Below are 144,179 nucleotides of genomic sequence, written 5' to 3'. Positions count from 1 at the left end.
TCAGTAAGTCTGATTTTTGAGCATCAGTGGGATTTTTCTCAGATTGTGTAGGAGCTGTTTCATTGACAGAGCTCTGAGGTGGATCAGATGACTCTGTAGGTCTGCAGTCATTATCTAGTACACTTGGCTGAGAAGACTGTGACTCGATGTGATTTTGAACATCTGGTTCCAGAGCTGCGGCTTCAGGTCCATGGCCCTCCTTTTGATTCTCTTTTGTGACAGCCGTTTTTTCCTTCTCTGCATTCTTTCCATCAGTGTGTGTGTTAGTCTTTCTTTCATCTTGTGCAGGTGATTTTGAGACATCTGAGGATGACTGAAACAGTCTTCCTAGGAGTCCACCACTAGGTTTGACATCAGGTTTTTTGGCATCCTGTGGTTCAGCCTTGTTTGTTTTGTCACTTCCACTTGATGTGAAGAGCTTTGACAAAGGACTCTTTCCTTTGGACCAGGATCCCAGTTTAGATTTTGAATTTGTTCTCACAACAGGCTTCTTCTTATTATCACTGTTGTCTTGGTCTTTGGTTGAATCAGTTGTTTCCAGCTGGATTTTATCCCTTTCAAGACTGACCTCCTCTCCGATCACTTGTCCAGCAGAACTTTGCAGTTCAGTTGGATTTTCTGAATAACAGTTACTGTCTGGACCTCGCTGAATGACATCCAGTCTCTCAGGTGGTTCATGTTGTGTCACATTATGAGCTGAGCTGGGAGTTTTTGTGATATTCTGTTGGTCATGTGAATCATCAACCTCTTGTGCAGCTTCGGGCAGAGTGGTGAGATCAGTTTCTGGAATATCTTGACTACTCTGTGCTTCGGTATCATGCTCTTGGTTCAGTATGTTGGTTTCTTCTCCATGGCTTTTATATTCAGGGATTTCAAGGTACATCTCAGTTGCTTTGTCTTCACTGCTAAGAGACTCAGTGTCAGTCTTGTCATGGATGTCTGTGATGTCATTGGATATAATAATTTGACTTTGATCAGGCTCATTTGAGAGCATTTCAGTTTTGGTTTCTAAGCTCAGCTGATTCTGGTTGTACTGAGCCACGTCAACACTTGGAGCAAACCGCACAGATTTCCGAACTCTATTTGGAGAAGCTGGAAAGCAAGTTTTTGAGGTTGGCGCCACATGTTGCCGAACTGATTTTTGATTGTGAATGGAGGTTTCCTTTTCTGAGCAAGGCAAAGAAATATTTGGTGCTGTCAGAGAGATGTTGTTTTGGAAACGGCCTGTCTTGGTTGGATCTCTCACATCAGTTGGTTTCTTAGAGGGCAACTTCTCAGCTGAGATTAAACCTGTTGTCCTAAGTTGTTCCTTAACTCCCTTGTCTCTCATTTCTTCCCTGTGGCTGATTCGGTCATTTTTCCAAAGCTCTGAAAAACTCTTAGTAACTACAGCTGCTCTGCTGACTTCAGATATCTTATTTTGTAGCAGTGGTACATGTGTTTGCTGAGTTACATTAACACCGGTATTCGTCTTTTTCTCTGGTGGCCAGCTTAGTTTCAATTTACCTTTAACATCAGCATCACTTTTAGACCCCACCTCCCTCACAGTTGACTTTGTAACAAACACATCAGCAGAAGCTTTTAAGTTGTTTTTTGTCTTTTTGGGGGCGACATTAAACTTGGCATCAGGTTCATCTATTCCTTTATTTTTGTTAACCCAGCGGTCTTTATGCTGTGTGTGCCCGAATCCTTCGTCATAATTTCCTTTTCTCTTAAAAAGCTCTTGGTAGTGAGAAAGGCAGTAAAACTCCCCATAAAGAGACGAATAGTTGTGAATGCTGGAAAGAAAAATGAAAAGTAGTTTAATTCGCCATGTGCCATATTTGCTATCTGTGTGATCAGGCTGTGACTGATTTTGGTGATTGTAAATCATTACTAGTAATAGTTATATTTACAAATGACAAAATAAAATTGTTTTAACATACTGAATTTCGCTGTATTAAATTTAGTAAATGTGCACATTTTTATAATTTTTGTTTAAATGTCTCACCTGAGCTTCTTCTTACAGTATTTACAGCAGAAACAGTTGTAGTGCAGCGTCAGTTTATTGGCCACCATTTTTTCCATGGGATAGACGGGTGCTAAACAGGCAGAGCACATTTCCTTGGCAGGTAACTGGAACTATGATGATTTAAAAAGGAAGAAAAACTGTTGTTTGATTGATGTAAAAACATTTGTCTTTATTGCAGTATGATTTTTCTCATCTCTTTCTAATTATAGAGATTTTGTAGAGCTATTTAAGCTGACATCATATCATTTCATAATAACCAACATATAAGGAGAAGCCCAGACTTCTGAAATAGCTACAGTAACATTAATGACATTTGTGAGCTGAATGTCTAAGGGGCAGCTGCTGGAGTAAAGTAGAAACAACTCTACAGAAAGTAAAAAAAAGATGTGGAGAAGAACTGGATCTTGCAGTTTAAATGATGTACTTTACTTATCCAACCAACATTGTCATGTAAAGAACAAAGATATTCTATAGACTCTATGTCTATAGGGAGAGGGGAGAATATTAAAAAAGGCCTAATTAAATACAAAGGAAAGTAAAGATCAATTACAAATCTTGCATGTTTGGATTTTCTTGTTCTGTCTTTTGCACAGTGTTTAAAAATGGGTAATATTTTCAACCATAGCTCAGAGTTTTGAAAGGTAGAAAACAATATATTTGAAAGCAAGAGGGACTTTCTGAGTGTGAGAGCAGAGTTTTGAGAGAGAGCAAGATGATATTTGAGCATGAAAACCAGAAATCTTGCTCTCAAAGCAAACAATTGTGCTCTTGATTAAAGATAGAAAAATACCCCCATACCTGAAACAATAGCTTATCCATTCAAAGCTAGCATGTGTTTTGCAAGACTGATCAAACCCTTTAAAGCTGTTCATATTTTTTCTCTGGGCTAAGCTAACTAGCAGCCGCATTAGCTATGTTTTAGTGCTGTCTTCTTTAGTACTGTCTTCATGTTTCCTAAAATGTTAAGCTGTACAGTTATTGTCAGAATAATCTAGAAAATAAGAAATGCTGAGTGTATTTTCAAATAATATGAGACTTATTGAGAATATACATTTTTGTGTTTCCAAATTGACTGTTGATGCTAATGTTGGGTTAATAAAGGGCAAGCGTGGAGCTTAAAAATGACAAAGCATCTTCTAAACTGTCATTTATTTCACAATTTACACAACAGACAACAGTATGATCTATATGTTTAGCTTTAACACAAGAACTTAACACTATCAGGTGGTTACAGTATAAAATCTATAAGACAAGTATTTTTAAGGTTAACATTTTCATCACTTTATGAGTAACAGAACCCTTTCATAAAAACATAATGGGATAAATACATATATGTAATACATATCTTACTAAAGTTAAAATATTGTTAGTACACTGATGAGCGGCTCTTTTCAGTGCTTGTCCTTTGGTTGGGCAAATGTCACAAAAACCGTCCCTTCTTCCTTGGCATTGCTAAGCACTTTTTCTTGAGAGGGACGCCCGGATCTTCTCAGTAGAGGGGATGTTATGACTTCGTATCTGGTTGGACTAACTACTTCAAACAGGGCAGATGTTTTACTGTCAGAGTGATTAGTGACGAATGTTGATTTCATAGAAGAAACAAACACGTTGCCAAAGCCGTCGCTCTCCTCATATGTCTCACTGACTGTCTTGGTGCCAATAATTCCTGCTGATTGCTCTGGAACTGTTTTTACCTCCAGCACACTGATGTTGCGTTGTGGACAGAGACCATTTGTTGAGGTTTCAGGAGCAGCAGAATCCAGATCATGATTTGTATCATGGCGACCATGAGAAGTATCTGCTGTCTTCGGTTTGAATGTTGACATGGTTGGCTTTGGATGTTCAGTAGGCTTTCTCGCAGAGTGAATAGAGATGAATGATGGGGAAGACTGAGAAGACTGTCTAATAAGTGGCTTACTGAGTACCTTTTTGGGCACTTCGTTTTTGGAAGCGCTTGAATCTAAATCTGTTGTCTCTTTGTTGTTACTGGATTTTGTCTTTCTTGACACAATGCTTATCTTTCTAAGGTTATTGGGAGGTTGAAGACTTTGCTCAGATTTCAAAGATTCATCAAACAGTCCTGACAAACCTGCGATGTCAGCCTCAGATTTAAGATTGGACACAGAGTACAAAGCCTTTTTAATGGTTTCTTCAATGTCAAGAAGTTTTTGTAACGTCTGTTCCTTCAGCTTCATTATTTCCTTACTTGCCTTCTCCAGATCTTCAAATGCCATCTCAACTGAGGAGATGCTTTCGAGATCATCATCCTGGGTTTCTACTTCAACTTTCTTTTCCTCCATTTTACTTCGCTTAGCATTTCTACTTGGTTTAACCATCCAAGCAGGGACGTTGACATATAATGTTGTAGAGGAGCTAGCATCTGTGCTGATGGCCTCTCCTTCTATTTCCTCCACTTGAGACAGGATTCCTTTGAGTTCCTCTCGTTTTCTTAAATTTTCAAAAATTTCCATGGCTGCATTCACGTTTTCCTTCATGATCTCCTCCTTGTGGACAGACAGCCGTTGTCGTCGTTCATCTTCTGTCTCCCTTCCTTTTTTCTCTCTTAGAACAACTTTATCCTCAAGGTCTTTCTGTTGGCTGAGGCTGTTTTGCTGCAGATGGCTTTCCTTGACTGAACGGTTATACTCAGATGTTTGCATTTCAGTTTTGCATTGGATCTTTGGAGGATTATGACATTTGTATTGTTCAGGAGTGGTTTTATCAGTTTGTCTAATGTCATTAGTATTATCATGAATTACTTTCACTTTCTTCGACAACAAAGTTCCTCTGTCTAAAACCTCTTGATCTGTTCTTCCAACGCTCTGAAAAGCAGCCTGCAAAGTCACGTTTCTCTCATGTTTTCCTTCTTCGTAGTTCTTCATGCATATCTGTATCTCCTCAGCTGCATTTATTTTCTGAATCACATTTCTTTCTATATCTACTTTGTTGTTGTTTGACATTATTAGATGGCAGTCTGATTTCCTCTCTGCATGTGATGCTTCTTTTGTTTTCTTATTTTCCTGCAACTTTGAGTCCATCTGAAGATGTTCGTTCGTCAGGTTGGAATAGGTTTCATTTAAGCTGTCTTGAGTCATTTTTCCTTGTGTTGCCGTTTCCTGTTGTTTATGTACTGAGTGTGTGGGAAACTGTTGGCTCTGTTTTGGAGAAACTGCTGCATTATTTATGTTGTCTTTAGCAGGGCAGGCAGTGTTGGGAATAGTAGTTGATTTATTTGGTCCTTCCACAACCACTGATTTCATCCACTGTGGCTTTGGTGGTAAAGCTGGCTTCTTTTCCTTTGGTTTCGCATTCTTTTCAGGGACTGGAGGTGGAGTAACTCTGTCAGAGCTCGATGATTTAGCGTTTCCATTTGCTACAGGGTTGGGGGTTGAACTTTGTGTTGTGATGGTTGGCTGTCCTTCATAGGTTACTGCAATCGAAGGAGATAATTTTGTGTCAGATGGAGGCACAGACACCACAACACACTGATTGTGAACAGTCTTGCTCCTCCCTGAACAAGCTCTGCCTGAATTCCTATATATCATTGCAGCTTTATAGTCTCCTTTAGATACATTTACACTAGACTTTTCAAGAGATTCCAGAGCCGATTGAACATTTCCTCTAACAATATTTTCTAAACCTTTGATTTTCTGTTCTGCTGCTGCACTCTGCAGAGATCTAATGGCTGCCTTCACATCTCCTCTAATAACTCCTTCTGCCTCATCTTCAGTTGTCTGACCATTAAAATCACAAGCTACACAAGGTGGCAGTGCTCCCTGGGCACAATTACTGACTAGAACTGCATTTTGTTGACAAGCCTCAAAGGAAACATGGCTTCCCTGATCCTTCACTGCATCACTGACCTGTGGATAAGTCCTGATTTGCTGGCATCTGGAGGAGGACGAACATGTCGACTGTGTCACTGTAGAAGAGCTTTCCTCTTGCGCTGACATGCTCAAGTTGTATATTTTCCCAGGAAGTACGACTTCCCTCTCCACATGCATGCTCTGCTGCTTGGCCATTTCAAGAGACTTCTTGGCAGCTTTCACATCTCCTGATATGATTACCTCTTTCTGAGCTTGGTTTCCTTCTACTTCAAGAGCTTGGGTTGACAGGTCCATGTCATAGATTGTTCCAGGTTTGATGATCTCCCGTTCCACACACATGCTCTGCTGCTTTGCACGCTCTAATGACTCCATTGTTGCCTTGATGTCCCCAGCTATAATTTCCTCTTTGTCCACAGTGATGGATTGCTTCAAAGCAAGTTGTTGCTTTGCAGATGAGATGTCTCCGGGGATTATTTCTTCTTTTGCTAAACAGCTATCGACACTCACAGAACACTCTGATGAAAAAAGTTTTTTGGTGTTCTTTACATCCCCTGGCAAAATATCACAAATGGTTCTCTCAACCTGCTCCTTTTGCTGGCAGAGGCTTCTCTTCGCTTCCTCCACACCTCCCTGAACTATCTCGATCTGTTCCTTGTCCATGAGGCTGGGATCAGCTTCGCATTCAGACGCCTCAAAATGGAGGCTTTTCAAGTACTGCAGATCTCCTTTCTCAATGCAACTTTTGTACAAATTTACATTTCCCTTCTCATTTTCGTCCACTCGACACAATGCTGCAGTTCTCTGACTATTTGCAGTGGCCAAGAGATTTCCAATTGTGGACTTTACATCTCCTCTCTCTGTAACAAGACTCTCAGTTTTGATTTCACAATCACTTATAAGCGAATAAACTGACATTTCTGCTTGTCCCTCTCCAGTTTCTTGCATTAGGATTCCTGTTTTCAAATTCTTATTGTGAACAAGCATGTCATCAATCATTTGAGCAATGCTTTGTATTCTTTGGTCGCTCTTGATGCTGATTGTGGTGGTTGACTCGAAGACTGGAAGCTCTACCATGGTGGTGTTAACTTTACCCTTTTCAGCCTCTCTCAGAAGAGTAACTTGTGGTTTGAGTGTTGGTTTTAGCAGGAGTTGCAGCATGATGTTCCTGATGTTGCCCTTGACAATGTCCTCTTTTTGGACCTGCACACCTTGTCTGCTTTCAAGCGAATATTTAGCCATGATAACATTCCTGCTCTCATTTGATTCTATTATAATGCCACTTGACTGCACAAAATTCATTTCGTACAAGTATGAGAGGGTGTCAGCCACACTGTTGGCAGTGATTTTGTCCAGTGGAGTGGTCTCAAAGAGCCACGTAGTGCACTTCACATCTGCTTTAGGTATCTCCTCAATACTTTGCACTGAGGTCTCTTCAGGCTCTTTGATCCTGTCCAAAGGCTGTGATTCAAACAGCCAGGTGCAGCGTTTCACATCTCCCTTCTGGCTGTCTTCTCTGTGGACTGTTTTTAAAGGGCTTTGCTCCTGAGGTTCCCCTCTCAGACTGTCGATAGTTTGATTCTCAAAGAGCCAGGTGGAGGTTCTGACATCCCCATGCTGAACGTCAGTGACACTAACCATTCTTACAAAATTTTTGCATGACTGATCAGATTCAAAGATCTTCTTATTTAGCTGCACATTGCTGCTTCCACAGTCTTCAGAAACCATCATAGAGGATTTGTCTTGGCTGGTAAAAGAGTCCAGAGGTTGTGTCTCGAACTTCCATGTGGCTGATTTGACATCCCCTTTCTTTACATCTTCTTGGGTGACAGCTCGGATCACATAAACGTCATTCTCTGCCTTGATAGCATCGAGCGGTTTTGTCTCAAACATCCATCTCGCTCCTTTTACATCGCCACTCATGACTTCTTCTTTTTTTAAGGTGGTCACCTCATGAAATTGGCCCTCTTTGTCTCTGATAGCATACAGAGGCAGAGACTCAAACATCATGGTGCTTGACTTCACGTCAACATTGCTCACAGGTTCGTCCACACAGACTGACCTCTGCTCTAAGGGTTCCTCTTGGATTTTATCCAGTGAGGAGGTTTCAAATATAAACTTCTTGTTCTGTATGTCACCTCTCTCAATAACTCCAACTCTCTGCATGCCTTCATCATTAAGATCCTTGTTGATCTGGTTCATAGGGCAGTTCTCAAACATCCATGTAAATTTATGCACTGAGCCTTTCTCAATTTGCTCATCTTGGTTCTGCCCCTCAGATGTCACAATTTCTAATCCGATTTCATCAAGGGACTGAGACTCAAAAAGCTCTTTGACTCGTGAGACATCTCCTGACTGGAAGTTGACCTGGCTGATGCATCTAAGATCATGTTCGGCATCTGAACCCTTTTGTATCCTGTCCAAGGTTTCTGTTTCAAAAAGATGTTTGACGGTTTGGACTGCAACCTCTGATTTAACAGAATCCTGTATGGTGTTGCATAGCTTCAAATTGTATGGCTCACTCTCTTTGATGCTGCTGAGAGGCTGTGACTCAAAAAACCAAGTAATGGATTTGACATTGGTGTTGTCAATGAAGTCTTTCTCTTGCAGTTTTTCCGACTTGTTATACAAAATATCCATCGGTTGTGTCTCAAACAACCATTTACAAGTCTTGACATCACCTTTCGGAGGAACTTCCTCCAGAGACAAAGTTTGCTCTGTTTGATTGAACTTGCAATGAATCCCGTCTATTGTCTGCGTTTCAAAAAGCCACTTTGCCATCTTGACATCACCTGAGGTGTCCTCCTGTCTGGTGATTCCTTTGATTATCTCAACACTTCCTTTTCTCTCTGCCAGCTGATCTAAAGGCTTGGTCTCAAACATCCACTTATAGTTTTTGACCTTCCCTTTGATGACTTCCTCTCGGCTGACTGTGGTGACCTCGTGGAGACTTCCAGAGCTGTCTTTTATTGCATATAGAGGAGTTGTCTCAAACATTGCCTTGTTACCTTTTACATCTCCACATTCAATTATATCTTTCTTCTCAGCAATCTCCTTCTCAGAATGAGCAATTTCACTCAAAGGAATAGTTTCAAAAAGTAGTTTGAATCCCTTCACATCCCCTCTTTCGATCTCTTGTTCTTTAATTGAGGTGTTCTTTTCATCATTGCAGCTCTCAAATATTTGTTTTTTGCCTTTTACTGCTCCTTGTTCTTCAGCTGAAAGGGTAATTTTCTTCAGGTGCCCAATTTCATAGCTATCATTAAGAGACTCCATGGGCTGAGTTTCAAACAGCCACAGAGAAGTTTTGACATCTCCTCCTATTATTGCTTCTTTCTCCAGAGACCTTTCTGCAGCGCCTCCTTTCAGAGCTGCCAATGGTTGCATCTCAAAGAGCTTCCTTTTGTTGACTACATCAGCCTCTCCAGTGTAGTCAGCCACCTGCTCTTCAAACTGGTCCCCCACAACTTCTTGTATCATGTCTAATGGCTGAGTTTCAAACATCCACCTCTTTCGGTCAACAGCCCCTCCGTGCCCCTCCTCTAGGGATATTCCTCGAATAATTTTCACTCCATAACCTCCCTTATTAATCAGATCCAAAGGCTGGGTTTCAAAAAGCCATCGGGCAGTGTTGATTTGGCAACTGTTGATTTCCTCTCTGCAGACAGATTTAATCTCATGGATGTTGCCGCTCTTGTCTTTGATGGCACAGCAAGGTTCTGTCTGGAACAGTTTTACAGTCTTCTGGACATTTCCTTTTTGCTCCTGAAGCTCAGATTTCAGTTTCAGGAAGCTGTGGTTTTCAGTGGAAATGCAGCGTCCCAAGTCACTCAGTGGTTTGGACTCAAAAAGCAGCCGAGTCCCTTTTACATCTCCAGACTGGACGGGTTCCTTCAGAACCGCTTCAACAAGTTCACCATCTTCTCCTTTGGATTTATTGAGTGAATCTAGTGGTTGTGTCTCAAACAACCATGTTGATGTTCTCACATCCCCCCTGACAGACGTTTGTCTCATAGCAGGCAAGTGTTGGGTGCTGTCAATATGCTCAAACATTGAGGAGGTGCTTCTGACATCTCCACCCTTTAAATCATCATTATCCAGCAGCTTTTTGGTTTCATGGGGCTCCCCAATGTTGTCCAGAGTCCAGTTCTCAAAGATCCACTTCATGGACTGTACTTCACCCTGATAAGCTGCATCTGCCTGACCACTCTCTGACTGCACTGCTTTTATTATCTCTTCATCCACAGCATCATCGAGAGTTGCGCGCAGGTCAGGGTGGATGTGTCTAAAGAGCCTCTTTAGCTCACTCTTCTGCTGCTGCTGGTAAAACAGCGAGAAGGTCTCTTTTGGTGGAGGCACAGGTAGGCTGCTACATGTCATAGGGCCTTCGTAGTCAAGGGGTCTTGGTGGAACAGGGGGGGGTGGGGGGAGAGGCAGGTCATCCTCATCATGGGGTGGCCGTGAAACTGTGATTTTGCTGGCTGTGTCAGCCATCTTGGAAGAAAGAAAACACAGATAGGAGTAACAGTATAAGGATCTGGTCATTAAAAAAACAGCATCTGTCATGTTGAGAGTGGCATGCATGCAGTAAGAGAAAATATATTTACCTTCTTCTGTGCTTGTACGTTGTTTTTCACAGCAAACCATCCTCTGTCACACCAAAGTTAGCAAAACACTTCACAGCTGTTAGTATGGAAGCGATAGTTTTTCTGTACTTGGTAGGGAACCTTTTTTAAAATAAGTTATCAGTTTAAAATGGCCAAATATATCAGTTAATATCCTTAAGCACAACCAGTGGGGATGTACTTTCACCAACGGGTGCCGGTTGTTTTGGTTATACTTTAAGGAAGGCATTGCACTGTGGTGGCGTCATGCTATTATGTAACTGAGGCACCTAACTATCCGGTTGATACTCCACCTCTCGGGTAAGGTTACGGTTAGCTGTAGGAACGCATAGAGATTACAGTTTATAAACCACATCTGCACCCTAACCGACCCAACCCGTACCCATAGGTGAAAACAAGGCTTAAACGACTGCCCCTGAAATCTTAAGAGTTTGACTAAGGGGAATTGGACTTGTTTTCTTGGTACTTGAAAAAGTTTCGCCTTTCATTTGAAGAGAAAAGTTTAACATCCAAATATGATAAATGTTTTCTCAACTCTGGGTTTAGTTCATTCAGTAATACAACAATCCTTCACTAAAACACTTTTATCTTTTCCTGGTTGATTTCAAGCAATAGTTGGTCTTGCTAAGGATTAGAAATTAAACTACTTGGTTAGATTTTGTTTTGTTTTTTTAGTTAAATTATCAGGACATTTATTACAGAGGCTAAGAAGTGCTTACATATTTACATGATTAAAAAAAACACATTAACAAATTAAAAAACAATATTACATTTAAAAAGTTTATAAACAAATTTATATTTATAGTGTAAATAGTAATGAGTTTTATATTTCATAAAACACATTACTATTTAGCAAATTTGTTTCCTAAAAATATGTTTTCAAATTTGTCCATGTGTTTTATGTAATATAAATTTGTTTTCAAGAGAAATTTGGTTTTATAAATGTAGTTTTGTTTTCAAATTTGTTAATGTGTCATTTGAAATCTAAATGTATTTTGCACTTCTCAGCCACCGTGATTTAGCGACAGAGGAAACAAAGTTTGAAAAAGCAATGTCTAGCAAAGCTTATTCAGATTTTTAATTTAGGGTTTCAGCTCACAAAGCCCAGAGTCATCAGCTCTTGGTGTTTTAAATCTTCAGTCTTCTGAAAAACACAACTTCTGTCCTGTTGATGGCACTGTACCTCACTTTTTCTGGCAATAGTGTTCTATGTCTGTGTAGAAATAAGAAGCCTAAATACCTCATGAATAGACAAATAGCTGTATTGTTTGTTACAACAAGACTGTTGTATATAATTTAATGAAATTAAATTAAATTAAACAAAATTAAAAATTCTTAAGTAATCCCCAGAAATAAATTTCAAAAACTAAAATAAAATACATCAATAAAAAATTTTATAACCAATATAAAAATAAAAATAATAAGATTATAAGATTATATATATATTATATATATATATATATATATATATATATATATATATATATATATATATATATATATATATATATATGTGTGTGTGTGTGTGTGTGTGTGTGTGTGTGTGTGTGTGTGTGTATGTGTGTGTAATTGTATGGTGTTTGTATTTGAATCTGTTATTAATAAGTCATGCAAGCAAACACTGAAAAGCACAGCACACAGCATACGGATGTTACATGAACTGTATGGTACCTTAGGGATTTTAGTTCTTGTTCCTGGAGTACCAATGAATTCCTGTCCAACAACAGAAAAAGGATTTTCTAAGTTAGTGTGGTGACAGCTAGTGTGAGTTTTTCAACACATCTGTGTTTCACACATTTACAGCGAACAATAGATTAGTCCTAAAATGTTGACTAGGTCTCATTGTGACAGAGCAGCCTGGTTATTCCCTGTTGAAGCCCTGGACTTTTGTTTGTGGGAGGAATGAGAAGCATGTCAGGAACTCACTGGCTGTTGTGAGCCTCCAGTGGAGTTGATCGTTGCCGCTCTTGACAGATAGAGAGCTGATCTATCTTTCACTGAGCAGGAAGTAGATATCCTGGGTCTGGTTGTCAGGGTGCCCCCCTTGTTCAGTGATGGACTATATTTATCGTCTGCATAAAAACAAGAGAAAAACCAGTTAAAATGTACTTTTATTAAATATGTTCATTAAAACTGCATTAGCGTCTAGGGAATGGCAACCTTTTTTTAATTTTTATCTGATGACAGACTTATAAAAGTGGGATATCATTGTGTTCTAAAATAATTCTTACAGATTGTTTAGTGTCAGCAACAGGTTTAATGATAAGTGTGTGTATTTTTAGTTATGGTCAAAGTGTCTGTGTATAGTGAAGACGGAATATATCTTATCACCTTTGTACCTCCCTGTTAACTCTTGGGACCGTCTATATTTGCACAGGGACATGAAACTATGCTTCATTCTACAAAAAGACCAACAAGTGAGATTCTGAATGCTCTGATCCCGGTAGCCGACAAGATAAATAAGCCCACACAACTTGCATGCTGTTTGGGACCCTCACCAAACTGCATGCCATGGACCGACCATGACGCCCAGGCGGAAAAGAAAACAGCAACTGCTAGCTCAGCTGGAGTGACACAGATTGTTTGCATGAGCTCTCAGCCATCAAACCATCAACACCTGACCAGGGAAATGCAACTGTCTGACCCCGTAAAAATCCACATTTTTTATCCTGAAACTGTTATAACCTGTAACAATATGTTTGTTTGTTTGTTTAGCTAAAGGAAAAATAAAAACAAATATCAAGGCTTAAAGCTGATAAATCAAGATATGATATGATGTTAAAACCCCCCCTAAAAAAAAAAAAAAACAACAGTACTGTGAACACTACAGTAAGTTTGGAAGTCAACAATCCGATGTGTTGTCCAGACCATTCATCTGTAACTAATGACCAGATTGAAACACCTCCCCCGTCGCACACTAAGCCCTTTCAGGACAAAAGGATGGACCAGCGAGCTGGCGCCTCTCACGAGTCTGGACTTATAGCATTTTCATAGATCGGTGAACAGACAGAATGAAGCATCCCAGCGCCATGCGTGCTCTGCTGAAGTCCTCACCCACTAAACTGAAAGGTCCGTCATCATCACATGCGTGCTCATGCACACGTATATCTGCTGAAATACTGATTTGTAAAACCAAGTTCTTGTCCAATCAAACTCAAAAAGTTATTAAGCCTCACTGACTTTCAGCAGTCTGATTACTTTCAGTGTAACTCCTGCTGACATCTCTTTGATCTGGGTTAATTCTCCAGGAATGCAGAGGAGCTATTAGCGGCGCAGTAATGGGCGGGCGTTTTCGGCTGATGGCAGCGGTGCAAATAGTGGTGAAATGCAGTTGGTGTTTGTTCTTCGCCACCTTCACCCCATCAGCTGTTGACCATTGTAGCCACATTCACAGACTGTAATGAAAACCAGAATACTAAAAGACAGCTCATACTGGAGGACCTCAGCCCCCCCAGAGCTGACTGAGAGAAAGACATTGACCAAGCTGATTAATGATAATCTTTGACCTTCCATTCAATACATTTCTAAAGATAAGGTACTAAACATTTTTTCAGCATGTTGTGACTTTTATAGCTCTGATATTACTCAACAAGACAGAAGTAAAGCATCCATACATGCAAACAACCATCTATTACACATCCATTTATTCTCAGCATTTTAGTATTGTCTGGCATGATGTTAAACCCAATATTAAGAAACTGTTTAACTGAAATAAGGCAAACATAAATCACATCTGACTTAAAAACATATTCAGAGAAGTAGCTTTTAAAGTCATTATGGTGTTACATTATCCACACGTTCCTGTTTTTTCCCTTATTTGAATAAATTTAATGTATACTGTGTACTCACTCAAATACCATCCAGCGTTGTTCAGCCTGTTGCTTTCCCGTGTATCCTCTGTGTTGAATTACAGACTATCTGGTCTCCTGTGATGTGTACCACAGCCTGGCTCTTCTCTGTGCTCGCTGTGACTGAACTCTTTCTAGTCCTGTGGCCTTGATGACAGCTGATTTTTATCTGGGCCCGCTGTCCCACAGGAGGACTTTGGCTATTTTGGGATGGTGGGCTGGCTGCTGCTAGAGGTCTGAGTCAATCACCCCTGTTGGTCACCAAAAGACTGGGACACCCCACCACCTCCCTTTCCCATAGCTACATTGTCACCCACTATAACTGGCGCAGGGTGGGACCAATAGCATGTGTGTCAGTGGTGAGTGGTCGCTGGGCAATAAAAAAAGCTGAGGTACACATAGAAGGTTTTATTTAGGCAATCTGGTACAGTCTAGAAAGGATTCATTACACACATGCACACACACAAACACAAACTCTACACTCATAGATGTGTGTAATTTGGAGATTGCCTAAATAAAACACTCACAAAAAGAAAGGAAATCTGAGTTTAGCTGATTATTTCTGTCCTTAAATAATAGCAGCTGATGTTGTATTATACATAATTGGAAAACCTGATGAGTCACCTTTACAATGAGGTATAACTTGTAAGGATAATGTTTCTCTGGAATGAGCAACACACCTAAACATGTGGTTTGTACCCCAAAAGTGTGCCAAAATTCCCTGTAATATTCTCCTATTGGTATGTCCTCATGTTCTGAGATTCAAGTGTTAATAGGTGTTTCCCTGTCACAGATGCATGAATGGCATCTGATTAGTACCTAACTGATGGACAGACATGTTGGAATTAGATTCTGGAATCAGTGGTGATCCCATATCATTCTGAATCTGGGACCTAACTCCATCCTCTAAGATGACAACACTCCACAGAATACCTCCAGAATTTGGGAGAGGAGACAATGGATTGGCCTGGTGTGAGTCCAGACCTCAACCCAACTGAACACTTGTGGGATCAGCTTGGGCATGCTGCATGTGACCAGCACAGCCACGCTGGTTGACCTTCAACATCTCCTGGTTGAGCAATGGGATGCCATCCCACGGCAAAATCTTTCTCTGACTCATGCCACAAACATCACAGAGTAAAACCGTCCGTGCGCAGCAGCAATATCAGTTCCAGGACTCTAAGAAGGCCAAGGTCTGCGTCATGGACAGAGCCATCAGTGACAGCCTCACTCCTATCTTGAGCATGTGTGCTGAACACATAGTTATGCATTAACACTGCTACATCCTCATCTTTATTTAGCTTTTTTCCTTACTCACAAAACATCGCTTGGGTTGCTGCTCATCAGATGTTTTCAGGATTTGTATGATGACACTTTAAATATTAAAGAACTTGATCCTGACATGTTTTCTCTATGGAACATTCAGAGAGATTTATTTGATATGTTGGATATTTAGAAGTTTGAACACTGACGTTTGACATGAACATGACTTGTAAGAACAGCTGGCTACACACTGTGCCACCAAAATATGCCCATAAATCAAAGCTTTAAGTTAACTTAAGTACCATTCCCATCTGCTGTCTTAGAAGTCAGTGAGTATAAACGTAACATTAAATCCCACTGCTCACCATGTGTGTGTCTGGATTCTCTGTCGTAACTTCCCGGGAAGCCATTCGTGACCTTTCCTCCAGCTCCCTGGTTTGTTCTCTGTGGATCAACAAGAAAGTGTCTTACAAGACAAAGTTTTTGTTCCTTTTAGTAACATTAGATACGTCATCCCGTCTCCACTGATGAAGTGAGATTGCCAAGAGTTGAACTAAGAAGAAGCTGATAAAATAGTTTGATAAATATTTGATAAATCAGTTTAGTTAGCTTCTTGATGAGTTGAATAAGGAAACTAAAATCTCTTGTCTGTATGAATTCATGAGCTTTCATGTTTTGTAGAAGGCACATTTTACATTTTTTTACAACATAGGCTCACACCTGACTCTAAAAATACTGTGCAAAAGGGTTGAACCAGCCTCTCATTTCTTTATATTTTTCTTCTAAGCAGCCAGATTGTCTTGTAATCTTTTAAAAGGGTCTTGAGCAGTAGTTCTCTGGCTCTCTGAAGCCTGAAAGTTTATATTCGGGCATTGACTGCTTTTTAATTCCTTTTCATTTCAGTCCATTTTCAGAAGGATGTGTTTTTGTTTGTTAAGCCTCCTAACACTGAGCTATGTTCAAGCATAAAGACATCTCTCAACCTAACGATGAACCAGTGTTGTATCAACACAGAACAGACCATTTAGCAAATAAGTTTTGAGCACATTGCTAATAGCAGACACAATTTCTTTATTTTCTTTAGTTGCATAGAAAATTATAGTTAACACAATTTGGCATGAAATAGTACTTTTGCAGCCAAACAATTATTACCAAAAAATTGCTAAAAATATGACATATGTCAGCATGGTGCACAGTCTTGTAACATTAAGGAAACTAAACAAGTGGAAAGCAAAAGAAGAGGTGAAAATATCTTTTGTACAGCAGATGGACTATATCTGAATGTGATGGTTTTAAAAAATGTGAATCCTGCAAAAGACTTGACACCGGCCCTAAAAGATGTACCCGAACTTTGATCCGATCCATCTACTGTTCACTGAAGCCTCATCACAAATGGTCTCCATGGAAGGGTGGCTGTCAAGAAGACATTCTTAAGGAGGGGAAATGAGGGATAAAAGACTGAGATATGCTAAAAGAACTGGACTGAAAATCAGTAATCAGTGGAAACAGGTCTCATGGAGTGATGAATCCTCCTCAGAGCCCAGAATTCAATATTATTGAAGCTGTATGGGACAAAGAATACTACAAAAGGCAGCCAAAATCCAAAGAATTACCTTGGAAAGTCCTTCAAGAAGCCCAGAAACTCTAATTCTGCCATATGTATGTTATTTCTATTTATGTTTGTCAATGTTTTAATAAATTACTACACATATTTTCTGTTTTCCTAATCATATATAAAGGCAAGAGTCTCAAGAATTAAGACTATTGCACAGTACTGCTAAGTATGAAAAGAATATTCTAATTATTCCATTAAAACTTCAGGAAAGGAGATTGTGTGTCTTTTCTTATATTTGACATGTGGTGAATCCGAACCAGCACCAGTACAAAGTATCTGCAGTAGAACGGCAGAGAATAAGGGCTCAAATAATGCATATATGATGTTACACTATAAACAAGTAATTTGTCTCAGTTTGACACGCTGAAGGTTCTGCAACTCACCTGCTTTGGTGAGTCCTTCAGGGGCATGCTATGACCTCTCCAGTCCTGTAGATGGTAGTCTCTCCTTGTTTTACTACCACCTGCAGACATGGAGTTCAGCTGAGGGCTGCTGTTAAAGCTCTGCTGCAGGTTGGCCTTTGATTCAAACAGGGCACACAGAGATCTGGTGTTAGCAGTCTCCTTCTGAGGGAGAACCTCCATGGAGCGGCTCCTGGATAGATTGGAGCCTCTTCCTGATCCCCAGAGGGTCACGCTCTCCCTGCTATCCAGCCTCCTCGGGGAACCATCCACACAGCTTTCTGAGGCCTAAAGACAGTAACTGGTTTTATGTGCATCTCGGTTTTAACATTCAATCCCATTACATTAGTCCATTAAATGGTGAATTACCTCAAGTTTTTTCTTTGTTTTCTCAGAACTCGTCAGGTCAGCAAAGCTTTGGTAACTGTCAGAGCATAATTATTGACAGATCTGTCAGCATGGCCCTGCAAACTTTGATCGTCTGAGCTACGGTGAGAAACTCTAGCTGTAGATGTGTGTATAAGAGAAATAAAAAACTTACTGCTGCACCAGCTGAGAGACAGACTTTCTGTTCCAGCTTGTGAAAGCTGGCATAATCCATGACCTTTCCTGAGCCCCAGAAAGACTCTTCAGAGACTGAGTCCTTCTCAGGCCAAATGGCTCCATTGCAGCCCTTTTTTTTTATCAGCTACAGGAAGAAAGAAAGATTGTACTCATAAATATCCCATGATAACAAACATATCACTCTAAATAATGCACACATGGCAGAAATTATCAAAGCAGCAAATAAAAAAAAATAAAAAACAAAAAAAAAAAAACAAGCTCAATCCTGAAAACAGGTTAAACTTCCTTTGGGTTATAATATAACAGTGTGTCATATGACTCTGTTAATGTTTAGAAACTTCAGCTAGTTTACGACAAACCCAGATGTATTTCTCAGGATGCTTGTCTGCTATAGATTCAGTAGATAATTATATTCCTGCTTCTCATTATTTAGTTATTTTAAAAATGAAAAGAAAAAGATGAATTATCTCCATTTTAACAGAAACATTTATATTTAAATGTATATTCTATAACAGGTAAATGCAAAATATCCAACCATAGAAGTAATGAATTGTAATCCGGTTGTTATGCTAAAGAATATTGTTTTGTTTAGTTTTTTGGGTTTTTTTTTTTTTTTTTTCTTTAAGAAAATAAAAATGGAAACTGCCTACCCGAACAGAAGAAGAAGAAGAAGAAATCCCCTGTGCATCTCTTTCTTTCTGATTTACTTGTGGTTTAGGAGCATCTCTCACAAGACAAAGCAATTTCAAGTGACCAAAGTCCTTTTACACCTTGTGATTCAACACTTCCGGATATGACATTTGCTACCATAACACCACTTGATGAACTGATCTTATATCGAGCAATAAAACACTAGACAGTATTTTTTAATGTAATCAATGTCTACAGAAATAAAAACCTCTCTTTTTCAGAATTTTGTTTTATTTAAATGTGCATGCAAAGCACATGATCAATATATTCTACATATTTTTTTTCCATGCATATGGAAGGAGTATTTTTCATTCTTGTTACTGGCAGTGCTGAAAATAAGAGGCATTAATAAACAGTGAAGAAACCAAAGAGCAGATCCGTGTGTGTGCTCCTGTGACAGCTGCTCCAGTCAGATGTCGGTGTCAGAGATGCTTGGCATAGCTTATCTCTTATTGCATCTTGTGCCAAAACTCAGATCAGTAGCATGTTAACTGTATCTATGCAAACCTTGTCACTTCATTACTGCAGCAGGTGTCACATTAACTCGTCACACATACCATTATTCTTCTATGTGCTAAAACAGGTGGTAATGTGTTCTGCCATTTTGCTGAGACAGAATACAACCAAATCACCAGAAAAGCTGACAGCACATGTAGGTCGATCATTTCTGTTAATGCTGTCAGAAAGGTGCAGCTGTAATTCTACAAACCTGTTGACACATTCATTTTTATGCCACAATAAGCTGAAGGGAACTTTCTGTCTTACAGATAGCACATCATAAAGTTTCGGATTTTATAGTACAAACTACAATTCTTTCCTATTAAAGTAGTCTTGTGTTCTCCATAGAAAATTTGTTTCACCAAGCTAATTACTATGCCTACATAGCAGTTAATGTAATTGATACCTTGCAAAAACTGGATAAATATTGTGCTTTAAGATTATATTTGGACAGTAGCAGGACTTAAAACAATGCTAGTGTTTCCATGGTAGTAGCTACTGGATGTGTAGATATGAAAACATCTGCTAACAAGTTAGCCACTTTAAAGTATGAGAATATATTCAAACACCCTAAACACATTACATACATACTGTACCATATGTCTGATTTGACCACAGCTACAAAATAAATAAATAAATAAATTAATTAATAATCTAGTTATTTCAAAAATGGCCATTTTCTGGAAAATTATTTTATACAGTTTGATACACTTGGGATATTTAGAAAATATCTAAATAGTGCTCATTGCTAGAAATAAATAAACATACAAATTAAACTCTTTCTATTGACAAAGATAAAATATTTTCAAATTTCAGGAACCTTTTTACAGTTCAAGGTCACTTAAATCTCCTTTCGTCCTCATATTGATGCTCAATTTGAACTTCAACAACAAGTTGTCTTGACCAAGTCTCCATGTCTACATGAATTGAGCTGCTGCCATGTGATTGGCTGATTAGATATTTGTGTAAACAAGTAACTGAACAGGTGTACCTAATAAAGCGGCTGATAGATATAGATGGTAATGTCTTATAGGGTGTTGTAGTTTCCACAGAAGCAGATGACAGTAATCTGAATGTGGTCATGTTAGAATGGTTCATGCATTGTCGCACTGACAGTGAACTCAGTAAAATAAATAAATAAAAATCCCTCATCCAGTCACCAAAAGATGGAGCCAGAGCAACATGGCTCCTCCCATTAACAATACATGTGGTTAAAGGATAATCCTAACTTCTGGCTTGTTGACAGAACATTGTCCTGATTGCAACATATTTTGTAATGAGCACAAACACACACCACCTGTTTTCACATCAATTATTTAAGTATTTTGATGGCATATACACACACGTACACTTCTAACTTATTTTTAATGTACAATGTCAGGTTTTGTGCACATAAATGGTAAAATAAATATATAATTAAAGAAAAACAAAAGTTAGGCTCAGAGATTTCAGACAGAAGTGAGAGGCTCATTCTGTATCTAACAGTTGTGTCATCAACCTTAAATGCATGTGTTTTGCCAGCTGCAGAGAACACACAAGGGAAGGAGGAGGGAGGGAGTCACACAGGACTCACCCACACGTTTCAGTCCAGAGCAGTCAGCACTGGCCTGAACAGCTGAGAGCAGAAACAGAGCAGGTCTCCTCCCTCCTGCTGCTGAATCCTCCTGCAAAAGCCTCACAAGGATCCACATGTGACAGCCGCCACCAACAGTGGAGCACACTGTGCTGGAACTCAGAGGGTACAGGAGCTCCCGATGCAGGGCTGACAGCCAGGAACACACACGTTTCACACACTCGCACAAATGTGATAAGTCTGTGATGGTGAATACAGGATAAAAACTGCCCCTGCAGAGATGTGAGGAAAGCAGTCTGTGCTCGGTGATGCATTTTACTGTGCTCCCTTATGCGAAACGCCTCGTGTGTCCGTGCTACGTCACGAAGGGGTTTGTAAATTGCAATAAAGGTCACTACAGAGCTCTTATTGACAAGAGGCTCATTTTGTAAGAGGGAATGTCAAACTCAGCCATGCATCTGCAGTGTTGTTGGAGCTTGAGCTTCTCACATGCAGCTACAGATAAGATCACCTCTGTTGAAAATGGTAGTTGTGTAACCTACTTCGTGCTGTGGGCTGAAACTGTATGTGTACGTGCTTTTGCATTTTGGTAATGCATGGATGGTGTTTTACTGTAAAAAGGCACACCTGGCAGAACTGCCTTGTTTCATACTGTAAGTTGCGGTTTATCTCTGAGTATGGAAGTCTTTTAAATCAATGTTTGAGTTTATGTGTTGAACAGGGAGCACTTATGGATTTTGAGATGTCGTACCCTCTGCAGCCACATATATGATGCACTTGGCACAAGTCCAGACAGAACCATCACAGAGAAACAGGAAGCTGTAAAGTGTTACCCCCTCCAAGCTGACCGCAGACAAAAGGATGGCAGTTGCAACATCATTTGAGGTGTCAAGATGGGGAAATTTTACCCACGTCTGACAACATTTCTAAAGTAAAGGCAGTGATAATATTATTCATTAGCAAGAAATTTACAACACAGTTTGGTCTGAAGGCATTGAAACAGGATGTTATTGAGCTGTAAATCACATTAACAACATTTTTTTTAAATAATATTATTCAGGTTATTTTTAAGAGAATTGGAGAAATAGATTTGGAGTCTGACTCCAACTAGCACATACTAATTAATTTACCATTGCCCACACAGTGTTTAAAAAAACAAAACAAAACAAAAGCAGAAACATGAGCAAAAGAGGAAAGTCAATACATATTTTCTGCTGTTTAGGTGGAGGGAGAAATAATTTTGTTCAGCGTTTCTGATTCAGTATTTGCAGTAAAAATGAGATAAGTGAGTCATAAAAGGTTTTTATTATTATACAGACACATAACTGAAGACTCGTGAACTCTTGTTACCTTTGTTTCTCTGTCATTAAAAGCAGCAGAGTTAGAAAGGCTGATTAATTAGTTAGGTTGTTGTCATTAATGTTCAGGTGTTTTCTGTTTTTTATTACTTCTAAGGTGAACTTTGATGTTGTGGCTCTTCTGGCCAGCATGTACTCGTGCTTTCTACAAGAGATGTCAAATTGGCCTTGGAGATGTTGTAAATGTGACTTGTGTGTTTGACATTGTTGTGGGTTTTTGTAATGTTCACTTTGTCGTAGCTTTGGAAATTCAATTTTTAATTTACTTATTTACCATTACACCAAATAATAGATTCAAAGACTTGTTTTTCCATCTTTTTTCTTGTACTTCCTCTCAACACAACAGCTTCATCCTTAATTGCTATTCTCTTTAGATGATTTTGCATCAGATTATGGGCTCTTTCACCATATAGATCATTATAGGGTGTGAGACACACCCAAAATTGGGTCACTGATGCTGAATAAAACTGATCTAACCACACACCAAAAAGCTCAGCCGAAACCCAAAATCTGAGTGTTAGATTCTTTAAAAACAATGTTTTATTTCTCCTTCTTTTAATCTTCTGGCATAACTTATTATTTTGTGACTGTTTGCCTCAATAAAGATTGTTTAGATTGTTTAGGACACAAATACTTATGTCCACAAATATGAGTAAACCTAAAGTTTACTTCATACTGAGGTAAAAATAATGATTATTACGTCTGTAAAGCTGCTGACTGTTGATGATGATGATGGCAATCGTGCTGCTGCTGATGAAGGCAATGACTCACTGGCTTTCCTCAAAAATAGAAACACTCCAGTTATATTTGCCCTTGCGACCATGGTTACACTGTCAAAATATGACATCAGAAGCTCCAACTTCTGAGTAAATGTGGCATTTCTTGAAGCTAAGATAAAGTCCATCTATTTGTCTTTCAAGTAAATGATCACGGAAGGATTTTTCCTGAAAACAAAACAGTTTCCAGGAAGCATTTGGCTCTAGGTGGCAGTCAGTAATTCAACAACCTGATGCTTCCTGTGTTGAGCCTGGGAAACCTGAGCATGGTCTTCATAAAGAGGATAAATCCATGAGATAGTATCCACGGGAAGCAAGGAGGAACTGGGGCAGCGATTCACTTGCCTGAAGCTTTGTCAGGCGTTGTCAGTATACTAGTGTATGTGGGCCATCGCTGGCACAGCTTGACTGAGAAAAGCGGGCCACCACAGCAGTGGCAGCAACCTGAGAGGCAGCCAGAATGTAGGTTAACTATAGGTTATGTAATGTGGACTGAAGACTAAAAGCATACTAATGGGTTGCTCTCACTGTTCACAGGAGATAGGGGTCACCTGCCAGACATAGTGTGTGACAACGTCGAGGAAAACAGCTTTGATATTTCACCTCTTTATTGTGATTTCTGACACTCAAAAGGCATTAAAGCTTTCAAGTGACAGAAATGTAAAGAAATGAGATAAACAGTCAGGGTCAGTTTTGACTTTGATTCCTGCACTAAACAGTAAACAGTAAATTTTGCTTATTGATTTATCTAAAACTATCACAGTGCTAATCAAGTAAAATGCTAACTTTGCTCAATGACTTGTTTTTGCTGTTTGTGATGTATCAGTGTGAACATACAAGGCATGCTAGTCACACCTTGCGTGGTGAGAGTCTGCAAAAGGAACAGGAAACTCCAACCGTATTTCACATATGTATTTTTGTCCAGGCTGTGTAACTGTACTATTAATAACCACAAAGCCTCACAGAGCACTTTTGATCATGTATTATGACTAAGTTGCACCAAGATCTCAGAGGATGCATAGACTGGATGTACCCTAAGTGATACCAAAAGTCTGATTTTAGCTCACAATAAAAAATAAAAATTTTTTTAAAAAAACTCTTACTATCTTCATTATTTACTCATGCGTATTCACTGCACTAATCTCCTCCTGTTTCTGCTGCACTGTCACTGTTGATAACTCCCCATGCAGGTCAGTGGAAGAAAAACACACATGCAGTGTACTATAGTGATCCCAGGCAAAGTGGGTCAGACTCTCATAACACACTTGCACTGCTCGTTGAGGTCTAGACAAGCTGTCCATCCTCTGGCCACAGTATCTGGACCAACAGATACTTAAGCTTTAATGCAGTTTTTGTTTAACATGTCAAACTGATGTGTGTCAACAAGAGGGTCAAAAGTCGAGTCTGGGTGCATTTTAGTGTTTGTATTCATCTGTTTGTCCGTCTGTTAATCCGATGCTCTGTTTCTCTGCCTCCTTGAGAGCTCAGCTTCATTTTCCTCCTTGTCAAGGATGCAGACTAGCCTATGATTATCTTTAAAAGCAGAGACACTGGAATGTTAATCCTTAATTTTCTCTACTTACTAATTTCTTGTCTTGGAAAAAAATGTTTCTGCATGTATTACAGTCAAAATGTGCATAGATTAACTTAACATTGTGACATTTGTTTATAAAGTCTTATATGAAAGCAAAGATTTTGTTTTTTTGCAAAACAGTCAGCGACTTTACTCGAAGATCCATAATCCTGTTCATCAACAGCTCCACTTCAGTGTTTTGGAGTTTATGGATCACCGACATTCCAGGAGTCATATATTACGCAATTAAAATGAATACAATTAAGTAGGTGTCACCACTGACAAGTGGTCACTATTTCTATAACAGCGGTGAAGGCAACTTACATAAAAATAAAAAAAATTTATCATCTTCTGTGAATGTCAAAGTTAACACCTAGTTTACATCCAACAGAATTGAAAATAAGTTCAGAAGGTCCTTATTTACCAGCTCATCTCTGTTGGATAAGAACACAATGTGACCACAACACACAGGAATCTGTGGGCCGCACTGAGAGTCTCCCGCCTCCTGCGTGTGTCACAGTCTGCGTCAAGACAGACAGAGAATACAAAAAGGCAACACATGAGAAGCAAGATAGTACACTCCATATCACTTCTGGATTTGTTTATCATGGCGTTTTGATCCAAGCACTAATGTCAAGCTTCGTAAACGTTGTGTTACGTACCGTATTCGCCTTTTTTATTTTAAACTGACAGTATAAAATGCAGACTGTGCTGTTAAATGTGTTAAACGTGTGTGTATTTGCAGTTGCTGTTTAATGACGTGCAATTTGATTTAACGTTAGTCCCGTAATGCGCAGGCGCAAAGTCTCAGCTGGTCTAAAGAGAGTGAACCATTTCAATATAACGTTTTGTGTCTTTGGCTGGTCCCAGCCTGTCCTCTCATATTCACACTAGTACTTTACTGTGTAGCTTCACACAAACACAGACGAACACAAAATGCTCAGCTGTCTGGGTCGCGGACAAGACTCATAACTTCGTGTCAATTCCAGCCGTCTTGGTTATTATACTGTCTTTTTCTCAGTGGTAAGTAACTTACGAAAACCCCTGCGTACTGAAATACTTATCTTAGTTTTTGCCATTATTATTCCTATATAGTGACTTTGCTTTATGCTTATCGCTTCATATTCTGTTTATAAAGAATTAAGTCGCCAATATTTAAGTAATGTAAGCCGAACTACTGCTAATTTTACAGTTTTATATGTTTCAGAATTTATCAATGTTACATAAACCAAAAAATATAGAGGAGAAAACAAAAAAAGAAATGAGAAACTTACAATGAATGTCTGTTGTGGCGCTATGGGGCAGCAGTGGAAATTAGCTCTGGTTTAAATGGAGAGAGTGCTCACAAGTGTTGGTGCTGTACAGAAAGGAGCGGACAGCGGGGAACAGTGTTGTCATTGTAGCTGACAGGACCGCGGTGTGTGCGTCTCACTCCGCCAGAGGTGAAGAGGTCAGCTGCCTAATGACTGTTATTATGGCAAACAGGAAACGACTCCTGCACTCCTGCAATGAAAGCCCCATGTAACACCCGCGTAACATTCCTGCTGGGATTTTAATGTGTGTGTGTGAACACAAAAGTGAAACGACCACTTAGAGGTAGTTTGTTTTTGTCGACAATACTGCAATGAAACCTCTTTATTCTGATTATTTCTGATGCATGTAAGTACAGTTACACTACACACTCCTCCAACTCCCCTCCACGTTCACGCGAACGCGCCCGTGCGTACTCTGCTGCTGCTGTTGCTTTGAAGCATTAAATTATTGATGCGGTCTCAGTGGATACCTAGATGTACAGTGAAGCTTTTCTGCTCTGTCAGATATGTAATAAATGTGATGTAAGAGGAACACGAGGCTTCTATAATGACGCTGCATTCCAGTATTAATCAGAAATGCAATCATTATATTTGCAAGGAAGTGTTTTTCAGCAGAAATAAAAGATAATTGTCTATATGTAAACAATCCCAAAGAAGCTTGATGGAGCGGACTCTTGTTTCACCTCATATTTGCAAATGAATCCAGGAAGTTGTTCTCTATGCACACACACACACATACTCACAAGCCATAGTGTTTTATTTTTTTATTTGCTTGCTGCACACAATCAGAAGCCTCTTGTCTTATGGAGCGTGACTGACTTTGTACTAGTGCAGGAAGATGGCAGTTAGTTCAGATAAAGTTATATAATGCTTCTAGCAAGAAAAGATGCTGTAACTTTCTGAGTTGGTAAGCATCTAAAAAGTTGAAAAATTTGGCTTATAAGGAATTTGCTTAATTGACATTTTATGGTTCAGGCCAAAATATTTCGTAATGGATGTTTGCAAATGAATAAAATTGCTTCAACTCAAGTCAGTTAACAAATTTGACAGTCAAATTTATTAACAGTTCTTTCCAACATTTGTCTCTTTAAGAGTTTTAATTTCTTCATTGTATTTCTAAACCTTTACTATGGATTGTTTCCCTCAAATTACTCTTGTTTGGAATCATTTTCCATGTTCATATCCAAAAATAGCAGTCACTTGATCCACTACACACCCAGCCCTTAGCTGGATGGTTCATTTCCATGTATTCTTTACTTCAAAAAAACTGAAAGGAATCACTGGAATGTTAATTACTCTGAAGGGAATAGAAGAGGAGCTGTTGTTTTTTTCTTTTTTCTTTTTACTCTCTTAGTTGCTCAGCTGGTTGTAAGTTAGAGTAGGATTTAAGTTTGCATGAGTACATTTATGAGACTTTAGTTTGTTGGATAATCACTGTCACAATGAAATTAGCCTAAACAAACTTGTGCCTGAAACCTGCTCAACCAGCAGAGGTGCAGCTTCCGACACTAAAGACCTTTTAATTCCTCTGAATGTAAAAGGTGCAGTGCACGTTTGCTGCCTCAGACGGATGTTGTAACACATATTTGTTTATGTTTCGCTTTACTGTCATTCTATTATTAACTCCATGAATAGTTTATCTCTTTATCATGCAAGAGTGGTGAAATAAGTGATTCTCTTTGGTTGAATCTTTCTTTCTTACGTTATTAATCTAGGCGGGTTTTTTTTGCCCCTGTTTTCTTTTTGTTCATGCAGAATGTACATCAACCACCACAGCCAAACAATGAGAGTCATCCTCAAGAGAAAGTTTACAGAAGTAGAGAAAAATCCCTGCTACTCCTCTTCCTCCTCCTCTCCATCCTCCCTCTCCTCCCCCTCCTCCTCAGAGTGGGAGTCCGATGAGGAGGCCAGCTCCTCTGAGAACCAAGATTTCACACCTCACAGTCCTGCTTCACCTACCACTTTGCCCAGTAAGTCTCCCAGCCAGGAACTGTTCTTTATTCCCCCCCTTTTTTTCAAATAATGCAAACCTCTTCCTTATCTGCTCATTTTCCCATCAGTGTTTTATAGGAGTGTCTTTTATCACCCTGCAGCAGCAGTTATGACTAACAGATATGAAAACGCCAGCCTTAGGGCCATTCTAGATAATGCACAGAGAAGGACTCGCCTCTGTGGTGTACAGGATCATTTGCCTAACCAATATGAAGTTTTTAATCAGTCTGAATAGCAGGGTTGCTTTAAACAAGTCATATCAAATAGCTTATTCAAACATCACGAAGTTACATGTGTTTCCATTCATCACTTTATGCTGTAGAGTTTTACATTCTGTATACGTTTAACTCCTTCTGTGCTTTAGTCCTCAAATCAGAAAAGGAAAAGCTCAGGGAGAGCAGCAGAGGAGGAACATTGTCCAGGATGGACAGACATCTAATAAATGTTGCATGAATGTTACAGTGTGGGAAATCAGGCTGACATAATTACAGATTGATCATGAATATACATGACAAGAATATTGAGGTACTTCCTGCTGCTTCTGGCTACATAAAGCCTCACATAGGAGCAGGAAACAGATGCACAAAATGTTGAAGAAATAGAAAGAGAATGCTGCAGATGACAAAGATCCAGATCTAAAATATCTTAAATGAGGCACAGCTCGATCTCTGCACAGCAGCTGGTCCACCAAGAAGAAGACAGGAAGGAGGAAATAAGTAGAGAGGGAGCGGGTGGAAAGGCAGACACAGCATGGACACTCATGTGAAAACAAACAGAGGGTTAGAGAGATGTTTTCACAAAGGTAACAGTAATATCACTGTATGTACGAGGCTTTATAGATTCAAGATGCAGTAGTTTAGACAGAGGAACTGAGACAAGCTAAGCAAGGTGGTGTCTGTTTTATTTACATTTCCAGTTAGAGCTTAGCTTTAGCAATATTTTAGGTCAAGTAATTAGTTGCATTAAACAGTAAATTGACAGAATCTAATTATAGGAGCAGTCAGAAACTGGTTTACATCTTCTGCCCTCATTGTACAGTTGATCTCTCATCACTGTAGTAGACCCCTTTCCTGGTATTTCCTTTCCACATGTGTGCTTAACTATTGACCCCAAAGTACTTTTGTGAAACACCTATACTGCGTCCCCTTGTGGCCACTTAGAGATCAACAACAGTTTAATCAGTGTTTATTAAGCCTCTGAAACTTACATCACAGAATTGAGATAATAATAATAATAATAATACATTTTCTTTAAAAGCGCCTTTCAAGTCACTCAAGGACACTGTACACTAAAAGAAACACTAGAATAAAAACAACAATTTCAAAAACACAGATACATGGATAAAAACATGGAACAATGTAATTACAGAGAGTATGCTATCTTGAAGAGATGAGTTTTAAGTTTAGATTTAAACAGAGGAAGACAGCTTTAATAAAAACACCTTCTACAGTACTTCAGAGTTTCACTCGTCATAATGTGTTTCTTATATACTGACTTTCAAGAATAAATAAGCTGAAATCTGGACAATGAAGGATATGATTTTTTACCGTATATTATAATGAATTAAAACAACAGATTCCCTCTTTTAAAACTTGACCTACTAACACTTTATCTAATGTTTCTCATTTTGTTTTTCTAACACAACCAGTTCGATCCACCCTGAAGAGGCCTAAGCTTGATAAAGGACAAGGCAATGTGCGCTTTGACCAGGTGTCCGTTTTCAGTTTCCCCCGCTGCCAAGGCTTCACCAGCGTGCCCAGCCGTGGAGGTGCCACCCTTGGCATGTTGCGCAAACACAGCGCCCGCCAAACGTACACGGTGGCAGAGCATGCACAGGAACAACGGCACAGGCGCAAAGAGAGGCGGCGAGAAAAACTAAGAGAAGAGAAGTTTGAGGCTTTAAAGCGCAAAGTAAGTGCTCTTTAGTTTCTTCTGCTTTATGCTACTCTTGTGCACAAAAATCCTCTTACTTAACTTGTGCTGATTCCAGCTTGTCATCAGTGGAGCTGTTGAGCAACATGAAGCAGACAGGCTCACTGTGGATCAAATCCTGCATGAAGATGCAGACATCCATGTTAGTGACACTGAGCTGGAAGATGGAGGTTTCCTTCAGCCGTTCTCCTCTAAACAGCGACAGGCCATCCTGCAGGCAGCGGGGGTGAAGGTCATTGACAGGGAGGAGAAGAGGCAGCTTCACGCCCTGCGGCTGTCCAGAGAGGACTGTGGATGTGACTGTCAAGGCTTCTGCGAACCAGAGACCTGCGCGTGCAGTCTGGCGGGCATCAAGTGTCAGGTACAAAACTTCATCTTCAACATGGGATGCAACATACAGAGTAGGAATAATCATGAACTTGATCTGACCATGATATCATTGTGAGTGGGTTTAATGTTTTATTATTAGCATCTAAAACCTGGACAAATACAAGATACATTAAACTTTTTTATTGCTTATTTTAGAGGAAATTTTTTTTCTTTTCTGTCATTGGCTCACAGGTGGACCGCTTCAACTTTCCTTGTGGCTGCACTAAGGACAACTGTGGAAACACGCAAGGGCGCATCGAGTTTGACACCAGACGTGTGCAGACCCATTACATCCACACAGTCATGAAACTTGAGCTGGAGAGACGACTGCAAGATGAAGCACTAAGCTCAGATGACCAGGTGGGATTTTCAGGGGAGCTTCATGGGTGTAAAGACCAGGATGAGATCCATCCAGTGCAAAGTGCACAGGACAAGAGATGTCCCTTCGGATTCACTATGGAGGAAGACGATCTTCCTCTCACCATGCCCACTACCCCTCCCTTCCATTTCATTCCAGAGCGGTTGGTAATTGAGGAGAACAGCTGCAGCAGCAACATCACTGAATCCTCTTTCACCTCCTCTGACTCTGACGCAGGAGGATTCCTCAGTGGGAGTCAGAGTCCTCCTGAAGCTGATGGAGGTTTGACCTCTGCTCTCAGTCTCTGTGACACTGAAAATAAGTACACTTTGAGGAGCCAGCTGAGGCACATAAGACAACCACTGGTGCAGCACAGCAGCAGCTCTGCTACTGACAGCGTGGGACCACGTACAGCTATTACATTCACAGACAATCTAAACAGGACTTTTTTGGATGAGAATGCAAATCAGTCCAGAGGTTTCTTTGATGATGACTCTCTTGGGGACATCCCAAACACACCCTCCCCCACAGTGGATTATTCCATAGGCAGATACATGGACTTGAGCCTCTCCTCTGACTCGGACCTGGAGTTCTTTGACAGTGACTACCCCTCTGGACCAGTGCACAGTTCTTTCAAAGAGCATCAGCACCCAGGCAGTTTTCAGCCCATCCAGCTGTTTAACTCTGTTAATTTGCCACAGTACGAGTCGAGCACTCACCTCCTGGAGTCTCTGATCGGTCTGAATTAACCCAGTTCAGATCAGATTTATTCTACCACAGATACAGAGCTTTTGTTGCTGATTTAGTTTTATTCTTGTGATACAGCCAGAATCTGTGTGAGGAAATGATTTGAAGAGCACTGTTTTTATATATTTGTAATAATATTTCACTGTGCCAAGAATGATTGATAATCTATTTTTCCTAGCTGCATTTTTTTAATTGCCTATTGTTATTTTTTTGTCTTTTGAAGGAAAGCTCACCTGAGTAATTATTATGTATTTTTAATCTCTAAAGCTGAATAATGAATTTTCACATTGTTTTAAATTATTATTATTATTATTATTATTATTATTATTATTATTATTATTGTTGTTGTTATTGTTATTATCATTATTATTATTATTACCAATGATATTTGATTTTTGGAGATGGAATTTACGCATTATTTCCAACTGTAATTTTACCCTTAGTCAAGGGTAATACAGAGTTACCATATGAAGAGCATTTTGTCCCAAGACATCTATAACAAATATTTGTATTCTGTTAGAAAGGGGCTGAGGTAGAAAACATTTTCAGAGTATGCTCACTGTGGTTGATCCTTTGTGTCTTGGACGGTATGTTCTTAGTATCTCTGTACTGGAATTATAAAATAAATCAGTTTTATTTATTTAAGCATTCCATAATTTCACATTTATTTCATTAGTGCTACTTATTTGTGCTTAGGGATCATGAATAAATAGTTACTGTGCAAGAAGGTTAATATGCTTTACATTCAGAGGCTGAAGGATGATTTCAGAGTTTATTTATGGACTCAATGTCCTTTGGCTTCTCTTCTGTCATCAACAACAATTATTAATAGAAACAGTTCTGTATACAGTTCTAAACTTGATCTAGTGGTATTAAAAGTGCTGCATAGCCACAGTTGTTATGCAAATCATCCATTTATGCTGACTTCACTTCCATAAACCCTTCCTTCCTGTGTAAACATTAACAACACTCACCCACAAACTCCAGTAGTTATTAATGTTATGAATTACACTTGTTCTTTTTTCTGCATATCAAACGCCTCTGTTGAATCATTATTACCTTCTAATCATCATCTTCATATTCACTGTGGGGTCACCATAAGCAAAACTTCATTATATGGTAGCAATGACACATGAACCAGCTCTGACGCTGTTTTAAATATACAATAATATAAAGACCTGCATTTGTTGCAGCTTATTGGGATCCAAATAAACTGAAGAAAAAAAAAAGCTTTCTTATTGCATATTATTATGTTCCACATCTTTTAATGACAGAAAAATGACTGACATTGTAATCATGACACTATTAATAACATAATGTCCCACTGTGTAAAATAATGTTTTGCTATGGAGTAAATCCATATGAGTAATCCTCCAATATAGTTGATTTTGTTAAAAGTATTTAACAACAGACTAAGACTCATCACAAAATATTAGTACTTTGCACCACAATGAGCTCAGTGCTTCTAAAAAATAAGAAAAATATTACACAAACAGAAAATGCTACTTTTTACTAATAACAGGAAATGTTAGGGAAAAATATTTATTTAAATAAATAAACAAATAAACAGTTTAGCACACTGACACATTATTGGTTAGATTTAAACGCCTCTGAGAATTTTTTTTATTAAATCCTTTCCACAAAATGTTTGTCCTAATTCACAGTTTACTGACGATGTGCGCATGCGCAGTGCACATGTAAGTTCGAGTACGTCCGTGTTCAACTGTAGACTACAGCTGGTTCGACGACGGCTCTGCTCGATTATTTTGGGCTGTTAAGAAGATGGTTGCGAAGTGTCAACCATAGTAATTCTCTGTGGTTATTTTCTTGAGATAAAAATATTTAATACTTTCTAACAGAAATGGGGTTATCACAGAGTTCAGAAGTATCTGAAGGAGGGACATACGGATATCACGTCCACGGTGTAAGACTAAATATATTTCTCAGCTTTAAACAGCGCGTGCTGCAGTTTATCCTGAAATGTCACTGTATGCTAACACAGAGCTAGCTGAGTAGGCGCTGCAACGGACCTTGAAACCGGATGAGGTGGCACTATTTACCTGTAACCTCAAGTAGACACAACCCTTACCTTGCTTTATATCCTTATTTTGTTATAAACAAGTCTGAATTAAAACGTTTAACCGTTTCAGTCTCCCAGCACTGAATAATTGCATGTGTGTATAATACTTTGACAAATTCATTTTCAGCGTGAGAAGTAAAAGAGGAGAAATGTTAGTAGCCACCGCTTTACTTTAGTTTGTCATGTTATGTCAATAAATTTGCATAATAATAAGTTTTACTTTATTGGTGACGAAATTATTAGTCATTTAACGGATAAATCAGTTGTTATCTAAGTTTTTATAATGCGATTGCCAGTTAAATAGTACTGAGTTTTAAATTATCGAATATAATACGAATTTGAAATGAAGTAATAACAAATATATAAATAATGTATATTAGCAGAGTTGAACATGCATGTTCTGATTACATGACTTTCTACACAGATGAAACTATTAGTTGTATGAAGTTTCCTGCATTAATTTTGGCAGGTGCAGCCCAATTCCCCTGCAGAAAAGGCAGGACTGCAGCCCTTTTTTGACTTCATTCTGTCTTTGGACAACAGGAGACTTGTAAGTTTGATGTTACTGCAAATAAAAAAATACAAGTCACTGAGCACTGATAATTAACATAATAGAATATTCAAAGATCATTAACAAACGTTTCGTTGCTGTAAATCAATTCCTAATTTCACTCTTGTCTTTGTTGTTGGCTAGAGTGAGGAAAATGAAATGCTAAAGGAGATCCTGAAAGTCAGCATGGAAAAAGCTGTGAAGATGGAGGTGTACAGTACTAAAACCACAAGGGTTCGTGAGTTAGAGGTGGTGCCCAGTAATATGTGGGGAGGCCAGGGTCTTCTGGGTGCCAGTGTTCGCTTCTGCAGCTATCAAGGTGCCAATGAGAACGTTTGGCACGTGCTGGTGAGCTTCCTCCTCAGATAGTTCTAAAAGGACATTGATCTGTTAACTTTTCCTTAAAGGTCCCATATTATACATTTTTTAAACAATTTCATATGAGTGTCCAACAACATTGTTTTCAAAGTGTATTACTCCAAATTCAGCCTTGGTCCGATATTTCAGCCATTCAAAGTGGCTCTAATGAGCTCTACTGAGAACGGGCTGTTTCTGTGTCTGAACCTTTAAATGTTCATGAGTGGTGCCTGTCCACACCCTTTCACTGACGCCCACTCCGTGATTTCAGAGGGCAGGCTCAGCGAGCCGGAGGGGTGGATATCCACTATTGGGGGCAGTGGTTATTTTACTTTGTGAGGTCAAAGAGAAAAAAGAGAAAGATCCTAGACTCACCCTTTTGAGCACACATATGCTAAAAAGTAGAGCAAGCAAGTGAAAGAGGAGACAGAATTTTCTCATTGTTGGGCCTTATACACAGGCTATGAGGACACATATGACTTAGAAAAACCTTTAGAAAGTGAATTTTGCATGGTATGGGGCCTTTAATACACATGAACATGTTCCATTTTCTCTTCAACTAAAATCTCTTTTATTTAGGATGTGGAACCCAGTTCTCCAGCAGCACTGGCAGGGCTTCAACCCCACAGTGACTACATAGTTGGAGCAGATCAGGTTTTACAAGATGTAAGACTATAAGAAAACGCATCACCACAAAAAATTCATTGCATGTTGCACTGTTTTGATCATATGGTACTGAGGACAAGACTTAAGTCATCCCTTATTTCCATATACTGAAAAATGTTTAAAAAATGTATGTGAATAGTTTATGAGACAAAAAAGGGTTTGAAAGTCCTTATTTGTTGTTAACACCTTTTTTCCTTTTTTTAAGGACAGTCTGAATCCTGTTAGACAAGCTTTATTGTAATGTCTTTAAGCAGTGTTCAGGAATAGTTCTCAAAGCCTTCTGGAAGGACTTTCCAAAGATTTTCTTTGGATGTTTTCTGCCTTGTGTTCTGTTCTTTGTCAAGATGGATCCAGCACTGCTTTAATAATCTTGAGGTCTGGGCTCTGGAGAGGATTCATCACTCTATTTCCTGTGTACCTCAGTCTTTTCTCCCCTTTCCTCTTCCTGAACAATGGCTTCTTGACAGTCGTCCTTCCATGAAGACTATTTCTGATGAGAAGGGATCAGCCAAAGGTCCAGGTGTATCTCCCAGATCTTATGTCAGGCCTTTCCTGGATTTTTTGTTTTACCTGTTTCTTAAAAACATAATTTCAGACACTTTTCATCTTATGGAAATATGTTTTGAAGCCTGAAACTTTTTCTTTTGTCCTCCACCTGTCCAGTTTCCTCAGATATTTTAAGGACTCACTGCACACTGTGTTGAGATATGCCGCATTTTTAGCTAATAGCTCTTTAGGAATCACCTTATTGGTGCAAAATACTATTCCTTAACTGCCACATTGTTTTATCTTTGTCATTTTTCATAGATGCAACTAAAGAAATTGCAATAGCTAGTAAAATAGAAAAGTGCTCAGACATTTAGTATAAATTTTTTGCTAAGTTGTCTGTTATGCTTCGACTGGTTCATCTGTTGAGGTAGACGTTTCTTTGACAGGTCTGTGTCAAATGATTTAACAAGCAAAACAAATTCCTCTGAAAATAGTTGGGCAGAAGGACTGGAGTGAAAATGAAAGAAAAAACAGCCAATGTAACAAGAAAAACTTTGAAAGACTTTCAGAAAGCCTGAAAAACTATTGCACAGGGCCACTTTTAAAGAAAGTCTCGCTGCTTGGAAGCAAAACATAAAGAATTGAAGGGTGGCTTAGGACTTTTGCACAGTACTGTATGCAATATTTTACTCTATTGTGAAGAAAAGAACATTTAAAACTCGCACTTATGAGTGTGTCTGCAGCTGATTTAAGGTTTTTCTTTTCCAGTCAGAAGACTTCTTTTCACTGATTGAGGCGCATGAAGGAAAGCCATTAAAACTGCTGGTGTACAACACACAAACAGACACCTGCAGAGAGGTGGTGGTCACACCTAATGGAGCTTGGGGAGGAGAGGGCAGGTATGGGTCAAAGAAAACAAGGAAATCAAAGTTACACCCTAAATAATACCAGAGCATTTCACCATGTGTTTGGCATCACAAAGATTTACTGATAAACTAAGAATAAAATACATACAGATGGATTCTTTTATGATTGGTCTATATGTGAGTTGAGCTTTGTATTAATTGCTGCTGCATGTGAAAAACTTTGCTCTTAGTTTGGGTTGTGGCATCGGTTATGGCTACCTGCACCGCATCCCTGCAAATCCTGACAAATTGACAGCTGAGCCTGTCATCCCTGTTCCAGAGGAGACACCCTCTCCACAGCTGCCTACACATGGATACACAGAGGTAAATATTACTATTACTGTTTTAACTTGTAACTTAAATAAATAATAGTAAATATTTTGTGTTACAATATCTGAAAAGTTCCAGAGTCTAAGATGATCAACTCACAATGCTCCAAATATTTCAAGCTGTCAGTCTCATGAGAAAAACAGTCTGTGATCAGCACTCATCTGACCTGTTTGTTTCCAGGCACCTCTGATGGCACCTTCAAGCCATAGTGAAGAATTGTTAGACATGGAGCAGATCACCCTCCAGGAAGCCCCACTACCTCCACCCATTCAGAGAGTCATGGACCCTGGTCAGTATGCATCCAGCTTCCTTTGCAATATATTGATGAAAATGTTGCTGACATGGGGCTTTTCTCTGCAGGCTTTTCTGATTCTGAAGTGGCATTGATGAACCCTGACCCTGCAGACCTGGCGGACAGACTGGATCTGTCCATGTCATCCATTGACATGACCAACACTTCACTGGCTATGCATGATGAGAAGGACAGTGAAGTATCTGGTGTTGGTGAGTTAACACAGTAAATGTTCAGGCAGAAGTATAAATAAATAAAAAAGTCTGACGAGTTATATTGTGTCAGAACATCACCACTACTTCTGTTAGTTAATACTGTCATGTTTCTGTTGTGCAGAGGAGCTGGAGGACAGTGTCCTACTCTCATCCTCAACAGAGAACCAGAGTGAACCACAAGAGCTGAGCTCCCTGGCAGCCATGGACCTCACTGCTGCCGTCACTGCTACCGACGTCGGGTCCGATTCTGACATCCCACCAGCTGAAACATCTCACCTGCTCACAGAGTCAATAGACCCACAAAGCCTCCTCAATGAGTCCAGCAACAGCCCGAGTCCACCTATGGGTGTGCTCTTCCTTCCCGAGGAGCCTCCTGTACCTGCAGAAGACCCTCCCTGCCCGTCTCCTGTCGACCTCATCCCAACCTCAGCTGCTAACGAGTTGGCTGCAGATTATTCTTTGCCTCAGGTCATCGAGGATGCACAAGTGTCATCGCATGAGTCTCCAGAACCTGCAGATGTGGCTTCCGCTCACCAATGTGGCCATGACCACGACACGGAGGAGACAGAGAAGTCACATTTAGAGTAAGCTTGCGTCAGGTGATACAGAGAGAACACAACTGTAACACAGTTGACAATCATGTTTTTTTTTAACTTGGCTGTCTTAAATGAGATTATGGCTGCATCACTTAGTTACACTACAAGGACAAACTCCAACACTACCATGAAAGAAGGAAAAACAACAGGTGCCGCAGCAATATTCTCGTTTTCTACATAAGAATGAAGTTACTGCTAAATTTTAGGCCAAAATGGTTATCATTTTAATATTTTTAAGAATACATGCACTGCAATGTTTCTGAGACACTTCAGTCATAGATCCTTGAATATTTCCAAAGAGAAACACAGTAACTACAGCAGAGCACAGCTGCACCTTCACATCTACAACACTTACAAGCTTCCAGACTGTAAGCAGCTCATATTAGTCCCAGTCTTTCCAGTGGTGCGCTGTTACATCTCAAGGTGTTTTGAAGAAGCATTGTTTACATAGTAATCACTCGGATAGAGCTTTTAATCAGAAGACAAGGGCCGCCTTTAGTTTTATGTCCCCTGTGCTGGAATTTAAAGGGCTTTCTTTTTTTGCTGTAGGATAATTAGTTTTGTTGTATTGAATTGAAACACTGGGTGCATGTTTCAAACACTATTTTTAATTAATTATATTTCAGCCATGTAGAGTTTTACAGATGTTTTAGCTTATTAAAATGTCTAAGTGTTCATTAAACACTATTTTTACCTGTAATTTATGTGATCTATGCAAAGCTGATGAGTACTGCCTGCAAGTTTACAGGCTGTGCATAAATATATTTCCAGTTCAGGACAAACATTTTAGAGATCTGACATTATGAGGGTCCTCTGGATGAGTTTTCTGTTTCTCGTTGTGGGGCTTCTTAATATTTGTCAGAATAGGTGCTAGGGTGTAAAATAATGTATTTTTGCAGATATTTTATGAATGAATTGTATGTTTTGTTAGGAATGAGTGCAGTCTTTTAATTTAATGTGAAATGGGTGAACCTTTGATTGTTAAACAATCATTATCACTTGACTTTCAGAAAAAGTGTCCCTTGTTTTTATTTCCTGCTCATCAGATCAACACATTACAGATCAAGAAACATCCATTTATCATCCCCATAGATCTGCCATTGTTAAACCATTCCAATTTATTTCTTTGAATGCTTAAAATATACATATTTCACAAATTATTACAACAAAGAATATTGCAGTGTTATGGCCTAATCTTTGTACGCATCCTGTTTTTGGCCAATTAAGAGCTCACTCTGCGTCCTCCGTTATGGCGTTATAGACAATCATCGTGGCAAAATTAACTCCAGAAAACGTACAGTGAGAAGATCTGCTGTTCTGCTCGGTTACACGCCGAGAGACGTAGGTGTTAGCATTTATTTCACTTTGGTGAATTTCCCACAGTGGTTGGATGTTTAGAAACTCTTTCTTGGGTGAGATTCCCCTTTAAGTCATAATTACGCTTCTTAAATCTAAATGAAATATACACTAGGAACAACCCTCACTGCCATTAAAGTCATCACTTGTGAGCCAAACACAGCATGTAAGCATGAGTTATTGTGTAAGATATATACCTTATACATTTTCCAGTTGCTAAGATGACTTTAACAACTAACATTTTTCTGAATAACCTGCAATATTGTACTTGCAGTGAATACAACTAATGCAATTCTTAACATCCAAGTCAAATCATCTTCATGACCATGAACTTGGTTTGTAAGGAAACTGTACAAAAACAAAACAAACAAACAAAAAAAAAAGAGCAAATCCAAAAGTAAGTCATTTAAATCAAAAATGTTACACATATATTTACAAACAGCACATTCATTCAATGGAGAACAGCACAGCTAAAAAAAACAAAACAAGAAAAAAGACTAACGTTTCTGTCAGTGAGGTTCAAGCTCTGCAATACTCATGTCAGAGTCATGGGTAAGTTCAAGTTAAGATGGTCGACGTCGACAACGGAGCGGATGAGGATTGCTTTTGGGGACTGTGACGCTACCCAGAGACCAGCTGGACTCCTACACTGGCGATTCTGTTGAGACGGGTACAGTGTTTGCAGAACGAAGACAGTTTCTGGAATGTACTAGAGCAGAACAGTCTACTACATCCATGTGCATACACACACTCAGACACAAATACAGACTGAACTTCAGTCGCCTTAAAATAAGTGCCAATCAGGAGAAAGAAAAAAAAAGTCAAAGATCCAATTTAAAAAAAAAAATAAAAATAAAAATGGTGAAATCTTGAAAACCAGTCCATTCCTCAAACTTAAAAAGAACCAGTATGGGCCACTTTTTCTCCCTGGACTGTGCTGGCTGCACTGGCCTGCTGTGGTCACTTCCCTATGATACACCATGAATCGTGTCCTCACAAATTTACTGGATTCTCATTGATACTGCAACTCTTGACCACACAATGGGGTTTTAGGGAACTACATGTCAGAGGTGAGTAGTGATTGGCAAATGACAGAGTTCTGGTTGTAAAAACGACGACTTTCACGTGGATTTCTGCCTATAGTGAAGTGTCAAGTCCCCTCCACTCTTCCAGATAAAATGTTTAACTGTTCGCAGGTCCATGTTGGGGTCCAGAACCTGAATGACAAACAAAAACCAGGAAGGTTACTAAAATAAAGAGTAAGGTTGTAATTATTGTATACTGACGGCTCCATAGAAAGCTAGAGATAAACATGGAGCATTTTTAGGAACGGAGGAGAGTGCATGCCTGGTCTTGACACATTAGCTCAATCTTCTCTTCAGCAAGCATGGCCATGTCCTCCTCCTTTTCCTGCTCCCCGGGTTTATCGTTGGCCGAGGAGCTGGTGGTCTGCGACTCGTTGTCCAGGTTGATGATCTTCTCGTAAACATGCTCCATCACCTTCCTCACCTGGAGCATGTCACTGGCCGAGAGACGGTCCCTGCACAACACAAAGCACAAATTCAGCTCTACAGGTGGGTGGCAGCACGCCTCAGTCCATTTCACGTCAGTCCACTTTATGTCAGTACAGGGGACTTTATTTTCTGCTGATGAGGAGCATAAAAATGTAAACTCACTTTTTTAGAGTTTTTGCACCGGAGGAAGAGTGGGGCTGGAGGTAGAATGGGATTTTGTTGAACTTGGGCATATTTTTCTGGAACAGAAAGAGAGGGGTCACACATTTAATTATGAGCATGAAGTATTATTAGAGACAAAAAGTCAGATCTTTAGCTTGGAAATGTACAGAAGTAAATGAGACAAATAGTATATAGTAAATAGTTAGATTTGACAAAATGCAGTTAGAAATATTCAGAAGTCAGATAACAAAAGATCAAAGTTAGAGGAAGCGTAACAGGAGATGGGAAAATAAGACTAGGAAGTAAGGGAGACAAAGTAGTTTGAGTGCTGGAGATAGAGGGAAGATAAGAAGAGAGACAAACATTCAAACAAGGAGATAATCTATAATTAGGAAAGAAAAAAATAATAATCGTCAGTTGCAATACTCACATCTACAGTTATATCAATAACCCACTGTGGGACAGTCTCATTCAGCAGCATGGATTCAGTCTCTCCACCTGAATCTCTACATAACAACCTGCAGCAGAAGCAACACAGAGGAACAACCAGTACGTCAGCTACACTCTGACGATGTCACACAGGACCCACAACATCAGTTTGAGCTCATATTTAACCTTCACTCACATAGTGATGGTTTGTTATTGACAGTACCTAAAAAGAGTTCTGCCTCCTGCTTCTCCGAAGATGACCGGCGTGTGCGGTGGAACCTGGAAGTATCCATTTCCTTTCTGGACTCTGTTCTCCTGCTCTCCGTTCACTGTGGCCACAAGTACGTAAAGACATCGTTCAATAACACCAAACCAGTATAGATATTCACTTGATGTAGTTTTAAAAGGTTTCTTCAGTAAGTTTTCAAACAGTTTTCTCACCGTGGTTCACCTCGTTCTCTTCCTCGTCCATGGGATTGATCCGAGTTCTGGGCCAGAACTCCAGCAGAGCCTGGAGCAACAGTCCACCCAGGTTCACTGCAAGGAGGAATGGTCACGGTACAATGTCACATCAGCGCTTTGGTGCCGCATTATTTAGCAAACATTCGTACACGAATGTGCAGCTTACACTTTGGGTCAGATCCATCAGAACTTGAAAACCCTGCGTCTTTTGCAGACACCCAGGCAGCAAAGCAGTCACTCTCATCCAAAGTGATGGTGAGCATCTATTTAGAGGAATATAAATGAACACACTGTTGCGGTAGATTTGTAGTCATCCAGGCCATGGTAATGCTTTAAGGCTGAATGAGTTTTTCACTTCTGAACTGAAGAAATCTCTCAGGGATGTCACGATGATTGATTTTCTTGGTTCGATTATTGTCAGAGAAATAGTAATAATTTTAGGATTTTTCTGTGTTAATTTTACAACACAATAAATGTTTGAAGTTACACAAACACTCATTTCTTTAAGTTACATTATTTCTATCTTTTGATGCCATAACAAAATAATAATAAAACAAAAAAGTAAAGTAACCAAAAATTCCCATTCTAACCAAGTCCCCTCTGCTCTGTAATCAGTAAATACCACATATGTACTCTGGATTTTTCTGAGAAAACAGATGTTAAAGGTAGAAGACCTCCACCTGGACTTGGAAGGCTTCTTTCTTTAAACTACTTTATAAAAATGTTTTTGAACTTTTCTTTTCAATCACTCTGTAAGCCCAAGCTGAAAAGCACAAAATTAGAACTGATACGATAACATTTACTTTCTGTGTTATGTCTGGTAAACATTAACGCAATTTTACTCAGTTACTCTGCATTATCCGCTACGTTGTCCTACAAAGCGGGTGGTTATCCTGCAGGTGGTGAAACATATTGGATGCAGTTCCACCTTTTTACGGCTGCTTAACCAGCCGGTGAGCCATCCTCCACAATGGCACCTTTTTTTTCTAAATCCAAAGAAATCTAGGAAAGGATGACTTAATCCATGTGTTTGGAGGGAATCATTTCCCCAATCCGGCACAGGATAAAAACAAATTAACACAAGCAGGAAAACACAAATGTTCTGTTTTTCACTTTTATGGAAAGTGACGATATTGAGGCATCTTTACGAGTAACTGATGATCGCCTTTAACACTGCGATTAATTGCTAAATCAAGTTATTGTGACACCCTTGCTCTCAGATAAAAAGAGGTTCAATTGTCCTTTTTTCAAGCTCTTGGGGTCAACAGACAAATATAAAACCCATTTATTAAACATAAAAGTTTCCCATCATCTATCGGCAAATTTCAACTCACCCCAGTTTTTAGATCAACGGAGAACCAGTTTGGCACATAGACCATCTTGAAGCGCTTTTTAATCTCTTCATCAAATTCCACTTTCCCCAAGTCTTCACCCTTGCAAGCCTGTATGTAAAACATGAGGTTGATTCCAACAATGTGCATATTGTCACAGGAAACTATATTTTTCTATTTATTTTCTCAAATCCTGCAGCAATCATCAGCTCCCTCAAGAGAAATGAGCACCAATACAAATAGCCGTTTTTCCAACATGGCTACCAACTCAAAGTTCCTGAAGGTCCTAAAAACACAACCCCCACCAATGCGGCAGTGAAGTCTCCCATAACGTTCTAAAGAAAAGACGTTATCACACTTAAAAGGAGCTTCTCAAAGTCTAGAAGGACCCTTCCAAGTTATTTCCTTCTGAGGACACAAAAGAGTCTTCGTTTGCATTTGTGGAACACAGAGTGCTCACAATGAGTGGGAAAACATCACAGTAACATTCCCACCATGTGTTCTGTTAAAGGACGTCAACATGTAATAGTCAGTTCACATCTAGCAGCTGTTCAGAAATCCTGTTAGTTTTACAGCTGCTAGATTGAACTATTATACGTTAAGGATGCTTTAACGGAACACACTGCGATGCCAACGACATGAATGTGAAAAGAAATACATTAATTTCCTGTCAATACATCATTTTGCTCAATCTCTGACATGTGCAAAGAAAAATGGGCATACTGAGAATGTTGAGGATACAAAGAAGCATCCTATAGTTTGACCAAATGAAGGATTAACCCAGGGGTCTGCAGCCTGCGGCTCTGGAGCCGCAAGTGGCTCTCTGGAACTTCCACAATGGCTCTTAATACATGGCTAAAAATGCCATGTATTATGTAAATATAGATATAATAACAAATGCAGGTTTTTAGCCATTTTTATTTTTTTTTCCATGGAATAATTGCATTGAATTTCCACAACATAACAACACTAAAAGAACCACTAATATTTCTTTTTTTATATATATTTTTTATTTTCTACAAATATCTACATCCCATAAAGGAAAGTCTGTCTATCCTCTTTTTGCAAAAGTTTAATGTTTTTCTTTTTCTTAAAACCTAAAAATAGAAATAAAAATGTGGTTCTTCAAAAAATGACAACAAATTTCCTATATATTGATAAAAAATTATAAGCTGTCTTTTTTTCAAAATGTCTTTTTGGATTGTAGAGGTTGCAGACCCCTGGACTAACCATATCTAGTTTCCCAGTTTGCATACTTTTAGTCCCTCCTCTCATCTCCTGTTGCATCTTATTCTCTCTCAACAGAGATGTCAGCAGAGGAGGAGCGGGCTGACACAAGGAAAGAGGGGATGAGGTAAGAGACATTGACAAAATGAAGCATCCTTTTCTCAGTGTCATTTTGAAGTGAATTAAGGTGTGTCACACATTCAGCTAACATTTAATTTCTGTCACATAAGGATTAAATCTGTGAAAGAAAAAGGACAAATTTACATTTAGTTCAGTTTAAAAAGTAGGATTAACAGGGCTCACTCCCTTCAGATGTCACAGATGTCAACAAAATTCTACAAAGGATACACTGGTGTAGCCTTCCTCTCTCCTCTGGATGCATTTTGGATTTAAGATGTCATTTAAAATGTTTTGGTATGAATAATTTCTTAAGTTATAATCAGGAGTATGGAGGAGCAAAGAAGCTGAAATTAGGATAAAAAAAAAAAAGGGCTTCGAGTCCTACAAACAATCCTTGATGTCAGAGTAGCCCTTTGACAAAACATGATCATGCATCCTACAATGGCAGCCTGTTAAGGATCCTTCCTTGACTTTGAGAAGCATCTCAGATGTCTTAAACATGAAAACCCCAGCGTGTTGTTTACCTTTAGGACATCCCAAAATGCCACGTTGTTGTTGGTGTCTTTGGTGAGTATATGTCTTTTGTCATTCAGAATGTGGCACTGTATAATACTGGCACCTCCTGCAAGGACAATGATTTTTGTTACATAACATGCCACAAACTGATTTAGAGTATATTTTTTAAAATCAATAAAAAAAAAGAGACATGTTTACCCTTAATGACTTGTTCTGGCTGAGTACACAGTGGAGTCAGAGGGGTACTGCAGTCATTGTCATACTCCCCTGATGACCTGAAGTTGTGCATTCCCTTTAGAGACTACACAAACAGGAAAAAATAAATAAATACACTCAGACAATAAAGCTAATAAAAGGCAACCCTTTACATTGTTGCAGCTGTGGCTCTGATTAATATGAAAGGTTTAATCTTTAAGGTGTCCATGAAATTGCAAAGTGAATTTAACATTTCTCATGAACTTCAGGATTATTGAAGCTGAACAGCATCAGCTACGGCTCCCATGCAGGCTTTAGTACACTGACAGCCAACCAGTGATCTCAGAGGTGTCACGCATGCTTACCCATTTATTAACGGATGACTTGGTAGTGGAAACCCAGATTGCTGGAGGTGGGTCAGCAGATCTGTCCAGTTCCATCTGAGCAAGAGAGAAAGACAGCACAAAGGGATGAGTGACTCCAAATGGACAGCTGCAGGAATGTTAATGAAAAAGGAGAGCATGGGGACATAATCCATCTTTTAATTCTTTAAAAATATGTTTCTGCCTGACAAAAAAGAACAGAAAATATATCTCAAGAGAGGAAAAAAGCAAACAGAGCAGTCACACTTTGACAACAATATTTGTTCAGAAAACACTTCAACAACTACCAGAAGTTATTTTTATATCTACACAGTTAAAAACATGCAGGAAAAGTCCAGGACTGTTCAAAAATAAACTTTTTAAACAGGAAGTTACTAAAAAATCCCCAGAAGAATATTTAATTACAGATTTTCTTTTTACTTAAAATGGTAAGGCATCATTGCATTGCACGGTGATTATGTAAACTTTTCTTCAGGGGAAAGTATTCTGATGTCTTACTTTGAGCACCGGGGCCTTTTCCTCACAGATGAGTACACGGATGTCTGGATTACGCAGGTCGGTACAGTAGATCTTTTTGTCTCTACCTCCAGAATATACATGCGTAAAGGCCTCATTGACCTGCAAGGCCCACACCCCTTCGTCATGCACCCGGTAGGTGGCGATACACCTCTGTTGGCCAAGCGACCAAAGGCGAATGGTCCCATCTGAGCTGCCCGACAGGCACTGTAGTGGAGGAGACAGCAAACTCAGATTTTAAAATCCCTCCTCTTTAACAGATGCAATGTTTTATGTGTCTTTCAAAAAGTCACCTGAGTGCCATCTCGATTCAGGAGCAGTGACTTTACGTTATCTGTGTGGCCTTTTAGTTTCATCAGTTTTGCGCATGTTCGAGGATCCCAGACTCTCAGAACCTGAAGAGGAAGAGAAAAAAGAGGGCAACTGCTGAGTATTTCATCACTTAATTCATATTTATATGTTAAGATACTGTGGATAAAGTAGATTTATAGAAAACCTATTCTGATTTTAATTATTTATAATTGAAACTCGAACTTTTTCAGTGGATCCCGAAACAATAACTGTGCCCATCTGGTTCATTGCCAGACTGTAGATCGAGTCTTTGTTCCCACTCAGTGATGAAGCTGTTGGGAAGCAAACAGTGGTGAGTCCAAAGGGGAGCTACACACAATCTTCTAGAGAAACAGATGAGCAATGGTCAGTACAAACAACACAACACTTGAAATTTCGATGTCAAAAGGTCAGGAATGGACACAATGGTCACTGGGTTAAATCATTACTCACTGGTGACAGTGTTGTTGGAAGCAGTGAGAGCGGTTAGTGTGTTCACATCCCAAAGAAAGATTTGTCGATCCAGGCCAGCGGATGCCACGAGCTCCTTGTCTTTAGCGTAAGCCAAAGCTTTCACGTAGTCCTTGTGTGTTCGTAACGTCGACATACAAAATCCTTTATGCGCGTTCCACACTTTGACTGTTGTATCTGATGAGGCAGATATCACTAAAAGAGAAGATTATGTCAGAATAGAAAAAAGCAAACACCTGAGGCCAAGCTGCACAACACCTAAATCCCAAACTCACATGTTTTGCCATTGCAACAGAGGACTATGTCATTAACCCAGTCTGTATGATGCTCCATAGATGCAATGTACGGGTCCTGCTAAAACAACAAAAAAGCAACATTAGGAAAAATCTATTACTAAGAATAATCAGCCATGAAATTGTAAAATAATTGACTATTTTAATTTAATTTGAGAGAATCAAAGACTCTACTTTGTGCTGGTAGACGCTCCATATCCGGATGATAGAATCCCTCCCAGCAGTGAAGAGTCGGTTCAGGGCAGGGTCTAGCTGGAGTGCGTTTACCCCATTTCGATTGTACTTCTCCACCTCATCTCTAATGACGTAGGACACCTGTGACACAAAGATGTGAATGAGGTCTTACTCCAGCCTGATGAAACCTCTGGTTTAACCCAAAGCACACCCACTTCCGAGCTGCAACACGCTTCATATACTTGCACAGTTAGGATGTGCAGAGGTAATCAAGACAACACGGAGTTTCGCTCTATTATTATCACAAGAGGAAAGAAATTCAAGATAGTTTAATTTTAAGAACTGACACATATATTATAACGTGCGTTCACGTGGTAGCAAACGGCAGGTTCACTGGGACAACTACGTTTGACCAGCAATTAGACGGAGCCGGGACACAGAGTAGCTTAGCTGCCGTAAACGCTTTGACACCATAACACCGCTAATGAGACAACATTTTAATCGCTCATGTTGACTGGCATTTATGCACTGATAATAACTTACTTTATACATAACAAAATAGCAAATCTTTACTAAATCAAGTAGTCATTTACACGCAACCGTTAGCCGAAGATGCTAACACCTCACATATGCTAAGCTAGCTAGGTTAGCCGGCTTGAGCCATGAGTCAGAATAACAGCACTGCTATTGCTGCATGTTTTTGCTGTCTGTTGAGTATTTGTAATGCGCTTATTTAGGCTGAAAATAATAGTCGCTGTTGCTGCACACTCGTCAACAATGTTGCTCTTATTATTTACCTGTACTTTCCTCCGCCCAGCAGCATTTTGCCTGTGATGCGTGGCCATCTTGCATGTTGACAGTCAATTCATGTGATGCTACATCCGGAAAAAAAGAAAGCGCGTGTTCCTGAGGTCTATGGGTAATGTGGTTTTTACAGTCATTAACCTGGAAGTGTCGTTGAATCCGTGTACCAGGTCTGGATTTTAGGAAGTAATTAAATGATTATTACAAGTAAAGTGGTTATCAAATTGAAAACGTAAAGCAAATAGCCAAAGGTATAAACAGTTGTTTTTTTGTTGTTGTTGTTTTTGTTTTTTTTAAACTTGGGATTAATTTTATGGGCTACATTGTATGACCTTAATCACTGTTGCACAAAGACTTATACTTCATTGTACTTCAACAAGAAAAAACTGCATTGAGTCAGGTTTTAGCAGTGTTTCTTTAGCATTAAAGACCATTTAAATTTGCATAGTACATTTGGTGGTTTAAAAACTTTTAAAACTCTTACATCCTCTTTATAAATGTAAATAAGTTGGACAGACAAATACAAAGGTCACACTAATATTTCATTGGCCTCCCTCTGGCTGCAATACGCATTCACTGTGGCAATTGTTTCAATAAACTTCTGCAATGTCACAAGATTTATTTCCATCCAGTGTTGCATTGATTTTTCAACATGATCTTGTATTGATGATGGGAGAGTCTGACCACTGTGCAAAGTCTTCTCCAGCACTTCCCAAAGATTCTCAGAGCAGTTCAGGTCTGGACTCTGTGCTGGCTAATCCATGTGTGAAAATTATGTCTCCTGCTCCCTGAACCACTCTTGAGCCCTATGAATCCTTGCATTGTCATCTTGGTATATGGCTGTGCCATCAAGGAAAAAAAAATAAATAACCTGCTCATTCAGTATATTCAGGTAATCAGCTGACCTCAGCAACTCCAGATCATACTGCTTGTACAGTAGGCACTAGGCATGATGGCTGCATCACTTCATCTGTCTCTCTTCTTACCCCAATGGTCCCATCACTCTGGAACAGGGCAAATACGGACTCATATTTGCCCTGTTCCAGTTCCAATGGAAGAAAACTGGACTTCTTCCATTGCTCCAGAGTCCAATCTTTATGCTCCCTAGCAAATTAAAGCCTTTTTTCTCCTGTTAGCCTTATTGATATAGATTTTCTTATGGCTACACAGCTGTTCAGTCCCAATCCCTTGAATTCCCTTTGCATTATGTGTGTGGAAATGCTCTTACTTTCCCTATTAAACATAGCCCCTGAGCTTCACTGTTGTTTTTCTTTGATTTGCCATATGTTTAAGTGATTGCCGATCATGATCACTACTACTTTTCATCCTATAAGACGATGGTTCCCCACTATCCTTCCAGCTTTTAATAATAGGGGTTGGCCAAGAAAGAAACCAAAGCATTACATCAGAAAACTTAAAAGAAAATTAGAAAATGCACAACATATATTTTAAAGTAAATGTCCACGGACTGCAAATGATGAACCACCAAAATCAAACTGTACAAGTCAAAACTTTTATTTAGTCCAGGTTTAATGAAACATAACGGCCTAAAGAATGCAAACACATTTCCACAGTCATTGATGATATTGGGGGTTGATGTCAGATAAAACACAAAAGGTGATTGCAGTCATAGGCACAGGTGTGCCAATCCCCATGTTTAGTAATTATTAAGTAATAATGCACTTTGCCAAAGAGTAAAGAATGTTATGATTTTTTTACTCCTGGCCAGCAAATAGTCTGTTTTGTTAATTTAAAAAAAAGAGAGAGAAGAGAAGAGAGAAAAAGAAAAAAGGATAGTCTCAATGAAGGACTCACATTTTCATTAAATTTAATTTCTAAATTTTGGATTGACAGATTCTACATTGTTTATTAATTGATCTGAAAAAAATCCATTAAGATTGTATTTATTCTTTTTTGATTATGTGGAACAAATATTTATTTATTTATTTATTTACCTACCAAACGTTTTACAGCACTATAGCTAGTGCTGACCACTAGAGGGTGCCATATATCCTACTAGCGGGAACTAGGTGATCCAAAACCAACCACACCCAGAAGAGCGCAAACACACCCAGCACATACACACACTTCCCTCTAAAATTTATGCTGACGACAAGCTGTGTGAAGTAATATAATTCTAATTACTTTCAGGGTTTATTCAGGTGCAACAGGTTTAGAACTTTATCCTGTTGTTTCCAGCAGAGAAAACCACTCATGTGTGCTTTCACGTTGGTGCCCATCTCCGATCACCATGTCGAGAGATTTTAAAATGAAACATTAAGTAGTTTGTAGTATTAATTATGTAAGCAAAATACTAATCAAACGTAAAAGGCCCCAGAAAGTCAAATATGGCTAATCGTCAAAAGCTCCATGTTGCTATCCTATTTGTTTTAGTGAGCAGCACCATTTAGTGATTGGATTAGGTGAGATTATATGAAAGAAGCCTATTGTGGCTACATTGAATCCTCACTGCTCAGCTGCGTCTAAAGTTCAACACAACTTGGTGATGGCTCTACTTCTGCCCGCTCCCTTGCTCAACCGGCCTTTATCCCTCTGCCATGTTGAGCGTGGCCTGAGGCGCCCACAGGAGCAGTAATCCTCTGTGGTCCAGCTGCATCCTCCCTCCCTCGTGCTCTCTTGCTCAAGGGCAAATCGAGGTGCGCCTCTGCCGCCGCTGCGCACTGCTGCTGAAGACAGAGCTGCATCCTTTCCACGCTCCGCGCCTATGGACCTTTCCACTGTGGGATGAGTAGAGAAGAGCCTCATGACTGGCCGGGAAGAGGACAAGTTGTTCATCACACCTGTGGCATCTTTAAAAATGTCCAACACAGGGTGATTAGACCGCTTTTGTTTCCCTAAATAACTGTTTTGCCCGCTGAAACTTTGGATTTTGTTACAACTGTCTGCTCTGTTGATTGGAGTTTGAATTCAGCAAAGTAAGCCTTGATATGAAGACATGGCTTTTGCACGAAGGGTTTGGCTGTTCCTTCTACTGAAACCCGAAGAATTCAACTCTGGAAAATGCTGTTAATCTCAGAGTTTCATATGTAAGTATCAGCCCATATGAGGATTAATATTTAAGTTGTATTAGGCGTTTGGCTGCACAGAAAACATCTTTTAATACACTATTTGATGACTTATTTGTGCTTCTGTTGGGCTTTAATTCTAATATCTCAATGCCTTTGAGTAAAATGATAACTTTTCGATGCAGTGTCAAATTACAAATTATATTTTAAAAAGGCTGCTTTACATTAAATTAATAAATTGAAACAATACCAATCACCAACTTGATAATTTACTGACATGTGATCTCAAAGTGGTAAAGTTTACTTGAAATTTTATGTAAATTGGTTGCCAACAGTGAAATATGAAAGATGGCACAAAATACATATGTTCCAAATAAATATATAGTTGCACCAAAATATGATGTTTATGTTCTTTATAAGTATCTTCCATGACCTGAGAGTGGCATTCAAACCAGATTTGAACAGGGAAATGCATGAGACCACTGAACCAATAAATGTGATTTTCCATCAGTTCATTGTCTCAGTTACTGTAATAACTTTACAAGCGTGTCATTTTGTAGGTGTTTACCTTATATAACCTATGTATTTTAGCTATTTGCAGCAATTACACTGAAAGGTTTGTGCCAAAGAAGTAGGTCATCAGTTCAGCCCCTGCCTCATAATGTGAGGCTGAGAGAGGAACGGCAGATATGTAACATGTTCTAGTAGGAAGAGAATACATGCACACTTCAACCTCCAGTAAATGCTGCAACTTTTGTTCCAAATTGCAGTTGTTGGTTGCTTTGATGCACATATTTTCTCATGTAAAATGCTCAGTACAGTGTTTCTCAGTCTCATAAAGGGGTGATAAAGGATGGTTTATGAGGCATCTGCTGAACTTGAAGGCAAGATTGATAAGTCATCCATCTGAATGATGTGTGCTGGAGCAGAGCAGGGAGTCCCTCAGTAGTAGAAAAGAGATCACCTGTTATCATGACCAGAATACCTCTGATTCATGGCTGAACTGTAGGTGTTCAAATGGCATAACTCAGGCCTCAGGTTTGCATGATGAGCTCAGAAGACTGAACAAAAGCAGTCCAGGGAGTTCTGATGGAAATGCGACCAATCAGAGTTGTGAAAAGTGCAATGTAGACCACATCATGGAAAAACTAGCGGCGTGAAAATAAGATGTCTCACACGGTCAGCAGCAGCCATCTTGTTTGTTTACAGAAGTGCCTCAGTGGCACTTGTCTGAACAGCTGCATATCAAAGCTGCCCCCATGTTGGATAAATCCTGTAACTGGCCCGCCTGCTTAAGACTGAGTGGAAATTGTTTGAATGGGATGGGGGCCAGATGCATTCTGCCAGGGCAAATTAGAGAAGAGCTCTCAGTGGTTTCCAGCTTAAGAAAGTACTCCTCTCATTGTCAAGAGGAGTGTCGTGATGTGATTTCTCTTATAGATTTCTGCCTTTCAGTCAGAACTTTTAAACTTAGAATTAATATCTTAAAGGTGTTTATTTGCACTTTTTGAGAAACATTTTTAAGTGATGCAAGTACTTTTCTCAAAAGTAAAGCAAACAGGGCAGCTTCTTTAATCTGTAACTTCCACAATAAATTGAATCAGTTAACATTAATATACGTTTATTTTTTCATTTTGTTTTGACAAGTTTTTATTGTCTCTTAAGAATTTGGGACCAAGCCACGGAAATCAGACAGCTTACACATACTAGCTGACCTAGTTAAAATCCCAAATCTGTCTTTAGTGAAAAGATTCATGCTTCATTTTGTTCTGCAGAAGCATCAGAGTGCAAGATGCAGGCATCCCAAATGGAACAGTTTTGGACATCCTAAAAAAGCAAGAACAGGTTGTTTTCTTACTGAATTAGACACATACAACCCTCTTCTTCTAATACTTTTTTTAAGACCTACAGTTTCTAACCTTTTTGTCCTAATAAAAGCCAGAAGAGATGTCATATGACACCAAAAGTCAGTTTTTGAGGCAAAGAATTTACTCATTGTTCTTTTATAACTTGTCAGGGAGCTTTAATTTTGTTTAAAGTCTTGCACTTGCAGAGACAGGACTTTTTTTCTTCATACAATAATGCTTATTAAGAGGTATGAGTTAAATTCTCATTATTACTTTAGCATCAGTGTAAGATGCATCTAACCCTTAAAACACTGTAAAAAGAAGAAAAATTACTTTCCTGCAGCACAGAACCTTATGCCGCAGCTAATAAGTAATTATGGCAAATAAAACACCACTAATTAGTGATTACACAGTTTCTCGAATACCTTCTTAGTCTTTCTTTAGTGATACATTTAGTTGCAGTGGCCCTGCAACAGACTGGCGACCTATCCAGGGTGTACCTTCTCTCCAGCTTCCCTGCAACCCTGAACTGGAATAAGTGGTATAGAAAATGGATGGATTTAGTTGCAGTTACCACTTTCCAACATTACACTCGCTTCAGCTTTAGCAAAGCATATTTTAGCCTGCTGATGTAAAACTCATCTCTACCTGGTCAAATCCTGATTTTCTGCAAAATGCTGAGATTTACCTGGGCCTGACAGAACTAATCAGTATCGTGAGAACTGGCTTGGCAGGGGCACGCATGAAACAGATGTTCACTTGTATAAAAAAAGTCCAGCATTCAAGCTTAAAATGAACTAGCAAATTAGCTTTGGTTATAAAACCAGTGATGAGATCGTCTGTATATATGATAAACGTATATATACGGTGACGTTAACCCTCTTTAAACATTGATCAATGATCTCCTGCACAGTTCAGGGTAAGTTTTTTAACAAATCATTAAATCACTGTTTGTCCAGTAAAGCAGAGTGATTCATTTTTTTTAAAACACTTGTTTTGCAGAGCTCGTCACTTTGTGTGCGGCCATGCATGCGTGCTCAGTCCATGACTGCTCTGCTTTCAATCTAATTATCTTAATTATTTGTGGTGCTGATGACCATTTCACATCTGGCTGTTATGGGAATTAAATCTCATTCAACTAAAATACCTCCCCCCACCCCTCCCTCTATTAAATGTAATACTTTACAACCATTTCCTCCCTTAAGTAAGCTGGCATGCAAAATGAGCCTGTGCATGCTAGCAGATTGTCTCTCAGTGCATTTAAATGTAAATTAATTACTTTTTCTTTAGTATTCCACAGATTCGTTTGTTGTCATAGCTTCTTATAGCTTCTAATGCTGGGTTTTTATTTCATCTCACCTGGAAACATCATGTCAGCATTGCCTTGAACCTGGTTTGATTGAGCAAGCTGACTTGAACCTAATTGTGTGAATGAATGGGAAGGCAGTAGGTTCAGTGTATCAGATGAGCTGATCTGATATCAACCTGCAGATCAGGGGACAGCAGGTCACTAACATCTGGTGGAGTGTGTGAAGGGATCAATGCATTTCAGGAGTCAGGACAGGGGGAGACATAAGACCTTAGTTGATATGAAAATGAGACAATGACTTTTTTAAAAAGAAAAAGAGAATTACTTAATCCTCTTTTTGGAAAGCTTTTTTTTCTTTTGGAAAGCTTTATGTATAAATGTGTAAGTGAAGTTTTGGTAGTGGAAAGCCTTTTAGTATAGTCTTTGTTTAGATTCCATAGTGACTGATGTGGGAACGGATGTCATGCAAACTCGTTGCAATGTTTAGTCCTCTGAAATAGTTTGTCAGTAACAACAAAGCAGATGTGCTCCTTTTGGATTTAAGATTTTACACATACACGAGAGGATTATAAGCTGCTCAAGCTATATTAATACTACCTTGTCCTGACCTGTGGCTGTCATAATGCTTCATCTGTTCAGTTCACCAATGAGAATGAAGCATTTGTTCTACTTTTAGACTTCAGATTTAAATTTTTTCCCCCCAAAACTGCATCTAAATATCTCCAGCACAGAAAAAAGTAATTTAAGGCAAGACAAGTTTATTTGATGTACAGGACAATTCAAAGTACGTTACACAAAACATTAAAGGCATTACAGCAGGGTGCAAGAAGTAACAACAAGTGCATTAAAAACAAACTTAAAAAAAATAAAAGAAACTAAATAAAAACACAAGGAAAAAACCTAAAATAAAATAGTTAAAATGCAAGAAATAAAGTTCCAGTGCAGGGAAATTAGCAGTTGTTTTGATAAAAGGCAGCAAATAGACAAGTTTTTAACAAAGATTTAAAACTTCTGAGAGTTTCAGCAGACTTGCAGTTTTCTGGGAGTTTGTTCCACATGTGAGGAGCATAAAAGCTGAACGCTGCCTCCATTTTTATTTCTTATTCTGGGAACAGAAAGTAGACCTGACCCTGGTGACCTGAGGGACCTGGTTGGTTCATAACAAACCAGAAGATCCTGAATGTGTTTAAGCCATAACCATCCAGTGCTTTGTAAACTAACAGCAGGATTTTATAGTCAGTTTTTTGACAGACAGGAAGCCAGTGTAAAGATCCGAGAACTGGAGTTATATGATCTACTTTCCTGATCTTAGTGAGGACTCGAGCAGCAGCATTCTGGACTAAATGCAGTTGTCTGATGGACTTTTTAGGGAGACCTGTGAGGACAGCATTACAGTAGTCTGGTCCACTAAATATAAAGCATGGACAAGTTTTTCTAAATCCTGCTGAGTCATCAGTCATATTAAATGTAAGCATGTTGTCAAACAGCAATTTATTTAAGCGTACCTACAGCAATGTTAGGAAACTATTACAGTACCTGCATGTATCTTGAGCAGTTATGTTTTGTCAGAAGTTGAAAATTAGCCTTAAAACACAGATGAAATGTGTTGTTTATTTTTCTTACCGACCACTGTGTTCAGTAAAGAAACTTTACTGAGGATATTGCTTCAGATGCTCTGCAGAAAGAATGACTGTACGTTGTCTTTTTAGAAATTGTTTGGGTCTAATGTTGAGTAAAGCTAGACAGAAAAACAACTTTTGACTCTGTGTTGTCATGAACTCCATTAAAGTTCTTAGTTTAAAAATATAAGAAGTCACAGCTATTGATTTAAGCATTTAGAAAGAATATCATGATAACACAATGTTTGATAAAAATTGTCCAAAGGGTGGAAATGTGTGTGTTTCCTTGATAAATGTTCAGTGTTACTTCTAGACTTCCTGCCATATGTCTTTATTGTTTTATTGTTATTATTATTATTATTAACTTAAACAATGTCTGAATCTGACCTTTTATAACACTGTTTTTATTACTTACAGTAATAAATATATATGTTAGTATAGACAGTGTTTATATAATTAAAGCATTCTGATGCTTCATGCTTTATTGAGAGATGAGACAACACCAGTTTTTCTTACTGTTTCTCAGACTGAATTTGGATTATTTTAAATGCCAGAGTCAGACATCTTCATATTCAAAAGCTTTAAAGTCAAATGTAGGGGTGGAGCCTGTCCCCATAGCAACAGAGGGTAATATTAAGTGGAACTTTTTTTCTTTTACAGGATGCTGTAAAAGAAATGTATGTGAACACGAACCAGGGCCTTTTCCTGTACCAGTGGTTCTCAACATTTCTGAGTCACAAATCTTTAGAATAATCAGATTGCTGGTCCAGATTCCCACATCTGAGATATATGCATACACACTTTGACACGTTAACGTTTTTTATTCTGTTTTTATTTATTTATTTTATGTTTTTACAACCATCTATCTATCCCTCAGGTTTGGAATCATTGATCTAGACTTAATAAGTTTTTTTTTTGTTTTTGCTCAAACCCACCAAGTATCAATGGTGTGATTTTAGTCCTCTGTTTCAAACCATACAGTTCTGATAACAGATGAACCTAAAACCCCTTGGTGAAAGTCTGGTACCACCAACTTTGTGGCTTTTTTTCTTTTCTTTTCTTTTCTTTTCTCGCCTGTAAAAATAAAGTGGCTTTCCATAAACTCAAGCCAGGAGGAAAAACGATGGAAAAATAGGTGGTAATTTGCTGTGAATTCTCACTTGTAAGTAACTTCCTCCCCTGGTTCACTAAAAGCAGATTTAGGGGTTTTGAAATCTCATACTTTAAATTTGTTGTGTCAATTACTAATACAAAAAAAATGTTGGAAGGTGAGCTGGTTAGTGCAGCGACAGAACACATCCAAGTGTATAAGTTGAACTTACTACTTATTTTCAAACATTTTCTTACCTTTTCTATCTCTGTCTTCTTTGTGCATTTGATACCCACTCCCTCACCCTACCTGCAGCTGTAAGTAAATTCTAGTACAGGACAATCAGGATGAAAAGATGGCAGCCATGCTGTTACCAACGGGTCCTGATGGCTTGCGGCGGTTCACTCGCGAATCCTTGGCTGCCCTGGAGCAGCGGATTGCGGAGGAGCAGGCCAAGAGCCCCAAGGATAGCCATGAGACTCAAAGGAACGCAGACCCTCCCAAACCCAGGGTCGACCTGGAGGCAGGCAAGCAGCTGCCGCGCATCTTTGGTGATATCCCTGCAGAACTTGTTGGGGTTCCACTGGAAGACATTGATCCATTTTACTACAAGAACCAGAGGGTGAGCGCTTTTGTGTTTGTTGTTTTTTGTTGTTAGTTTTTTTTAAAAATTATTTTCTTTAGGTTTTAAAAAGTAATCAAAAGAACTTCACAGGAAAATCGCTGCATCCAAGGCACAAATCAGAGCCAATCAGAGCCACAAATTATTCTTGTTAATTAAATGATACTAAGTGGTTTAACAAGCCAGTAATATAAATATAGAACTTGGGTGAGGAGACTTAAATTTTTCAAAACTGCCAAGTTGAAAGATTAAAATCGTAACCAGGAAAGATGAGGAAATTAAATAAGTACGATCATTCACAGTATGAAACATAGCAGTTAACAACAAAGACTCAAAACTGTAAAATCACTGCAGTTTTTCCTCTGCCCTGTCTTTCTTGATCATACTTATTACAGTTCATGATTGCATGCGTCATATTCTCTGCAGCCTGGCAGTGCTCACATAAACCCAATGGACTCTCCTATTATCCCTCATCACATGCACTTACGCTGGTAATGACGTCAGATGTGCGTGTTAGGGTTGAAATTAGTGAGGTGAAATTCTGCTTTTCAGTGATGTGGGCTCAATCAGTCAAACAGTTCAAATTACAAAACAAAAACAAACAAACAAACAAACAAAAAAAAAATCAAAAAAGACTTTAAAATGAATTTAACACATATTTGTTAATTGAATCAATTTGAGCTTTTGAGTTTGGCTTCATTTACAGTTTGCTGTATGTTTTTTTTTTAAATGCATTATGTAGATTTATGCATGTTTAGTTTATATCATTCATTCAAAGAATTGCAACTTTAAAAATGAGATATGATATTAAACTGCATTATTTTCCTTTCCCCCCTGCATGTTAAACGACCTTAAAAACCTTCCTATGAGCTTGTGAGCATTACATGGTAGTAAGTCTCTAAATCAGCTGATGTTCATTGAATGTACCAATTGGTTTTTGGAGGACCTCACTGAGACCTTAGCATTGCACTTCTCCTCTTTAGATCCCTAGAGGATGCAGAAATAGGATTAGCAAGTTTTGCAGAGCTGGTAGATCAGGCTGCCGCCCATTAATGGAAGGATGAAAAAAGGACATGGCAGCCATTCTCAGGGTCTCTTTGTTTTGGCATGTGATGCGCTGCTGGATGGGAGGATTATCCAAAGATGAAAAATTATTTAAATAAATAAATGCCACATCTGTTGGGGAAACATTCAGCCTGCATTGGAGTTGCCTCCATTATCTCAACTGGCTTCACTTCACCCGTAGAAGTGAAAGTTAACACAGATGGTAGACAGAGAGATTGACTCAACAATGCAGATATATTGTCATCTCTGCTTGGTAAAGAAAGCAGCTGAACAGCTGCTCCGAGCTGCCGTTGAGTTTCTTTCTGCAGGACTGAAAAAAAAGGCCTTTACGTAAGAGAGATCTGAGATGTTTACAAAGGGAAGAATAATAACTGAAAATGTGATCTCTTCCGACACACACTAATCTGTGTTTGTTTTTGTTTTCTTTGCAGACTTTTATAGTACTTAACAAAGGGAAGGCCATCTTCAGATTCAGTGCCACATCTGCACTTTACATATTTAGTCCATTTCACTTCATCAGATCTATTGCCATTAAAATCTTAGTCCATGCATATCCTTTCTGATTGTCCACTGCTTTCCCACCCTTTAATTAGTTTCTTGATGTATGGTATAATATTTATATATAAACAGTTGTATTTTAACATAGTGATATAAGAGTTTTAAAGGAGTTTTATAATATAAAAACTTTAGAATCCACTCCTTGCATGTAAGACTGGCTAATTTCATATATGCCAGTTTCCACCCCATTGGTCCTTATTGGATTTGTCCAGTGTCCCATTTTTTAAACATTTTTTTAAATTTCTGGCTAAACCCCCTTGTGTCCTTCTGTTAATCTCAGAGAATAAATATGAACAAGAAGATTTTAGTGCTTAGACAATAATTTCTACTTTTTTTTCCTCGTGATGTCCTCTGTGTTTCAGATAAAATATTGATATCTAACATCTAAATGAGTGGAGTTCATGTAGTCATGGTTTGTAATGAGTGTATTTTATAGTATTATTACAAATATTGTCTGCTTTATTCGGATAGATAGCCAACTTTGTGACTAGAAACTGATTCATGTCAAAATGGATCTTCCTTAACCTTTCCTACATTGTTTAGCTACTTCATAATGTTCACTATACTGACCAACTGCTTCTTCATGGCCATGTCTGATCCTCCAACATGGACCAAATACCTGGAGTAAGTAAATGCGCCATCTCTGTTTTTAAACTGTGGAGTAAACTTTATGTATTCTAATGAAGAGTTTGCTGGGATTTGTTGCTTCATCAGTGTCAACTGAAGAAGTAGTAGACATGTAAGTACAGTGTATGATGCATGTGACGTTCACAGCACCCAGAACATCACGCTTGCATGCTGCAGGGAGTATGTGGTGTGGAATGGAAAGCTGATCATCATCATCAGTGGGTCACAGGCTTTTTTTTTTCCAGCATGTGATATTCTATGTGCACACTCGGAGGATTTTGTTATTTTACTTTCAGTATCTTTAGTGTAATTTATAATAAATGTGAAAAATATTGTGATTTCTAGCCAAGAATGTTGGTAGAAAAAGAAGGTATTGATTTGCAAATCATTTATACCCCATGCTATAAATGAAGATAATGTATGAACTGTTTTAGAAGATTCATTTGACTAACAATTTTATTTATGCAACTCACAAAAGAGGAACATGTGGGGAATCTGGGATTCAGTATCTTAACCGAGCTTAGTTTGGGATATAGGACAAGGGAAGCTGGTGATCGGGATGACAAAGTGAGAACATGCAATCTCTAGTAGGAAATGTCCAACCTGATTTGAACCTGAAACCGTCTTGCTTTAAGGTGCTATCAATCACATCACTGTGACACCTTCAAGGTCCAAGGTCCTATCTTGCTAATGATAACCTGTTAACTTATTGTTTTTGGTCGATACAAAGAAGAAATATCCACACAGGTAATAATAGAAAAAGAGTTTCCAAAGAGATAGAAATTGTGCTGCTTTAAAAATGAAACAGGGATCAAATGATTTGCAAACGTACATTTATGCTGTCATTTTATTAGCCTTTTAGGCAGCACCCAGCTTTTTATAGACAGGGTTACAAGTTAGATATGGCTCAGCTTGAAGACTAGAATAAATAATGTTAGCTAGTTACTTGAGGTATATTCTTTCACTTAGATCTTAAATCTGAAGACTGAACATGCATATGAATGCACAGTTTAAAACTGGTCCAGCAAAATGAGTGCATCTTAAATTGAGATCTGCATTGATCTAAGTGCAATATTCAGATTTAGGATCAATGCGCAAGATAGCTTTCATATAATCAGCGACAGGCATCACTCATTACATGTCCTGCTAATAATGTGCACATCAGCCCTCACTGTTACAGCTGTGATTCGTTTTAAAACTAAGATTACATGCCGTACAACATTACATTCAGAACTAATGCTGGGTGTTATGCCTCTTTCACTGATATTTTCCAGGTACACATTCACAGGCATTTACACTTTCGAGTCAGTAATAAAGATATTTGCGAGAGGATTCTGCATAGTGCCGTTCACATTCTTGAGAGACCCGTGGAACTGGCTGGACTTCATCGTCATTGTCATGGCGTGAGTAGCAATTCCATCATATTGATAATCTGTTTAGTCATTCACTTTCCATCAGCTGTGGCTACACCGAGTTGCTGTTTTCTTAGAAACTTTCAAATTTATTTGAAAGATTTTTCCAGTAATGTCAGTATATCCACGATGGGCCAGATTTTTCTCTGTGATTTGAGTAAGCATGAGCTGTAAGCCTTTCACGAAGGCTACACATCTGTGTGAACTGACTGTAATGTTGCTGCAGGTGGCAGATTAGAAAGATGACCTCTCCATGTCAGGAGATTGTCTGAGACCAATCATCCTGATGGAGCATTTGCTTTGTTTGAAAACAATGAGACAAAATAACTTTTAATGGATATAGACACATTTTAAGCTGCTATTAACATCAATTATGGTTTAGTGAGCTAATTTGTTGCTCGTGTCATCCTATGGTACTAAAGATTCTCTGCAGAGAATTGTCAACCAAATCCAAGCTGAAAATGTTCTGCTTTGGTTTTCTTACTGCTGTAACTGAGCTTTGGACAATCAAAGGCAGACATTTTCCCTAACAGCAGATAACTAGCAGGTAAAATTAGCTTCTAAAACTTTATATTTTGTGTGAGTTGATGGTGACCAGAACCAAACTTGGACAGAAAATTAGCGGTAAATTTCCACTGCAGATGCAGGATATACTGTATCTGTGTATGTCAATTTCAAAAGATACCCAGTACAGTTTAATTTGATTAATTCCTAAGTGCATTCATAAACAGATCCTGGAAGAGAGCTATGTTGTTGCTAGAATCCCAAACTGGGTAAGCTAAGATATCTTGTGTGATCTGTCAGAAACATCTCCCTGTTCTTTATTTCTATCCCAGCTATGTCACAGAGTTTGTTGATCTTGGAAACGTCTCTGCATTAAGAACCTTCAGAGTGCTGCGAGCATTGAAAACCATCTCAGTTATTCCAGGTAAAAACATCCATTTAGTCATTTCTCTATTTCTAAAACTGAATTCAAATTGCACAAGACATGATCAGCCTTTTCTCCTCCTTTAAGGTCTGAAGACCATCGTCGGCGCTCTTATCCAGTCTGTGAAGAAGCTGGCGGACGTGATGATCCTGACCGTCTTCTGTCTGAGCGTATTTGCTCTTATTGGCCTGCAGCTTTTCATGGGGCTCCTGCGACAAAAGTGCATCCGCAGCCTCGAGCACTGCATCAACTCCTCGTATAGCCCCAACACATCCTTCATCTGCAACAACAGAACCTGGAGCTCTCCTGCAGATTTTCTCAGCAGTGAAGGTCAGATTAAAACAACTGTTTTATAAACAGCTCTTCATATGATAACATCCATATTATCTAATGAGATTAATCTTTAATGTGTTGTTCCCCTCTTGTTAGATAATTTTTACAAAGTTGAAGGATCAAAGGATGCCTTAATATGTGGATATGGAAATGATGCAGGGTAAGTGAATGTTTGCTCCCCTGCCTGCTTGTTAATCATCTGCAGGCTATTACATAACATCAAAATGTTTACCATCCAATGGCCTTTGATGCTACGCATGTCAACAGTACAATAGGATATAAAAACTTGAACATCATACTGAGTACAAACAATTCAAACAATACAAGAAAAACCACATACAGCAACACAATATATCATTCACATTTCATTACTTGTTTACCTGCCCTGGGACCGCAAATGGAAATTAGTCAGGGGGTTAAATCTGGTACAATACATCTTTTCTCTTCTGAGAATAATGTTTTTTGTGCATGGTTCCAGACAAATGAAAAATAAATAAATAAACAAATAAAAACTGTAGGCTTCAATTATATAGTGTGAGACTTAGAGGCATAATGTATAGAGGAGTGATCTTTTCAGAGGAATGGCTGTAGCATGACAGAGACCGCACACAAGACAACATGTGGTGAGGATAATCACTCTGGCTCCCTTTACTCAGAAACCCTGAGTTGCCAGCTGGAGAGACGAGTCTTTGGAGATTTCATCATCTCAAACGCTTTATAGCATGATTAGGTTAGCTGGTGTCAACCAGGTTCCTTCAGATTTATATTTACCTCCACCAGGACAGAGGTTATATATGATGAGGCGTGTCTGTTGGCAACATAACTCAAAAAGGAATGGACGGATTTTGATGACATTTTCTGAAAATCTCCCAAATGGAATAAAAGAACAACTGATAAGACTTTGAGGATGATCCAGACTGGATCAACCTGGATCACAAAGCTTCAATAAATAAATAATTTATTAGCTTGTGGTATTACTTTGGGCTTGTATTTCAAATAAAAAATGTCAAATACTGACTAGCTTCCAACACACATTTTAAAATACACATTTTAAAAATGTATTTATATTTTTCATTAAGCAATTGAGAGGGAACAATTAGAAAAAAGCATCATACAATGTTTAAGTAATGAAACTGGATGTGCTGATGTTGATTTATTGTATCACATTTCAACAGCTCAATAATGAACGCATGCCTGGCATCGATGCAGCTCTGATAGAGGACCCATGCATTCAGTGCATGTCCAAAATGCTATAAAACACAGCAACGTTTTTGTTGCAGCTCGAGATGAATACTGCCTCGGCATCTCATCAAGGATGCGTACTCCTAACTTGGTTAGCAAGAGGAGCTTACCAATTCTCCCCCATCTCAGTCTTCCTCACTGGTTTTTTGGGGAATAGCCAAATCTTATTCTGCATTTATTCTTCTGCTTCTGTTCATTTTTTTTAATTAAATTTTCGGTGGTGTTAGTTTGTCTGTCTGTCTTTTAGTAACATACCCGTAAAATTGGATTTTGATTACATTTTCAGGAAATGTCAAAAATGGAATAAAAGAACAAGTGATTACATTTTGATGGTGATCTGAATCACTGTCTGGTTCCAGGAACTTTTTAAATTATTCTTTACTACTGGGAGATAGGGATAATTTTGCTATTACAGCCTCCAGCTCATCAAATAAGACCCAGAATCACTGGCAAAAAAAAAAAAGAAAAAAAAAAAGATGACATCATGGTAGATGTTATAATCCGACATTGTTTGACCCGGATCATGTTGATATTCTGGATCTGGTGATCAAAGTATAGTGGGGAGTGGGTGGGCTGTTGGGCCTTTTTGCCATTTAGAGATACTTTCTGATTATTTCAAGCTATATAATTTGATCGAGTCACTTTTCACTTTCTGGATTAAAGTGATTTAAAATAAGCCAAATAAAACTTCAGTGCTAACCCCCAGTAGTTTTACAGTGGCTGTCCCAAATGAGATGTCAATAAATGTAAATTTAGATACGTAGGTGGTATTTGTCTGTGGAGTGACAGTCTTTGCTCCTAATCAAAGGCACAGTGTGAAACCATCCCAAATATTGCTACTCAGGCCACAAACTGAATAATCCTGTAAATCCAAATGCTTTTGAAACAAGCACAACAGGATGACTCTGCCGCTGCCAGGCCCAGTTCAAGGGGTTATAGTGAACTAAATACCCATCTGTGTGAATTTGAAATCCAGCAGCTCCAACAAATGGCCTCCATTAGTTGCTCTTGTTAATATTACAAGTTAATGGATGATAGCACACAAAGACTGTGATGAAATTAAGCACATGGAGAACAGACTGGTGCAGATGTGTGTTTTTTGCCTTATGTTTTTAGATAGAAGGTTCCATGTTAGATATTTGAGGATCTGATGCATAGAGCATTTGTGAACAAGAGCAAAAATGTAAAACAAAAGTTTTTTTTTTTTGTTTGTTTGTTTTGAAGGGGGGCTGTGTGGCGTGCAGGGGATCGTAAGGGGAGGTGCTGAGATGTTTGTGGGTGAGACTGAGAGGTTTGTGTGTGTGTGGCTGGGGGTGGTGATAGGGGCCGGATTTGGGGCTCACTGTTCTCTTGCCGCTGGGGGTGTCTACCACGGGGCATGGTGGGAGGGTGAAGGGGGATGTGGGTGTTTAAGAGCGAGTGTTCATGTAAATCTGGCTGCAGGTGTAAGGTTTGAGACTGTGGAGGGGTGACTGTAGGAGGAGGTGAGCTGGCAGTGAGGGTAGATGGAGGTGAATGAAGAGGACAGCACAGGGGGAGCTGTGAGTGAAGGTTACAGGGTGGATGGATGGGGATAAGGGGTGGGTGGGTGTTGGTGGAGTAGGAAGGGTGACGACTCGTGGAAGTGGGAAGGAATGGGTGGAGCCTCCAGCCAATCTATCCATCAGGTCGAATCATGTTGACATTGTAGCTGCTTTGTCCTGTTTATATACTAGCAGCTACTTTTGTTTAATTTTTTTCTGTATGTGTGTGTGTATGTTTCTGGTACTCTGGCTTTGGCTGTGATACATGTTTGTATTTTTTGGGTTTGTTTTTTCAGCTTTTTGTCTCTTATAGGTGTTCTTGATCATCATCAGCTTTGTTTTCCTGTAAAAGCTGTAGGAAATTCTCTGCTGTGTTTCTGTAAAGGTGTAGCAGGTGTAACAAGTGGTTGTCTGGGGTTTCTGTGTGGATTGAAGAACCTTGGCTTTCTATCTGGTGTATCGTTGTCTTCTTATTATTTTCTCTACTCTCTTTTTTATTTATGATCACTATTCATTCCTTTTTGTATCCCCTCCAGTCAGGTCCAGCAATATAATGTAAATTATGTCATTAAAAAAATAAAAAAGAATAAACAATAATTGAAATAAAAAATTAAAAATTTAAATATGGAAAAAAAAAAGAAACATTAAGAAGAGACTCACTAATGTCCCTGAAGCCCATGAAATAGCTTGCTATGTGCTATGTACTGATAGGTAGGGGTGGAAAGCAGAGCTCACTCTGATTGGTCAGCTCAAGTGGCGTGATCAGGCTCCAGCCACCGTTCTGCATAAAGTTTGTTGAAATTCAAAATGATGATGAATTTAAGTATATATCAGTCATGTTGGCCATTTACATTTTAAATAATTTTCAGAACCTTTGAAATGCCAATAAAAATCCCTACAAACTAGTATGTAGTCCACCAAAAACTGAAGGGACACATGCTGCTGTGTAGGTTAGGTATAAAGCAAAACACATTAAACAAAAAGATTTAAATATCTCACTTGTCTTTGTAGAGGCTTCAATAGAAGCCAGCAGACAAGACAAGGTCAGTTTCTAAAGAAGTGGAGAGAAAACCAAACTATTCCTCAATTCAATTCAGTTCAATTCAGTTCAATTTAATTTAATTCAATTCAATTAAATTCAGTTCAGTTCAGTTCAGTTCAATTCAATTCAATTCAATTCAATCCAGTTCAGTTAAATTCAGTTCAATTTAATTCAGTTCAATTCAATTCAGTTCAGTTCAATTCAATTCAATTCAATTCAATTCAGATCAATTCAATTCAATTCAGTTCAATTCAATTCAGTTCAGTTATATTCAATTCAATTCAGTTCAATTCAATTCAATTCAATTCAATTCAGTTCAGTTAATTTTAATTCAATTCAGTTCAGTTCAATTCAATTCAATTCAATTCAATTCAATTCAATTCAGTTCAATTCAGTTTAATTCAATTCAATTCAATTCAATTCAGTTCAGTTCAGTCCAATTCGATTCAATTCAATTCAATTCAATTCAATCCAGTTCAATTCAATTTAATTTAATTCAGTTCAATTCAATTCAGTACAGTTCAATTAAATTCAGTTCAATTCAATTCAATTCAATTCAATTCAATTCAATTCAGTTCAATTCAATTCAGTTTAGTTCAATTCAATTTAGTTCAGTTCAGTTCAGTTCAATTCAATTCAATTCAGTTCAGTTCAATTCAATTCAATTCAATTCAATTCAGTTCAATTTAATTCAGATCAATTCAATTCAAATCAGTTCAATTCAATTCAGTTCAGTTATATTCAATTCAATTCAGTTCCATTCAGTTTAATTCAATTCAATTCCATTCAGTTTCAATGTAATTAAATTCAGTTCAGCTAATTTTAAGTCAGTTCAGTTCAGTTCAGTTCAGTTCAATTCAATTCAATTCAGTTCAATTCAATTCAGTTTAATTCAATTCAATTCAATTCAGTTCAGTTCAATTCAGTTCAGTTCAATTAAATTCAGTTCAATTCAATTCAATTCAATTCAATTCAATTCAATTCAATTTAATTCAGTTCAATATAGTTCAATTCAGTTCAGTTCAATTCAATTCAGTAGAGTGGCATTCAGTTCCATTCTTTTAAATTTGCACCAAAGTAATCTAAAGGCACTTTTACAGACACAGTCCAATTCAATCCAATTCATTGCAGTCCAGTTAGCTGCAATTAAAACAAAGACATTATATGATACAATAGTCCAATTCATAATAAATAGTTGCCTAGGTAAGAAAACCAACAGACTGCATCCAATCTTCTTCTCTTCTCCCATCCTAAGCGTGCACAGGGCAGTGGGGAGGAAAACTTTCTTTTAACAGCAATGAAAAACCTTCAGCAGAACCAGCCTCAGGAAGGGCTTCATCTGTCTTGACTGGTTGAGATTGGAGAGGACAGGAAAGAGCACCATAACTGTAGGTCAGGGATACCTGGTGATACAGACAACAAGAAGCACAAATTAGCAACAACAAAGTTATTCATTTACACATGGAATATTATAAGCCTTTCCTGGGCTTAGACCCAGAAGTAACAGAAAAAGCTTGCACACATGAAGAAGTATAGCTTACATATTACTTTATTTAAAGTAAAGTGTTTGTATAGAGATAATGAAATCATTGGTCATCATGGTGCTAGTTTGTCATCAGCTGTACTACTTGTTAAAAAAATATGACACAAAAGAGCTGAAAGGCAGCACATTGCCACCTTATGTAGTCAGACATGCTTTGGTCAGGAAACTGATTCCCCTCCCATGCCATTATATCTGTGGTTCCCAAACTGGGGCATGGGGCCCAGAATTATGCCAGAGGGGTTGCTGCAAGGCTAAATAAAGCGTATAGTTTTTACAATGCTAGCAAAACATGGTCACATTTGTGAAAGTACCAGTGGGCAAATGATGATGAATTAACAACAGACATAAAAAAACAACAATAAAATATAATGAGGCATATTTTGCCCTAGGCTTGACCAAGTAATGGTCAAGCAATGGGAATGATCAATGGTGGGTAATGAAAACAGACCACAGTGTTGTATGTTTCAAAAAATCCTCATCTGACAGTATGAAGCCAAACAAGTTATAGCCCCACTTAGGAACTTCTCATCCTGAACACAAAGAAGAACCTGTTGATACCTTATGAAATAAATTACTTAACTGGTGTAAATAGCAGAGTTATTTTACTAAAGCAGCATCTGTCTTATCAAATGCTCAACTTACCTAAGGTATTTGGCAGTTTCTTGGTTTAAACACCTTACACTATAGCACTGATCAATTCCGCTGACGCTGACATGGTTTTAACCATAATTAATGAAGTAGCAGCCAATAAACTAGACTATCTTATTGCACATTTCTTTGTATGCATTGGGGTGCATGTTACACTATTTTGGTAGACGTTGGGACTAAATGAACCCATAGTATCGCCCTAGCCGTAAGTCATTTAACATTATAAGGATGAAAATTAAATGGGGTTGACTTTTGGAAGAAGAAGTTTGTTCTGGACAGGAGCTCTTCCCAAAAGAACTCCTGTCACTTCACACTGAACCATCTGAACTCTGCCTGCTTCCTTTCTAAAAAGAACAGTTTTACAAACAACTGTTTAAAAGAGAAAAAGCAAACATGGCTGCCACAGTTCTCTTCTCAGACATGCCAAAGGACAAAATTAATTGTTTATTTTTACTTTAGACAAGACAGAGGTTGCCAGCTACATAGTTCTGCATCAGAGAGGAGCTGCTCTGTAGTTTGTGATCTAATTCTGTAACCACTCTTCCACAAACACAGAAACTTAATCTCACAAGAAGTCAAATCTTATCCAGTTATTTCTAAAGCCAGGCCGAAAAGAGGATGCATTTGAGGGCATTTGAGGAGGAAGTGATGTCATTAAACTCATTTAAATAGTAGGTTAGTAAGAGCTGACTACTGATGTGACCTGTGCAGCTGTCCCATCTGTAACTTAACTTTTTTTTTTTATTTTTATTTATTTATGCAGCTTAACAGGCTTATTGTTGCATGAACTTTTTCAAAATAACACAAAGGATTAGAACAATTATATCCCTTTTATGTTAACATTGCTGCATCACCACAGCTTAAATGGTATTTTTTTTTTTTTTGTTTTTTTTTAATAAGAGTGACACCCCATCTTGACTTGTTTGTCAGGTCATAGCATGTAGCCATGAAGAAAGCTGATCTGTTTCTTTGCCGAATGATTGAGACAGCCTTTTGACTTCTGTGACATTTTAAATGCAAATTTCTGAGTCTGGCTGTGGAGACGGGCAAGATGCTAAGCAGGTCAGGATGGAGGACGTAAAACATAGAGGATGCTTAATCTTTTGAGTGTATTCCAACAAGTAATCCCTGAGTAGATTTCCAAATTAAAGCTTTGGATACGTTATGATGACACACAGTCACACACATGCACACGCACGCACGCACGCACGCACACAAGCACACACACATGCACACACCAATTGGGCACACATGCACACACACTCATGCATATTTAAAGTGCATATTTTCAGCCTCATTGTCAAGTTTGTGATAAATAATTTGCTCTAAGGTCCGAGCTTTTTTATTTCCGTTTTTTATCGCCCTACAGTGGAATTCCGGCAAACGCTTATCCTCTCACATCTTAAAGCCACTGTGCATTAAGGATTATTACTGTTTGTATAGCTGTTTTCAACTTTTGCCCTTCACTGATGTGAGCATGGAAACCCACCACTTTAGCCCTACCCAGGAAAAAAAAAAAGACAGATGTTCCTCTGCTGCCCTGTACACAAACAGCAAGAAATTGCTGTCATGCCCTCAAAAATAATACTGATAAAAATGTAAACATGCAAAAAATGAGCTTAAATGGAGCTCTTGCTGAGTATGTTTCTTTGGTTGCATAAGATGACTTGTAAACTTACAAATCATTTATAGCACACAGTTTTGTTTTAAATGCTTTATTCCAGGAAGTCCAAGATTCCCATTCATTTTTTTATACAGTGTGAAACCTCTTAACATATTTTGCTGAGTACTTATGGAAAAATGGAAAATATATAAAGAATAGTTGGAGTGAGGTTAAGACTGTGAGTCACCTATCAACCTAACATGCATGTTAGATCAATTGTGTCCATCGTGTACACCACCTCTCTCCCAATAGCAGCTCGGCTTCAGCCCCTGCCATGGATGGATGGATGGATGGATGGATGGATGGATGGATGGATGGACGGACGGATGGATGGACAGACGGATGAATGGATCGCAGCAGCACTCCTTGAGCAGCACTAACTTTGATTAAATCTATACAAAGACAGGATACCATAGAAGCCTCGTGGACATTTGCTCCACTGTTTTCTTCTTTTTCTGTAGCATTTTGACCATCGAAGCATTTTCCCCAAAAGTTTGATTTCAGTGCCCCAAAATTGCATGTGAATGAAAGGTGCAAAAACATTTGTGTTTATTGAAATACCGTTATGTAAACAGGGCCTTAGACATTCCCAAAACATCTCATCTTGTCTCTGGGTGGCACCCCATAGCTAGCAGGTGAGAGGCAGGTTACACACTGGACAGGTCAGCAGTCCATTGTAGGGCCAACACATAGAGATAAACAAACTCATGTTTAGACTTACTTCTAGAGAGGATTTAGAGTGACCAATTATCCTTACATGCATGTCTTTGGACAGTACCCTGGAGAGAACCCATGCATACACAGGAAGAACATGCAAACTCCACACAGAAAGGCCTGGCTCGATCCCCTCCCCCCTAGCTGATGTGCTAACCAGGAACCTTCTTGCTGTGGGGCAAAGGTGCTAACTACAAGTACAGCCCATTTTCTTATCTAGAGGTACCTCTAATCTGCTTCACCAGTGCAAGTTGGATTGAGGAGGCAAACAGAACTCAATCATCTGGAGAAAGTAGAGCCCACCTACATGCACCTAGAAATTGTTTCTGTAAAGTTTAAAGCTATTAGACCCACAGAGAGATAACAATGACCTTCCATGCTGTCATCATTTCACTTAAATAAGTTATAATATAAAAATATATAGAGGTGCAGTGGTTATTTTAACCTAAAATGAATGTGGACATCATTAAGTAAGCACATAGATTAAATCATTATTTTAGGATGGAGAGATGTTGCTTTAGATACAACGTGAAAAACTTGAAACTAAGGTATTAATATATGAATTCTCAATCATTTTAACTACAAACAACAAAATCAGTTATTTAAACTAAGGACCCGATTTGGTTTGCCTGGTTTGTGTGTGTAAAAACGTGTGCAAAATTGAGGGCACACACACAAAAAAATGCAGTTTTTGGCGCATATGGGATTGCGTCTGTTAATGGACGAAATAATGCGCGTAAAGCAGATAAACGTAGCACACGCAGTTGAATGCTGTTATGCAGAATGGGCTGTTACTGCTGCGCGTTGGTGGCATTCAGAGCCCTCACCACTACCTGTAGGCTACCCCATCTTCAATTCATCTCTTCAGGGCATTAATGACCATCGTCAGCCCAGATACAGCACTGCTGTAGTGCCGAGTTTGCGCTGCAATGCACCTCCACTAGCGTACACAGCGCGCACCTCCTGCATAAAAGGCGAAACACGTTTATTTGATCAATATGTCTTGGGCTGAACGTTTTATTTCGTCAAAAAAAAAACTATTCCGTTGTCACATGACTTGCTCTGCAATCAGCTCTAGTGCATTCATCTGCTCCTCAAAGTAAGCGAGCTGCACCAGTTGCTAAATATTGGCCAGAGGCATGTCCTGTGCCGGCCCCCACCTGTCTTATTTGCTTAGGTTTATAAGCTGTTTGTTTTGGAACTTCATCTTATATCTTGTCATCTCCTAACCTTATCTGATGTTCTTGTGGTTTTGCCAGCTGCATTTACTGTTTAGCAAACACCCTTCCATATTGAAGTCATTCTGGTGACGTTTAGATTTCTTTGCTGTAGCTCAGCAATATTTTTTATTTGCCTCGTCTTCTAACATCTATCTCTCCATCAAGTCGAATTTTATTTTGCATTTGCAACCTTTCTGTTCTGGTTATAAACTCTCCAGGACTCTCCAGAAGCCATAACGCGCGCTAAATCCTTTGCTGTTTGGGCCTGTAATTAATTGCGCCAACATTCTTGGTTGATCACCCGCAAATCATGCAAAACCAACACGTGTATACTATGCGTGCGCAGGCAATTTTGCGCTCTTGATCAGGAATCTTTGTAAATCAGAGCCAAAATGTGTATCACCACTGTGCTATACTCGTCATATTGATTAAAAGAGCTGAACAGATCGGTGACAGGTTGAGCTGTTTAGCAGAAGGACAGCCTAACAGAAAGATGCAGCTGGTCTCACGCAGCCTCCACTGTCCTTCCTGCTGGATATTAGTCAGAATTTCTGCTTATTTGGTTGGTGAGATCTACAGCTGTTCTCACAGCAGTGCCTTCCCGCCCAGATGTTTGCCAGCCATTATGAAATTATTCCACACTCAGATTGACATGGCAATCCAGCTTGTTCTCAGCTGCTGGACTTAAATATTTTCTGTAATGCCACTATGCTGACAATGAAGATCAGGAATGGAGGCATCCGGCTGCAAATTTTTAAACTGCAATTTGATATCCATCTGGCTCAATGTAATCCCTTTCACTCTGGCTTATTTTAGTGCTTCTGACTGAAACATATTTCAAGTGCCCTCAGTTGAAATAATGGTGATGATAGCAGTGCATGCACTCACTGTCTCATTTGCTTCTGTTCTCTGTGAAGTCAAAAGCTGCAGGACAGCATGGGTACTGGAGATGTTTTTAACTCTGGTGAAGTAGCCTGAACTCTAGCACAGCTATATCTGTCCTGTCTGCTTTTGATGTGTAAAAGTTTGATGGAACTTTTACTTATCAGCCCAGTTGTCAAGTAATCTGTCTTCTGCTTGTTCATTTTATTTGCATTACAGGAAGTGTCCAGATGGGTTTGACTGCCTAAAAATAGGAAGGAATCCAAACTATGGCTACACCAGTTTTGATACCTTTGGCTGGGCTTTTCTGGCACTATTCCGACTCATGACTCAAGACTACTGGGAAGAGCTGTTTCATCAGGTGCAATCTTTTAATCTTGGTTCTTACCCACCAGCATTTTATAGTTATGGTTTGATAGATTCAGGATCAAACCCAAATATTCCTCATAATTCAACCATTAGTCTTTACCTCCTTCATTCTGCAGAGGTAGGGTGCTTCTTTTATTTTAGGGGTCAAGGAGTAATAGTCATCCAGATTACCAAGTAGCCCCCAACACCCTAGTTGGAGGGCAAGATGATCGTTGCTTGACTTTGGAAGGAAAAGGGCATTTTGCCTCTGCAAAATGGAGGGGTAAGGGGAAAAGGAGGGATTAAGTCTTAGTGTAGTCCATACAATTGTAGAATATGTATGAAATAATTGTGATATTTTACATATTCAAAAGAAACTGTTAACAGCATGGGTTGTTTTACAATCATACAAAATAATAATTTACTTGTCATGTCAATTTACCTTACATATCTTGACATTAAGTTGAACAACATTGTTCTCTCGATTTCAGTATTTAGGTTGCATATTCTATTTATATGCACATGTTGTATGCAAACAAACATTATTCATACTTACTCGCAGTAAATAGCAGAATTTTTCTACCAACTTTTTGTTAACAGCATTATAAACTTTAAATGATCTAATTGATATTTGAGGTGCTCATTTATAACTGTGACACCCAATAAGAGTTTTATGTATGTTCAGTCATTTGGAAAAGAATGTGATGGCATGTGTCATACAACAGGACAACAACAGGATCCCAAATACAGCATCAAATCTACGGCAGAACGGCTCAAAATCAAGAGTCAGTGTGTTACAATAATACAATAATAAAAAAAAAAAATCACATTTCAGCCTGAATGAAATGCTGTAGCGGGACATTAAGAGAGCTATGCACAAATACCAACCAAACTCAACAAACTAAAGTATTGTTAAATAGAATAGACTGGGCCAGAATTTCTCCACAGAAATGTAAAACACTTATCACATCATGCAGATGTCATATGTAATGCAGTGTTACTTGTCTGAGGTTTTATTTACCTCATTTTAAGCTCTGGTAAGGCCAGACAGTTTTTACTGTCTTTATTCATAAAACCTTAGAATTTAAAGAGGGTGTACTTTCTTTTTTGTACCAGATTTGGTAATAACTGGCACAGATAACCATTCAGAACCACATAAATACAAGATATTAAGAAAGCCAGTTGTTTTCTTTAAGATTTGAATTGCCTTAATAATTAATGGGATTTTCTCAGACTCTGCGCTCAGCTGGAAAGACCTACATGGTTTTCTTTGTGCTGGTAATCTTCCTTGGCTCCTTCTACCTGGTCAACCTGATCCTAGCTGTGGTGGCCATGGCCTACGAGGAGCAGAATCAGGCAACCATCGCTGAGGCCTGGCAGAAAGAGAGGGAATTTCAGCTGGCTATGGAGCATCTCAGACGAGAACAAAGAGTAGGTGCAGGATCTTCACATTTATGTTTGTGCTAAATCTTCTCTAACATAATCTCTCTTTTTTTTAAGTTGGCGGCCAAAAGACAAGCTCAAGATACAGACTCAGTTCTTTCCCCAGATGTGTCTCCATTCTGTATAAAGACAGAAAGCATACGACGCGGCAGCAGTAGAAGAAGAAGATCTCACAGAACTCTGTCAGAGGAGACAGCAGGGGAAGCTGCTGAGGAGAATTTAGACCCTGCTGATGAAGTTTTGGTACAGTACCACATCCCACAAACACAGTTCAGAATGTCTATGATGTTGTAGGTTAGAAGCTAATTTTTGTGTCACTCTCCAGCCTCCTCTATCTCCCTTGCCAGCCCACCCTCTGCTGGCCACCCTCTCTTCTCACCCTCTCAGCACCAGGAGAGGAAGCCAGAACAGCATCTTCAGCTCTTTCCGTGTTCGCAACAACTCAGAAGCGGACTTTGCCGACGATGAATACAGCGTTCATGGGGACGTCTTCAGGAGTCGCGCCGGTTCAACTGCCACACCCTGGAAGAGGAGGACGGGCAGTGTAAGGAGCCACTGCTCCCAAGTTCTCACACCCAGCCTCAATGTCAATGGTCGGCTGAACATTTCCTTAGACCAGAACGGGGTGACTACCATGGGTCTGCTCACCCCTACATCCTTGCCTGCTCACAGCATGGAGCGAGTCAGAGAAGACACAGTGAGTGATGGGGGCTTGTCAGAAGGGGCTATCCTGAAAAATATTCATATTACATATATCCTTCTCAAGATGGGAAAAAATTAGGCTAATTTTAATCATCAGTCAATAAATCGTTATATTTAATTTGTTAGATACTTTCAATCCACCGGAAGCCCAGCACCACAGAGGAAACATCTCCCAAACCTGTCCTCCAGCCTTCCCCGACAGCGATGGAGCCGACCTCAGTGTGCAGGAAAAGAGGCCTGAGCTCTGTCAGCTTCTTCAGTGATGCCATGGATGGTGCGTCCATTTGAAAACATAAAGAATAATGAAAAAATTACCTCACATTCACAGTAATTCACAGTTATTTTATTTTTTCTTTCTTAGCCGGACTTTATTGACATATGAATTATGTACATTTGTGAATTATGTAACCGCAGAGAGATAGTAATTTATTTATTATTTATTTATTCATTCATTTTAAGAGGTTGATTTGTGAAGTACTTCTAAGCAGTCAGTGTCTTTGGGACTCAACACAGCATGCTAACAGTCGGTTGTTGGGCACATCTGGAGCAGATGGACTTCTGTCTCATTTGTGTTTTCTGTGTGCGCGCCACAGTCCCATAATCAGACTCTGTTGACATCTATTTTTTGTCCAGTTTAACTTGTAGAATCATCATCATGGTTGTAAGTCAAAGTGCTCACTCTGACTGGTTTTTCATATTAGCTAATGAGTGTCTGAGAAGTTGGACAAGAGTTACAGCAGAAAGCTAACAGTTAGCTTAAGATGTAACACACAGTCTCTTCTCTACTGTCATCATGTCTCCTAAACAAGCGACACTTTTACAACAACGTAGCCATTTTGGATGATTAAATTGCTATGAAATTTTGAAGCTTGAGCTGTTTTAGCAGGCAAAAATGAGCTCTTGTAATTTCACCAGTCTGAATAACTATTAGTGTAGATCTCCTATGAGAATCACGCCCTGCTTCTCCAAACTGAGACTGAGACTGCCCTGTTTACTGTCATATGGCTGTGTACAAATAATATGTTTAAAATGACTCAGGGAAGTTACCTAACATGAAAAAATTAGCCCAGCTCATAACAAAGTTTTCTCGAAAGCATTTATTTTTTTCCCATACATGCCACACAAGTATCATCCTTCTTATCTAACTCTTTACTTACTAAAACTATGACTTATTATGTTACCTTTTTACTTGTGTTTTGAAACTAATATAAAACATTTTAGCTGAGTGTTTGTTGGCATCAAATACCCTTGTTGTTTGAAATAAACCACACAAGAAGGAATATATTTCAGAGAGAATTTATAGTTTACTTTGGTTTCTCTTTGCAGAGCTGGAAGAATCGAGGCAAAAATGTCATCCTTGCTGGTACTCATTTGCCAAGAAGTATCTGATATGGGCCTGCAACCCCTGGTGGCTGCAGCTGAAGGATTGGGTGAAGTTCATGGTGATGGATCCCTTCCTGGATCTAGGTATCACTATATGCATTGTGCTGAACACCCTTTTCATGGCCCTGGAGCACTACCCCATGACTGATGAGTTCAACACCATGCTGTCAGTGGGCAATCTGGTAAGAGGCTTTCAAATGATAGGAGTTTGAGTGTTTTCCACATTTAACACACTTTATTCCAAGTGCTGTTAGGTGATAGATGAGTACATGAGAGTACTCTGAAGAGGAAGCAAGAATTAATTCAGATAATGTGTTTCTACAACAGAAAGCTATTTTTTTTTTCTTGGTGTGTGTGTGTGTGTGTGTGTGTGTGCGTGTGTGTGTGTGTGTTTCTCATAGGTGCCATGTCGATGTTGTGTCAAAGGTTGTGCTGTTGACTATGTGTTATTATCTTTGGTGAGAGGGAATATTTTAGCGAGGGGGAGCTATTTTATCCCACCAGTGAATATACAGTAGACGAAGTACACTTAAAAGAGGACGAGTGTAAAGATTTTATTATCTGGCAACATGACCTCTTTTTTTTTATTCATGCTAGCATGTTGTTTGTCTTCTAGTCATATTTCAAACCTTAATATATGTTTAGTAAAATTTGTGAATAACACACCAAATTAGTTGAACAATGAATGAATTTGAAACATTAGAATTATTAATATTTGAACGGTATGGGGATTTGTTGCTTTCTGTAAGCCTGACAATATTTGGTAGTTCCCCAAAGAAATACACCTTATTTATTTATTTATTTATTTTTAAATTTCTCCAAACCTTTGACTACCTACTATTTAGGCTTCTGCTTGAAAATTGCATAAACTTAGTAAAATGAGAATATCTGTGCAGCCACATTGCATTTGAATACTTTTGGAGTCATAGTAAAGATGTGTTAATATTAGTATATGTGTTACTGGTGAAGGATAAGTGAAGATAGCACAAGGCACAAAAGAAAAAGTTTCAGTCTTGCCTAAAAAAAAAAAGAAAAAAAAGAAAAAATCGGAATAAATATGAATATATCTTTAGAATGATGCAGCTCTAATCTGTCAGTTCAGTATATCAACATTATCTCTATAAAGGCCCATTTTAATCAGGTGATCCAGAGTAAAATTATAGAGTTTTTAGTACAGGCAGTTTAAGTTGAGGTTTCCAAATGGCCATTTTGGTACAGTTTAGAAAAAAAATAATAATCTAAAAAAAAAAAAAAAAAGCCGAAATATTGCTAATAAAACCAAAAACAAAGTAGTGGTTGATAACAAAGTAACCAACAAACTACTAAAAGAAAAGACTTTATATACTTTTTTTTCTATATTTTTGTCTTTTCCCAGGTGTTTACAGGGATCTTTACAGCTGAGATGGTATTGAAGCTGATTGCCTTGGACCCTTATTACTACTTTCAACAGGGCTGGAACATCTTTGATGGCATCATTGTCTGCCTCAGTCTGATGGAGTTGGGCCTCTCCAACGTAGAGGGACTGTCTGTCCTGAGATCTTTCAGACTGGTAACAGAAATCCCTAACTTTCTATACTTTCAGAAATATACTGAATATTATTTCAGAATTCATTTCAGAAGTCTTGATATTAACATAATACATTAACATGATATTGACATTAATCACTTTATTGATTTTGTTGCCATCATTAGCTACGAGTGTTCAAGCTGGCAAAGTCCTGGCCCACTCTCAACACTCTCATTAAGATCATCGGCAACTCTGTGGGCGCCCTGGGAAACCTTACGCTGGTGTTGGCCATCATCGTCTTCATCTTTGCTGTTGTGGGCATGCAGCTATTCGGCAAAAACTACCAAGACTGCGTGTGTAAGATCGCTTTTGACTGTCAACTGCCTCGCTGGCACATGAAGGACTTCTTCCACTCCTTCCTCATCGTGTTCAGAGTACTGTGCGGCGAGTGGATCGAGACCATGTGGGACTGTATGGAAGTGGCTGGACAACCTCTCTGCATCCTGGTGTTTATGTTGGTCATGGTCATAGGAAACCTGGTGGTAAGGTTCTTTTTTTCCATTTTGTTCTTCATTATTAATTCAACTCTCAGCTGCTATCCTCTGTTCTCATTCTGCTGGCTCTCACAAAAAGGTTAAAACCAACAAGGATTTAGCTGACATATTCCTAGTCTTTGCTCTGTAGAGCTTCTTAGCTGTTATCCTGTGATCTCATTCTGCTGAATGTCACAAAAAGGTTAAAACCAACAAGGATTTAGCTGACTTATCGCTTGTCTCTGCTCTTCAGCTTCTTAGCTGTCAAAAACTATTAATAATCATTCAACCACAGCACTGCACTGGGTGACATGTTTCCACATGCATCAACTTGCTCTTACTCACTATAGGGAACCAAAGACATAGTAGTGTAATATGTCTATGTTACAGATTTCAGAAAGTATTGAGAAATGGTTCTTAGAGCCCATATGATGCCTATTTTCAGTCTTGTGATTTCATTTTGGAGTCCATTAGAGTCGATTTGCACAACTCAGGTTTCACAAACCACTTTTTTGTCTCCTACTGGACACTGTTGTAGCACCTCCAGTCACCCTCCATCTCTGATTGGTCGTCTGATTAGTCAAAATGATGGAGGGCAACACAGCGGCTTATTTATTGCTTAAGGTTGTGCAAAACTGGCAACTGGACAGTTTTTCCTGATGATGTTGTGGAGTCCAGGAGGAAAGCCTGAATGATATGTTTAAGGCAGAACAGAAACAGTGTCTGTTGTAATGAAAAAGAAAAACTTACTGGAGTTTTGTAACTATGCAGTCCTTTTATGTGCACAAAACAAACATATAATATATTGAAGAGTTATAATAACACGTCCGTTGTTACACATTCTAGGTTTCCTTGTTCTAAACCAGTGTTTCTCAAACTTTTTGATCTGTGACCCTCAAGATAACATACATCAGTATTTGCATTCCCCACCTCCACGCGACGACTGGCCACTGATTAAAATGATTAGTTAAAGTGATTAATTGTGTGATGTATCAAATGGGTCATCCTGCATCCATCCTGTAAATGTAAGGCTGGAAAACTGTCAGAATCTTTATAGAGAAGGAAAATAATTTGGATTTTTGGTGGTTCATCACTGTGACAAGGCACCTACATGCTCAAAACCAGCTTATCACGCGGCAATAATGTCAAATTCATATTTTTAATGTGGCATGTGTACGAACTTAGTTGTTTATGCATTAATATGTTAAAAAAATTAAGGTGTTAAAGTAAAAGATTTAGCTCTATTTTAATTGATTAATTTTGACAGCCCTGGTAAAAAATACCATATTTATTTAATAAATATAGGCTATATATTTTTTACAACTATCTGGCCACCCCCTGAAATCATCTCATGACCCTCATGTGGGTCCCGACCCCCAGTTTGAGAACCATGGTTCTAAACTGTTGCTAGCTTTTAACACTATTTGATGGTGAAAGGGAAATCCAGTTGTGCTTCAATGTAACTATCGCTTGTGTCAAATCAAAGTGATGACGTCACAAATAATCTGCCGTTATGCAATCAACAGTGACAACTGTTGATTGATGGTGCATCTTTCAAGCCAGTCGTGATCAATTTTGCAAATATTATAGTTTATATACATTTAAATCTGTGCTTTTCAATACTCAGAAATCACAGGAAGGAAGTCTTTTATGGTGATGTGCTACTTATTTTCCAGATTAGCAATGGCAGATTTAGGAAGCAATCATTTCTGCATGACATATAATCCATCTGTTGTCCCTTCTGAGTAATTTTTTTCATATCATCGGCACATGTTGTGCAAAATAAAGCCACAGGAGACAAACTTTGCCGCTTTGCCTAGCCTAATTATTGTTTTATCCACTGCTAATGAAACAAGCTTTATTAGTGAAACTGTGACCTGAGTACTGTACAAAAGATCAGGAAAGGCTGCAGTGTTCTCCCAGTTGTTCCAGCCATTGCCTCACATGCACATGTTTCTGTAAATAAATGGTTAATCTGTTTGACAGTTTGTGAACAACTGCCATTGCTCGGTGCCATAGAAAGGATACATATTATATTCATTTGGTCCACCCATATGGGGATTTTCGTCCATCTGTTTCCTGTGAGGTAACATTAATGAGAAACTAAAAAAATTAACTCCTGGATGTGCCATTAGAACATTTACAGGGTTCATATAATTAGTGTTGCTTCTCTTGAAATCTCTCCTGCACCGCTATGTAATGCATGAACTCAAAGCTTATATAATACTGTTTAAGCCTGGCAATCTTTTTCTATTTATACATGAGCTAAGATTAGATTTTTGATTCCACCATAAATTAGCAGGATGTAAAAGTCTAGCAAGTTCTTTTAGTCTAAAAAGCAACGTATGTGCTACAAGCTAATAGCTTTTCTTTCTCAGAAGCGCATTTTAGAATACATTGAAATGTCAGCATCATCCACATTAAAAATCAATTCAGTTATTCTAAATCACCTTTCAGGTATTTATTTATTTTTTTTAAATAAATGGATTGAGGTGATATGTTTATGTAGTTCATGTTGGATGTGGTTGAAATGCCAGCTCCCAGCATGCCCTCTGCTACTCTGTTAGTTTGTCCTGCATTTCTGAAGCGTATCTGTTTTTTAGTAAAGTTTTAAAACATTTATGGTGGATTAAAAAATGGATTATGTTTTTATGTATATTACAAGATGAGTGGATGTGCATGTGCTGTATTTTATATATGCATTGAAAAGCTGTGACTGTGACAGTCCTACCGATAGTTCAATCTAACAATTGTGTAGTCATAAACATTTTAGATTTTTGAGCATAGTCCTGCATATTGTAATGAGGAAACAGATTACCCAGACGTTCAAATGGATATGCTTGGTAAGGATGTTGGTATGAAAAACTATTTAAAGAAGCACAACTTTTTAGTTGTTGCAGGAAAAATACACTCCTCCCCAAACAGAGTATGGCAGTACATTCTGGGCTTGCAAAACACTGTCCTTTGGACTGATTAGAACAATGGAGATGTTTGTACTTAATCCCTAGTGTCATTTGGAAAAATCAAACACAGCAAATCAGCACAAACACCTCATACAAACTGAGAAATGCAGTAGTGGAGGGGTGATGATCTGAGCTTTCTTTTGTTTGCAACCACCAGACCAAGAAATCTTGCAGTCATTGAGCTGGTGAACTTTCTAAATACCAAAATATTCTAATGTAAAATGTGAGGCCATCTGTCCTCTACCTTTACAGCTAACCTGTGACCCATGAAACAGAAAAAAGACCTCAAGCACAGCAGTAGACCTACAACACAGGTGTTGCAATGACCCAGTTAAAGTTACCACTTCAGGCTGATTGAAATGCTGTGGTAACTTAAGATGCATATACAAATGCTCACAAACTACAACGTACTGAAGCTACATTTTAAAAAAATAAGTGAGACAAAACTTATCACAATGGTGTTAAGAGACTGATCATGTCATACAAAACATTTACTTCAATTCATACCAACTAAAGGTGGTTCTACAAGCTATATAATCATCAAGTACTTAGTTTTTTACAAACTGCTTCTGCATTTTCCCTTAGTTTTTGTTAAGTAAATAATAAATAAATATGCATACTTTGTCATTAACTCAATTGTTTAATTAGCACAGAGACCTGGTTTCAGTTTTGCTCCTTATGGAATTTAATGGACAGAAACCCTCAATGCACATGAATCGAGGGAAAGCTGTTCATCTAGGGGATTATCTGGAATGCTTAGGGGGCAAGAAGGTCAGAGGGCATTCATCACTAATCGTCTGCTCATGCGCCCCTTCTCTGACTGGCTCAGTGGCTAAAGGTGATCCTTACCAACTGTGCACAATACCCATGCACACAGGAAGTGAGCACACACAGACTATACACTCTCTCTCATGCGCGCATGCGCACACACACACACACACACACACACACACACACACACAGGTAGATAGATAGATAGATAGATAGATAGATAGATAGATAGATAGATAGATAGATAGGTAGGTAGGTAGGTAGGTAGGTAGGTAGGTAGATAGATAGATAGATAGATAGATAGATAGATAGATAGATAGATAGATAGATAGATAGATAGATAGATAGATAGATAGATAGATAGATAGATAGATAGATAGATTTAGAGATCTAGATATATATGCAAACATGTGCTGCTGCTCTTTAAGCTAGCTGACAGATGGAAACGTTGAACCCTGACTTGACTGGGTGGCTTGACTATAACTTTGTAGAATATCCTCCTGAATTACAAGGCAGGATTTTCCAGTGTTGACAAAATATGTGGAGCATCATGTCTGGCATCAAGGTCACTTATCCTGTAGCTTAAAGGCAATGGTATTCTGTTCTCCATAAAGAAAAAAGAACAAATGTTGGCAAAAGCTCAATGTAGAGCCAATGTTTCCTGCTGCACTATGGCTAAATATTCATAATACGTTGCAAGTTTTTTAATTATTTCTTCACATGATATGTTATATAACCCAAATATTGTCTGTTTACAGGTGCTGAATCTCTTTCTTGCCCTACTTCTTAGCTCCTTCAGCTCTGATAACCTCTCTGCTCCGGATGAAGATGGAGATTTGAACAATATTCAGATTGCTATCGCTCGCATCCACAGCGGTGTCTCCTGGCTTGTTTCGTGTGTCGTCAACCTGTTCAGCCATGGCTTAAGGAGTCAGGACCAGAAGGCCAAAGAAGCCAGTCAGGCTGCCAAGCTGGTTGGAAATCACATGGAAAGCAATGGGGGGATCTTTACAGGCTATGGAGAGAAAAACATCATACCAGAGGAGGATAGCTACATGACCAACCCAAACCTGACCGTCATCGTTCCCATCGCACCTGGGGAGTCTGATATGGAGTTTCTTGAGGAAGAGGAGATTTCAGAATCATCAGAGGATGAGGACAACAAAGTAAGTCAGTCACATAATAAACAGGAGTTTATATAAGAGTACAGGTGAGCATTATGACATCACGTTTTTATACTCATGGACTTAAAGAATAATATGCACTAACACAAAATCTAAACCCCTTGTTTGCTTAATTAATCAAAAGAAAGATGCTTTCTCAGGGATGTCCCATCACAGATCATTCATGAGGTGGCCCTGCTGTACAAAACACAGCTAAATTTAAAGCCACACTACTAAACTTAAGCAGATTTTCTCATTAAGTTTACTTCTAACAACGGCTAATTCACCATCCATCGTTCATCCTTCCTGTACTCTGAGCTGTCTCCAGTCAGTAAAAGTCAGTCTGATGTTAACTCTCGTCTTATGTCTTGTTCTGTCAGTTTCTTCCCTTCTTCTAACAATGTCAGCTTGTGTTTATTTGATGAATCAGCTACAGTGAAAGTTCAAAGCGGCCAATTGCTAGCATGTCGCATGCCATAAAACAAAACACAGCTTCATGTGATGCTCCTGGCTGAAACTCAAAGGTGTGAAATGAGGATTCTCAGCCCTGGGATGCTGCGAGGAAACAATGGTTTCAAGAATGTACATAATAAATGTCTCTGTGACATCAAACCAAGTCAGCAACACATATTTTCATAGCCAGAAAGCTGCTACTCTAAGATAAGATAAAAGATTATCTTTTTTAAAGTTGTTTTGCTTGGTAACTCATGTTGCTGTAGTTTTGTCTTTAACCAAAAAATCCCACTATTTTGTCTGATGAGACCACTGTCAACGTGTTAATTAAAAAGTACACTGTCTTGCTGTATTCATGTTAAAATTGTCTGTCCTACGTGGGTTTCAGCTTGGCTGTAATCAGTTGTAACTGTTAACCTTATTGTAGGAGCCGTTTTACTGTAAGTTTCCTCCCAACCTGTAGGGGGTGGTAGCGAGTCTTGTGTGCTGTCTGTGGCATAGAGTAACCTGAAGTCATTGAAAGGACAGGTGTTCCTGTGACTCAGGTGTTGATAATTGAGAGAAGCAAACAGTTTTTCTACAGGTCGGTACTTAGCGAGAGTTTATGTTATTAAGTATAAAAGAATTGCTTAATGGATAAAATAATGAATTGTAAACCAAATAAATGTGGAAATGATTTTTCACCGGATCAAAGAGGAGTCATCATTACCAACGCCAATCTGATTATCAACCAGTAGCGCCTTAGAGGGATAGACGCTACACTTATCCTTAATGCTTGGTGACAGATACACACTGCATCCTGCGTTAACAACAAACAGATCAAGGAAAGGAATTTTAGACTGTGTTATATTCTATGACGTTCACTATGTTGCATTCTAAACAAAGACCAGGTCATATTTCCATCCCAGTGTGCATAAAGTTTAGTGTTCAGTCAAGATGGCACTTGTGTAATTTAAAATGAAGTCTGGAAATATTCATTGAAACCAGATTCAGCAGGATCTAGAGAGCAATAAAGAGTTGTGTTGTTTACAGTGTTGGGGAGGAAAGAGGATGAGGAAAGTGTGTTGTATGACATGCTCCAAGGTCCTGCTTGATTCTGATTGGTCCTTTGTCCAGCAGCTCTTGGAGAGCAGCTCTTTATTAAATCCATTTAGTTGTTCTTATCTGGCCTTTTCCTCTCTGGTTTTCCTCCTTTTGACATTTCTGAAAGAGATTAGAGGTGCTCTGTGCTCCTGCAACATCATCAAGGCACAACATGCAATATATTCATGTAGATTTTTTATTTTTCAGTGTTGTAAAATGCTACAGATCAGATTATTTGCACTCAAATGCTACGTAGGCTGCTATTAAGAATATGACATTTAGAAAACATGTAGTTATTTGCTTTCTTGCCACAACACAGATATGAAACAACTTTTATATCGGTTTAAGCTCAATTATCTTAGCACAAAAAATGAAAATAAGGGCTAAACCGGTAGCCTAACTGTACTAAATATAAACACAACAAACCTATATCTGCAGCACAGTAATTTACACTGCCAGAGAATTTCTTCAGTTTAGTTTTTGTATATTTCAGATAGAAGTTCATTGGAAAGCTTTAAAGCAAATGTGCACAGAACGTCCTATAGGTCAGGCACTGTTGATGTGGGTGTACCATTTCTGCCCTGTCTGGCACTCAGACAGGAGCAGGCCAGATGTGGAGCCAGGCTCTGTAGAGCAGATTAAACTGCCACAGCTGAGCAGGGACAGGCTGAGCTGAGCAACCTGCTGTCTATTGCTTTCTCTTCCTCTTTCCCTCCCACTCTGCATACCACACCACCCTCCTTCAGCCTTCCGTCAGCTTAACTTGCATCAGCAGCTGCTCACTTTTAAAGCAAAGAAATGCTTTACTCGTTTAAGGTTTAAACACACAAAAATGGTTTGATATGAATTCTTTTTCACTTTACTAACTTCAGCTTAAAGGGTACAGACTACTGTCGTTACATGCTGTGGAGCAGTATGTCAGTCCATATTGTTTCTGCTGTCTTCAAACTATTAGACTGGTAATGCTGGTAATCTTGTCTCCAGCTCCTGTAGATGCTTTTAAATGCTGGATTAGACTTTATACTGATTTATTGGATTAAACCTGCATCCCTGTCCCATGAATCATTGAAAATATGTTGTCTTAACAATACATGAAAATCTCATCAAAGCTGTATTAAGGCTCAGAGGAGATTGAAAGGCAAGTCCATGCATCTAGGTGAGCTTAGCCTTACTGAGATGAATCCTCACCGGCTCATATGAAACAGAGAAGTTTTTTTCTCTGCTCTCTGTTTGTGCTGAATCTCATAAGCATGTTACACTAATTCCAAAATAGAAACATCTGGTCATCCTATTGACAATAAATGGTTGATCTATTTTCCATACTGTATGTGAATAGCATATTAGTGCAATGGACTGTGTCCATGTGAAGAAGACAGGTCCAGTCCAGTACTTATTCTTATTGGATAATTGCTTAGTAACATTGAGACATGTCTTCTTAGGAGAAAGTCAGCTTGTCAGAGGGCAGCACGGTGGATCTGAGGAAGCCTGGGGAAGAAGAGGATAACTTCTCAGACCTAGATGAAGACAGTATGGAGCCAGATGATTGCTTCCCTGAGTGTGAGTATAATATTTCACCACAAAAAGAGATTGCATACTCCAAGCTACTACATAATTGCATCTAAAAAGAAAAACAAAAAAATGTACTAGGTTTTCTTTAACTTTTTCTGAAATTGTCATCAGTATGCCTGAGGCACTGTCAGTGCTGCAATATCGACACAAGCCGTGGTCTGGGCCAGGCCTGGTGGAGGCTGAGAAAGACCTGCTACCAGATCGTGGAGCACAGCTGGTTCGAGACATTCATCATCTTCATGATCCTGCTCAGCAGCGGAGCTCTGGTAAGGCTGCTGCAATGACAACAATAAATTCAAGGCTGAAGATAATACAGACAGAACAGATTTTACACAATAACTTCTATTGCTTTTAGCCTTCAGTAATTCTGCTGTTGGTCTCATTTGCAATGATAATTGCTCATTGATGAAAACATGTAAAGTAGTTGTGAAGAAATACTCTCCATGTTTAGTTTTTTTTTTTTTATTGACTCAACAGGTTTTTGATTTAAGTGCAACCTGCAAGTTGTTATAAGAAAGTTAAATGATGAGAGATAGTAGATATGGAGCTAATATTCATAAAAAGTTCAGATGTGGCTGATTTGGTGATTCTTCAGGGCCCACAACAAAAAGCTTTTCTATTGGAGCTCCATTAGAAAAGCAACCAGTGTGTCGTTTTTAGAAGAACTCGTAGTTTTAATGTAGGAGTCAGTTTTTGTTCTAGCTTTTCCATCATGCTCCAAATATATTTATTTAATTTAATTTAATATTTTATTATGATGCAGGAGCAGGAGGAAAAGTTGAGTTTGGAGGATAAATGGTGAGGCTGTTATCTCTGCAGTAAATGTAATCCAGCGCAGTAATGTCAGATTTTTCCTACCAAAAAAAAAAAACTACCATGTCAAGTGGGAATAAATCTTACCATAAAATCGTAAAAAATGTTTTATAGAAGCACTGAGCTACTTAGCAAATAAACACTCCTTTGTTAGGAAAAAAATCTCACAGAAAAACACTAAATAAATGGATGAATAAATAAAAAGAACTGCAATCCAGACATGTTTTTATGCACCACCAACTGTTGTGATTTTCTTATTTTGGTGTCATTTCTTCACTGTAGGCATTCGAGGATATCTACATCGAGAAGAGAAAAGTCATAAAGGTGGTGTTGGAGTATGCTGACAAAGTCTTCTCCTATATCTTCGTCCTGGAGATGTTCCTCAAATGGATTGCATATGGCTTTAAGAAATATTTCACCAACTACTGGTGTTGGCTCGACTTTCTTATTGTGGATGTAAGTGAACATTTAGCTGCATTTTATGTTTTAGTCCTGTTAATTAAAAAAACATCTTGATATCGGTTGGACTTTAATTCCTCTCACTGTAGCTCATATTTGTGGAATTTGCATCCTGGTGAGTGCCCTATTATCCACAGGAAAACTCTTGCCAGTTCATTTCAAAATATATAGTTTGTAAAAGTGCTGATTTTGCCCTTTGTTACTCATTTTACTCTAAACAACATTTTCAGGACCTGAAGCAGTTAACTAGATTACAGATTCCTTAAAACACACCGAAACAGTTCAGGTCAGGATTTAGCTGGATGAATTAAAAGGGTTTTACCAGTATTAGGATTTTATTTTAAGCTTTGTCAGCGTCAAACATGTTTGGAGTAAGTGAATGAGGCTCTGTAGTGTGCGGACATCCAAAGCGCTGAGGCGTTCGTCTGTAGGCCTGACTTGACTTCCTCTGATTTCGCCTGCTGTTACACAGATCGCCACAGACCGTGCTATTGTTAGGGTAAGTTTTAGTTAGCGGGTCGCAGGTGAGTATGGGCTCTGAGACTGGACACTTACATCTGCATCACAAAGCTTCTGTGTTTCTTCACTTGTAAGTCCTTTCCGTTGTGATATCAAAAGCCACCGTCCTGTTTCCAATCCCGTATATTTGATACAAGCATTTCCTTTTTTAAAATTATGCTAAAAAAAACTATTCAGTGGTCTTTGTTTTCATTGAATCAGTTACTACAGGACCTTGGCTTTTAATATCCAAAACTATTGAAGTGCCATGTGCTCTCAGGATTATCTACAGAAGATCTAGAATACTGTGTAAAGTACAATAAACCTATAACAAATATTGCTGAACATACCTTTCTTATTTTATTTTCACTAGAAATGTACCAGTTAAATTCATGTCAAATCTGTTTTCTGTCAGTCGTGTACGGTTTTTTCTTTTTTTTTTTATTATATTGTCTTTAATTTTATTTATCTGTTTTAAAAAAAATGTTAATCATTGCTTACCTGTTTACCCCTCTTATCTGTTTGTATTTTTTTTTTTTTTTATTGTTACTCTGTATTTTTTCGTCTGTACTCATGTGGAGCCAAAGATGCCTGTAGCAGAAAAAGGAACTTTGAGTATCTTCTTTAGATATATTGGATAAACACATCTCTAAATAGACTTTTATAAAGAAAAGCAGGATATTGGGCTCTTATAAGTCCTTGATTGCTTTTAATTAACATATTGGAATAATTGGAGAAAAATTGGGAAACAAATTTGGCAAAGACTGATCTGAGTTCTTTATAAAACTCACTCTATTTGATATATATACATATTTATATGCATATATAGCTGAGTATGCATGCATGGATACTGCATGTCCATATATGCATACTGGTCTGTGTTTTGCCATCATCGATCATGACATGAATTTCCTCTGTCAGTCATTTATACCATGTCATTTTCATTCATAGCTGTCATCCAAGGGTCATTCAACAGCGGAATACCATTTTGTTTTGTCTGTTTTGGATGTAGAATAGAGTGGAAGTCCAAATTTGCTAAAAGATAATACAAAAACTAAACCAAATCTAAACCTTAAAATTTAATAGGCGTGTTCCTAACTGTGGAATGTCCCAAAATACACAAACAAATTTTAAATATGGCTCTTTAAATGTTTTTGATGTTTCTTCTATGATTTTTATTTAATTCTCCTTTTTTTTGCATGTGGATGTTTGATAATACTTTGTCCAATACTTTCACAGATGTTTAAAGATAAGCAAAACCTAACTTTGAATTATTTTATGTCCTCTCAGTCTATGTTTTTTATTTCTGTTGTTTTCCATATAGGTGTCCTTGATAAGCCTCGTAGCAAATTCACTGGGATATTCTGACTTTGCTGCTATCAAGTCCCTGAGGACCCTCCGGGCTCTGAGACCTCTCAGAGCTCTGTCCAGATTTGAGGGCATGAGGGTGAGAGTTGAAGTTTTTGTTCTCTTTTTTGTATACTTAACTTGTTGTTTGTTTGCTGTGTGAAAAGAAAAGTATCATCTAGGTGGAAAAGGATTCTTATGGAAATGTTGGAAATGCAGCAAAATGGACTTAGGAATAGGAAAAATAAGCTGTTCGACCCCTTTTTGATCTAAATTAAAATTTCTCAACTCGCTACTAAGTTGGTGAATTTTAGTACAGACATCTATGCTACGCAGGACTGAGGTGAGAAGCTAGCAGGTGAATTTAACTGATGGTTTACTGGGGAGAAACAATGGTGTTGTTCAAACAGGAAAACTAGCTAAACATAAGACCAATGAACAAAACATACTAACTAAAACAAGCAAAACAGCTGGTGACAAACATAACAAGTTACCGGGACATGACAATGTAAAAGTAAACAGAATACACAAGGACAAAGACTCTATACAATAAAACAGGAAAAGTGGACGACATTCGACAAGACCAGAACTAAAGAACAGTAATCCACAAGAACTAACCAAAACCCACAGACCATGACAGTATGCTTCAAAACTGAACAATGACAACATTTTCTATACTCGTTTCCATCTATCCGTAAAGATGCATCATATGTGATGTGATGTAGACGTCAATGAACACACATTACACACTGTTGATTTTGTCGCCTGTATGGTGGACTGTACTCTGCTGACGCTCATGCAGCACATCTCCTTCAGTGATGTAATCGGGTTAAAATACTCTGGTGTATTAGAAAATGCTTTCATGTAATCAACTGCTAGTTCAAAACAATTGTTTCCATGGTCCTTTTATTTTTGAACCTTCCCTCGCTTTTGTGATTCCTTACTTTAGCATGCTAGTAAGCATGTTAGCATTTAGCTCAAGCATAGCCTGAAAGAAATAACTGGACAGTTGTTTAGTCATAATTAAATACCAACCAGAAGCACCCAGCAAACGAAGACCTCCGCCAAGCCATGGGGTCACTCACTTGAGAAAAACCCCAAAAGGCTCAACATCCCACCCAATTACCAACCCCATACTAACATTCTTATGTATACTTCAAGCTAATATCACTATCTATTTATTTGTTATTATTATTTTATTTTTTCATTTTTATGCTTTATGAAGCTCGGAAATTCTTTCTCTGCATTTAGCCCATCCCGGTTGCTAGGAGCAGTGGGCTGCCAGATTCCAGGGCCTGGGGAGCATGTTGGGAGTTGAGGGCCTTGCTCAGGGGCCCACAGGGGTTTACCTTGGTTGCCAGCTCAGGGACTTGAACCCATGTTCTCCAGACCCTGTAACCACTAGGCTATCACTTCCCCAATTTCCATCAGGATAGATGCCACTTCTTATTTAGAATCCTTGACCCTGGGAACATTATCTTAGATATCAAGAAGAAGCAAATGGATATACAGTATTAGTTTTCATTCGCAGTTTCTCTAATGGCGGCAATCAGGGTTAGCCCCGATCTGGATTAGCTTTTATTGTATTTAACATCCAGCATGATGCCATCTTCTTCTTTTTTTTTTTTTTTTTTTTTTTTTGCTAAAGCTATATGACAAAATTATCCCTATCTCCCCATAGTAAAGAATCCATTAAAATTTTTGGATCTATATGATGATCGAGATCACCTGCAAAATGAAATATTTCTTTCTTTTTTTTATACTATATTTATTCCAGCTGGGAAATTATTTCTCTCCGTTTAACCCATCCTAGTTACACTAGGAACAGTGGGCTACCAGGCCAGATTCTGGCCCACTTCTGTAACCACTGCATCTTTATTCCAGTTCTGACATTTCCTGAAATGCAATCCAAATCTATTTGATCTATCTATTTGAAGTTAGAGGCATGTTTGTATTTGAATGGACCTTATTTTGGAATTTAAGGTGATTTAGATTATTTCTTTAGGAGTCAAGTTAAAGTCAGCCATACTTGCACCTAAACTGGCAGGCAATGAGTTCTATTTATTTATTTATCAAGATTTATCAAGAAGAAATCAGAGATGTAAATGATGTGGAACAGCAGAACTGACATATTTCTTTTTTGTTTCTTATCAGGTCGTTGTGAACGCTCTTATTGGAGCTATCCCTTCAATTATGAACGTGCTCCTTGTGTGTCTCATCTTTTGGCTCATCTTCAGCATCATGGGAGTCAACCTGTTTGCTGGCAAGTTTGGAAAGTGTGTGAACAAAACAGGCTTTACCCACAGCATTTCTGTGGTCAACAACAAGTCTGATTGCCTTGCCATGAATGACACACAGTTCTATTGGACAACGGTCAAGGTCAACTTCGACAATGTAGGACTTGGGTACCTTTCCCTTCTGCAAGTGGTGAGTTTCCCTTTGCAGCAAAAGTTTCTCTTTTAATACAACTGGTGTGAATGTTCATTAACTGGTGTGTTGACTATTTCTGTCCAAACATCTTGAAATGTACCACCATATTTAGACAGCCTTCAATTAATTTAGGCAAGGCAAGGCAGTTTATTTGTATAGCACATTTCATGTACAGGACAATATAAAGTGCTTTACATAAAACAAAGGCATTACAGATATTTAGAAATAGTAAAAAGCATCAACACATAATCACAATAAAATAATAAATTACATTAAAATGATTAAAAGCAAGATAAGTTAAAAAAAAAAAAAAAAGTTAACATGCAGATTTCATGCATAGGCGCATGAGAAACTAAACGTTTTTAACCTGGATTTAAAAATGTCTATATTTGGTGAAAGTTTAATCTCCACTGGCAGTTTGTTCCACTTTTTTGCAGCAAAACAGCTAAACGCTGCTTCTCCATGTTTAGTCTGGACTCTGGTCTGGACTAGTTGACCAGAGTCTTTGGATCTAAGAGCTCTGCTAGGTTTATATTCTCTGAACATATCACAGATGTATTCTGGGCCTAAACCATTCTGGGATTTGTAAACAAGCAGAAGGGTTTTAAAATCTATTCTGTGACTGACTGGAAAACAGTGTAAAGATTTCAAACTGGTGTGATGTGTTCAGATCTCTTAGTCCTGGTTAAAACTCTAGCAGCAGCATTTTGGATGAGCTGCAGATGTTTAATGCTCTTTTTAGGAAGTCCTGTTAAAAGACCATTACAGTAATCCAGTCTACTGGAGATGAATGCATGGATGAGTTTCTCTTGGTCTTTCTGGGAGACTAAACTTTTAATTCTGTTGATGTTTCTGAGCTGGTAAAAAGCTGTCTTAGTGACAGGTCTAGTCTATCAACACTCCAAGGTTACGAACTTGGTTGGTGATTTTAAGAGCCCGAGTCTCCAGGTGTTTGCCAGTGCTGACCCAATCAATCAAAATACAAAAATGGTCAGACAAGGCCAAGTCAGTGACCGCAACAGAAGAATTAATTTAGATTCCAATTGCCCAGAAATTCATTAAAATGTTTGTTTCTTTGTTTTTTAACAGTCCTACAAAGTTTTTTTAAATTTTGTTACAGGCAACATTTAAAGGATGGATGGAAATTATGAATGCAGCTGTAGATTCAAGAGGCGTAAGTATGCACCTGTAAATATCTTTTCTGGTTTGACATTAGTGATGTCTTACACGAAACTTATGAAATTGCTTTGTTTCCAGGTGGAAGAACAACCCAGCAGAGAAATAAACCTCTACATGTACATCTACTTTGTTGTCTTCATCATATTCGGCTCCTTCTTCACCCTCAACCTCTTCATAGGCGTCATCATTGACAATTTCAATCAGCAAAAGAGAAAGATAAGTATTTACACTTGAAATTTTCAAGCAATTTTTGTATTTTTTAGGAATCTGTGCAGAAGGGATGACTAAATATTGCACCAACTCAATAATTAAAAAAAAGAAAAGAAATTGTAAAAAAAAAAAAAAAAGGAAGAAAAATCAAGTGACCTTATTGTTAAATTTCATCTGTTGAGTATTTAATTAAAAAAACATTGTAAAGATCTCTGTAAAAAAAAATAATGAGACATGTTTTTGTCTTTATACTTAGGTGGACAGGATATCTTCATGACTGAAGAACAGAAGAAGTATTATAACGCTATGAAAAAGTTGGGATCTAAGAAACCTCAAAAGCCAATACCAAGGCCTGCGGTAAAATATAACAAGTCACATCTGTTCACATATTTCTTATATACTGATGCATTCTCTAATTTTTTTCTAATTGACATTAATAATGTACATTTGTTTAAAATACATTAGTATAAAATTCCTCATTTGACATTATCAGTGTTGTATTTAATTATGCATTTTTATCTATAAAAGTATTATTTGGTATTATTAAGTAAAATTTAGTATTAAGTTAGTATTATAAATAAAATCTTGGACAATTAATGCTTTACTTACTGGATGACTGTATGTTCCCGTCTTAGAACATTCTCCAAGCCTTCTTCTTTGATTTGGTGTCCAAGCAAGCCTTCGACATCATGATTATGATGCTCATCATTGTCAACATGGTGACCATGATGGTGGAAACGGATGAGCAGTCAGAGCGAATGGAGTCCATTCTTAACAAGATCAACCTGGTCTTCATTGTGATCTTCACCACCGAATGCCTGATCAAGCTGTTTGCCCTCCGATGTTACTTCTTCACAGTTGCATGGAACATCTTTGACTTTGTGGTGATAATTCTCTCTATTGTGGGTAAGAACTGACACACTTAAAAATTAATTTAATTTTACTCAATCCCTGAGGGGACATTGTTTTAAAACTGTCATATTCTCAATTCTGAATATATCATAATACCAAAGTTTATAATCCATTACAGCATATAGGATATTTGCATTAAAATATATATTTTAGCAACAAAAAGCTCTAAAAGCAACAGTGACTAGTTATTACCTGCTTCTTTTAATAAAAATGTCAGAAAGCAGTTGCCTCCACACATTTGAAATCAACCCAACTTTCTCTATTGTTTGATGAACAAATAGTAGAATTAATAACACTCTTTTATTGAAATTTGCAGCCTGCTGGGTTTTTTATTTATTAGCAAAATCTATCAAAATCAAATGTGGCTGTTTAGGCTACATTGCTGATAGTAGTAATTCAGTTGAAAAAGTATTAGTACCTGAAAAGATAAAATGTAGTAGACATTCACAAGAGTAAAATGGAGAGAAATCTTCTTTAAAAATGACTTAAATCTCTGGGAATGTCTGGAATATTAGGTCATATCTGGAAAAACACTGATCAAAAGTGATTTGGAAAACATGAAAAAAGGAGCTCAAAGTACATTAAAAGTGCATCCTTTTCACAATCGGTCAAACTTATTTTTCTTTTTGTTTCAGGTATTGTTCTTGCTGACATCATTGAGAAGTATTTTGTATCGCCAACCCTGTTTCGAGTCATCAGACTAGCAAGGATCGGACGTGTACTCCGACTTATACGTGCAGCCAAAGGAATTAGGACTTTACTGTTTGCCTTAATGATGTCCATGCCAGCACTGTTCAACATTGGCCTCCTACTTTTCCTCGTCATGTTCATCTATGCTATCTTCGGTATGGCAAACTTTGCCTACGTGAAAAAACAAGATGGGATTGATGACATGTTTAACTTTGAGACTTTTGGGAACAGTATAATCTGCCTTTTTCAAATCAGCACTTCGGCAGGCTGGGACAACCTCCTGAGCCCTATAATGTCCAGCCCCCCAGAGGAGTGTGATTCTCATTTTATCAACACTGGCACTAATGCCCGAGGAAACTGTGGCAACCCCTCTGTGGGCATTGCTTTCTTTGTCAGTTACATCATCATCTCTTTCCTCATTGTGGTAAATATGTATATAGCTATCATTCTGGAAAATTTCAGCGTGGCCACAGAGGAGAGCACAGAGCCACTCAGTGAGGATGACTTTGAAATGTTTTATGAGGTTTGGGAGAAGTTTGATTCTGAAGCCACACAGTTCATTGAGTTTTCAATGCTTTCGAACTTTGCTGATGCTCTTTCGGCGCCATTGCGTATCCCAAAACCCAACAAGATCCAGCTTATCTCTATGGACCTACCAATGGTCAGTGGGGATAGGATCCACTGCCTGGACATCTTGTTTGCCTTCACAAAGCGAGTCCTGGGAGAGTCGGGAGAAATGGACACCCTCAAACAGCAAATGGAGGAGAAATTCATGATGGCCAACCCCTCCAAAATTTCTCATGAGCCCATCACCTCCACGCTACGACACAAATTGGAGGAGGTGTCTGCAGTCATCATCCAGAGGTGTTACAGAAGGCATCTAGTACGTCGGCAAATGAAGCAGGCATCCTACCTCTACAGACAAATTAACTACGAGACTGTAGTGGATGTAGAGAACGCGCCAGAGACAGAAGGGCTGATAGCCTCCATGATACAACACTATGGGCCAATGGGGGTTGTGGTTGTACAAACAACAGAAGACACAATAATGTCTTCACCACCATCTTATGATAGTGTAACCCGGGCAGTATCCCTCAGCCGCTCTGATATAGTCAGATCAATATCTAGGGGCCCTGAAATTGGGGACCCTGGTGAAAACTACGAGGAAACTTTTCTTTGAGACTGAGTTGTGTGGAGAGTGGTTGGATAGTTTATGTCTGTCTTTGTTTACAGAGAATACAGAGAATTTCCAGAGAATATTGATGATGATGACTCAAGATGAAACAGATTAATTCTTTTATAATCTGGAAGATTTCGGTGAAATATGCAATATTTAAAAGTAGCTTACAGCCTCTGTTTACATGGGATATCTCACCTGTTGAATATTTTTGCATGTCCATCAACTTCAAGGAAACAGATGGAGAACTTTAAGGTTAAACTTGTTCTCATATTTTTTTTAACTGTGTTTTAAATATGACCAAAACATCAGATTTTCACACAAGCTCAAAAGTAGAAAGAGGAAACTCTTTTAAACAAAAGAGAAAAAAAATCATCCTTGGTCATTGTTTAAATGTAGTGAACCATTTAGACATCCATCCATCCATCCATCCATCCATCCATCCATCCATCCATTCATCCATCCATCCATCCATCCATCCATCCATCCATCCATCTATTCATCCATCCATTCATCCATTATCTATAACGCTTCGTCCAATTAAAGGTCAAGGGAAAGCTAGAGCCTAACCCAGCATTTAGCAGGTGAGAGGCAGGGTACATTCTGGACAGGTCACCAGTCCATCTCAGCATCTAAACAAAAAAGTTATATTTTAATCTCATCTATACAAAAGGGATTTTCCCATTTTGATCTGTCTCTGTGGTTTTTAGCTAACTCCACATGGACAGTTCTCTTTTGTTCTCTCTCTCTCTCTTGCACACAGTAGTTTAGTTTTCCTCTTTTTCTGGACTCATGAATGTATCTGTAGGACAGGCATTAGTTGTATAAATGTAATGTTGGGTTTCTTTGTCACCTCACAAACGTGGAGTTGCTGAGAGAGGGACTGACAATACTGGATTATGCTTGACTATTAACAGCGCTTAGGTTATAACGGTCCTGAATTTTTGTTATTTCTACACAGTATGAGTTCAAACTGGTGGAATCGTCATGATGACTTTAAAACCTTTTCCATCTGATATGCAATACATACAAAACAAATATATTTTTTCAAGAATACTTTCATAAATACAGGATCTTTAAATAAAAGAGAGTACCAAAAACCTTAGTGTTATCTAAGTGACACCCAAAAAAACATTAATTTAATTTCAAACTTACTGCTAATTTTGGAGATTTGAATACATCAATTAGAACTGTTATTAGATAGTTTTCTTTTACAAATGAATCATCAATTAATTTTTCCTCCTTCTTTGTTTAATTGACTTCTTATTATCTACTTTTAAGACCTTTGTGAAAATCAGATGAAATTATATTTATGAAAGGTCAGCATCGGCTACCCTTTGACAAGAGACCCTTTCATGACAGGACAAAATTCTGAAAATCAAATTCTTATTTATAATTTTCCAATTTTAAACTATGGCACAATATTTTTTCAGCAATAATTCTCACATTTTTATGAAAATCTAAAAAGTACATTGCAACATGGAACTGTTTTTTGTTAAAAGGCTATCTAAAAAGAGTGCTGATAGCTAGCTAGATAGCTAGCTAGCAGATTAGTGGCTACTGGGTGGCTACATTCATTTAAAAGTTTTTTTCTCTGTTTTTTTGTTTTTTTTACTACTGCTGGCATTAGTTTATATTTATATGTCTGCTTCAAAGTGCACAGAGCACCTGTTGAAAGGAAAATGTGTCTAAAGCAAAGCATTTTACACCTTTGTCATGAAAGTAAGAGACTGAATTAGCTTTCTAACAACTAATTTAGGTAAAAGTCTGTAGCATTTCTTTGCTAGACCTTTGTGACAGAACTAAATTTTTAGTCACTGCATGTTGAGGTTTTGCATTTTTCTGTCTACAAATACATGTTTATATTTTGTACAAATTCACAGATATTTTTTAACGTTTCATTTCTCATGTAACAGGCTATGTATTACTAGCTAATTTGTGTGGCAGTTATGAAACCCTTATTAAGGTTCAATCTGATTGTAACCGAAGGCATTATTTACTATAAGATGAAGTGTTCAAATTTAAAGGTAATTAACTTAGTGTAAGCTGGAATTGTAAACTGATCAAATTTTTATGCTTTAAAACAATTTTTAACAAACAACGCCATCCATAACACTATGCAATTCAAGCTAACAAAACAGACACTTAGGTGTACAATGTATATCAAATACAGTATGATGAAATGTAGCCTATTCAGTTCACACAAACATGAAGGGAAGCACTATTATGTATTCAGTATTATTCTAACATGGAGACCTTTTCTTCATGAAAGAGCACATTTTACAGATATTCTGTCACATCTAACAAGTTTAATTTGTGCGTCAGTCGCAAAGAAGGGCTGTGTGTGCTAATAATCACTGATTCATGTGCCTGATTTTGATTGTCGTCCGCGCGTTTCTTTGAATTTGTCTATAAAATTTCATTTGATCTGATGGATGTGGATTGAGGGGGGCATATTTTTGTAATTATGTGTGAAAAAGAGCTTTAAGGCTGTAAAGTATTGTAAACTGATTTTTACCTATTTTTTTGTAATGTATTTATATTAAAGGCCATTCCAGTGACCCTCAAAATGGCCATAATACAGTATGATTAAATGATATAAACATAATGTGCTAATTTTTATATATATGAACAAAAGTCCAACATGACTGTCTATGTTGCATTTCCATAAAACAACTCATGGTGTGCTTTATTAAATGGTAATAAAAATTCACTTCTTTATTTGTGGACTTCCAAACTGTCAGTACACTTTAAAAAGATAGCACAGTGACTTATGTATTGAATTATTTAGATACAAATATGGCTTTACAGTGATCAAAACATTGCCTTTGCTTATTTAAATCTTTAGATATATTATTTGGAATATGTACAAAAAGAAAATGAAGAAAAAAAAAACCCACGATATAAAAATGTGCAGTGTCTCTATTTTTACACGAGAAGCCAGTTATCTGATTTGACCTCATTACAACTCATGGTGCTGTTAAATCTCTCTCTATCTGAGTCCATGTATAAAAAAATAAAAAAAAAACAGACAGATGTGCACAGACCTCTGTGTCTGTATGGCGATCTGTCCTTGTGAGTGTGTTGCCCTTTAAAGCTTAAATTTGTTTATAATGCCTCTACAAATTCAGCACAACCACATAAAACCTTCTCAACAACATAGCTTAAATGTTATTTTAGAGAAATGGAGGCTCACAAACACACACACTCATACACACATGCACGCATATGCAGCAAAACCTCACAAAAACACAGCAGTGAGATTAACCGCTAGTCATGGAAAATTCAGCAACAAAGTTTAAAGTCAGGAAAATAAAGAAATTGAAAACTGAATTTTGCAATCTGGCATTGTCTTTCTTTAGGACTTTTCTCGAGATTTTGTTTACTTGTACTGCCAAGATAACTGTAAGTGGTTAGTGTTGAATTTGGGTTTATTGTTGAGGGCTCCCACATTTCGGGTTTTGGAAAAAAAAAATAATAATAATAAAAAATCATCAAGGGTGCCAATTTGCATTTAGCCCCAAAGAGATTTCCTCTCTCTGGTTGTCTGGGTGGTCAAATCCAACTCTGACCAGCTGGGATAGAGGGATAATCTGGATGTTAAAACACACACACACACACACACACACACACACACACACACACACACACACACACACACACACACACACACACTTGTTTTAATTACGCACTCAAATACACACTGTCTTTTCTCTCCCTTTCTCTATTTCTCTCTCTCACACACACACACAGGCACACTTAAACATGCAGTACACATGTGCACTTACATGCATTAATGTATCCGTTGCACGCACGTTTAACTTTCGCCATCCATCCTCATAATTGCACTGAATTTAATTTGGGTTTGTGCGTGAAGTGCCAGAAAAATGTAACTTGACTGAATGGGACTTGGTAATTGATCTGAATTTTAAGCGTTTGGGCATGTGGTGGAGATTAAAGCTTCAACAGAGTGAGAAAACATTTTTAAAAAGATTAAAAAGGCACTATGTCTAATTACAAAATGTACCAGCACACAACAAAACAGAGCAATGTCAGTAGAATGCACCGCAAATTGCCTGCATATAGATTATGAGCTTGCTAATATAAAAGGCATTTGATGAATTGCTTGTTCAGTGAGTGCAGTACTGTACATTCAAATAACATTGAGTTGAATTAATGTTGTGAGTCACATTATCTCAGTATCATTAGCCTGTGAGGTTGTTTAGTGTGTAAATGCTGAAGTGAACTTATTAATAGGTGCATATGCTTTAACAAGAAATACTCTGTCCTGGAAGTGCAAGACAACTTTTACTGAAAATGCTAATCTCTCTAAAGTTGCTATGTTTGTTAGGGGAATCTCTGCATATCTGTTACAGAAAATTATCTTTTATATCATAAGTGAAATTGTTGGGCCTGCTAATAATGTGTGAGATGCTGGATTTTTACCAAGATTGCACAGAAAAAAATACCATATGGGAGTTCTTCAACTTTGCCCGTGAGGTACAAGAAGACCCCTTCATCCTTTTGCTGCAGTTGTGTTTTACTGTGTACTGTTTACCAGAAAATATTAACATTAAAATAAAAGTTACGTTAGCCTGTTAGATACAGTTACAAATTTTTGTGTTTGACCCCCACAAAATGGGCGGGGAATCTAGAAATGAAGAAAGAGGAAACAGCCTTTTAGGTACAAGTGCTCCAGTTTCAGTCAGCTTGCACGACAGGGATTTACTTAGTCATGGTTGGTAACAGTGCCCAGATGGCCTGATGAAGCACTATCTAATTACTTCTCCCATAGATCCTCTGTTACTGCTAAGTACTTGTTGGGCAATCACTGCATCATATCCTTTACTGCCACCACATGGGGACTGGTGTATCTACAAATCGACCTTTTCATTTTAATTGCATCTAACTTGTCAGACACCTGATTTATCCTTCTGTCTTTTTTATGCTAAGTCAAAGAGTTATTAAGTTTATTAGGTCTTCATGAAGACAGTGATAACTTTTCAATTTCAAACAGCAAAATTCAGCAGGAATCCTGAAAATGTCATTGTTGTATGGCTGCAATAGTCTTTCTGTGAGAACATAAATATTATCTTGTTTCTCGAAGCCGAAACACATGGCTGTAGAGCCAGAGGATTTCAACCTAAATACCACGAAGATGAAGAATCCGGAAGTGTTGATCAACGTCAACTTTTTTTTTTAAAATACATGTTTATTACAATAATTCTTGAAACATTCAAAGACACATAACATAGAATTCATATGACATATGATTGAGAACAATCAACTAACTAACTAAGGTGTCTTACACAGAACAAAACTATTACATCGACAAGCATGTACAAATGATAAAAAGACACTGAATTTGGAGAATAGAGACACCATTTTTATGCCTTTTCTATTCTTGAAGGAAGAGAGTACAAATATAAAGCTTTACGTCTTTTCTAAAAATAGATACATGAGGATTTGGTCTTGATACCTTCAAACTTATGGATGTAAAATTTGGCCAACAACAGAATAAGATTTCATAAAAAGAAATAGTCAACCAGATTTGTTTTGATAGTTTGTGAATCCAAATAAGACATCCTTAAAAATAAAGTTCAAATTCACCATGTTGTCCAAAATAAAATGGCAAATACCTCGTCACAAACGTCTGGTGTATTCACAGAACCAGGACAGGTGAAGCACTGTTTCTGGATGAATGTTACAAAAGGTGCAGATGATTTCAGTGTCCTTATTTTTTTATCTTATCAGAAGTTACTTCACTGGGTAACAGCGATGAATGATTTTAAAGAAAACTTCTTTAACTTTATTAACTAACAAATATTTGTTGGTGAAGACTCAATGCTTTGTTCCAACATACTCCTGCAACCAAACTGGACCAGGCTGAGATTACATATGGAACAGATACAGTATATGCAATTAGCCTGCAATAAGCTACAAATATGTTTGTACCAGGTTGAAAGCATAGCCTGCCTACATCTTACATCTTTCTTATTCTGGCCACATTTCTTCCTCAAAGATGAGGGTTTGCCATAATCGTTGACTGTTTTATTAGGGTGAATCGCCACCTAGTGGTGGAGGGATATGAGTGCTCCTAGGATCCCAGGCACTGTTGTCTGCCAAAGGTCTGGGGTACATTATCCAGCTACAGGGCATTTGTTATAAATAGTTTGTACAAAAAAAAAAAAAAAAAAGCTTTTAGGTTCAGATTTAGCTTGACTCATTGTGGCTCTTTTTACTTTCTTTCCTGGTCAATTCAAAAAAAATTTGCTGCACTTAATCCAGTACTGGAACCACCATTTCTAATATAGATGAGCGCATTCCTGCCACAAACAAATAAATAAATAAATAAATAAGGTAATTTAAATAAAACTTGAGAAGCAAATTTAGTGGGTGCTGTTCGCACTGTCTGCTCACTGCCGACAACATGGCAAACCGGTAACTGCTTTTATCAGTTAACCAGAAATTGTGGTTATTCTCAGTTCTGGTGCTCATATATTTCTACCAGTTAGAAAAGAAACGCCACTAAATGAACCAACTATACGTCATAATAATAACTGTCTCACTTTCTTTTTTAAAATAGTGCTTTCTGCTTCAGCGCAGCGACTCTTTTCGTTGTTATCTCTCCCTGCTTCACTGAGAAACATCTGTGCTATTTATGTGGACTCAAACATGCAAACATTTGACAGAATCTGAAGCGACTGCTCCTCAAGAGGCCAGAGACTTTGAATTACAGGATGCAAAATGGCCACCTGAGAAGGAGTCAAACATTTTGAACCACAATGCAGAACAAACATCAGGAGGAAAATGTGTGTACATCAGGTGTATATGCTCCTTCAAAATCTCATTAGAGTCCTCTAATGCCCACCTCTATGATCCTTCACATGGGTAGTCAGACAGGCAAGAGGCCATTTCAGTGCACATATTGCAGGACAATGAACAGGAAATTTGAACATACACATAAGAATTCACACAGAGGAAAAGCCCTATTTGTGCTCCGACTGTGGCAAAGCTATCATCTCAGCTGGTGAGCTGCAAATACACTAACGTACACAGGAGAAAGGCTGTACAAGTGCCCCTGTGTGTGGGAAAAGATTCACTATGGGAAGCAAGGTGACACTTCATAAGCATGTCCACACTGGAGAACAACAATATATATGCTCTTAAGGTCGAAAAAAGGACACTGTATGAAACATACAGGGATACGATCATTCACTTGCCAGCAGTTTGCAGACTTACATATACACCTCAATCACCTGAAGAGACACTTGAAAACTCACAATATAATCCAGACCCAGTCTACCTGATATCTCTGTTTACTAAGACACATTTTCCAAACTGATTTTATTCAGCTAGCATAAACTGATTGAGGTATTGGCTTTATAAACTGTGTGATGCCGTAAGTCACCTCCTCTTGTAGGACCTTATTGTTACTTTTAAAAATGGTAATTATTGACTTCATTTATATATATATATATATATATATATATATATATATATATATATATATATATATATATATATATAAAATGTTCCAAACGTTAAAAACGAAAACACCAGAAAGATTTACCTTCTTCCATGTATGTTTTTATCGCAGTAAAATATTAACATATTAATCCAACAATTTATAAAACTCAGTGGTACTGATATTTTTTCTTCCTATTCTGTCCGAATATATAGATCTGGAAAAATGCATACTTTTATACTTCTATATTTCTAAACATATTTTTAAACAAACATTTCTACTATTGACAGAGGTTTATTTCAGACATTAAAAAAATATAAATACCATACATATTGTTGGGCTTTAATGTTGTTTGTGAAGTCATACTGTCGTTGTCCGGTGAGGCGGCGTTTGTGATGCTAAAAGAATAAAGAATTGGAATCTTTTTCTGGGCTGCCCCGTATAGCAAATCGAGTCAACCCATTCCTAACACACACTGAAGGGGCCAACGCTCCCGCTCATGAATAGTGTGTTTCAGGAAGAAGTTGGCGCCTGAAGCTCCGTATATGGGTAGCTAGCAAGCTAACAGAAATTATGAAAGATACTCTATTTTATTGAGTTTTCGCTCAAGCCTTATTGAAAAACTCCTAAATGAACGACATGGGTATGTACAATCTTGTGAAACTGGACATTATTGTGTATTTTTGCGTCTTATGCGCTTAGCCGAGTAGCTAAAGCATAGGATTAGCCGAGGCTCAGCAGGCCTCGACTATTCCCTGGAACAAGATTTGTTTTACCCTACTAAAATAAGCTGTTTTTAGCCAAGCAGCACTAGCGGTCTTCTGGCTAACATGTTAGCGTGTACAAATATCTTACTTTCGGCACTAAAACAGTCCAGAATAACACTTAATGTTTGCGGTAATCGCTTTGATTTCCTCTAATTTTAATGGGCTATGTGTTAAAGCGTATGAGAATTTACGTGCCAACTACGTGAAGGGGCTAAACATTAATGCAAACGTGATGCTGAGAATATAAGTATTTAATTGCTTATGTCTCATCGGTTCTTAGCTCAGGAATTGTTGGCCAAAACACAAAGTGGTAAGTTTATAAGCACAGGCAATTCAAGCTTTGTATTCTAACGAGCTAGCATGAAATACTGTTGGCATAACATCCAGCCTTTTTTAATGATCAAAACAAAGTTTATTTAAAATTGCAGATAACCATAAGAATACGGTAGCAACAAAGTTTATATCCTGCTTGTAAGTCGGGGTGACTGTGTCCACTTTTGTGTCTGAAGAATTCAGTGTTCCTCTTTCCTCGCTGGCACTCCTGGTCCCACCACTTCGACTGATGTCAGCAGTGATGTGGGAAGTGGTAAGGCAGCGGAACATAAAGCACTATGGGAAACTGGAGGAGTTTGTGTCCATGGTAACGGATGCAGTTCCTGAAATGATGAGCAAAAGAGAGGGGAGACTGCTCTCATTGGGCCTGAGAGCAAGGGTAAGTAAAATAATGTATCTATAAGCAGATGATAATTGAAATATTAAACCCCTAGAGAAGGTGTCAGGAGAAATCACAGACTTACAGATTACATTTCCTCCAGACAACCCTTGAACTGCTACGTTCTGAACACCCCGAAGACCTCAAGGCTGTTGAGACTCATCTTAACAGAATACGAACTTCATGTATTGAGGAGGTACCTTTTTAAATAATCTAATAATGCAAAAATAGCAATATATACACATATTCCAGTAGTAGGATTTCATTTATATTTGTCTTACATGCAAGTAAATTAGGGTTTATGACAACATGTAGACAAAGCCTTCAGCTGCAGTAATAAGATGGAGCATTTGCCATAATTTGCTGAAATAAAAAAAAAAAATCAACAGATTGATCGGTGATGACAAAAAGAATTAATTTGCAGGCATTATTTGGTATTCAAAGTTATATCAACTTTAAGTCATCTGGTTGGTGTCTTCTCATTTAGACAAATGATCCTGTAATCGAAGCCCCAGAGGCGAACTTCATGAAGCTGGTGCAAGGCCTCATTGAAGACACTGACGGCAGGGAACACTTTCTCAAGGTAAAAATATTTAAAATGCAATTTGCTTGTTAACAACCTCAGTGGTTTAAAGTATCAAAACATGTTGAAAAGAACTAGTTTTGAGCATGTTTGTGTGCACCTGTATGTGTTTAGTACCAAGAGTTTTGTACAAGCTCTGTGGTAATAATAAGAAATGTGATCACACACTTTTATTTTGATTCTGAATATAAAAACAAAAATGTAAATGCATGTGCAGACAATACAACCTTGAAATAATTAGGCTTATAGATGTAAAAAAAAAAAACAACTGAGGATAGGGCACAGATTTAGAGAAATACAAAGCATTATAGAGGAACTCATTTGTGATGCAAGAAAAGTCTGGACAGGACTGACTCCTGCAGGCTGATGCAGATGAAGACTTGCAGTACAGTATAAGCAGCTGCGTGTGGGGAACCTCTTTATCAATTATCAGATAATTCAAGTGATCATTTAGGTGTAATCTGGAATTCTTTTTCAGATAAAGGCAGTTATCCAATTATGACATCCGATTAACACTCCTAGATTTCTTCCAAACACTCCGATGTCTTTGTGCATGTAGACCCAAATATCTCATTTACTTTTTTTTGTTTTTTACGTCTATGCATGGTGACAGAACAACTGTCACTTCCGACTTTTTAACAGAAGACAATGAAAAGACGGAATCAAAGCTGTCATAATGTGAGTGGTACAGAATGAAACATGATGCCATGCCACAGTAGAAAGTTGGAGTATAAACAAAGTAAAACATTAACGTGATCTAGCTTATTTGCTCTGACATTGACAGTTAATGCTAAGCCCTGCCATGTCCAACAAAAAGTGGATGTTTTGAACATAACAGGAAGTTATGTCACTACGTACGTATGTACTATGAAAGAAATCTAATAATGGACTGGAAAATGTAGACCAGGATTTTTTCAGTATCACATTTTCATAGTGAAAATAGACGCCTCAGATCTGATTATTACAATCATCTGATAATTACTAGTTATCAGATTTGACGGTCATATGGACGGGCTCAACGTCCATATTGCAGCTTCTCTGTTTAGCTATTGTCTGTATATTCTTAAAGATAATCCTCTTTTCTTTTATCCAACAGAATGTTTTTCCCATGGAGTACGGCCCTGACTTTGACACAGCCTTAGAAACTCTTGTTTGTGAATTCTTCACTCGGTTGGAGGAGTTGCTTCCTATACCAGATTTCAAACAGGTAAGCGAGTGTCATTTGCAAGATGATTAGGACAATGAGCGAAGCCACTTTCATCTTGAATTGCAACCTCTTTATTTTCTTTTAATAGACAGCATCTTGGATCAGTGCTGCCCCTGCTGTACTTGAGGAGTACATGCAATGCGTCTCAAATGGAGATGACCTTAAATTTCTTCTCCAGAGCAAACAGTGCCATGGAAAACTTGCAAAGACCACAATTGGTGTGTTAACATATACATTAGATCAACATTGCAGTGTGGTGATCCAGTATATTTCAAATCTTATTAATTTTGTCCCTCTCATTTTCCCTGCAGCTCCATTTCAATCAGATGATCTTCTGATTCCATCTCTGTCTCTCCCTCCATCCCTGGAAGTGGCCATCGCTTCCCATCCGAGTGCTTGCGATGATGAAAATAACGACGTCCCTCAGATCGTCATGTTTGATGAAGAACTGTCTACAAACCCTTCCACTTCAGCAGACTTTCCAGAATCGCCCAAAACAACTGATATCCCTTCATCTCCTCACAGGAGACAGCACACAGGAATCCATAAATGCCCCGAGTGTGACAAATGTTTCAAGCACCACTCTGTTCTGATTGAACATCAGCGAGTCCACAGTGGGCTGCAGCCTTACAACTGCTCTGAGTGCGGGAGGGCTTTCAGAACAGCCACTCTGCTGGCTGGGCACAGGCTCCGCAAATGTAAAAACGCTGCATATCTTTGCATTAAATGTGGGAACAGTTATCCAACCTCTCTGGATAAATTTCGACACCACTGCCCAAAACGGGGGCGTAACTACAACTGTGGGCAGTGTGGGAAAAGTTTTCCAAAGTCTAGCAGCCTGAAGGAGCACCTGCTGACTCATATGCAAAGCCGCCTTTTCAAGTGCAGCCATTGCGGTGCTGGTTTCTCAGGAATCGGTGACCTGAAGTATCATCAGCAAGTAGATCATGAGAAGCCTTATCAGTGCAAGCAATGCGGTAAGAACTTCATCTCCTCAAAGAGCCTGTCCAAACATCAGCAGCGGCATGAGGAGATGGGTGAATTAGTGACGGAAAAATTAATAAGTGGAGGAAAACACAAGAAAAGTAGCTCAGGTCATCGAACTTCTACATCTCTGTCCTCCAGGAAGACATCTATCAAAGCTGTTTACCCACGTGGAAGAGTCACTCACAACTGTCCGCTGTGTGGACGGAGCTTTAAGTATCGCTTCGAGTTCCTCGAGCACCAGAGGTTTCACACAGCAGTGAAGCCTTACAAATGCTCTCAGTGTGGTAAAGCCTTCCGCACAGAGGCTCACCTGTCTGGACACAGGAAGAGAAAGTGTAAAAATGCTGCACACATTTGCACCAAGTGTGGTTGTCAGTTCAGGTCTCTGCACGAACGTGTCAGACACCAGTGTGTACAGCTGCTGACAAAATACGAGTGTTCTCATTGTGGAAAGACCTTCAAGATGGCCCATCTCCTCAGGAACCATCAGATGAGCGAGCATCAGCTTCCGTACAGCCCCAACCATCGCTTCAGGTGTAGATACTGTGATGAGACCTTTCCTGGCATCAGCGAGTTGAAGTATCATCAGAGAGTTGACCATGAGAAACCCTACCAGTGTCAGGAATGTGGCAAGTGCTTCCTGTCTGAAAAATGTCTGGCCAATCATGAGCTGCGCCACAACGATGACAGACCTGAAAGCTGCGTAGTCTGCGGGCGTGGCTTCAGAAACCGCTACGATTTAAAGCAGCACATGCGCACTCACACAGGAGAGCGACCGTACCAGTGCACTCACTGTTCCCAATGTTTCTCCACAGCAGGAGGACTGAGGAGTCACACCAGGGTTCACACGGGCGAGAAGCCACACATTTGCCCGGATTGTGGGAAAGCTTTCTCCCAGATGGGTGCAATGCGCACCCACAGGCTCACCCACACAGGAGAGAGGCCGTTCAAATGCACAGTGTGTGGCAAAGGCTTTACAATGGCACACAAAGTAACGGTTCATATGCGTGTGCACACGGGGGAGCGGCCATATGTGTGCTCTCAGTGTGGAAAAGCCTTCTCAGATGGGAGTGTGCTGAAGCAGCACATGCTGAACCACTCAGGGGTGAGACCGTACCACTGCCAGATCTGTCCCAAGACCTACACCTGTCTGAACCACCTGAGGAGGCACCTGAAAAGCCACTCAAACATGAACTGAATCTGGTGTGAAGGCAAACTGGAGAAGACCATATAACAACAAACACTGCACTTGCTAACAAGCTGGTACTAAAATTTTTAATGGATCTTCTCTCATTCCCCATCAAGCTTTGAGTGTTTTCCTTTTTTACTTTTCTGTACGTTTGTTTCTGATGCATGAATACATTTGAATGTTGGAGTGAAAACTATTTTACAGAGCTCCCCAAGAATCACAGAGGAGAAAACTTTCTGGAGATATTATTCATTTCCCCTGTGAAATAACCTGCATTTCCTCTGGTCCAAAGAGAAAAGCTGATCTGTATTATGACAGCTGCTGTTTCTGATCACATAAGATGTTGGTGTGCCTCCAAATGTTGGCGCTCAGACCCAAATCTGCTGCATGACCAGCTTCGCTGGGTCACCAAACCAACAGCTGGATGTTACTGGAGTTGTTTTGAATACATTGTGTAAAATCTCTTATTTTCTCTCCTCCTCTGGTTTTGGCAGTCCACTATGATGTTTACCATCACATCACTTCGCTCCGTCTGTTAAGAGTTAGACAAAAATATTTTGTAGCCCAAAGATGATTTCTCCACTATGAGCTATGGGGGCTCTGTATTATTTGGTCGACCTGCTGTGTATTCAGAATTTCTAATATGGAAAGTTATATTTTTTGAAGGAATTTGGAAAAATATAGATGTGAAAGCTGTGACTCATTGTAAATATGCTAGGTGACAAATCCTGAGAGTGCAAAGTTAAAAGGATATTTCTTTATTCCCTTATTGTAGGTAGGTCCTTTCTTTTTTTTTTCTTTTTTTTTTTTCTTACATTGGTTTGCAAGGTTTGTAAGACTCAAATTAAATTAGCTTGGTTACACTTTGTGTCTGGATTTATTTACCATAAAAATAAAAAACACAAGTAAAAGTTTTAGAATGGTTGTCAGCATTTAGGTTTGCAAACGGGATATGAAATGGCTTCACTAGGTGGCAGTAGCTGACTATTAACCAGGTTTTGTTTGTGCTATACTTGACCTGTGTTCTGGTTGCACAGTGCTAGTTTCAACAAACATTTACTTTGCTCTTGACTGAAGTAACTAAGTATGGATGCATGTCTGAGTGAACTGCAGATTGATGGCAGATGCTGTGGAAGCTAATCTTGGCCATTTCCTGAACTTTCTTTGGCATGGTTTGGAATTTTAATTAACCTGTAATTTTCTTGTGTTTTTGATTGGTGCCTGCAAGAATCTGCTAAAAGAAATTCACCACTTTTTGAAATGAGTTTTTTATTATGCCAGCCGTAAATCATGTTGGCTAACAGAAAGCATTCATTTGAACCATTTCTGGTCCAAATCAATGACACACATGCTTATTGTAATTAATCTTTTTCATGTGTTTGAAACCGAAAAAGAGAAGATCAGTTTCTCCTTCCTCCACTCATGCAAAGTAACTTTTGAGTCATTCTTTCTGAGACATTTCCATGCCACTGCCATTTGCTGAAAAAAACGCATCCACCAAATAAATGCGGTGTGTTAAATGTTGCAAGATGTTTTTATCTTCAGATTCACAAAGCAGTATGCCATCTTTCTGACGTGAAAATGAACATCATGCTCTTCTGGAAAGTCAGCAGGCTGACATGATGCTGAATCTGTTTTAGGGAGTGTGTGTGTTTTCACATCCACAGCTTCATCTTCATAATATGAGACACTTCGATCCCATTTCCAGTACTTTAAAAGGTAATTTGCAGTGTACTTTTCAGAAAGTCGACAAAACTCAAAGAGCAGCTCTTGTGCCAGTTCATTCCTCAGGGAATATTATGGAATAACAGTTTCCTGATGAAGGCTGGTATTGAGACATCTCAAATGCATCAGAACCTGGAGCCACACAGCTGCTAAATATCCAACAGATTTACTATGAGAGCCTGCTAGTAAACACAGATCATTACCAGATGTGTCGTTTTTCTCATCCTCATCCCTCCTTCTCTCTCTTCTTTCCTCTCCTTCCCTTCCTGGCTCAGTGATCTCAATGGAAAATGTGACTCCAAGCCAAACCTTCCTTGCAGTCCCGCACTTAAACACACACACACACACACACACACACACACACACACGTATGTCCACAGCAACCATGTTGAACAGCCCACGCTACATGCTCTGCCCCGTTGCACGCGCACTCATAATTCTTTCCAGAGTGATGTCCAAGATCAGCACACAAGGAGCGGTAGATGGCACTGTGTCTCTTTCTGCTTTCCATGTTGAAGGAGTATTTAAAATATAGAGGAGGGGAAAAACAGAAAGGAAAAACAAAAACCTCCCAAACTTGCTTTCATGTTCAGGTCAGGTCTGGACGCCGAAGTAAACCAGATGTATGACGACTCCGCCCACTCCGTCTTCCAAAGAAAAACTAGAAATTTTAACACAAAGGGAATACAAAATGCTTCCAAGATGTTCGTCAGCTGCTTTTCATTAAATGATGAATTCAGCGTACACCTCTTTATGGTTGCAGTTTTTGGTAGTCTGTCAAGAAAGAGGTCTTACCTGCTCTGCACAAATAAAGGAGCAGAATCTATAAATGCTTATTATACATGTTCTAAAAATGTTTAAACCAGTTAAAAGCTTCTACATCCAGTTTTATAACGAAATGAAAATTAAACGCGCTCTTGACACCTCCATATCCCCGCAGACCCCCTTTTAAGGAAGAGTGCATATCTCAAATTTAGTGTAAACTTTTGGCCCGTGCGCGCTGTGGTGTAATGCAACCCATCTTCCTCCCCAGCTAAAGCGTGTGAACTCCTCCTCCTCCTTCTCCTCCTCCCTCCTTACCGTGCGCTCTGGTCCTCCTCTGCGCGCTCTGGGTCTCGCCTCGGACAAACTGCGGCGGAGTGCTGGATCTCCAAAAGTTGACAGACTAGGTGTAAAAAAAATATATAAAAATAAAAAAAGAGTCCGGGGCCACGGGAGGTTCTGTGTACGTCTCTCCGCGGATTAGGGTGTCGTATGATTTGGTTTTCAGGGTACTTTTGTTTGCAGTTTTATCATGGAGGCTCTCAGAGGTCTCCTTGCGCTACTGTGTGTCCTGGTGGCCGGAGCGCAAACGCAGGACATACTACCTAAATTTGCGGGTAAGTTTGCTGGAAACATTTTGCCTCAAAGCTTATGCGTCAGTACTTGCTGTTGGTGACATTGTGCTGCATGCAAAGCGCTCATCCTCCAGCTGGATGCAGTGACGTTATCTTTGCTGTAAGATTAGATTTGAGTTGCCATTAGTGTACACGCTCTCTCAAGTCGGTGAAGTGTTACAAATGAGCGAAGATGCAGTAAAAACTGTAAGATTAGGTCAAAACATGCTCAACATGAGCAGGCCTGTGTTTGGTCCTTGCAGTGGGCCTGTAGGCTTGCTGTGTAAAGTAGATTCAGTTGTGTTACACCAAAGTGATAGTAGCCAAAGAACCACAGCAGAAGTTACTGTAGACCTGTTTTTTGCCATGCCACAGTTATAAAAAAGAGCTGTAATTGCAGACAGCCATCAGTGGAGGTGTCACCTGCCATAACCAACCCATCAGGAAGATTAGTTCTATTTCACCTACTCTGATACTCCAAGCTCTAGTATTATTATTGCCTTTAGGCCTGCTGCAGTGATACCTCTGTCATACAGTCTGTCTTAAATGAATGGATGGATGACTGAAACGTAGACTTACTACATTGCTGACAGAGTTCACATTTGGTAGTTAATTTGTTTTCTGTTTTTTTTTTTTAATGTTGGAAAATATTTGATGACAGCGATATTTGTTTTCTTTGTGAGCAGAGTGTCCTGTTGACCTTTACTTTGTACTGGATACATCTGAGAGTGTCGCCCTCAGACAGAAACCTCCCAACTTTTATATTGACCAGATCAAAGAATTCACCAAACACTTCATTGATGAACTCAAAGACATGTAAGACACACACGCACACATAAACATGTATCCTATCTGTGTGTTGATGAAATATATAAGTCGTACACAAATCTTTGCGCTTGGTGCCATCTTAACCTCTCACCATGCTGCAGGGATGTATGAGCTTCTTGTGAAACATTGTGACATCACTGCTAGGTGTGGTTTCAGGTGCATTACACACCAATCAGCCATAACATTTTGACCACATGCTTAATAATCAGTAAGCTCTCCTTATGCAGCCAAAATGGCATAGACTCATTGAATTGTGGACTTTACTAGACTTCAGGAGATATACTGTACCTTCAGGTATCTGGCACTAGTAGCATATCCTTTTAGTTCTGTAAGAATTGTCTAGCACATCCCACAGATGCTTGATTAGATGGAAATCTGGAGACTTTCAAGACTAAGACAAGACCTCACACTCATTGCTGCGTGGCAGGGTGCATTATCCTTCTGCAGAAGTTACTGCTATCAGGGAATACTGTTAAGCTGTTTGTATGCATCAAGGTAACACCCAAATGAAGCATCACACTTTCCTCATCAGCCAGGTGTAGGCCACTCCTGCTGATGCTCATGAGTCCATGTAGACACTTTCAGCAGGTCAGCATGGAAACCCTGACCCATCTGCAGTTATATAGTACAACAATCAACTAACTGTGATGTTCTGTATGTTCTTTTAGCAATTTGGCTTGCAGTAGCTCTTCTGTAGAACCGGACAAAAACTGGCCTTCACACACCTGGTGCTTCAAGGAGTCTTGGATATCCATGACACTCATGCTGGTTCACCAGTTTTACTTCATGGGACCATATTTGTTGGGTTCAGAACACTGTAGACCTGGAGCATCCTACAAGAGCAGCAGTTCCTGCTATGACTCAACCATCTAATCAACCCACTTGGACATAACTCAAAGTTGCTTAAATCCTTACTCTTGCCCAATTTATCTCTTTCTGACATTTTCACTTCAAGTACCAAGCACTGACTGAGATCATGCCAAGAGATCATCAATGTTTTTTACTTCACCTGTAAATGGTCACAGTGTTGTGGCTGATTGGGATATTTGACCATACCCATCACTGATGTTGGCTGGATCTGACTGTGCCATGTTACACTTGATTCTGACACTACTTCAACTATCATTAGTTGGTCTCTTTGATAGTTTTGTTATTCAACATCCAGATAAATTTCAGTTACCTGTTTTGAAATGTAGTCAAACTGTAAATACTTGAGTGCATGTCTGTGAATTGTTGCTTGAGCTTTTATGTTAATACCTCTGCTCTTCCAGGCGCCACCGATGTGACCGTGTCCTGACATGGAACTCCGGAGCTCTGCATTACAGTGACGAAGTCGTCCTTGTGAGGGAGCTGAGTGACATGCGCTCCCATCGCCAGGACCTGAAGAAAGCCATTGATGGCATATCATTCATCGGCAGGGGAACACACACTGACTGCGCCATCAAGAGGGGCCTGGCTGAACTGCTCATTGGGTATCAGTAACACAGACATGCAGGCAGTGCACTATAATAAATAAAGCAACAGTTTTTGAGTGTGTGTGTTTGTGTGTTTTCCTGCATGCAGAGGGTCCCACTACCACGAGAACAAGTACATTGTAGTTGTGACCGATGGCCATCCTATCACTGGTTACAAAGAGCCATGTGGAGGTGTGCAGGAAGCTGCCAATGAGGCCAAACAACATGGAGTCAAAGTGTTTGCTGTGGCCATCTCACCTGACCAGGAGGTAGAAAACATACACACACACATCCATAAACACTGAGAAATGTGTAGCTTCTGTGCTCAATGAGACACATAACCTAAACATTTTATCTCGACAGATGTTTGTTTTAACTTGTTAAGAGCTAATTTTCATGTTTTAAACAATGTCTTTAGTCACTTTCCACAATATCAAAATTTAGTTCATAATACAAAAACTCAAAGTTTCATAAACACAGTTCATCCCTCGAGGTCATACTTTGCCAAAAAAAAAAAAAAAAAAAAAAAAAAAACAGACAAACACATTACAAACCCAAAGAAATGTCAGGCTGTAGTATTTTATCTTTGGGTAAAACAGTGGTCACTGAACCTGCTGGTTGTCTGAGGCGTTTATGTGTTTTTGTGTCAGGGCTGTGATGGACTGGTGAGGGTGTATCCTGCCAGCCCCCCTGCAACTCACTACAGGATCTCAGCCCACTGAGGCCATATTTGCATCAAACTTTAAATCCTGAAATGCGGTTGTGCACCGTAACCTCAAATGTTTTCTCAATTCCCAAGCATCCATCTGACAGGAATAACAAACTGCATGTCTGTACATTTCTGCTGACACTAGGTACATCACAGGCATATATGCAGAAAGATATATTTTGATTATTTAAATAAACTAACTTTAAGATGAGGCCAAATTCAGTTAAGCAAAACTTCCTTACAAAACTTTAATTTGTCTATGTAATTAACACAGAAACACACGCAGACAGGCTCTACAGTTTTCTTACAACATGACCCCTGTGGTGTGATGTTTGGATAGATATTATGAATTAAATAACTTGATGAGAGGTTTGTTTGTATTTTACAAACCCACTCTTTTAATACCAGTGATACCCTTAGTGGGATTTCACCCACAGACACACAAACTGAGCATGAGTGTTATTTCAGATCAGTAAAGCCCAATGCAAATTCTTCTTGCAAACTAGTACATAAAGATGTTTGTGTTTTTGGTCTCCTCAGGACACCAGGCTGTTACTCATTGCCACAGATCAGACCTACAGACAGAACTTCACTGCAGCAGATGAGACCAGATCCACCAAGATTAATACCATTAGGTCCATCATTGATATAATCGTATGTATCCTCTTAAAAAAAAAACACTCTGTTCTTCTGCTTTTAATAGTTTTAATATATTAAAAAGTATGGACAAAAAGCTAACACATTTGTTTAATTCCTTTTTTTCTTTCCAGACAAACGAGACAAAGGATGTGGTAAGTTTTTCACAAGATGTGTTTTGGAGGGAATGAGATCCAGTAATTGTACTCCCTGCGTTGCAGACAAGCTTGGTTTTTCCTCACAGTTAGGCGGAACAGTGTGGCTAAGTGTCATCTGTGATTTGAAGCATGTTTATGTTTTCCTCTCTTCCTGAAATCTTTTGATCAAAAGATAAAAGAACATTCAGTTTCTTCAGGAAACATCCTAACAGCACATTTGTGGTTAGTTTTGCTGATGCAGCATGCACCAAGACAGATTTTTGTCCTCTACCAGCTGAATTTACCAGCTTCAAGACGTTTTTAAACTAGATTTGGCTTTTTTTTTTTCTTTTTTTTTTAATTCCATGGCTTTTAAAGTCGAGTGTTTGGTGTAATAAATGTAACTTTAATGTGATGTAGTTACTGTAATATGTTTGGAGGGATTTTTTTTAAGTTTATGCGATCAGTTGGGCTCAGTGCTGTAACTCATGAGTCACAAATAGGAAACAAGAAAGTGTTGCTAAGGAAACAAACAAGAACCATGAAAAAAAACTAATTAAGTTGGCTGAGAAAAGGATTGTCTTAAAGTTGAATATTATGACTGCTAATCAGTCCAGTTATTTTCTAACAGCCAAACAAAAAGAAAACCTTTCCTGGTTTAAAATTCTCTTTTCTTTTTACAGTGCTGCTCCTTTGACTGTAATGTAAGTACTCATTAATATTTTTATCATAATTATTTTTTTGTCTTGTAGCTTTGTTTTCTTGGGTCACATCACTATTTTGTTATCTGGTCTGCAGGCTTCTGGAGGGCCCAAAGGACCAGATGGAGATCGTGGCGCCAAGGTGGGATATCTATCATGAAACTTAAGACCACCAAAACGTTAAGCCTAATCCCAAACCCTGAACTGATTAATACTTTTTTTTCATCCATACAGGGAGAGATGGGTCGCCCAGGGATGCCAGGAGTGAAAGGAGATGTTGGGGAAATAGTAAGTGTCGTCCACTTTTATAAAAGAAAGAAACAAAAAAGCTTCCTCCTTCCCTCTAAAATGCTTATGCCACATCTCAACAGCCAATTTGTTGTTGAGTTGATCTAATATTTCTGTCTCTTTGTTACAGGGCAACATTGGTGATCCTGGTCCTGTTGGTTACAGTGGAATGAAGGTAGAGCCTTGAATTAGTTAATCAAATGCAAATACACCCACATTCATTTTTTACATTTGATTTTAATTGATTTATATTGAAGTCAAATGAATAGGTCAGTGCTAAATATTGTATTTCTTATATTTTAGTCTTAGGATGCATATAATTTACTGTTTCAATCCAATTAACCTTTTGCCGGCTTTTCATTCAATATTTACTTTGCTGCTTTCAAGAGATTTTCATCCTGTCTGCTCTCATCATCCTCATCTCCATGAGGATGCTATGCTGTTTGTGTTGTACTGATCCCTGACTCTACCCAGACTTTCCCCACCGTATCACTGATTGATCCTGCAAATCATGACAGTAATGTTTGTATCTTTGCTTCCAGGGAGATCGTGGTCCCAGAGGAGATAAGGTATAAATAAAAAAAAAAGGTATGCATTTTCTAACAGTATTGATACGTTTCAGTCTGTTAAACTCATTGTTTCTGTGTTTTTGTTTTTTTTTCTGCAGGGTGAAAGAGGACACAAAGGCTTCAAGGTGAGCTGCTCTTGAACATATTTGGATTTTAATGCTGTTCTTGTGGCGTTTTCTATTAAAACATTTATTATTCTCTGACTACTCACTCTGATTTTTTTTTCCCCCTCTTAGGGCGACAAAGGTCAGAGGGGGAAGGATGGAATAGATGGACGCAAGGTGAGTACAGTACAATCAGCTGAGCTTTCTCTTTTGTTTATCTGATGAATGCATTTCAGCATCTTTTTGTGGGGTTTTATTTTTTCTCATTAGGGTGAACCTGGTTTCCCTGGGCTTGCCGGCTGTAAAGGTTCTCCTGGACCAGATGTGAGTTATATTGACACAAGCTGCAGCCACTAACAAAACAGACTGTTTGAATTGTTGCCAGATAGACTAATCATTAGATATTCAAGGTCTGTCACACTGACATCAAATCTTAGGGAATGCAAATACACAGGCAATCAGATATGACAATCCACTGTATATTTTAGTGTTCTCATTTCTTGTGCCCAGACAAGCCACTTCCGCATCCGCCCGAGACTCTAGCTGCTTTGTTTACAGATTAGCCATTAGCCAAAGTTGCATGTTCAGGAATGTCCCTGACCAACATCACGCTCTGAGGCAGGCACACAGAGGCCCTTGGCTCTTTAATCACAAATTTGTTTACATTCTCTACTGTCAGGCTGTTTAAATGGAGCCATATAGTTATAATGTAAACAAACTTCAAAACTGATACAAGTAAAGCAGCTTCAAAGATTAAGTATGGCTTCAGCTGCTTATGATCATCATGCACTGAAATTGTCTGTGTGTTGTGCATCACCAGGGCCTGCAGGGAGAGTCGGGACCAAAGGGCGACCCTGGTTCTTATGGAAGGAAAGGAGGAAAAGTAAGATACAGATCTTTCAGCTCATGAAGATCTCAGGCTGCTTTTTGGAAGTCTGCTTAATGACCTTTTATGAATTTTTCAGGGAGATATCGGAAGAAATGGTGAACCAGGGCGGCCTGGAAAATATGGGTCCTCGGGGCCTCAGGTAAGACGAGCAAAACATAGGGGGATGACAAAAGACAGAGCAGCAGTCCTGACATGTGTTTAACTGACTGTTTTGTGACAGGGGGAACCAGGTCCTCGTGGCGCCAATGGAGACAAAGGAGAGCGCGGAGATGATGTATGTGATAGCTTTTCTGGACGGTAACAAAACATATCAAGTTCATGGCTTTTAATATAGTTTCTGATTTTATATTATGTGTGTTTTAGGGACCTCCTGGACAAGATGGAACACCTGGCGATAAAGTTAATAGGATCAATACTTATTTTAAGTTAATGTGTGTATAACAAGGCATGTTTGAACAAATTTGACATCTCTTGCAGGGACAAGCTGGGGAGAAGGGGGAGCAAGGTTCCCGTGGAAACAGAGGTCCAAGAGGTGACCCAGTAAGTGATGATAAGGATGATAAAGTGGGATGAAAGTCAATCCCCAGTCCCTCCAGGTCCTCCTGATTTCAGCATCTCTTCCTTCAAAATTCATGCGAAATTCAGTTTTACACATTTTGAATCGATTTCAGCCTTATTGACACTGAGGGAATAGATGTTGTTTGTGGAGTGTCAGCCCCCATAATGATATATTTCATTTAAAACTTGGCTCTTGTGTGCTCTTACTCTACTGTTACTGTGCTGAATGCTTTTTGGCCATCCTACATTTGTTCTTTTCCTTCCCAGGGGGAGCCAGGGCCACGTGGAGAGGCCGGGAGGGAGGGCTCAACTGGCCCCAGCGGAGACCCTGTAAGACAGACATACACACACATAAACAAAAACACGTATACAAACAGGAACTATCTGCACTGCTTGTTAACCTGTTGGCACAACTCCACTAACAGTTCTCTCTTCTGTTATCCTTCTTTTCCTACTTAATGATGGGAATTTCCTAATGTGTCTATGTAGCTATAACAGAGGCGAGCCTGGCCATTGCCCCAAACTACCGCTGCCCACTCCTCCTTCCTCCATTGCCCCTCTGTCATTCCCAGTGTTTACTCCTGCTGGGAACACCAGTGCTCACTCTTTCCCCTCTGACTCAGTTCTTCTCTACATCTGCTCCAGCCAAAGCCTCAATATGGTTTTCTTAATAACATACCAGGCAGAGTAATAACAATAATACATTACAAGCATTAGCTGTGGTAACGAATGAATGTAAAATACTTTTTGAATCCCGTGAGGGAAATTATAAGAAAGCATCATACAAAACCTCTGTGATGTTAGAAATTTGAAAGACTCTTCTGTGCTTTTTTTCCTTCTTTCTTCGTCAAATCTCACGAAATGACCAACAAAGTGGTATTGATGTGGAATAGCTGACATGATGAGCGAACACAGACATGTTGTGTTCATCATTCATGTTCATGTAGAAGCGATTGTGACTGAATGCACAACACAAACAGTTTACGAGACATACAGCTATTAAAAGCTTTTTTAAAATTATTTTCATGTACCCGAATAAATACTTTTTACAAAGGTATTTGTAGAAAAAAGAAAAGAAAAAAAAGACTAAAATAATGCCGTTAAGAGTTAAGTTTCACAGCTTGTTAACAGATTTTCCATCATTATTGCACATTTTTATATGAGTGTTTTACCAGTGCCTCATTAGTGGTGCTTTTTTTTTTTTTTTTTTCTTTTCAGGGTGAGCGGGGAAGGGCCGGCTCTCCTGGCTACCGAGGAGATGAAGGCCCTGCTGGATCAGAGGTAGGTCCAGAAAGACAAACTCACAGTTTCTTAATAAGGGCAAAAAGGCAGCCAAGATGTGCCATAACTACAAGCAATCCAACATAAACACAAATCTATCATGGATTAAATGATTGGTCTGAATGAAAGATTGGGATTGTGGTTCAAAGCTGACCTTTTCTCACTTGTTTAGGGTGGACAAGGTTCAGAAGAAGAAACATTTTTTTAAAAGAATGTGATATTGGATTCACAAATAACAAAGTGTAAAGCACAGACGCTCCAACTATAACTGTACTGATTTTGCAAAGGAATCCATAAAAATGTGCTAATAACCTATTTAACAGCAATAAAGAAGCAGTTATAGTCTTCAGTCGTGTCTGATCAAACTATTAAAAGCAACCAGTATTAAACTTTTAGAGTTACTGGACTCTGATTTTCACAGAATCCTAGGGTCAGTTTGTCAAACCCAGTAATAGACTTCACCTTCTGATTGTTACACGATACAGGAAATCCCTGCACCAGACTGAGGTCATCAGATATTAAAAGAAAACCTGATTGCATTTTTAGATGTTTACTCAGTTTGACACACTCATTTACAACACAGCCTTACTCCACTGTGACTAATATGGGTGTGGAATGTTGTGTTTTATGTCTGCTGATTTTGCAGTTGACAATGTTTAAAGCAGATTTGCTGACTCCTTGTTAAACGCTGGTTTGAGTTTTTCAGATCTCCCTTTGGCCTGTTGATGATGTCATGTCTTATCTTTTTTCATGAAAAAACAACAAATTAATCAAATGCTAATCAGGAGGTTTAAAGGGTTAGAAGTCTGAGGTCTTATTCACACACTAACTCAAATGCACGACAAATGTTTTTATCGAGAAACTGTAAAGATTTTTTTTTCCCTTTTTCTCCAAGGGACCCAAAGGACCAAGAGGAATCAAAGGAGCTCCAGGAGACAGAGGCCCTATAGGGGAGAGGGTGAGTGTGGGAGTCAGAGAAGGGGGAGAGACAGATGTGTGCCATCCATCATAAGCCCTGCCATGAGGTTCACATATGTTTGCACACAGATGCAGCTGTGAAAATCTCTTTTTTAATTTCAGGGAGAAGATGGTGCCCCAGGAAATGGCACAATAGGCTGTCATGGTTTCCAGGTTTGTGCAGCAGCTAATTCATTTAACTCATGTTTAACATAGTTGGCAGTATTCTCAATAAGTATACTCAAAATCCTTTGTTTTTTTTTTTCTAGGGTTACCCCGGACCTCGTGGAGACTCTGGTGCGCCGGTAGGTTATCTCTCAAAGTTCTCTTTAACATAGACAAAGTTTTTCCTTGGTCTATGTTTTATTTGAATTTTGCTTTTCATTTTTTTTTAACTTCACCACTGAATGTTTGAAGTGCTAGCAGTGTAAAATGGATTACCACACTAATTTTCCCATGCAACCTTTTCATCATTTGCTTTGTGACCCTCAGGGCGGCAATGGAACTCCCGGACCAAAAGGAGATGATGGAGAGCCCGGAGATCCTGGCCCCGGTGTGAGTCTGCCTCTTACTTCTTCTCTTTACGGAGTTGCTACTCACTATTTTATCTTGCCTCAGTCCTTTCTTGGTAGTGACTGCTGACAGGATATGAGTCACATGTCGTGAATCATGGTCAAATTATATACTTCTTCTTGCTGGTGTATTTCAACGCTTTAAATAACAAATAATACTTTTTATCCTTTAATACTTTTATCTTTTTAGCTTTTATTAAATTATACTTTCATTAGTCTCTTGGACATAGTTTTCTTGGCTTTTCTTATTATCCTGTGTCCATCCATCTTGCTCTCAGATTTTCCTCCTGTTCTGCAGCTGGAAATGCTTTCTTAAATATATTTGAACCCATTTTGTGTTTGTGTGTGTGTGTGTGTGTGTGTGTGTGTGTGTGTGTGTGTGTGTGTGTGTGTGTGTGTGTGTGTGTGTGTGTGTGTGTGTGTGTGCACCATTTGGGAAGATGGTTCTGAGCCGATGCAGCTGTGTATATCTCGTTGTCTGGGATACCAGGAAATGAGCAGAAACGATGAAGGGGCTGTGTTACTCTTTGTGAATGTGCATGTGTGTGGATCATGCGTATCCATAGAGCGTGCCAGATTTAACACTTTATCCCCTGGTTCAACTTAGCCGTGTTTACATGAAAATGATTCCCTTTTTTTCAAGGTTCCTATGCCATGAGTCATGACATAAACAGTTCTGCATGTTTCTTTCATCTGTACATCGTTGCACCTCTGACCTCTTTTCTTCTACACCAGTCACACTTTGTAAGCATTCGACTTACAGTGGGAGATCAGTTTACAACTTATCAAGACTTTGCAGAAGTGTAGCACCAGTCAGGAATAAACAAAGTATAATTCACTTTGTCACCACTACACCCATGTTTTTTTTTTTTTTTTATTATTTATATTGGGAACCATCCACAGGATACAGGACACATCTTAACATCTGTAAAATAAATTGTTAAGGTAACAAAAAGTTTGACAGTATAAAGAAAAAACTAATTATTTCTAAGCTTTAATAATGTGATTTCCAATTCATAGCAATAATTCATTTACCAGTCCTTGATCACATCTTGAATCAGCTGCTCTGAAAACTTGTTGAAATCTTTAAAAATGTCAGTTGGTGTATAATTTAATGGTACTTGTAGAAATTAGCCAAAACATACAAAATCATCTATAAGATAATGATATCAAACCAGTGGTATTTTGCTGCACTATGTAAGTCTCAAAGTTTGAGATGTAAATTATTTGACCATATTCCAGTTGCAAGCCGTAAGACATCTGGGATTCTGGGATTGGTCATGCTAACAGGCTCGCCGTTATTAGCAGTACAAGCTTAAAACAGCTCATTATTTTATAAAGGTTGGACAGTACTATGTGTGCAATACACAAACTGACTGAAGTGCTTATAAACAGTTCAATATGCATCTCCACATTTTAGTCATAAAAACAATCGGGGCATGCTAAAAGGCTAACTATGACCGATCAAACAATAACACATTATGGGTTTTTTACTGACTAAAAGTTATAATGTCTTATGTGTTATAGTGTCAACAGTACTATGTGTGAAACTAACTTAATGAGACTCAAATTGGCAGAAATGCGAAAAATTTGTTTAATATGTATCTCGTACAACTTTGTGTGTGCGTAGCAGCTAAGTTGAATTTTGAAGTTGAGGCTTCTTGAATCTCAGGACTGTCTGGGAGCTCAGAAATGTTGACATCAGAGTTCAAATGGAGCGACCTATTTGTAATTACTCTGTGTGGTGCTTTAGTTAACGGGAGCAGTGAAAGTAAAGGTTAGATTTAATTTCTATATACCCATATACAGGTCAGCTTTAACACTACAACACTACAGTTGGGGGCCACGTGTGTGAAAGCAAACTCAGAAAATAATGAAAAGCAAGCAAGAAGAAAAACAAAAACAAATCAATGTAAAAACAGCTGGTAGCTGCTTAAAGTTTAAATGTTGACATGTTGACAAATGACTGCAGTATTTGCTTTGAAACATTGTAGAGATTTTCCAGGACACACCCTGCCAAAACCTCCAAAAGATAAGCAGTGAGATAATGAGCAGACATCAAAGCTGGTATTCTAGAGCATTTACTGCAGTATGTTGTGCTGGGTAAGAGTCAGTGTTTGATTCTCATTTCCCCGGGCCCATTTGATGCTTTAAACTTGCTTATTGATACTAGATGCTGTCAAACACTCATAGTATTAAAATAAATATGTAAAACAACTTGTCACAGAGCCTCACTTTCCATTCTTGTCATTGTTATTAAAGAAACCAAACTTTTCCAAAGTACAGTGCTTTTAAATGCACTATTGTTCCTACTCAACCCCTCCTTCAAATAAACTTTGTTTTAGACCTGTTAGTCTATTAGCAACAGACTCTTCCAGGACTTAACAACACAAACAACAAATAACACAAAGCAATGTAAATATGTGACTCCAAAACAATCTTGATACATGTGGATTTTCACTTTAATTATTTGGTACAATGTTCACAAAACTGTTCCCACATAAGAGAGCATAGAACATAACTAATTATATTCCATTTCATACATTATCTCAGCAGATATGTTATCTTCCTTTTTATGGTTTCAGGTGTAGTGATTGTTAAACTATATGAAAAATACAACAATTGTTGTGTAAACATGACTTGCAGGCAAAACATGAACACCAGTGACATGGCTGAAGTGATGACTGGGTTCACTAGACTTTAAAGAGATGTAGTTAGCAGTAGCTATTTTTAGTTAGTGACTTTATTAAAATTATTAGAAAGTACATTTACAGTAATGTTATTTTGTTAAATGCTTATTTTTGGGTTCCACAACAGAAATGTAGTGAAACCAGTCCACATACCTAGAATAAATGTTGATATATATGGCGTAATGTCGACTCATTAGGGTGATGTCTTTCTAGTCACTTAAACCAAAGAAGAATATTTTCTGTAATAAAGAACAAGTTGAGGATTGAATCAAAGATTTGATGCAATCCATTGTTTTTCCTTATATCTGAAATGATTTTTTACAAATTGGTTTGTATGAACAGTGTTATTATAAACTGGACTAATGTGGACTTGTTTCATTTGGATCACAATAAATTGGCTTGAACTGATTATGTTTGTAAAGTGTCTTGAGATGACTTTGTGAATTGGCGTGATACAAATAAAGCTGAATTGAATTGAAGTTCCTTCAACAAAATATGCTAATGCTCAGCAGCCCCCCCATCATTTTATTTCTGTTTAGAATTCCACTATTTTTTTTCTTTTTCTTTTTATGTCTTTCTCAATAGATACTTGCCTTTTTACTATTTTGTACACAAAACTGACCAGAAATAATAAAAACTAAAAGTTGGCCATATTCTTAACCACTTACATTATTGATTTGTAAGCAAGTGGAAAGCCAATTGAAATAGTTAAAATATTTTCATGATACACAGGCTGTGGCTCTCAGTTTCTCTGGCTAGAGGGGATGGGGGGGGGGTTAGACCGGGGCGTGTCAGACGGTATAAAGGTGGAGACAGACCCTGTGACTTTTCTGCCTTTTTAGTTTAGCTAAAATGTATAATATGCACATACAGAACAAGGCAAAACAAACACTCACATCTGGCTGTGAGTCATCAAATATAATGCCTTAACGTCAAGGTCAGGAGGCGTGTTTGTGTGTGTCTGTGGATAATATAGCTCAAGTTCTTTACATCATGGTGCTTGAAGTTGAAAATCTGTAATAAGTGGAAACACGTGTGGAAAAACATGTATATGTGTGAGTGTGTGTGTTCTCATTCAAGGCTAACATGAGTTTAAACGTCAGATGGTTTACATCACCTAGTCTGTATTTTCTTCCATAGCTGTCAACATCAGTCAATGGTTTTGTTGTAGAAAAGAAATCTGAGTCAGTTTTCAGCTCAGATCAAAGAGCAGAAATGATTGGTGTTATTTTACAGAGGAAACGTTATATATTTGGTTTAAATTTAGCCAGTTAATTATCTAATACAGCCAATGTGTTTTAAAAACAAAAGACTAAACATCACTTTATATTATAGTAATTATTGTGTTGTGAGAGTGAGCAACTTTACACAAGTCTATTGTGTTAGTCTGAATAAAACTGGACTTTTACAATACATGTATTCATGTTAATTGTCCAAAATTGAAGCACGTAAAACAGATACAAATAAAGCTGCTAGGGGTCAAATCCCTCCTGCATGTATACGCTCAATCAGCTGAGCTGCTCTGCACAAGCTCCAAAGTTTCATATTTTTCATCTTTTTGCATCTTTCTGTAAAACCAAAAAAGTGTAAATCTACATTATTACAGTTAAATTCACAATCCACCATTCACTTTTTTTTTATTATTTTTATTTAGAAAGCTAACAGTGTCACTTTGACCTTGTAAATTCCTATGTTTTATAACCGTAGCATCATCTGACAAAATCAGCATTCAAGTAAAAACAGTGTTGTGAATTAGGGTTTACTTAGATGTATGATGATTTTTCACAGAGACACGCAGTACTTCAGTCAATACTTGAGCCTTCCTCCGTACATATATATACTTCCGTATACATTTATACTATACCTAGATGTTTGATTTAATTACTAACAGTAATTAAATCAAACAACCAGGTTAATCTGGTCATTTCAATTTAAATGACACATTTCTTTACAGTAACAGTGTTTGCGGGAAGATGAAATTTAATGATAATTGTCTTTAACTGTTTTACAGTGTTGATCTCTTCATTCTCCACACATCTCAGTCTGAGTGATCAACCCACAGCGATCAGCTGCGGGTCAAAGTGCAACAGCTGCAATTGATTTGGCAACTCTCGACCCTCGCAGCTGTTCTGACTCCATTTGAAAAGGATTTGTGTATTTTTTTGGAATGGCTGGACATATTGAATTTATTATAATATGATATGATATGATACCCATCTGGCAGAGCTGACTTTCAGCTGTTGGACCAACCAAAATGACAGAAGTATTATTTAAATGTTTACGGTCAGTATTTATCACCCAAACTTATTCTGCCAACTAAACGACAAATATTCTCCATTTATCTTTAGGCCCTAAAGGAAGTCTATTGCTGTTCTTACCTCATATGCTTAATGTCCTCATTAAATCTCATGCAATGTTTTATTTTATGAGACATAAGATAAATCCAGTTTTAACTTCCAGTGTTCAATTCATCCTGTTTAAAAAAAAACTCTTGGTAAATCTTTCCAGTCCTTAAAACAGTTTATGTTCTTGTTTAACATGAAAAGATAAATAATTAAAGCTCTCTCATCTATGACATAAACCACCATCAAATGTATGCAAAACACCATCCCTGCCTTTTCTTTTTTCTTTCTTTCTTTCTTTCTTTCTTTCTTTCTTTCTTTCTTTCTTTCTTTCTTTCTTTCTTTCTTTCTTTCTTTCTCCAATAAATGTGGGTTTTGTTATGTTAGTCAAACAGAGTCTTGTTTAATGTTGATAATGTATCCTGAGAAAGTTTTACTGCAATCCCATCATGGCTTATATTGTCAGAGAAAAATCTCCTAATTGATGATGAACATGAGTTGCAGCACAACAGGACATCCATTAGTTTAATTTCATCCCATTTTCACTCCTTTTTATTTTTATTTTAATTTTTTTGTTTGTTTGTTTTTTTACAGAACAACAAACCAGGGCCCCCTGGACCTAAAGGAGCCAAAGGTCACAGAGGAGCTGAGGGCAGACCGGTAAGAATGCCCTGAACCGTACTTTATGTATGTGTGTGTGCTATGTAGGCTCCATGCATGCAAAGTAAAACTCTCCCTCAAAACCAAAACATATTTTTACATTCATACATAATTATATAGATATTTTGTTTTTATTTTTTAATATATAAATACCTGCAACAGAAAGAGGCCTTTATTTAAGGTTTTAGTTAAAATTGTATTATAATTTATATGATACTGATTCAGAAAAGTCTCTGAGATTATGTCAAAGCTCAACAATCAATTTTAATCTGGGGATAAATACACCTTCACTACTCCAGTAATACATTACACTGACAAGCGATTAAATAAATAGTTGGACCTATTTTTTATTGTAAAGACACCAATGGCAACAGCATGGCTCAATGCTGTTTCTGTGCCTCCATGCTGCTGACCGTAGTGTAATGTATGTTATGTTTTTCAGATTTTCCATCAGTCATTTCCCTGTTTATGAAAACTGTGTTAAAGCTCATGTCCTACATATATAAACATATTACACATTTTTATAGATTCTCTGCACAGTCATGTTAAAAACATGTGCAAGGTGTTTGTGTTTAAAATGTCTTTATGTGCACCACCACATCTGTAGTGTTGTCTACTACTATGGCTTCAAAGGGCAGTCTATCAAACATCAGATTTCTTAGAAAAAGTACAAGGAATTTGACTGTTTATAGTTTCTTTCAGCCATTTTATACACTAAATATGGCAGAAGAACAACAAGGTTTGATTAAATACATGCAAATCTAATTTTATAACCATCCACCCATTCATTCATTCATTTTTTTTACCGCTTAGTCCAATTCAAGGTCACAGGGAAGCTGGAGCCTATCCCAGCAATTAGCAGGTGAGAGGCAGGGTACACCTGGACAGGTCAGCAGTCCATTGCAGGTCCAACACAGAGAAACAACCATTCACGCAGCTGTAGAGTGACCAATTAACCTCTTTAGAGGGGAGTGGGAGGAAGCCGCAATACCCAGAAAAACCCCACAAATACATGAGGAGAACATGCAAACTCCACACAGAAAGACCACTATCCAAACCTTCCCCCAGCCAAGGCTCAAACCAGCAACCTTCTTGTTATAAGGCTGCAGGCCTAACCACTAAACCACCATGCAGCCCTCAATGCAATCACCCAGCTTTATAAATCTGAAATTTCCCTATATGGTCTTGACAGCAGATGACATCCTCTGACTTTAGACCCTTGACGGTGATGAGCAACAGCTCCAATTAATGATCTAAATGGAAACGTACCATTTAAACTACAATTTGAGGAGTTGGCAGAGGCATAAAATAAAAAACTGACAAAAACTAAAGTTCTAATTTAGTTGTAAATATGTTATGTGATTCTTGGAAATACTGATTTGGATCAGATAATAGGGGTCTAAAGATAAACCAGTCACATCAGAATCCAACACGTGAACACGCAGAACCAATTGATTTAACTGTACCATACAACACTCTCAGTTAAAATAAAGGAACACAATTTTTCTAACAACAACTTAGCCAAAACTGGATGAGATCATTGTACTTATTATAATATCTACAGCCCAATTTACAGTAATTCAGGAACTCACAGTGTGGCTGAGAGTGACATGTTTGGTCTTATGATCTGCAAAATAATCCCAAGATACAAGACTCCAACTAGTCTGTATTTCACTGGCAAATGTATGCCAGACCTGTAAAACAAAATAAATGCATTATTTCCTGTCTGAAAAAGTGCCAAAATGACTTTGATTTCCTGGTGTTTTGTTCAATAATTCTAGGTGAAGGTAGCTAACTAGTGGCCCATTTATAGAAAAGGCTTTTTGCCATTTGGAATGGGAAGTAAAAGTCGACATTAAGCAAATGTGAAAGACTGCATTACACTGTGTTGTTGGTATAGTGGTCAGCACTGTGGTCTCACAGCAAGAAGCTTCCGGGTTTGAATCTGCTGAGTCCTCTCCAGGTCCTCCGCCTCCTCCCACAGCCCAAAACACACCTGTTGGGTTAACTAAATAGGACAAAACGGATATGGAAAATGAATGGATGTATCAGATAACTATACTGTCCTGTATGAAAATGCATCATCTCCTTAGTGGAGACGACCAAAAAAGAAACATGAACCCTTCAAAATGTAAATGGTAAATCAATGCATGACATCACAGGGGCTAAGATCAAGTTATTAAAGATAACTGGACTTATTTTAGAGAATCTGCACATTTTTGAGTAACTGACAAAACACTAGCTAATCCTATCACTTAAAACAGCCTGCTGATACTTAAAAAGTTGGATGTTGCTCTCTTATAATGGACAGATAAAGTGATTCCATCTCTTTTCACCAGCTGGCAAGTAAAGCTTGTTGCATTGATTCATGGATTCTATCTAAATATAAACACTGTGTATAAATGAATCTTTTCTCAAACAAACCATTAACCAACCCCTTCCACCCTTTTCCCTCTTTATATCTCTGCTCCTCCCTTTCCACTCTTCCTCTCACGAGTTCTCCTCTGGCTTTTGCCCATCCTGCATATTTTTGTATGAAAGGTTTGCGTCATGTGTTCTCAGGACAGTTTCTCTTCTGTACAATTAACTGCTGTGTCTTTTTTTCTTTCTCACTCCATAATGTGTTTGTGTGTGTGTGTTTGTTTGTGTGCACACATTCACGCTATGCTGGCTTCTTTGTCTTAAGAAAGAATGCTCTTAAACCAAATTTTAATGTCTGTTAAAACAAAACAGATGGTTTTCCTGCAGCTGTGTGAAAAAAACAAAATGCTGTGGCAGTGTGCTTTTGGAAGATTCATATGTTGTTGCAGAGAGATAGCAGAGGACACATATGTGTGGGTGTGGGTTCAGTTATTGTGGGAATCTGATTTTCAGTCACAGGAGTAATGGTTTTCTAAAGAAACCCCCATTTTTTTATTCCAGTTAAAATCTAAAATACGAGGACTTGGCCTTGTCATCTTGAAATCACACTAGAAAGATTTTTGTTAAACAGAAAAACATTGTCCTCTTTTCTTCTATTCAATCGCTGTCTCTCCTCAGGGTCCTCCTGGGCCGAGTGGACCACCAGGAACCGATGTGAGTATTAAAAAAAAGGAAAAGAAAATCAGTCCATTTAATCTGAACCTTTGCCCTCATTTTAGCTCAGGAATAACTTAATAAACTTAATTCCCCCTTGAGGCTGTGCTACTTTTGAATCAGAAAATGATACTGTATGCTCAGTCCAAAGCCCCACATCCAATTTCCTCAATGCTAAACCCCATGGCCACTTCCAGACTTCTAAGTAAAATATCCTTGTTGTCATTTTTTCTTTTGCTCTTTGGGCAGCTTGAAACACTCCGGGGCCTGCCTGTGTTTTGTGTTTTAATGTTGTGTGATGTAACAGTGCATGATTGTAATGTATACTCCACATCTCCCCACAGGAATGTGAAATTCTGGATATAATCATGAAGCTCTGCTGTAAGTTAAATGCATGATCTTCATTTACAGTTATTAGAATTAGAATACTCTAGCCATATGTACTCTAGAGAAATTCTTGACCGCTTCCAAGTCAGTGCCCTGAAACCTAAACATGTCATTGAAAACCAAAGCTGGTCACTCAGGTTATGTGTTTATGTTTCATTTCCTCTCAGTTAATTAACTTTGACTTTTGTTTTTCTTTTCATCCTCTTATAATCACTTCCAAGCTTGCTGTGGTAAGTTTGGAGTCATTATCTTAATTGTTCCTTGTACTGTGTGGCCACTATGAAAGTTTTTTTTATGGCTTTGTTTATGTGTGTATTTTCTGTATCTTCAGAGTGCAAGTGTGCACCTGTGGACCTGGCATTCATTGTGGACAGCTCAGAGAGTATTGGTGCCCCAAACTATGCTCTTTCCAAAGATTTTATCATCACAGTTATTGACAGACTGATCAAAGATCACCAAGTAAAGGTAACATCTTTTTTTTAATTTATTGTGTTTTGGCATATGAAAACAATGTTTTCATATTCACCCACATTCTGCGGGATGAAAAGATTTTTGTCCTCTATGGTTTGAGTTGTTTATCTAAAACTCTTCCAAGAATGTTCTGTGTTTGTTTTTTCCAAGGTTTTTACTAAATGCATGCTCTGAGATCAGACCTCAAAATAGAAAGTGTGAATATGAGATACTGTCTTTTTAGAACATGCTTTTATGTCTCTCCAATGACTCTGCTCTTCCAGTTTGGATGTAATTAGTGAGGATGGGTGGGACGCAGAAAAGTTTGACAGAGGAAAACACATGCTTGCAGACATGACATGCACAAACCAAACACACACTCACCGTGCAATATTTTTCTTTCCAGTTTGCAGTGGATCAGTCCACTGTGAGTGTAGTCCAGTACAGTGGATCAAAAGCACAAGAAGCTATCAAATTAACCAACAGCCTCGCCAATTTTAAGCAGTAAGTTTCCACACAACTGCAAAAAGTGTCCTGCTTTACTGCTTCAGTGCTTTACCTCTGGCTTTCTCTTTGACCTTATTATGATTTGTAGTGTTATTATTATTTTCTAAGTTTATATATATATATATATATATATATATATAATTTCCAATGAGAGAACAAGCACTGTATTTAATAATTATAAGTCAAAATGGGCTTTATATCTACTGTGTTTATCTTCTTACTAAGAATTACATCAGTTACAGTGTAATCGAGATTGCTCTAAGCTATGCTCTGCCAAGACAAAAATAATTAAAAAAATAATTTTCAGAGGGATATAGATATATATATACATAAATGTCTTCCTTTGCCTGTTTATCACTGAAGCAAACTTGATAATTATAATATAAATAATGTATTATTTTTATCCATTCTTCCAAGTGTGAATTAGACACTAACTCTAACTCTGACCCACTAAAGTACACTGAAGTGGCTAATTTGCAAATATGCCAGCCCACCCAGGCATATACTAGAAAAATCATGAGTGACCACTATGCATGACAGGGATGTTTTAGTAAAGCCATAAAATAATAAAGAGGACTTTAAGGAGGTGGAGCTATTGTTTTTTTTTTTTTTTTTTTATCAATGCTGCTTTCATACTGACATGTGCTAGCATTTCGTTAGCCTCCTAGCAAAATAAACAAAGTCATATTTTAAGGTTTTATAGGTTGTGATGCGCAGTGAATCAGCAGTGTTAGTATAGTAGAATTATGCAGATATCCCAAAATGGCCAATATATGACTTTGGGAATATTACTATTAGGCAAATGATTTGATATCCTTTAGGAGTCTTGCTACATCTCCATATGCTATGCTAGGCTAATAATGTCTTAGCTAACTGTGAATATTTAAACATCCATGATACAGCCATAAATCTATTCTGATAAGAAAACTAACACTGGCATACCATAAAATATTGAACAATGTATTAATGGAACCAAAAGCTGATTAAACCTGTAAATTGTCGGTTCTTATTAGCATTTTCAGTTTTTGTTTGCTAAACCACTATAGTTAGTGGGGCGGTGAAAAGCTTAGAAGCTAGCATCAAACTTTATGTAAATAACAGTTGTTTTAAAATGATGTTTGTGCATCATCAAATGTCAGTTATGTAAACAGAAAGCTTATATTTTTTATGATCAAATTTTCTTCTTTGTGTGTGTGTGTGTGTGTACGTGTTCAGGGCAGTAAGAGACATGCATTGGATGGCTGAGGCCACATACACGGGCGAGGCTCTTGAATTTGCTGTAACCAATACACTTAATGTCATGAAGAAAGAAAACAAAGTTGTTCTTGTTCTCACTGATGGGCGCTCTGATACTAGCAGAGACAAAGTTTCACTCAATGTGCTCTGTGGTAAAGGCCTCCTGGTGAGTGCAGTAAATCTGGACAGTTACTGTTAATGTTTGCATCACATCCTCATTTTAGCTCACAATAAGATCTTCATCTCCAGGTGGGTGGTTTAGGTGTGAAGGACTACTCAGGCCGCCAGCCCAACCAGGAGCAGCTTGAATCCGTAGTGTGTAAGAGTGACCCCAAACCCGGCTTTTCCTTTGTACTGGAGAACTTTGCTGAACTGCTGGATGACAATTTCCTTCAGAATCTTACAGCCAAGATCTGTCAAGGTAGAACACAGCTTTACAAATGCCAACACAATTTAATTTGCTTAACATTTTTAATAAAATCATGTTAAACAGACTTGTGATGTTTTTTTTTTTTCTTTTCTTTTCTTTTCTAGAGAAGAAATGCCCAGACTACAAATGTCCCAGTAAGTCTGTTTTTCTATTTCAGTATTTTGTAGAATTTAATTGGGCTGATATTCACATTAATATAAGCAGCAATTTCGATTTACATGCCTTTCCAGTTATGTTGCATTTTGTTACAGATCTGCATGAAGCCACTTTTCAGATGTATTTTGAGTATTGTTTTGTTGTTGTTGTTGTTTTGTCTTGCAGTCTCTTTCTCTGAAAGTACCGATATCTTGGTGATGATGGATAGCTCTGCCAGTGTGGGCCAGAAGAACTTTGAGATAAGCAAGGCCTTTGTTCGCCGCTTGGCCGACCGTTTCCTGACCGCAGAGAGGAAGGGAGGTGCTGGTGTCAGAGTCGGTGTGGCCCAATATAGCCGGACCGCTCGTTTGGAGCAGTCATTGATTAACAATATCACAGTGCTGTCTACTCGAATAGAAGAAGCAGTGTTCCAAAACGATGGCACCGACGTTTTAGACGCCATGACATTCGCAATTAAGAATTTACGTGGCCGTGGGGATGCAGCTGGAGGCAGGAAGAAGCTGGTGCTTTTCTCTGACGGCAGGTCTCAGGGTGTCACCGAGGCTGTCCTGGAGAAACGTGTTCGTGAAGTGTCGGATGCTGGCATTGATCTCTTTGTCATCTCGGCTGGGAGCCAGGTCAATGAGGCTAATCTGCGCTTGCTTGTCAGCAAGGGACGACAAGACGACGTCACCTATGCTCAGCGCCACCTTTTCCGTGTCCCAGATTACCCCTCTCTGCTCCGTGGAGTTTTCTACCAAACCGTCACTCACAGGGTGTCAAAGCTCTAAATGCAGGGCGTTGAACAAAAGGATTAACATGTTTTAGATTTTTAGTCTCATTCTATTACATATTCAGTCTCACTCATATACCATACACTGTTGTCAACTACGTTTGAATAAGAAAAACAATATGTCACAAAATGACAAATGATTGTGTGGCAGACAAATGTAAATATCACAAAATAGCTCTTTTACTTTTATTCATCCTCCTATTCATACCATCGCTGCCTCTGTATACCCTTACCCAATGAATCTGTTGAGGTGAAACATCCTTTATTGTAAAATTTAGGTTAAAATAGTCTGGATTCACAACAGAGTACTTCGGTCCTGGAGAGACATCAGTGATGACCACATCAAAACTTATTCCCATGTTTCTTCTGTACTAATTTCGACTCAGGTACTCTGCATCTCTTTATAACTCTCAGCGTTGTTTTACTTTATCCAACCAGTGAAGATTCACAGAGGTTCCCTGAAGCTGCATTGTCTCATCTCTCCAGGACCGGGGATCCCACTGTTTGAAGAATTGTTTTGAGCTCTAATGTGGACTGATTTTACAGCTTTTACCACTCTGTTAAGTGGTGACAGATGTGTTGTATCACAATAATCAGGAAAAAGAGAACAACCACAACTATGAACTGAAAAGTACACATTTTCATCTCCCAACGACTGGCCAACGACTTCATTTTAAGTACATCAGCTATGGAGGATATTGGAAAAATTTATTGAGAAAGCAATAACATATCCCTGACTTGGAGGAAACTCACCTTCAGCATCATTTGAAAGCTGTGTGAGATCACCAACACAACAGGAAATAACAGGATGTAACATCAGACAGACTTACAAATAAAACCCATCAGGATTACTCCTGGTATTAATGAGGACAGCTGGACCCAACATGTATAAACCAGTCTATGTGTGTATCTGCTTCTCTGTTTGTACATCATTTACATATACACAATTGGATTTTTATGTAGCACTGGGTAACCAATTAGTAAAATGGTATGCTGGGGTTTTTGGTTCAAGTGACAGAATGACAGAAATGTGTTGTTTATCATCTGTGCAGCAGAGAAGCTCTATTCAAAGACAAAGACAGACACACACACATCTTTGCGCTTCATCAGTGATATAGGAAAACATCTGTCTTAAGTTGGAAAGGAAACTCAATGGGACTTATGAGCCTACACAAACACTCACTGTAAAACACACATACCTATTACATCCCCACAACTGTAACTTCAACATGATTTGTTGTCATCAGGAGCTCAGAGAATCACCAGACTGTCTTTATCATTTGTGGTGCTACTACTCTCAGTGTATCAACTTCCACCTATGTCATTCAGGAAGATATTTTTAGCTGGGGATGCATAGCCTCAGTAGTGTTGTACGAGCTCCTTCAATAAAGGTTGCTACACCCCAGTGTCGCTGCTCATGTTTTTTGTTTATACTCAGACTTGCAAGTCTGTAACTTTGTAAAGAATGATGCATTTATATGCTATACAATAATGCAGAAACAAACTAGTAAAGATATTAGTTTTCATAATCAAATTCTGATGTGAATTCTTGGCAGGAAAAAAGAAAAACTGTGTGACATTAGCTCAATAGCAACATGGAGCAAAGAAGCAGCAGGCCTTCTGATGATTAGAAATTTATTCTAAATAGCATTTTCATTCAGTTAAAATCAGAATATCTTGACTATACAGCTTTATGATTTTGTGTTGTGAATGTGTTGCCCTTTCCGGCTTTTCTTTAAATAAATAAATAAGTTAGAGTTTAAAAAAGGGGGTTCAATAATTATTAATTAAAGTTGTTACAAACTGTTTATATAAATAATTAATGGTTTCTTTACATTTTTATTAAAAAATATTGTCGATAAAAGATTTACTTCCGGTTTCCGGTTACGTACTTCCGGTCTCACAATTTTGCTTGTAAGCAAGAGTCCATGTGCATGGAATAACATGAGAATGTTATCAGATGCCATCCGCACTGAATTATCAGGCATGAATGAATTTTCACCACACAGTTCATGAAGACAATTAAACCAAACTCCAGGGTCTTCATTTGTGGTTTAACTCGGTGTCACCAACATCTTTGTTGAAAACACTACAGTGATAATTAGCACATATTAGCATAACACAGAAAAGAAGGAAAAACTCAGTTGCTGGATGAAAGTAGTTAGGATTAAGACCCTTCATGGGAAATTGTGCATTATTTCTGCTCATGTACGCATTTTGTGGCTTTTTATGGCACCATTGCTCCACTCTTTGTTGGAAACTAGTGAATATCATCTTCATCTTAAAGATTGCTAAGGCATTTTTTATGGCTTCATGAGGAACCCTGAAGTAATCCGTTTCAGGATTTGAACAACTGGAACAACTTTGTTAAATGTGTCGGACTTGGCAAAGATTAGCTGTTTTTGGTATGAGTAAACTTACTAATTGGAGCTTTCTAAAAAATGATATAATACCTTATGTTCCTAGAGATTAAAAAAACCTCAAGAAGAAGATATTTCTCTATTTTGTTGATAGCCACGTTAGTTGTTTTGTTTTTGTTTATTTGAACTACTTCTATTATTCATTTACAACCACTAGCATCATAGCCTATACCAGCTTCATTGCTAAAATCTGACTTAGATTACTTTTTTACTACTTCTAAAAACATAAGATTGTAAATGGAAACTAATGGTTATAAGTTTTTGTTTGAGATCTGCCGTTTAGAAAAGTGAGCCAGGAGGATAATGTTAATCCTGGCATTATTTTCTAAATGACCATCAGCACTCTGATCAAAAGGAATGAATCTAACTAATGTCATCATCATGATATATAGGAAATTTTTCAACTAAATGCTTTAACAGATGAATAGACTCTTTTTTTAAATGGGAATCTGTTGGATCCAGGTCTGCTTTGGAGCCAGCGTTTAGCAACAGTCCGTGGTACAGTGGATTACTACATCCTTTTTTCCCTTTTAGCAGTCTGGGAACCTCACTGATTTTGACAGCACTGCCCTAGATGTCTCCTGATTTAACGAATGGTATAATAATTTACATTACAGGTGCCCTCGCTTGTTGTTTTATGACCACAAACTTTTATTATCATGTCCTCTGGTCTGAGTAAAGAAATTTTTTTTATTATGCTATATGGACCAATATTAAAGTTGAACAGAAATGTGTTAAAAGACACACAACCTATGTGGTATTTTTTATGCTGCAGGTTTACAGTGCTGTACACAGTGGAAACCACTATGTAAGCAAGTATCTACCTGTTGAAGTGCCCTTGAGCAACATACTGACATTCTACCATCCAGTGACCTCTCACCTTGCTGTAGAAGAGATTCATCCTGCAGACATGACTGTATCACCACATATACTTTATTATTTCAAATAAGGTTGTCCATGCAGCGTCACTGTGTAGATTTATATTCCATAAGAATTCATATTATTTTCATCTGCAGCTCAACAAAACGCATGTTTCAAATTAAACTTTCACAGCCAGATTTCAGCAGAATTTCAGTGAAATTGTTTTTCCTCATCCACGTCCATCTGTTGAACTTTCTGATACATCGCTCCCATTGCTGAAGTTAGTCTTGAAAGTTTGCAGCCAAAACTGCCCTTATCAGATCTTTCTACTAAGCCCCCATGTGTGTGTGTGTGTATGTGTGTGTTTGTGTGTGTGTCCATTTGTGTGTTGATGCATGCTTCTATGCATGATTTGAGGCACACATGAATATATATCTATGTTTATGTTGTTATGTGTTTGCATGTGAGGGACTGCTCTTCGGAGGTTTGTCTTGGCTGTTCTGCCGCTTTTTTTTTTTTTTTGGTTTTCTGAAGCTGTAGCAATTAGACCACTTCCATTTTACTCCCAGAACTCAGCATAATCGTTTTCCAATGAAATTCACTGGTTGTGGTTTAACTCGGTGTCACCAACATCTTCGTTGAAAACACTACAGTGATAATTAGCACATATTAGCATAACACAGAAAAGAAGGAAAAACTCAGTTGCTGGATGAAAGTAGTTAGGATTAAGACCCTTTATGAGAAATTGTGCATTATTTCTGCTCATATATGCATTTCGTGGCTTTTTATGGCACCATTGCTCCACTCTTTGTTGAAGACTAGTGAATATCATCTTCATCTTAAAGATTGCTAAGGCATTTTTTATGGCTTCATGAGGAACCCTGAAGTAATCCGTTTCAGGATTTGAAAAACTGAAACAACAAAAAACAGTTCTAAACGTAATTTCCAGCCATAAAGAATATATTTGCCAAAAAGTTTAGTCTGCATCGAGTCAGGTTGTCTACCACTCCATGTTATGCACAACTTATGAGGTGATTGTGACATCATGTGAAACCCAACCACACATTAGCCACAAGAGCACCAATGGTACACATGCTACCAATCGCAATAGTAAAATATTTAATTAGCTTTCTTGTAACAGGCATATTCATATTTGAAATATCCGTTGGAACGTACTACTTTTGGTGTAAACAACACAAGTGACATGGAAGGGATAGATCTGAGGGAGAACACGAGGACAATAACCAAGAAAGTAGTTTGTCTATTGAAATCAATGATGACTATTGTCATCCAAATGGTGTGGGGGTGAGGGCTGGCGTTTATGATGAATTTGTTGAGTTGATGTTTATCTGTGGGTGCAGTTTGTTCATGGAAGGCAGTGTTACCAAATGGCGTTGGTTTCCCTCCCATTTGGCCTTTTTTAGAACTCATTAGGCTGGAAAAAACAGCATGGGTTGGTCAATAAATTTTGGGCTGCTTTTCACAATATTTGGTGGGTTGTTAGAAACTATTCTGCAGAAATATTAACAAAATAATTGCAATTATATGGCAAAAATTAAAATGTACACATTTCAATAAGCTGTTGTGTCCTTGGACTTATATCATTAGATCGTTTATTTTGAAATGGAAAGAATCTATCAAACTTGACATCATCATTCAGTAAACGCTGGTTAACCAAGTGTCACTTTGAAATGGCATTGACCGCTTGTTAACACCCCAAACAGGGTGAAGAGCTCAACCAGCCACTTTCAAGTCTACCTGGCAGATTTGATTCCTCCATGTATCAGCCTGCTTATGTTTTTCACGGACTGTACATTAGTGTTTAACATTCCTCAGTTCAAGAGAATGCAACTGATATACTGAGCACTCTATTGTTCCATATGCAGTGTGTGTAACTGACTTAATAGTTGTGGCTAATTCATTCTTAGCTGATCAGGGAGCCTGTTTGTGTTACCCTTTTTTCTTTGTTTATTTAGTGCAGCTGTGTGCTTATGACGTGTTCTTTATTACACATGGAATAGTCTGGCCTGCCTCTTCTGAACCACTGCAGCAGTCCTGTTAACCTCGTACAGCTTAGCACCCTAATGCACAGCAGAGCACCATCTGCCCTAGTCCATCGCAGATTCCTCCCAGGAGTCTGGGTTGATGTCAAACGCTTTCAGGGATGTTTGCAGAGTATCTTACAAGCGGACCTCATCCCTTGTTGCAGCTCAGCATAGAAGAGCCTATGACATTGTACAGGGCTACTTAGTTAAGTTCTACATGGGCCGCAGTCCAGCAGGCTTTCCATGGATCCCTGCTTCAAAACACCGGACTCAAATTGATGAGTCATTGTGCAGAACATGATGGGCTGTTAGATCCATTTAATGTGGTTGAATCAGGAATATACTGAAAACCTTCTGGATTGCAGCCCGTAGGACTGAATTGAGTAACCCTGACATAGTAACATGACACTTGTTCAACACTGAACTTCCATCATGATCAGTACTTTGGGTAAGGTTTCATTTTAAATACTAACTAATATTTAATTATGTACAGACCTGCCAAGCTTGAAATGGACACATCCACTTGATAACTCACCTGTTACACAAAGCAACCCTGATCATACCTGGTCATATAAATAATGGATTAGATTTATATAGCGCTTATCTAAGGACTCAAAGTGCTTTACATTGAATCCATTATGCATTTACTCCCTGGTGTTGGTGGTATGCTACATATGTAGCCACCATTGCCTTGGCACATACTGGCAGAAATGTGGCAGCCAGTCCTCACAGTCAGCCTCTAACCACTAAACATTCATACACCAGAGTTGCCAACGCTAGTGGCGAGGTCGGCGAAGTTTCTCACTCAAGGCAAGGTATTTAAACCGCCAATCTTTCTGTTATTATATTACCTGCTCTACCACCCTAAATATATTTGTTCTATTAACATTAGGGCTTAGGGATCCTTCGATATATCCAACAATTATCAAACAAACAACAACAAAAAAGAATACAACAAATGAGCAACAAATGAATATGCTCACTTGAGGTCCTTTTTGCCTGTTTCATAGACAATTTGCATTTGTAGGACTGGAAACAACTTTGTTAAATGTGTCGGACTTGGCAAAGATTAAGAGACTTACCAGCTGTTTTTGGTATGAGTAAACTTACTAATTGGAGCTTTCTAAAAAATGATATACCTTATGTTCCCAGAGATTAAAAAAACCTCAAGAAGAAGATATTTCTCTATTTTGTTGATAGCCACGTTAGTTGTTTTGTTTTTGTTTATTTGAACTACTTCTATTATTCATTTACAACCACTAGCATCATAGCCTATACCAGCTTCATTGCTAAAATCTGACTTAGATTACTTTTTTACTACTTCTAAAAACATAAGATTGTGAATGGAAACTAATGGTTATTAGTTTCTGTTTGAGATCTGCCGTTAAGAAAAGTGAGCCAGGAGGATGATGTTAATCCTGGCATTATTTTCTAAATGACCACCAGCACTCTGATCAAAAGGAATGAATCTAACTAATGTCATCATCATGATATATAGGAAATTTTTTAACTAAATGCTTTAACAGATGAATAGACTCTTTTTTAAATGGGAATCTGTTGGATCCAGGTCTGCTTTGGAGCCATGGTTTAGCAACAGTCCATGGTACAGTGGATTACTACATCCTTTTTTCCCTTTTAGCAGTCTGGGAACCTCACTGATTTAGACAGCACTGCCCTAGATGTCTCCTGATTTAACGAATGGTATAATAATTTACATTACAGGTGCCCTCGCTTGTTGTTTTATGACCACTAATTTTTATCATCATGTCCTCTGGTCTGAGTAAAGAAATTTTTTTTATTATGCTTTATGAACCAGTATTAAAGTTGGACAAAAATGTGTTAAAAGACACACAACCTATGTGGTATTTTTTGTGCTGCAGGCTTACAGTGCTGTACACAGTGGAAACCACTATGTAAGCAAGTATCTACTTGTTGAAGTGCCCTTGAGCAACATACTGACATTCTACCATCCAGTGACCTCTCACCTTGCTGTAGAAGAGATTCATCCTGCAGACATGACTGTATCACCACATAAATTTTATTGTTTCAAATAAGGTTGTCCATGCAGCATCATTGTGAAGATTTATATTCCATAAGAATTCATATTATTTTCATCTGCAGCTCAACAAAACACTTGTTTCAAATTAAACTTTCATAGCCAGATTTCAGCAGAATTTCAGTGAAATTGTTTTTCCTCATCCACGTCCATCTGTTGAACTTTCTGATACATCGCTCCCATTGCTGAAGTTAGTCTTGAAAGTTTGCAGCCAAAACTGCACTAATAAGATCTTTCTACTAAGCCCCCTTGTGTGTGTGTGTGTGTGTGTGTGTGTGTGTGTGTGTGTATGTGTTTGTGTGTGTGTGTCCATTTGTGTGTTGATGCATGTTTCTATGCATGATTTGAGGCATGCATGAATATATATCTAAGTTTATGTTGTTATGTGTTTGCATGTGAGGGACTGCTCTTTGGAGGTTTGTCTTGGCTGTTCTGCTGCTTTTCTGCATTTTCTTCTGGTTTTCTGAAGCTGTAGCTATTGGACCTCTACCCTTTTACTCCCAGAACTCAGCATAATCTTTTTCCAATGAAATTCACTGGTAACAACATGTGGACTTGACCATAAATTTACGGGATGTGTGCACAATTCAGTGTGTGTGTGTGTCAGAGAGAGAGCATGATGCTTTGAGATAATGACTCCCAGCTGTTTTGTCTGAATAAAAAGCACATCTACAGAAAATAAAGAAGCAGAGAAATGGGGTCAGTGTTAACTTATCTAATGTTTTATTGTAGTATTTGGGTATTATACTATTATGTGACTTCTTATATTCAGGACTTGGGCTGGAAAACATCACTCTCATACACAAACTGTCACAGACAGAAAAAGTGTAGCAAATAACCTTTGCAGCTGTCACTTTGTATATCTGTACTGCATGCAGATATGAACATGGGCCTGCAGCTTAAATAAGTGGATTTGCATATTATTCTTACCTCCTTTTGCCCATGTCTTAGTGTGAATTTACACAAAAAATATGATTTTCAGCATTTTCTGTGGAACAGTGGGAAAAAAAGAGAGAAAAAAAGTTGCAGCTATATTTTTGGAGTTGAGCCGTTTACATTTCTGGAACTGATCATGGAGAATTCCCCCCAGACTGAAATATGCTGTTACTCCACATGAGAGAAATAAAAAAAGAGAGAAAAAATAAAAAAAAGAAATAGAATAAAGAGGGTAAGTGTGTGTTCGAGAGAAAGAGAGAGAAATGGAAAACAGAGGCAGAGAGGAAGGTCATTCCTATTCTATGAGTCACAACTTTAAGAGAGACCAGAACAACCCCACACTCCAACCCACCCCAGCTCCCTCCAACTCTCTCTCTCTCACACACACACGCACACACACACACACACACACACACACACACACACACACACACACACACACAAACTCTACTCCTGTCCTTCTCTTTGTAAGGAAAAAACCCTTCCCTAGGTCCCAGTAATAACTCTGGTCAGCAGCTGGCCTTCTCATCCTCCTCCTCCCTTCTGTCTCAGCATTTCTTTTTATTCCTGTACTTGGTAAAATGTCTCACCTTCAACCACCTCAACACTGAGCACTACGAGTTGTTTAGATGGAGTTAAAAAGCATGGGGGACCACTTAAAAAGTTTCACTGAACAAGTGTCGGAGCAGTAGGGTCTAAGGTCTGACATGCTCTGGAAAATTAGTTTTTCTTTTGGGTCTGGCTTCCAGGTGCATCACCACAGTCAGTTCATTCAGCTGAGTTCTTCATCCTCTGTAAAATGGTCTATCATGATGGGAAA

General features: G+C 38.4%; 7 protein-coding genes across 8 annotated transcripts; 5 read left to right on the top strand and 2 right to left on the bottom strand.

Annotated features, from left to right (window-relative positions):
* Positions 1–3,148: 3,148 nt before the first annotated feature.
* xirp1 (xin actin binding repeat containing 1) lies at positions 3,149–18,533 on the bottom strand. Its single transcript, XM_041991522.1, has 8 exons — positions 18,129–18,533; positions 17,957–18,011; positions 17,570–17,875; positions 15,937–16,015; positions 12,387–12,532; positions 12,132–12,173; positions 5,806–10,329; positions 3,149–5,745 (listed from the first exon to the last, which is right to left on the bottom strand). The coding sequence occupies exons 1-8, from the start codon at positions 18,251–18,253 to the stop codon at positions 3,403–3,405; spliced, it is 7,620 nt and encodes a 2,539-aa protein (XP_041847456.1). The 5' UTR covers positions 18,254–18,533; the 3' UTR covers positions 3,149–3,402.
* Positions 18,534–25,527: 6,994 nt separating this feature from the next.
* On the top strand, positions 25,528–32,242 carry LOC121644636 (cysteine/serine-rich nuclear protein 1-like). The gene is made up of 5 exons (XM_041992722.1): positions 25,528–25,642; positions 27,688–27,902; positions 29,573–29,835; positions 29,915–30,217; positions 30,418–32,242. Exons 2-5 carry the CDS (start codon positions 27,689–27,691, stop codon positions 31,330–31,332), a joined length of 1,695 nt encoding a protein of 564 aa, XP_041848656.1. The 5' UTR covers positions 25,528–25,642; position 27,688; the 3' UTR covers positions 31,333–32,242.
* Positions 32,243–33,081: 839 nt separating this feature from the next.
* Positions 33,082–38,108, top strand: gorasp1a (golgi reassembly stacking protein 1a). Its single transcript, XM_041992317.1, has 9 exons — positions 33,082–33,254; positions 33,880–33,960; positions 34,105–34,308; positions 34,897–34,983; positions 36,241–36,371; positions 36,569–36,701; positions 36,888–36,996; positions 37,068–37,211; positions 37,336–38,108. Exons 1-9 carry the CDS (start codon positions 33,192–33,194, stop codon positions 37,800–37,802), a joined length of 1,419 nt encoding a protein of 472 aa, XP_041848251.1. The 5' UTR covers positions 33,082–33,191; the 3' UTR covers positions 37,803–38,108.
* A 713-nt stretch (positions 38,109–38,821) lies between these two features.
* On the bottom strand, positions 38,822–48,159 carry LOC121644419 (WD repeat-containing protein 48). 2 transcript variants are annotated; one of them, XM_041992314.1, is made up of 18 exons: positions 48,087–48,159; positions 47,290–47,430; positions 47,098–47,176; positions 46,805–47,017; positions 46,556–46,644; positions 46,315–46,416; positions 46,004–46,228; positions 45,488–45,562; positions 45,126–45,228; positions 44,936–45,033; positions 43,068–43,175; positions 41,900–41,996; positions 41,713–41,808; positions 41,495–41,600; positions 41,273–41,360; positions 40,843–40,919; positions 40,514–40,706; positions 38,822–40,383 (listed from the first exon to the last, which is right to left on the bottom strand). In XM_041992314.1, the coding sequence occupies exons 1-18, from the start codon at positions 48,132–48,134 to the stop codon at positions 40,288–40,290; spliced, it is 2,034 nt and encodes a 677-aa protein (XP_041848248.1). In that variant the 5' UTR covers positions 48,135–48,159; the 3' UTR covers positions 38,822–40,287. The 2 variants fall into 2 exon arrangements, with proteins under 2 accessions (XP_041848248.1, XP_041848249.1); XM_041992315.1 differs by having other exon boundaries at positions 47,098–47,173.
* A 9,180-nt stretch (positions 48,160–57,339) lies between these two features.
* Positions 57,340–100,537, top strand: LOC121644392 (sodium channel protein type 1 subunit alpha-like). Its single transcript, XM_041992285.1, has 28 exons — positions 57,340–57,606; positions 59,103–59,221; positions 59,764–59,853; positions 61,131–61,259; positions 62,105–62,196; positions 62,284–62,526; positions 62,626–62,689; positions 73,226–73,367; positions 74,588–74,810; positions 75,145–75,494; positions 75,647–75,773; positions 76,826–77,064; positions 78,258–78,431; positions 78,575–78,931; positions 83,415–83,830; positions 85,962–85,968; positions 86,795–86,912; positions 87,036–87,190; positions 88,020–88,193; positions 90,019–90,141; positions 92,196–92,468; positions 93,592–93,645; positions 93,729–93,870; positions 94,117–94,217; positions 94,496–94,766; positions 95,408–96,550; positions 99,495–99,550; positions 100,517–100,537. The coding sequence occupies exons 1-28, from the start codon at positions 57,340–57,342 to the stop codon at positions 100,535–100,537; spliced, it is 5,670 nt and encodes a 1,889-aa protein (XP_041848219.1).
* Positions 100,538–104,600: 4,063 nt separating this feature from the next.
* On the top strand, positions 104,601–110,415 carry LOC121643984 (zinc finger protein 878-like). Its single transcript, XM_041991645.1, has 7 exons — positions 104,601–104,750; positions 105,384–105,586; positions 105,690–105,782; positions 106,074–106,169; positions 107,266–107,376; positions 107,465–107,594; positions 107,688–110,415. Exons 1-7 carry the CDS (start codon positions 104,738–104,740, stop codon positions 109,559–109,561), a joined length of 2,520 nt encoding a protein of 839 aa, XP_041847579.1. The 5' UTR covers positions 104,601–104,737; the 3' UTR covers positions 109,562–110,415.
* A 1,949-nt stretch (positions 110,416–112,364) lies between these two features.
* On the top strand, positions 112,365–136,446 carry col6a1 (collagen, type VI, alpha 1). Its single transcript, XM_041991644.1, has 35 exons — positions 112,365–112,656; positions 113,340–113,469; positions 114,753–114,953; positions 115,045–115,204; positions 116,185–116,298; positions 116,415–116,435; positions 117,101–117,121; positions 117,216–117,260; positions 117,353–117,406; positions 117,537–117,581; positions 117,949–117,975; positions 118,074–118,100; positions 118,212–118,256; positions 118,350–118,403; positions 118,900–118,962; positions 119,045–119,107; positions 119,189–119,242; positions 119,332–119,367; positions 119,446–119,508; positions 119,794–119,856; positions 120,745–120,807; positions 121,703–121,765; positions 121,888–121,938; positions 122,034–122,069; positions 122,257–122,319; positions 127,963–128,028; positions 131,068–131,103; positions 131,448–131,484; positions 131,712–131,720; positions 131,822–131,955; positions 132,347–132,444; positions 133,663–133,849; positions 133,933–134,104; positions 134,218–134,247; positions 134,435–136,446. The coding sequence occupies exons 1-35, from the start codon at positions 112,572–112,574 to the stop codon at positions 135,037–135,039; spliced, it is 3,021 nt and encodes a 1,006-aa protein (XP_041847578.1). The 5' UTR covers positions 112,365–112,571; the 3' UTR covers positions 135,040–136,446.
* Positions 136,447–144,179: the final 7,733 nt, after the last annotated feature.

Source organism: Melanotaenia boesemani, chromosome 8 (genome assembly GCF_017639745.1).
Source record: "Melanotaenia boesemani isolate fMelBoe1 chromosome 8, fMelBoe1.pri, whole genome shotgun sequence".
Lineage (NCBI taxonomy): Eukaryota > Metazoa > Chordata > Actinopteri > Atheriniformes > Melanotaeniidae > Melanotaenia > Melanotaenia boesemani.
Note: the sequence above shows the minus strand (reverse complement) of the source record. Positions and strands in the feature narration are given on the sequence as shown.

Coding starts and splice junctions, on each gene's coding strand:
- xirp1 (XM_041991522.1), bottom strand. CDS start 18,253: ATGGAGCCATTTGGCCTGAGAAGGACTCAGTCTCTGAAGAGTCTTTCT. Junction 17,876..17,956: donor AAACAAAGAAAAAACTTGAG/GTAATTCACCAT, acceptor TACTGTCTTTAG/GCCTCAGAAAGCTGTGTGGA. Junction 10,330..12,131: donor CAAGAACTAAAATCCCTAAG/GTACCATACAGT, acceptor CTTTCTTCCAAG/ATGGCTGACACAGCCAGCAA.
- LOC121644636 (XM_041992722.1), top strand. CDS start 27,689: ATGTACATCAACCACCACAGCCAAACAATGAGAGTCATCCTCAAGAGA. Junction 27,903..29,572: donor TTCACCTACCACTTTGCCCA/GTAAGTCTCCCA, acceptor TAACACAACCAG/TTCGATCCACCCTGAAGAGG. Junction 29,836..29,914: donor TTGAGGCTTTAAAGCGCAAA/GTAAGTGCTCTT, acceptor TGCTGATTCCAG/CTTGTCATCAGTGGAGCTGT.
- gorasp1a (XM_041992317.1), top strand. CDS start 33,192: ATGGGGTTATCACAGAGTTCAGAAGTATCTGAAGGAGGGACATACGGA. Junction 33,961..34,104: donor CTTTGGACAACAGGAGACTT/GTAAGTTTGATG, acceptor GTTGTTGGCTAG/AGTGAGGAAAATGAAATGCT. Junction 36,372..36,568: donor GCTTGGGGAGGAGAGGGCAG/GTATGGGTCAAA, acceptor CTTTGCTCTTAG/TTTGGGTTGTGGCATCGGTT.
- LOC121644419 (XM_041992314.1), bottom strand. CDS start 48,134: ATGGCCACGCATCACAGGCAAAATGCTGCTGGGCGGAGGAAAGTACAG. Junction 47,177..47,289: donor GGAGCGTCTACCAGCACAAA/GTAGAGTCTTTG, acceptor TTGTTGTTTTAG/CAGGACCCGTACATTGCATC. Junction 45,229..45,487: donor AGTCATCCGTTAATAAATGG/GTAAGCATGCGT, acceptor CTGTTTGTGTAG/TCTCTAAAGGGAATGCACAA.
- LOC121644392 (XM_041992285.1), top strand. CDS start 57,340: ATGGCAGCCATGCTGTTACCAACGGGTCCTGATGGCTTGCGGCGGTTC. Junction 86,913..87,035: donor AGATGATTGCTTCCCTGAGT/GTGAGTATAATA, acceptor AATTGTCATCAG/TATGCCTGAGGCACTGTCAG. Junction 93,871..94,116: donor TCAGCAAAAGAGAAAGATAA/GTATTTACACTT, acceptor CTTTATACTTAG/GTGGACAGGATATCTTCATG.
- LOC121643984 (XM_041991645.1), top strand. Junction 105,783..106,073: donor GAACTTCATGTATTGAGGAG/GTACCTTTTTAA, acceptor CTTCTCATTTAG/ACAAATGATCCTGTAATCGA. Junction 106,170..107,265: donor GCAGGGAACACTTTCTCAAG/GTAAAAATATTT, acceptor TTTATCCAACAG/AATGTTTTTCCCATGGAGTA.
- col6a1 (XM_041991644.1), top strand. CDS start 112,572: ATGGAGGCTCTCAGAGGTCTCCTTGCGCTACTGTGTGTCCTGGTGGCC. Junction 118,101..118,211: donor GAGGACACAAAGGCTTCAAG/GTGAGCTGCTCT, acceptor TCCCCCTCTTAG/GGCGACAAAGGTCAGAGGGG. Junction 128,029..131,067: donor GAGGAGCTGAGGGCAGACCG/GTAAGAATGCCC, acceptor GTCTCTCCTCAG/GGTCCTCCTGGGCCGAGTGG.